The 144,179-nt window shown below is 33.9% G+C and overlaps 9 protein-coding genes, 1 non-coding gene and 1 pseudogene across 16 annotated transcripts; 3 read left to right on the top strand and 8 right to left on the bottom strand.

Annotated features, from left to right (window-relative positions):
* The first annotated feature begins 37,180 nt into the window (after positions 1–37,180).
* LOC132283120 (B2 protein-like) lies at positions 37,181–40,133 on the top strand. The gene is made up of 5 exons (XM_059785016.1): positions 37,181–38,086; positions 38,882–38,982; positions 39,234–39,317; positions 39,448–39,558; positions 39,674–40,133. The coding sequence occupies exons 1-5, from the start codon at positions 37,444–37,446 to the stop codon at positions 39,713–39,715; spliced, it is 981 nt and encodes a 326-aa protein (XP_059640999.1). The 5' UTR covers positions 37,181–37,443; the 3' UTR covers positions 39,716–40,133.
* A 1,771-nt stretch (positions 40,134–41,904) lies between these two features.
* LOC132283112 (uncharacterized) lies at positions 41,905–43,321 on the bottom strand. The gene has a single exon (XM_059785008.1). It carries the CDS (start codon positions 43,180–43,182, stop codon positions 42,028–42,030), a length of 1,155 nt encoding a protein of 384 aa, XP_059640991.1. The 5' UTR covers positions 43,183–43,321; the 3' UTR covers positions 41,905–42,027.
* A 6,642-nt stretch (positions 43,322–49,963) lies between these two features.
* Positions 49,964–52,534, bottom strand: LOC132283931 (uncharacterized). Of its 5 annotated transcripts, XM_059785976.1 has the most exons (4): positions 52,202–52,532; positions 51,557–51,802; positions 50,856–50,898; positions 49,964–50,316 (listed from the first exon to the last, which is right to left on the bottom strand). In XM_059785976.1, the coding sequence occupies exons 1-3, from the start codon at positions 52,462–52,464 to the stop codon at positions 50,868–50,870; spliced, it is 540 nt and encodes a 179-aa protein (XP_059641959.1). In that variant the 5' UTR covers positions 52,465–52,532; the 3' UTR covers positions 49,964–50,316; positions 50,856–50,867. The 5 variants fall into 5 exon arrangements, with proteins under 5 accessions (XP_059641959.1, XP_059641958.1, XP_059641960.1 ...); XM_059785975.1 differs by lacking the exon at positions 50,856–50,898 and having other exon boundaries at positions 52,202–52,528; XM_059785977.1 differs by lacking the exon at positions 50,856–50,898 and having other exon boundaries at positions 51,551–51,802; positions 52,202–52,525.
* Positions 52,535–54,037: 1,503 nt separating this feature from the next.
* Positions 54,038–54,109, bottom strand: TRNAQ-CUG (transfer RNA glutamine (anticodon CUG)). The gene has a single exon. It is a non-coding gene; the product is annotated as a tRNA-Gln (tRNA).
* A 4,961-nt stretch (positions 54,110–59,070) lies between these two features.
* LOC132286791 (probable inactive ATP-dependent zinc metalloprotease FTSHI 1, chloroplastic) lies at positions 59,071–74,143 on the bottom strand. The gene is made up of 15 exons (XM_059789179.1): positions 73,249–74,143; positions 73,058–73,142; positions 71,614–72,048; positions 71,438–71,491; positions 71,281–71,346; positions 70,610–70,705; positions 70,402–70,530; positions 68,971–69,023; positions 65,765–65,960; positions 65,319–65,433; positions 63,539–63,813; positions 62,969–63,052; positions 62,760–62,872; positions 62,422–62,671; positions 59,071–59,748 (listed from the first exon to the last, which is right to left on the bottom strand). The coding sequence occupies exons 1-15, from the start codon at positions 73,971–73,973 to the stop codon at positions 59,554–59,556; spliced, it is 2,871 nt and encodes a 956-aa protein (XP_059645162.1). The 5' UTR covers positions 73,974–74,143; the 3' UTR covers positions 59,071–59,553.
* A 630-nt stretch (positions 74,144–74,773) lies between these two features.
* LOC132282391 (uncharacterized protein At4g10930) lies at positions 74,774–90,996 on the bottom strand. 3 transcript variants are annotated; one of them, XM_059784058.1, is made up of 15 exons: positions 90,790–90,996; positions 90,450–90,531; positions 89,835–89,920; positions 88,937–89,027; positions 88,668–88,717; positions 87,447–87,516; positions 86,449–86,558; positions 85,174–85,239; positions 83,188–83,744; positions 82,993–83,073; positions 82,751–82,826; positions 77,684–78,971; positions 77,496–77,570; positions 75,420–76,382; positions 74,774–75,288 (listed from the first exon to the last, which is right to left on the bottom strand). In XM_059784058.1, the coding sequence occupies exons 1-15, from the start codon at positions 90,882–90,884 to the stop codon at positions 75,076–75,078; spliced, it is 3,903 nt and encodes a 1,300-aa protein (XP_059640041.1). In that variant the 5' UTR covers positions 90,885–90,996; the 3' UTR covers positions 74,774–75,075. The 3 variants fall into 3 exon arrangements, with proteins under 3 accessions (XP_059640041.1, XP_059640042.1, XP_059640043.1); XM_059784059.1 differs by having other exon boundaries at positions 82,751–82,784; XM_059784060.1 differs by lacking the exon at positions 90,790–90,996 and adding an exon at positions 90,624–90,755.
* Positions 90,997–98,104: 7,108 nt separating this feature from the next.
* On the top strand, positions 98,105–102,235 carry LOC132285219 (calcineurin B-like protein 7). The gene is made up of 8 exons (XM_059787389.1): positions 98,105–98,211; positions 99,308–99,390; positions 99,580–99,639; positions 100,063–100,171; positions 100,341–100,393; positions 100,582–100,662; positions 100,746–100,858; positions 101,431–102,235. Exons 1-8 carry the CDS (start codon positions 98,118–98,120, stop codon positions 101,498–101,500), a joined length of 663 nt encoding a protein of 220 aa, XP_059643372.1. The 5' UTR covers positions 98,105–98,117; the 3' UTR covers positions 101,501–102,235.
* An 8,266-nt stretch (positions 102,236–110,501) lies between these two features.
* On the top strand, positions 110,502–111,209 carry LOC132281241 (uncharacterized). Its single transcript, XM_059782966.1, has one exon. The coding sequence runs from the start codon at positions 110,502–110,504 to the stop codon at positions 111,207–111,209; it is 708 nt and encodes a 235-aa protein (XP_059638949.1).
* Positions 111,210–115,624: 4,415 nt separating this feature from the next.
* Positions 115,625–118,521, bottom strand: LOC132284453 (GDSL esterase/lipase 7-like). Its single transcript, XM_059786565.1, has 5 exons — positions 118,128–118,521; positions 117,388–117,515; positions 116,839–117,078; positions 116,290–116,545; positions 115,625–116,196 (listed from the first exon to the last, which is right to left on the bottom strand). Exons 1-5 carry the CDS (start codon positions 118,480–118,482, stop codon positions 115,916–115,918), a joined length of 1,260 nt encoding a protein of 419 aa, XP_059642548.1. The 5' UTR covers positions 118,483–118,521; the 3' UTR covers positions 115,625–115,915.
* A 1,086-nt stretch (positions 118,522–119,607) lies between these two features.
* LOC132286081 (probable disease resistance protein At4g27220) lies at positions 119,608–126,646 on the bottom strand (annotated as a pseudogene).
* Positions 126,647–127,281: 635 nt separating this feature from the next.
* LOC132281240 (NDR1/HIN1-like protein 3) lies at positions 127,282–127,716 on the bottom strand. Its single transcript, XM_059782965.1, has one exon. It carries the CDS (start codon positions 127,714–127,716, stop codon positions 127,282–127,284), a length of 435 nt encoding a protein of 144 aa, XP_059638948.1.
* Positions 127,717–144,179: the final 16,463 nt, after the last annotated feature.

The following is a 144,179-nucleotide window of genomic DNA, read 5'->3' as shown; positions in this document are numbered from 1 at the left end:
TTGACACATTGTATACCCTATGATTATTTATTTATTGCTTTGAAAAATTGATGCTATGGTTATAAATAAACAAAATAAATGAATGTTTAGAAATTCTTATTAAATTGTGATGATGATGTAAATGGAATCTGTGAAAGCCTATAGTTGAATTGATGATTAGAAGCATAAAGTATTGATGCATCCATCAGGAAAAGAAAATGGGAAATTGTTTTCAAAACAAAAGAAATAAAATTTTGGGAAAGTATTTCTAAAAGTGTTTGCGAAAACCGGACGCCTAGGAGGCGCCTAGTGGTCCGTGTTGTTAGTGTAGTCTAGAAGGGAGTATGGTTCAGTTAACTAGGCCGGATGTGACGCCTTAGAGGTGCCTTGTGATCGTGGATAGTTAGTCAACCCTCTATTTGTGACGTCTTGGAGGTGTCTTGGGTCGGATTACATTAACGGTTTAGAAGTTGAAAAGGAATTGTTTCGGAAATGGGGAGTGGCATTTGCATAACATTGCACGTCATGGCATTTTAGTAAATCTGTGATTGGTTGACATTTACTACATATTTGTTGTTGTGGTTGAGAATATGTATTTCCCGTGGTATGACCCCGTTTCTTTTTACCTCTTTCTTATGTGGATTCACGAGGTCATAAGAAGTGTGTCTTAGATATTTCCTACTGAGCTTATGCTCACCCCATTTTTTTTAAACATTTTTCAGGACACGAAAAAGAGGTGACGGACGACGATCCACCACAGGTTTAGATGAGCTTAGAGACTCATTTTATTTTGCTATCTTTTGTATTAGAATTCTAATATTTTGTAAATGTAATCTAACTAATTTGAGAAACTTTAGTTTAATTGGTACAATGTTGTAAGTTATGAACTTTTAAATTCTAGTTACGTTTTATAGACTGTAACTTGATGTAACTAAGGTATGTTTCTTGTTTAGATGAAATGGTGGAAGGGGATTTTTGATACGTATGCAATTATTTTGGGAATGCGATATAATGAATGTATTGTGCATTGGGACTGGATAGGTTATTTTTAAGGCCCAGTGAGGCTATTGCATATTTTTTTGTATTTCAACATGTTGTAGAGGGACTTTTTCTGCGGAGGTCATGCCGAAATTTTATATATTTTATTATTATTATTTTGGTATCTTTTTAAGTCGTTACACACCCAGTACGCACTATATGTTGTAGGGGGAGCTCTCATCCCCCGTGCTAGAGCCATGCCCTAGCCGTAACATTTTCAATGTCCATGTAAGTTTTCACAAAATCAACAAGTTGTGCATCAAGGTGTAATACATATACATAATATATTAGTCAACTACCATGCACAAACAAGTCAAGTAAAACACACAATATTCGTCATATGTCTTCAAACAACAATGACATAGGACATGTCAAATATATAATGTATATATAAGTAAGTTAAACTATAACTTCTACTCATGTAATACTATAATGTAATCATATAACAAGTTCCAAATTTACAAGTTAACCATGAAAACAACTTCAATACCTAACTACTTTAATGGAAACATATAATTGAATTTAATTAAATTAAATAACTAAATTCTCAAGATTACATATATAATAATTCCAAATGTTAAAACTAATACAAGTCAAAGATCATGGCAAGACCTAGTTTAATAATACTTTATAAGTTATTTCTACCTAACCACAACTAGGTAAATTAAACTTCATACAAGAAAATAATTAAATAAAGTTCTCCACGCTCATTCAAATATTCTCATTTTCATATATGTTAATGAACATATTAAGGCCTAATTTAATATCACATTGTAAGTTCATTCCAAATTAGGTACAATCATGTGAATTAAATTTTATACAAAGAAAATAATTAAATAAAAGTCTCAAAACCTCTTCAATTAATCTCAAATTAATGTATATGATAGAACATGCCAAGCTCATCAACAATATATGAAGTTAAAAATTCAATTAAGTGAATAGAACACTTAAAATAAAATTAATTAACCTAATTAATTAATTTTTGCTAGATTTTAAAATAACTCCAAATATTCTCAAATTCACATATGTTAAAGAACATACTAAGGCCTAATTTAATATTACATTACAAGTTGATTCCATGCTAGCTACACCCATGTGAATTAAATTTTCAAACAAGTGAAAGATTAAATAAAAGTTGCAATACTTATTCAAATCCTCCCAATTTAATATATGTTAATGAACATATCAATACTTAATTTAATAGCATGCCACAATTTAATTCCAAGCTATATACAATCATGAGAATTAAATTTTATACAAAGAAAATAATTAAATTAAATTCTAGATTAATTACAAAGGTATGTATACATATTGTATAAGCTTATTAAATAATCAATACAACAATTATGTAAATCTAAGACATACCCTATCTCACTTTGAGATGAAATCTCAAATCCCTATCAGAAGGAAATCGCTTCGAATCCAACGATACTTCTAGGTTATGTTGGGGACTACGAGGGAAGCAACTTTAACTCTTGGGGCACCATGAAAATCTAAATCGGAACTCAAAAATGGTCAGAATCGGCTTCTAATAAGGGGGAAAAGATCGCCTCACCAAGACCTATGATAAACACTAAGGTACTACGGCATTTTACAAAGGGAAGAAGGTTAATTTGAGAGAAGAAGGGTGGCATCCCCCTTGGGCTGCCATGGCTTATCTGCAGCAGTGTGAGAAGAAGATGATGAAATGTTTTTAATTTTTATAACCCCCTATTTATAGTAAAACCCTAAAAGTGCCCCCAAAGGGCCCCACCGAGTTCAGAAAAGTGAAATTTGTGTAGACGCCTCAAACGGTAAAACACCATGAATGAAAAAGAACCAAAATGAAAAAAAAAAAAAAAAAAAAATGAATAACGAAAGAAACGGCGTCAAAAACTGAGTCCTGTGCAGAAAGATATGCCCTGAACAAGTTCGGCGACAACCGGGGTCGAAAACCCTAAAACTGGGAAAAATGATTGTGAGGAAATTCTAAGAGTACACGATTCGACGGAAAGTGAAAATGAATCCCGTACGAGGATCCAGGATCAAAACGAGGCATTTTGCAATAACTTTCGTTAATTGCACAATGACACCTACAAAAAGGGATAACTGCAAAACTGCCCAGAATGAAAATATATTCCAAAAGATATTTTCTTAAAAACCCCCAATCGAAATATCCCCAAAAGATATTTATGAAAAATACCCCAAAAAAATCAATATTTCTGAAGAATCCTTTCATCAACGCCCTTACGGGAGAAAGAAACAACCGACGAGCTTTTCTCCAAAAGTAAAGTTACGTGTTTCGAGAAAATCAACTGACATGAAAACTCGTGAAGTCAAAACTCAACTTCAAACACGAAAAGTGAGGTTGTGCCAACAAAGTGATAAACGGGGAAAAGACAAAAAATGCATAGTGTCCAAAAAATGAAAATGTGGAAATGACTCAGTCCTTAAAGGAAGTTATCAATTCAAAGGGAAAAGTCTCGGAAACCATTTTTGAGCACTCGAGACGACGCTAAGTGATAAGTAACCGAACTCAGAAAAGAAAGTTCAATGAAAAAAATTTATCCGTAAAATTTTAGAAAAAGGAAAGGAAAGAAAATGACTGAGTCATTACAGAAAACGTGTAAGAGAGAGCTCGAAGAATCATGTTGTGCGGTGAAAGGTTCCGTTAGTTAGGGTTTCCAACCCTTCTGGTCTTCACCTACCTGTGGAAGAAGGGAGGTGAGTTGAGTTGAGTTCAGTTGGGTATCAACTCTCTCTCTCTCTCTATCTCTCCATAATCATGAAAAGTTTATTACATTATCTCGAAACTATTGATCTCAGGCCAATCACTATTCGACATGTAAGCAATTGTGTCGAAAATGTGTAAGCTTTATTAAGCTTTTTATTTGTGTGTCCAATGGTAATTGGCCGGGACTAATGGTCCTTAGACCATCTAAATTTTTTTCCATAACCATACTATGGTTTCCGAAATTATGTTCTTACCATTCAGTACTATGTAGTCTGGAACCACTTAATAATTTCTCGGATTTGGCTGTGATAAGTTCAGAAGAACACAAAAGATCCTTAAACTTGGCAAGATTCCACTTACTTAGTTTAACTGCCTCAATTTAATACACAGCAAAGTTCTATGAAGATTGGTCAAACCGAATAATTATTATCACTAATCAAGTCAAAAACCCACATTAACATTCCCCAATTGGTTGATTAGACCCTATGGGTAATCATTTTAGTGCATAAGTTAGGTAATTGGAGCACCAGCATCGGAAGGGCATTGCATACTTAATTTGTTCTACCACCCATGTACATGAACATGGACATGGTGGCTTGTCCTATATATATGATTAGAGAAGACACGGTTATTAAATTGTTCATGGATGTTGAAGCTTTATTAGCCATTTTACAGCTAGTATTCCAATTAGCCCATTTTTATGAATTGAATCTGACCGTTTTCATATAATTTACCCATAATTTTAAAGTAATTGTTTACTACATAGATAACCATCACATTTTGTCGCGCCCTAATTTTTCCTGCAACACCCATATTATCACAAAAATGAGACTTTTAAATACGACAAAATTATAAATAGGACCTAAAGAATAGAGTCGAGTTACGGGTTAATGAAATGGTAGCAAACAAACGTGGTTGCATACAAACAAAAATATGCAATGAAAAAGAAAAAGAAAGGTGGAAGATGATGACAAAGATGCAGGTAAAGAGACAGAAAAAAATAAAATAAAAATCATATTAATGCATATGCATAAAGTGCAGAAGGGAGAGTGGAGAGAAGAAAAAGGTTTAGAAGCCGTATCTTGGGGCTTTTAAAAGAAAATTAAAGACAAAGTATTTCTTTGCTTAAATCTACTTTTTTTCGAACTTGAATTTTTGGCCACAAACATCACATGCCCTACTACTGAATTATTACACTACGTTCTATTTAAATCTATTTGAACCGTCATGTATAGAATGTTCCTTCTTCAAAGGAGTATTCTTCTTCTTCTTTAATTTTAAAATGGAGGATTGTAGAGAGACTTTTGAAGAGTACAATGCTGATTTTAGGGTTTGGAAAGATTGGATTGGAGTTGGGGAGGTTTGGTGGCTCAAAAACCCTTTCAGATTGCTGAAAGAGTCTTTAAAACGTGTCTCCCTTTTTTTTTTTTGGGTAGAGGAGGGGTACTTATAGATGTCTGCGACCAATTAAAGACTAGAAAAGTCAAGTTCTAGTCATATAAAATTACTAAAAATCGAATTCCCCTTAAACTCCTTAATACTTATACGGTTCAAAAGCTTTTTTTATTTTATTATTATTTTTTTTTTTCCTTCCCGATTCAGCGGTGAAAGAAACTCAATCCAAGTGAAATTTTGAGACTTTTACATAAAATGACCTGAATTTTATTATGAAATCATCAATTTTATGATTTGATGATGGCAAGATGAAAATTTGAAAGTTCGAGAATCTATACCCATGTTTCGATGAGTTTGGTGACCCAAATTCAATCCAACGGTGAAAGTAGTTCGACCTGAAAAGGCACTTAAGGTAAAATGAATTGAATTGTTTCATGGAAAAATCAATTTGATGTCTGATGATGAAAAAATGGGGATTTGAAAAATTGAAAAATAGGTTAAATGGGGCCAAACGGCCTATTTTTACTAATTTTTTTATTTTTATTTTTTATAAAGAAATACTATAGAACAATATTTGTGTTTATGTGGTTTGGTTAAAATAAAGGGTAATGATTTATGAGAGTAAGGATTAATATCATTATGTTGTCATTAATATTCATAATGTCATAATGACATTAACTCTTACTCATATAAAATTAATCGGATGTATCCAATCTCCCTATTACTCACTCATTTCGTATTTTATAACAAATAAAATATTGTAACATTACTTTCATCGGTTGTCCAAATAATTTGTTGATTATGATCACAAAGCCTTTGACAAGGAAAAATAAAAAAAAAAAAAAAAAATCCCTTGATGTGTTATTAAACAGCAAAACTAGGATTAAATTTGGACTTAGACCTTACGGAGGCATGTCATTAGCATGATGCTAGCAATTAAAGGAAATTTACAGGAATGCACTTGAGCTGTTCTCTTATATATTGAGATGTATTAGATTTAATCAATTGTGTCACATGTCGGCTTCCTCGTGAGGGAAATGATTTTTAGTAGGGGTTTTATTGTTTGCTTACCCACCAACACAATAAAGTTTTGACACATTATTAGCTGTTGAGCCATATTTAGCACAATAAAATTGGTAGCTATTTCATCAAATTAGGAAAGATGTCATTGAAAGAGCAGTGACATATGTAAAAGGACAAAGACTTGCTGTTGTTGGGTGAGTATGTCATTTCTACCTTTAATTGATATGATTCAATTATAAATGCATAAATAATTCGTATTAAATAAGGATAATAACTTTATTTTTGAATAAATCTAGTCACCCATGCTGGTTTCCTTATTTATCATTTTCTAAATTTTGTAATTACAGATTTTTATGCTTTTGTTATTGGACTATATCAACAGTTAGTAGGAATGACTTACTTACCGATGAGTATGTAAGTTTGACTTACTTACCGGTGAGGATGTAAGTTCGATCCGATGTAAAATGTATTACATCATATTTTTATTTTTTATTTAATTATTTATAAATAAAAAATAATTTATTTTTACAAATAACATTTTGCTTTTATACCACAAACCAAAAAAATTATGTGAAAGAGGACAATTGTACATTTTTAAAATAATTTCAATAGGGGCAATAGTGAATTTTTTTCTTATCCTTCAACACTTGATTAAAGTGGAGTGCTAGTCCAGTGTCTGTCGTTTTGCTCAGAGACGGATCCTAAAAATTATGTGAGCAAGGACAGTAGTGAATTTTTAAAATTATTTCATTGGTAACAATAGTGAAATTTGTTAGGTATATAGTTCAAAAAGAAAAAATCACAAAGGTATAATACTAAAAAAATAATAATAATAATTCAGTGGGAGCAATTCTAAATTACAAACAGGTTTGTGCTTGCTCTTGCTAACGGGAATTGTTACTGTAAATCACAAAAATCACCGGAACAAGCATTCAATGACCGGCTTTCTCATATCAACCACCAAGACGAGTGCGGAGGACTGTAGCTAACATATCTCTCAACTAAATGTATTAGAATAATGTATCAACTGTTAAACATTTTATGTAACAGTTGGCTTCTCACGAGGGAAATGATTTTTCGTAGGGTTTTATTGTTTGCTTACCCACCAATATAATGAAGTAACACATTATTAGCTGTTGAGCCATATTTAGCATAATAAAATTGGCAGCTATTTCATCAAATTAGGAAAGATGTCATTGGAAGAACAGTGACAGATGTAAAATGTATTACATCATATTTTTATTGTTTATTTAATTATTTATAAAAAAATAAAAAATAAAAAAAACAATTTACTTTTACAAATAACATTTTACTCACGGTGGTTAGTTGTACTCTAGTTCACGAACGGATCCAAAAAATTATATGAGGGAGGACACAGTGGTTAATTGTAGACTCGCTCAAGAACCGATCCAAAATATTATATGAGTGAGGACAATAGTGAATTTTTTAAATAAATTCAGTAGAGGCAATAGTAAAATTTGATAGTTATATAGTTAAAAAATGCACAACAAACAAGTAATTAAGCCTAATATATACATCATTTGATTAGTGTAGGAGGCTTTATAGCCATCTACTCCTAGACAATTGGAAGTAACAACCTATCTTAATTAAATAGATGAAAATTAGATAACAAAGGATGGTATCAGAATCTTGGATAGGAATATTCCGGTAGTAGATCAAAGTTATGCATTTTCTAGTGGATTAAGCCTATGAATGCTTCAGCTTCAAGGGTCATAAAACTGTTGGGCTCTAGGGCAAGAAAAGGATTAAAAAATCGCATTATATGACCTTATCTAAACATTGTTTTATAGCATCTATTAATACAGTAGTTAACAACTCATACATATAATTCGAGAATAATTAACTATTTTGTTTTTTTAACCTGGCAAATCAAAGGGGAGAAGATTCGAACACAGACAAGCTTGTTAAGAAAGTTGAACATTCTATCAACTAAGTCAATCATTAAATAATGAACGAATAATTAACTAATTAAGCTTTCTAATTAATGTCAACATCAAAGCAGGCATGTGTGTTGGTTGTAATTAGCAGCCAGTACAGTACTTGAGCACTGAGCTAGCTAGTGGGTTCACACAACTTTAATGTCGGCACAAAAGCTACACTTAATTTAATCCAGTGCTAATAGAATCTACAAATAGAATACCTTAGGAAGCAACTTTACTCAACCAGACAAAGCTAGCTTAGCTAATTAATCTCTTTATACTTCATTTGAGGTTGGAATTTCATGATGCCCAAGTTGCAAAGGTGGGCATTTCCTGATTTTGGCATATTGCTATATCTATCTATTTATCTGAAATAGAACTGACCTAATCACTTACTAATGAAAGTTAATAGTGTGGTTTTTTAGGAATATATTCAAGAAAGATTAAGATGGTAAGTTTTAAAACTAGATAGCAAACTTTCTGCGTTTTGCCTTGAGAAATATATTTTTGGATAGTGCTTCTAATTTGATGTACTTGTCATTCGGTACTCTTTCTTTGGAACATGAAACTTAGTATACAATACTTTAGGAATACTTACGCGTGATAACTCTAACCAATTGATAATTATGAAAATTTTCAATTTTTCTTTATACATGATAAATAGAGAGTTTTTTTTTAAAAAAAAAAACTTAATTATCAACTGGCCGAGAATACCATAGAGTAAATACTGCAAGAGTATTGTATACTTGTTAGAGTGTCATCACTCTTTAGAAAAAGTTAATCATTTGGTATTTGTCTAGGTAATCAAGGGTACAGGGAGGGCACATGCTTGGTATTAACCTAGTTAATTAATGTGATAATTTGTACAAATGATTTGTGTCAGACTTGAAGTCACGTTCTCAACTTTAAAGGCTAGTTTAGAAAAGGGCTGGGGGTCTGCGGCCCATGAGGAAAGGTGTTGAAAGATATGGGTTGGTAGATATTGGAAAAGGCCTTGAAATAAATACTTGATTCAATATCAATTGTAGCATCTAGATGGCATGAATATATACATATATATCTATACATACAAATATATATATATATATATATATATATATATATACATACAAATATATAGATATGTATGTATAGATATGTATGTATATATTCTTGTATTTGTATCTATATCTATTCTAAATGACTCACTTCACCACATGATATAATATTGTTCGTTTTGGGTCCGAACCTGTTTGCACCATAAAAATATTTTTTTTAATTTAGACACATAGTGTTGTTTGATTGGAGGAGAAGATATGTACCGTGTTATTAAATAGGACTCCTATATAAAATTGGAGTCTAAAGTCAATAAATTGCCTACGTCAATTTTATTCCACAAATACAATTTATTTGGATAAAATTAAGATAAAAGGCAAAAGGTGGATAAAATTAAGACAATGGTAGTTTTTATAATTCAAATGATGGTAGATAAGATTAAGACAACGGTAGTTTTTATAATGCAAATGATATTTGAATTTAAAAAGAAAACTACTGCTACAAGGTTTCTCTATAAATAAAGACAGGAGGGGTCTGTGCAAAAGGTCCCCGACCAACACAACACATTTTCTTTGTCGATATTTTTCATCCTCTGCAATTTCATACATTTCTTTAATTGTATTTTACTTCTGTTCATAGGAGTAGCCTCTAGTGTTAGATTTCTTGTACTCGGTATGAGAATTTTACTTATGAAATAAAAGTCGACGCTTGATTTCAGTCCCCTCTACTTTTATTTTCTAAGTCTATTAGAATAGATGAATGCTCGTGTGATTTGTTTTACTCCTTTCATCCATTCTAAATATAGTGCTGAAAGTCCTCTTTATTGAGGCGTTGAAGAACCTGAAGGAAGGGGTCATCTTTGCCTTCCAGCAATCGCCTGATTCACTAAGGACCGATTTCATATTCGGTCAGCACCAAGGATAGTTTGGCTATCCAACCCCTTGGGTTGAAGTCTCTGGCACGCTCCTAAAAAAAACAGCCAAACAATTTGGCACGCCCGGTGGGACACCGAAAGTGTCTAAATCTATGCCATTTACTCGGTCTCAGTTGAAAATTTTGCTTGAGAAACAGCCTCAACATTAGGAATAAGAGGCTGAAATCGAAGTAAATCAACAGTTAAGTAATCAGATGTTGGCTGAGAATATTAATAATTTAGTGCAACGGATGGAAATTTCCAGCCGTACCTTTCATGGAGCACTAGAGTCAATCCATAACACATTGGCTAATTTGAATAACTCTTTAACCGTCCTATCAACAAGGTTTGATCAATACCTTATGGCACGGTCGAATACTACAAATATTTTGTTACATGCACAGCAACAAGTTCTAGTGCCTATTAGGGTTCAACATAATTACTACCAACAACAGCAGCAAAGGTTTCAATCCTTTCTGCAGTCGTTGCATGGACAGTATCAACCTCAAGCTAATCAACCACATGCTAATCAACCGCAACATCAGACACTAGCGGAGTACCAACTAATCAGAGGGGCCAATCAAAATGTGAATTGGCCACCACTTAATCCGATTTATCAATACCAACCGCAGGTATATCAGCCTCAAGAGGGGCAAGATAATTTTAATGCTGGTTTTAATTTTCCAGCGCCCCAGCCTCAGGTGCCGAATGTGCCTCAGTCTCAGGTGTCGTATGTGCCTCAGCCTCAGGCGCCGAATGTGCTTCAGCCTCAGGTGTTGTATGTGCCTCATCCTCTGGCACCTTATATGTATCAGCCTCAAGCACAACAGCCAAACCATCAACCCCTTATAGTTGATAGAGATCAATTGACTAATTTAATTCAAGAAACTTATGGACCGGCCCCAAGAAGAGTTGGTCACCTTACATATAGGAAGCTATATCCGGGTTATATAGACCGATATGAGTTTCCAAGAGGCTATAAAGTTCCCGATTTCGTTACCTTTTTGGGAGAAGACTTCACTTCGACCATAGAACATATTGGTCGGTTTACCATTCAATGTGGTGAGGCTGGAGTAAATGAATTTTTAAAATTAAGGCTATTTGCTAATTCCCTTAAAGGGACCACATTTTCTTGGTATATAAGTTTACAGGCAAATTCGGTTTATACTTGGCAACAATTGGAAGAAATGTTTCATACCCAATGTTATAAGACCGAACCAAAGGTATCGATGGCTGACTTATCTAGGCTGTCCCAAATGCCTAGAGAAACGGCTGAAGCCTTTATTGGTAGGTTAAAAAGTGCGAGAAATAAATGCCAAGTAGCCTTTCCAGAAACAGAATATGTGAGTCTAGCCTTGAATGGTTTAGACTTTGAATTACGAAGGAAATTTGGGGGAATGCAATTTCGGAATTTGTTCCAACTAGCCTCTAGTGCTATAAGATATGAAAAAGTCCCAAAAGAAGAATAAGATAAAAGGAATGCCTCTAGGGGTACCTATTATAGGGACCTAAAGTATGAAATTCATGTGACAGAGGTATCAAATAATAATTATGTCAAAGATCCTACTTATGAGAATCATTTGACAAAGGCTGAAAGTGGCATTGAAGTTGACGTTGCAGAGTTGATAAAAATCAAGCGTTACATATGTCGAGCGTTGAAAAAGCCTCTGAAAATGGTTAATGGTGTTCAGGTTTTGAATTCAATAACCATAAGGACACCAAAAGAGGCTGAAAAATAATACAATTTTGAATCAAGACTTACTTGGCCTTGGGGGGTAACTCGTTCGGCCCTAAGAAATCCCAAGAGACCGAAAGAATTTCCGTTCGATCCGGGATGACCCATTAGGTTGTTCAACCACTTGGGGTACCAAAGAAGAATCGGTTATTGTGACCGATTTAAATTATGAGTTGTTGATTGATAGCCAAATATGTACATTTTGGTTGCAAATGTCAACAATTTAGTGCTGAGATTGAAAATTACCCGGGGCTAAACACAATCAGCCTCTACATAATTCAATCCTACACCTAGACCACTTACTTGTCACGTTGGTGGTAAGGTTTGATCAGCACCTCAATCGATTAAGTGCTCAAAACGATTGTATGGTGAATGTGCCGTAGTTAGGATATGGTTGAAAGATTACTTATAAGCGAAATAAAAAAGGGCTGAGGGCAATAAGGTGCTAATCGGAAAAGCAATCGAAGAATTGCCAGAAGATATAAGGACTGGTTAGTTATGCAAAGGGCCGAATAAGAGTGGCTGATTTAAATTGTGATCCATCAATTCAACTCTTTAAAATTTCGGTCTGCCCTTATTTCAAAGAGCTGGGGGGGGGTAAAAATAATTTTTTTTTAATTTAGACACATGGTGTTGTTTGATTGGTGGAGAAGATATGTACCGTGTTATTAAATAGAACTCCTATATAAAATTGGAGTCTAAAATCAATAAATTGCCTACGTTAATTTTATTCCACAAATACGATTTATTTTGATAAATTTAAGACAAAAGGCAAAAGGTGGATAAGATTAAGACAAGGGTAGTTTTTATAAGTCAAATGATGGTGGATAAGATTAAGACAATGGTAGTTTTTATAATTCAAATGATATTTGAATTTAAAAAGAAAACTACTGCTACAAGGTTTCTCTATAAATAGAGATAGGAGGAGTCTGTGCAAAAGGTCCCCAACCAACACAACGCATTTTCTTTATCAATGTTTTTCATTCTCTACAATTTCATACAGTTCTTTAATTGTATTTTACTTCTATTCATATGAGTAACCTCTAGTGTTAGATTTCTTGTACTCTGTATGAGAATTTTACTTATGAAATAAAAGTCGACGCTTGGCTTCAGTCCCCTATACTTTTATTTTCTAAGTCTATTAGAATAGATGAATGCTCATGTAATTTGTTTTACTCCATTCATCCATTCTACATATAGTACTAAAAATCCTCTTTATTGAGACGTTGAAGAACTTGAAGGAAGGGGTCATCCTTACTGATAGGGAAAAATATAAACCTACCCTACCCTCGATAAGATTGATTAGATTTCATTATCAAGGATAATGAAATCAAATCTGACGTGGTTCAACAAGTAAGAATAATCCTACTATAACTAGAGGAGGTCAAAAGGATTAAATCATATCCCGACAAATCTAGTAATAAATCTCCTATGATTTCGCACAAGCGAAAGATAAGGTCAACCATCGATATCAGCGGAATGATTTTGATTCCAATCAACAGCCATAAATAGGGCATCAAGCCATTAAAGAAGATACGACGTAAAAACTATTATTAATCCCTGCCTTCTTTTTAGACCTCCGTGACTAATTTGATCGTCGGAGAGCTCTTGGCAGGCACCACACCGGTGCCGTCAAGGTTCATCGATCTTCTCCTCTCTTCCTTGCAGGAAAGCGGTATCGTATCGGACTGCGTGAATTTCAGCCTCAACACTTACCTTCTAGCAGTCGCCTGATTCACTAAGGGCTGATTTCATATTCGATCAACACCAAGAAAACTTTGGCTATCCAACCCCCTGGGTCGAAAAACTCTGGCACACCCATAGTTGTCAAAGGTGCCGAAGGCGCAAGGCGCGTACAGGCGCCATCATATCACCTCTAAGAACTTAAGGCGACTGGGTTGATGGGGGCGCACGCCTATACTACTAAGGCGTAAGGCCACAGGCGCACCAAAGGCGCGCCTTATTAAATCGTTTCCTTTTATTGTTATTTCTTATATGTTCAATATGTTTATTTTATGTTATTTGTTTATTATTACTGTTTTTTACAATACCAAAACGAATAAAATAAAAGGCAAAAGGAAAGTGATTTGAAAGCAAAGAGACTGAAGTAAAAGGAAAGAGCTAGGGCTTGCGACGAATCTGCCGACTTCTCCTTAGGAATCTGCCTCTTCTCTTCGGAATCCAGGTAAGTTCTCACTGTTCTTCCTCTCTCTTCTTCTTCTCTCCTTTTCTCTCTCTTCTTCAGAATCTGCCTCTCTTCTTCGGAATTGGCAGAATTCTTCCCTCTTCTTCTTCTTCTTCTTCATTTCTCTCTTTTCTTTTCTCTCTTCTTCGAAATCTGCCTCTTCTCTTTAGAATCGGCAGAATTCTTCTCTCTTTTCTTCTTCTTCCCTCTATTTTTATCTTCTTCTTTTTTTTCCTCTCTCTCTTCTTCAGCAGAACTTATCTGCCTCTTCTCTTCAGAATCGGCAGAATTCTTCTCTCTTTTCTTCTTCTTCTTCTCGCTGTTTTTTTTTTCTCTCTCTCTCTTTTTATTTTTATTTATTTTTATTTTTTCCCTTCTTCGGCAGAACTTATTTGAGTTTGGCATTTATTTTTCCAACTTACAAATTTTTGCCCTCTTTTGTTTCGCATCTGGAAGTTCCTGCTTTTGCTTCTTTATGTGAAATTACTTGAATTTGGGATTAATATAATCATGATAATCTGGGCTCTGTTTCTCTTAAAAAATTGGGTTCTAATTTTTTATTTTTTATTTTATGAAATCTGTTTTATTATTTTTTTATTTTATGAAATTTGTCTATTTTTTTTATGAAACCTACAGCTCTGTATTTTTTTATGCAATCTGTGTATTTTTTATTTATTTATGAAATCTGCAACTCTGTATTATTATTTTTTTTTTTTATGAACTGAACTGGAAGTTTGGAATTGGACTATAGGCTGCAGCTATGTCTTTTTTTTTTTTTTTTTTAATACTGAATTGAACTGGAAGTATGAAATCTGCAGCTCTATATTTTAATATTGCTTTGAAATTGAAATCTGATTTTGCTAATTGACATGAAATCTGGTTTATGTTAATATGTTTGATTATTCACTGTTGAATTCAAGTACTTGATTTAGTTGGCTTTGGCATCTTTATGTTGAATATTGAACTTAAGTAATTCATTTAGTTGACTTTTACTTCTTTATATATACTATTGCATCTTTAATAGTTTATTGGGTGGGTTTTGTGTTTTTTTTTTTCAACGTGCGCCTTGCTTCAGTCAGGCGCGCGCCTCGCCTTGCGCTTTGCGCCTCAGGCTCCAGGAGGCCTTTGCTTTTTTGTGCGCCTTGAGCCTTTAACAACTATGGGCGCGCCCCTAAAAAAAACCAGCCAAACAAAACCCGCACGATTTTACTCTTGAACTTTACCCTAAAATGCTTCATACCAATTGGAGATAACACCACCACGTATAAGTACTTCACCTTACCTTTACACACCCACCCACAAAATCCCTGTTGGGGCCAACGTCCTCGTTGGCCACACTTCCAGTAAGGTTCTAATACCATTTGTAACGATTCACTCTATCACATAGTATAATATTGTTCGCTTTGAACCCGAGTCGGCACGATTTTGCTCTTAATACCATTTAATTCTCTATAAAATTGGGGTTGCAGGTGAGATGGATGAAGAGGCGGCGATGGCAGTGGCCATGATGGTGGATGAGGTGATGTGGTTGTTGCAGCAGTGGTAACTTTGAAGTCACTATAGCATTTTAATGTAAAAATATTGAATCTTTAAAAGAAAATGAGAGTTTTGAGTTAAACTTAATCGAATTCTCTTTAAGGTCACAAAAGAGTATTTTATCGGGTAAATATTGAATCTTTGAATAAAAATACCTCAATCAAGATAATTTTGAGCGTTTTCATGTATGGAGATTAAATATTTAAAAGAAAATGAGAGTTTCAAAGAGTAAAAAACTTTTTTCAAGTAACTTTGAAGTTAGCACTTCACTTTTACCTTGCCCAAAATGATGTGAAATTATGTAACTGTAACTGCCATATATAAATTGATATCTATAATACCCATTTCTATTTATAATACCCAATTCTATTTCTTTGGTACATTTATTTGTTCCGATCCATCTACGATAAAGGCAACTCTTATCCTTATGGTTTTAATCACTAGATGCTTGTTTGGTTTGTAACTCTAAAAATAGTTCACAAAAATAACATAAAACAGTTTTGAGAGAATAATAAAAGACAGTTTTATGAAAACAGACCTCTTTATAACTCAGTTTTCAAACTAAATAGAGTGTTTTTTTGTATAATTTTCTATTTTCAATTTTTAATTTTCTGTTTTAGAGTTACAAATCAAGTAGACCTTATAATTTTTATTATTTCCAACATGAATCCCAATTTTTTTTTTTTTTTTTTTTAAGCTTTACTAAGAAGTAATTGATTAAGCCTTTGACAAGAATTCTATGAAAACTTCTTTTGATTTCAAAAAAGAGTAAGAGCAGGTCCAATGGACCCAATTCTGGCGATTTTGGGCCAGATTTGAAGATTGGCTTGCTCCAATGGTGTAGCCAAAAATTGGGCCCCACCCGTTGGATAGCGGAATGGGTCGCGGTATTCAGCGACCCTGTTGGCGATTCGCGGGCCTGCATCAATTTTCTTTTTCTTTTTTTAATTTTGGCCCAAACAGTGTTTTAGCCCAGAACACTGTTTGGTAAGGCATGTTTGGCTGGAAAAAATAAAGGAAAAAATCAGCTTTTTGGCTGATTTTGGTCTCTTTCTTTTATTTATTTTTCTCAAAATAATTGAACCAAAGAGCCGTTAAGGCTTTTTTGGGCAAAAAAAAAAAGTTTAAAAAAAATAGATAAAAGTGCTTTTTTTAAAATAAAAAAAAAAGAAAGTTATTTTTTAAAATATTCCCACTGACATATAACCGTTTTAGGCACTGTTTGACTGACCCAAACAGTGTCTTAACGGCTAAATTGGCACAAAAACCTATTTTTTGAAATTTTTTTTTTTAAAATAATTATATACATATTTATTATTTAAAAAAAAAAAAAAAAAAAAAAAAAAAAAAAAAAAAAACCTTTCATTGTTTATTTCAAATATGATTTTTTTATTAAAAAAAATAAATTTTATTTTAAAATTTAAAAATATTAAAATATGAATATTTTTAGAGAGCAAAAATGCACCATTGGAGTACATCCAATAACTAAAATTTGGAGATTTTAAAACGCTGACGTGATTATGGGAAAATGCTGATGTGGCAAATTCGGAAAGCCTGAATTCGAAAAGTCTATTGGAGATGCCCTAAACCTCGCCAATTTTTAACTTTTGAACCATGATATGAAATGAGTCTGGATAAAGCATAAATCCAATTTTGGAAATAATAAAACGAGGGGTAAGTGGCTAAGTGTGCGCAGTATGTGATTCATCAGGGAACTATATCATCTGACCGACCTCCTCCTTTTGTCTATTGAATTATTCCCGGTATGACAGTGTTAGCATTCATCAGAAGATAGGACTTATGGTAAATATCCCTTATAAAATGGCTTATTCCTCTCCTTTACTAATCACAATAACATTTTTTTTTAAAAATTTTTAAATATCTATATCTATATATACTATTTTAAAAGTGTAAGACCCCTCTCTAATTTCTTAATATATTTTTTATTTTTTTAATACAAAAAAATTAATAAAGTTTCATTAAATCACAATCATACCAAAAATCTAATAACATCTCATTAAAATACCCTAGGAATCTAGGATACATACCTAATCAAAACGCATAAATTTATATATTTTAAATGACATGCACTATTTTAAAAGGGTGAAATGCAAAAAACATCCTTATAGTATGTTTATAGTGCATATTGCACTCCTCTTGTATAAAAAACACCCCTAAACTACGACATTTGTGCAAATAAGTTATATATATATATATATATTGTGAAATGACAAAAATATCCCTCAATTTATTATAAATTTACAAATTATATATATACAAATACATATGTGTGTATGTATGTCTGTGTATGTATATATGTCTGTGTATATATATGTGTATATAAGATAGAGTTAGGGTGGGGGTTTACGTTGTGTTACTCAAGTATGACCGGGGGAGAGACACAAAGAATTGTGTTCTATAATGGTGACTCCCCCCAGCGACTATGAAATGGAGTATCGAAATCAAACTCTTCTTCCTTAAACTCGAAAGGGGGTAGAAGTTCACTCTAGTTGCTCTCACTCCAAATCATGAAGAATGAAAGAGGGATTTGCTTTATCAGTTGCCTGGAATTAACTATTGTGCTCAGAAAGGATATGAAAATGCTCTGAGATGGAAAGAGGATCCCACGCAAGCCTTGGCAACTCCTTCGCATACTGCTTCCACCCAAATGGACCCAGACTCGGATCAACCCCAATCAACCCCAATTCCTTTGATCCCAGAACAAACTATGGCCAAATTCATATCAGAATGGACAAAGCCGATCGTTTGGAGATAAAGCGATTAGATCTGGCTTCTTAGTAGCATCCTTATATATATATACACGTTGTCGGTGAGGGAGTGAAAGGTTAATGTAGATGTCGCCGGGGAGTGGAGGAGATAAAGACGGAGGTGTCGCAAGCTCACAACTAAACTAGTCCTTTCCACAGCCTATCGCAGGAATCGCTGTTCGCTGCCATCGCTACCACCCGCCGAGATTCCCCCTTGCTCGCCGCCATCAGTTCTGTAAAATGATCAAATGAGATCATAGATTTGGGAATCTGATCGGTTTGGTAGGGGCATTTTGATTATAAAAAAAAAAAAATTAATAATAAAAAAATCAACAAGGGACATTTTTGGAAGACTAAAAGGGTAAAATAGGCATTATATTAATTAAGGGGTATTATCACACAAATTGAAAAGAATAGAGGTGTTTTTTGCATACCTTTTTAAATAGGGTGTAAAAGTGCTATGAAAGGTATACTTCAGGAATTTTTTTTGCAATTTTCCCATTTTAAAAATAGGGTTAATTTAATAAAAATCACTTTTGTAAGTGTTAATTATTAAAATATAAACACTCAAAAATAACTCCATCAAAAAACATTTTAGGCAAAAGTAATTATAAATTTGTTAATTTTCAATATTCATTGAATACAAACTCTTGCAAATCTCTCTCTCTCTAAGCGCTATAGGCGTGTTTCAGATGGCAGAGAGTTTGGACGACTGAGTTCTGATTTTCTCCTCAAATCCCAACCGATGAAGACATACTCATGGACTACAGCGAATGATCTGTTAGGAAACGTGCTAGTTTTAAAAACTTTTCGAGGGATTTAAATTCATAGATCTTGATTCATTACATAGAGACAAGTTTTATGCAAAAATAAAACATGATGTATCATTCAATTAAAAGATTGAATACTTACATCAAGATTTGAGTAAACCTTAGATCTCTCCTCTAAAGTGAATGTTCTCACTTATTGTAGATTCCTTAGCAAGATGCATTCTTCTTGGATCTCCATCTTCTTGGTAATTGTTTTGCCTTTAGGAATCACTCATATGCCTCCATGAATGACCTTGGAAAACTAGGCTTGTGGGAGCCTCCATTAGATGAGAACATAAACCCTAATTTTCTAGAGAGAGAAAATATATTCATTTTTCCTTTTACTAAAAATCACACCTAAAATATACATAGACCATGTATATTTATAGGCAACATAAAGGTAAAGAAAAGGAAACAACTAATCCTTCTCAATCTCTAATTCACATGTCTCAAATCTAATATGATTCCAATATCAAGTTGGGCTATGAGTGAGAATCCATTGGGCCTATTATTTTATTGGCTACAATGAATTAATAATTGGCCCGGTCCATGGACCCAATTCAATTAATTCATAAATTAATTTCTACTCCACTAAAAGAAATTAATTGAACTCCAATTAAATAATAAATAACCTCTAAGTCAATATTGCACTTTGACCCCTCTACGCATAATTAGTTATCGGATAAATAAAGCCATCAATCCGACTACTTAATTAATATATTTATTTTGGTACCTTTGATTATTTCTGACTCGATCACAATAAAACATTTGTTTGACAAAAATAATAATTTAAATATATAATAAATCATTTTGTCTAAAAATACACGAAGGCCTTCGAATTTACTTTGTGATCAACCATAATCAATACAAAATAAATACAAGTAGCAATGATGCAAATATTGAAAATATAACCCTCTAACTATTAATTACATAACTACCCAAAGTGTCGGTCTAAGGATCCCGAAGAATCCGCCGAACAAATCAAAGTAATTATTAATTAATAAAAGAGTCTATAATTTTCTCATACTTAAGAGTCAAATGTCATGACGATGATAGGGAGCAATTGCATACGACGGCTCTCGCAATATATCTCAACCTAACGCGGATCTAGTTCAAATCTTAATTAATTATGAGTCCATCCATAATTACCGACTATGAACCATTTATGATTACTATTTATATATCATGCATTGATTGCCATCACAAACATATATATAAATATCTCTTGTAATCAAATGGACACTATCAATTCTATAATGAATCGAAATATAATACATTGAATTCACCAATTATATAAAACATAAATATTTCATAAACGTCAGGAACATATGTCACTTTAATCCAAACAGGAATTTGCTATACCAGGGCATATAAATCCCAACAGCTCCCACTTGCCCTCATAGCCAATTCAAATTGCACCTAACTCCAATGTTATCCAGATGATGATCAAAATTATTGATCAATAACACCTTTGATAATGGATCAACAAAGTTGTGTTCCAATGCAATGTTCTAGCCACAAGTACATTTTCCTCATAGCCAATTCAAATTGCATCTAACTCCAATGTTATCCAGGTGTTGATCAAAACTATTGATCGACGACACCTTTGTTAATGGATCAACAAAGTTGTGTTCCAATGCAATGTTCTAGCCACAAGTACATTTTCTTGCTGGACAATATCATGTAGAACATGATACTTCCTATCGGTGTATTTTGTTCATCTATGGAACCTTGGGTCATTGGTTTGGACTACTTCTGCACTATTGTCGCAATATAGCTCGATAGGCAGGCTAGTATGCTCCACAACCTCTAAATCAGTGAGATCAAACCAATAGGCTTCTTTTGCCGCCTTTAAGGCTGCAATATATTCCACCTGCAGGTTTGAGTCAGCAGTTGAAATCTGCTTAACAATCTACCAACTGATTTCCCTTCCATTAAGTGAACATACACTAAGTCATGAACCTCATAGTATCTACTTCTGATTGAAAATCAGAACTAGCATACCTGACTAGGACCATATCATCACATCCATAAATGAGTATGATATCATTGATTCTCCTTAGGTACTTAATGATATTTTTCACAACAGACTAGTTGTCAAGTCCAGTATTGGACTGATCTTTACTGACTATCCCTACTATGTAGCGGATGTCCTGTTTGGTATAGACCATGGCATATATGAGACTCTCATATGCCGAAGCATATTGTTCTAGTCTCATTTGCTCAATCTCCTTTGATAGTCTTGAAAAACTACTTACTAGAGAGAGCAATCCATATCAATAAAGTAAGAACTCATTCTTTGAGTTATGCACACCAAACCTGATAAAAACTTTTCCAATGTAGGATTATTAAGATAAGCCTATTTTCCTTTTAACCTGATCTTGCAAAAGCTTGATCCTAGGAATATAGCTTACATCTTGAAAATTCTTCATTTAAAAGTAATTGAACAACTACCTCTTTATCGATGACAAAACTTCCACATCATTCTAAATGAGTAGGATGTCATATATAAATATAGAATCAGAAAAATAATGACATTCCCTTGTACACTCATAATTTATTCACAAAAAAATCTTCTGGTATCTTTTTGTAGATTAATTTGCCTTCTATAGGAATCACCCTACTAGAAAGTTCTACAAGATCCCAGAATTTATTAGAATACATAGATTCCAACTCTGATTTTATAGTAACTCGCCAAAACGATCTGTATCCATATCGGTTCACGCTTCCGTGTAGCTTACTGGGTCCAACTCATGTTTAACAGGGATATCCATAATGGTCTCACTTAAAAACATGATTCTGTCGGATTGGATGATAATCCTCCCACTACATTAATGTACCGATGCAGGAATCTGTGTACAAGATGATGCTGACGCATCAATAGAGAATTCATTTATTATTCTCAATCTCTATAATAAGTGTGTTCAAATGTGGTACATCTGATACTCATACCATATTCTCTAACATTATGCTACTAGGTATGTAATTCATAATATGATCCTCCTATAGATAAACAGTGAGTGTAAACAATCAACTTTTATCATTGAGATCATAAAATAATCCATCCTAATGACTTAAGAGTAGCTATCAAATCTAGCATGCTTATGATTTGCTTCCAACTTACTTGTCCATATCAAACGCACATGTGCAAAACTACCCCATACGTGCATGTGATTCAAACTAAGATTTAGTCAAAAACACAGCTCAACGGTATCCTTGAGACAGACTAAGATGGAATGCAGTTCATAATGCGCATCGATGTCATTAACGCTAAACTCTTAAATGAAAGAGATAATGTGGCAGAACTGATCATAGATCTAACCATGTTAAGTGGAATTCTGTTATTCCTATTTGACACCTAAATGCATTTAGCGTCAATTGCGGAAAACTGGTACATAATACCTTCATTGACCATATAGTCTTTGTACTATCCCAAGAAATACTCATATCCTCGATCAGATCGAAGTGTCTTGATAAGTTTACCTAATATGTGCTCCACATCAGTCTTAACCTTCTCAGAATATACCAAGAGTTTAAGACTTGTGTTGCATCAGATAAACTTATCCAAAACGTGAGTAATCTTGCTTGGATGTTCATAAGACCACACGTGTCAGTGTGTACCGACTCCAATTGTCCTTTATGTCTATTTCTTCTGGCTGATTAAGCCCTAAGAGTTATCTATCCTTCAAAACAGGGTTCACAAGTTTGGTTTAGGCTCCCCTGCCTCACTAGGTAATTAACCTTCATTGACCAATCTTTGAATCTTATTTTGATTGATAACAACCCAAAAATAGACATTAAAAATACAATGAGTCAGGAATAACAATTTTTCTCTTAACATTCAATCTAGAAGATGCAACATTAGTTTTTACATCCTGCAAATCTTAAGAGTTTGTGATTATAGTATATTAACCATCTTTCAATGCACCAGAAGCAATAGCATATCTATTCAATTTTATAAAACCATTTTTACAAAATAACAACACAGTTTTTATAAACCACAAGTGAAACAAAAATTAGATTGCGTCTAACTTCTGTGCATAAAGATAGTTCTCTAATACTAATATCCTCATACTCTCTAATTTCAGATGTAATACTCCCACTGACCTAACTACAACCTTGGCATCAGGTCAAAAGATAAATATATATCCATATCATCAAGGCTTCTGGATTCCTGAAATCCTTACGATGAATTGCAAACATGTTTAGTGGCTCCAGAATCTATCCATCAGGAATTAATAGATGCAATCACATAACATAGCTCAATGATTAAATATATATTTTCCTATGCCACGTCATTGCTTAGACAGTTCGTCCTATAGTGTTTTAGTTAACGGTAAAAGAAACAGTTTCATTCACCCTCAACATACACTGCCTTATTCCCTTTAACCTTTTAGATACCTATGTTTTGTGCTAGCCTAGTCCTATTATCATCCTTCTTCTTTGCTTTGCCCGTCCACTTGGGCCTAGAAGAAGATGGTATAGACTAGGTTAGATTGATAGGAACGCCCAAACTCTTGATTATCCCTTCATCTGTTACCAATTCTATAAGAATATCAGCGAGTGTGAACTCAAACTGATTCCTTATTTAGTTCACTCTAACAGAGTCGAACAAGTTTGGTAACAAGGCAATAATCATGTCAACTTGAAACTTACCACCCAAGTCAGCCCTATTGATCTCCAACTAATTTTAAATAATAAATAATCATTTTCCAAAATTTGATTTCATACTGGAGTTCCTTAGGCTATCTTGATGCTATTCAAGTCTGATATAGTACTTTAGCATACTCTCTATCTAATCTCACCAAAACATCTTATTGACATTTAACATGATGCTTGAAGAAAATAAAATAATGTAAATGTTAGCTTTAGAGCGTATTCGAGGTAAACTCTAGAATATTGCACCAATTCATCTCATTTGTCTTATTTCACTTATTCAAAGCATTAATGTTCTCTTGGGTATCTTAAAGTAAAAGGATTAGGTTTTAGGAGTAGTAAATACATTTGTACCACCACGTTGTGAATAAAATATCTAAATTTCTTTTCTAGTCATTATAAATGAAGTCCACATACATTGAAATTAGCAAGCAGATAAAATGGATTAAACATAATTAGTCTGAATATAAATGCATTCATACAATATGCAAGGTGAATTATTAATACTGTCATGCATATTTAAAATTAAAATGAGTTTGTTTACCACATAATATAATAAATCTCAATCGAACAAGAGATCATTATCATTATTGGTGAACAATCCCTTTTAATTAATGTGGGTCCCTCAACTCTGTAGCATAATAAATCAACCAATCAATATGTCAATAACTTATCCTGTTGGAGGAGTTCATTATTACTATTGTAGAGATTCATTTGCTATTAGGTGAGCACTTCCATTAAAATAATATGTGGGTCCCTTAACCACTGCATGAAAAATCGGATAACCAATACACCAATAACTTATTCGGTTGGCGAAATTCATTATTGTTATTGGCGGGCAAATCCCATCATCTCCATATTTCTTAAGACAATGTCTTATCTATCTATATGAAATGATTCCCGATTATGTTTAGCCTTTCTAAAATCACCTAGTGTAGACCACTCCGTTGGGGAGCTAACACTATTGATTTTAGATTGAGTGTATAACGTTATTAAAGCTCTAACGAAAAATAAAACATTAAATATGTTGTCATTATAATCTAGACTCTTTAAATCATGCGTAGGGCCTTATTTTTAAAGATCTAATTACAATGAACATTTAATATTTTTATTTTCATGAGACAACCATTCTTGTAATATTAAGACTCTTCAAATCATGCGTGAGGCCTTATTTTTGAAGATCTAATTACAATGGTATTAATAACGAAGGCCATGGGGCAATGTATAAAAATCCCCGCTCCCACTCAATTTTTTTAATCATTCATAATTAGGGTTTTCATTTTATTCAAATACATGATATGATGCATGTTAAACGTCTTGATTTTAATCCAATTAAATTTAGAAAATATTTGGATTTTAAATGATTCACTAATATTTAATTTGAAGCACACTTTAAAAATAATTTACAAAAATAATTTTTCGTTTCCCAATAAGTGCTCTCAAATTAATTAGTAATCAAATCCAATTAATTTTCATAATTTAATTAATATAAATCAAGTCATTTAATTAAATATCATGGATCCAATGCATGAATAATAATAATAAACAATTAATTATTCCATGCATCAGTTAAATAAATAAATAACAGACAGAAGCAATTTAAATGGCCAATGGATTCAGCTTTTAACATTTATATGCTCTAAGTAATGCGCGAGGGTCTATCATTAGCCGCGTCACATGGGATTATTTCCCATCAATCCCTCTTGATCTCCGACCAAAACCTTGCCGCCGACAACTCTCCGGTCGCCGAAAAATCGCCGAAAAATTCAAGAAATTAAATTAGGCCTTAAAAAATTCCAGAAAAATTCCGAAAAATTTCTAAAAAATCCCAGAAAATTCCTGAAGCCTAATTTAACCCTCTTGGACCTTCTTGAAGCTTCATAGCATCCTTTGACGAAGATTACATGGCTTTAAAAATATTTACAATTTGAAATACAATGGAAAAAATTAAATTACATCATTGAACTTTCAAACGGCTAAATCAAAGCCTTAATTACATTCATCCAAAGATAAAATTACATTCAATATTCCTATAAGCTTCATCCATAGCCCAAAACACATATCATCATCCATTCACAATTATACATACATCATCATGTATCAATATATATCAATATATTAATTCATACATCAACATACATCAATAAATAAATATATGCATATCAAAATTGGATCCATGAATGATGAATTTTCATAAAATCATGATCTCTAGTAATGAATCAAACCATGCTCTGATACCACTGTTAGGAAACGTGCTAGTTTTAAAAAAATTTCGAGGGATTTAAATTCATAGATCTTGATTCATTACATAGAGACAAGTTTTATGCAAAAATAAAACATGATGTATCATTCAATTAAAAGATTGAATACTTACATCAAGGTTTGAGTAAACCTTAGATCTTTTATCTAAAGTGAATGTTCTCACTTATTGTAGATTCCTTAGCAAGATGCATTCTTCTTGGATCTCCATCTTCTTGGTAATTGTTTTGCCTTTAGGAATCACTCATATGCCTCCATGAATGACCTTGGAAAACTAGGTTTGTGGGAGCCTCCATTAGATGAGAACATAAACCTTAATTTTCTAGAGAGAGAAAATATATTCCTTTTTCCTTCTACTAAAAATCACACCTAAAATATACATAGACCATGTATATTTATAGGCAACATAAAGGTAAAGAAAATGAAACAACTAATCCTTCTCAATCTCTAATTCACATGTCTCAAATCTAATATGATTCCAATATCAAGTTGGGCTATGAGTGAGAATCCATGGGGCCTATTATTTTATTGGCTACAATGAATTAATAATTGGCCTGGTCCATGGACCCAATTCAATTAATTCATAAATTAATTTCTACTCCACTAAAAGAAATTAATTGAACTCCAATTAAATAATAAATAACCTCTAAGTCAATATTGCACTTTGACCCCTCTATGCATAATTAGTTATCGGATAAATAAAGCCATCAATCCAACTACTTAATTAATATATTTATTTTGGTACCTTTGATTATTTCTGACTCGATCACAATAAAACATTTGTTTGACAAAAATAATAATTTAAATATATAATAAATCATTTTGTCTAAAAATACACGAAGGCCTTCGAATTTACTTTGTGATCAACCATAATCAATACAAAATAAATACAAGTAGCAATGATGCAAATATTGAAAATATAACCCTCTAACTATTAATTACATAACTACCCAAAGTGTCGGTCTAAGGATCCCGAAGAATCTGCCGAACAAATCAAAGTAATTATTAATTAATAAAAGAGTCTATAATTTTCTCATACTTAAGAGTCAAATGCCATGACGGTGATAGGGAGCAATTGCATACGACGGCTCTCGCAATATATCTCAACCTAACGCGGATCTAGTTCAAATCTTAATTAATTATGAGTCCATCCATAATTACCGACTATGAACCATTTATGATTACTATTTATATATCATGCATTGATTGCCATCACAAACATATATATAAATATCTCTTGTAATCAAATGGACACTATCAATTCTATAATGAATCGAAATATAATACATTGAATTCACCAATTGTATAAAACATAAATATTTCATAAACGTCAGGAACATATGTCACTTTAATCCAAACAGGAATTTGCTATGCCAGGGCATATAAATCCCATCACTTTTGTAAGTGTTAATTATTAAAATATAAACACTCAAAAATAACTCCATCAAAAAACATTTTAGGCAAAAGTAATTATAAATTTGTTAATTTTCAATATTCATTGAATACAAACTCTTGCAAATCTCTCTCTCTCTAAGCGCTATAGGCGTGTTTCAGATGGCAGAGAGTTTGGACGACTGAGTTCTGATTTTCTCCTCAAATCCTAACCGACGAAGACATACTCATGGACTACAGCGAATGATCACCACCATGTATTCATAAATAGTTCTTGTTACACCTTTCGCTCCTCCCATTCCTTTTAATGTAAAATTTTCACTGCATTAATGTAAAACTTTTACTAATTAATGTAAAATTTTTATTGAATAATATAAGACTTTTACTTAAGCAAAGTAAAATGTTAATAGCATTATGTAAAACTTAGACTGAATAATGTAAAACTTTCACTTAAAAAGGTAAAACTCGCACTTAAACAAAATAAAACATTCAATGCACTTAAAACCTTCTTCTCTTTCTTTCATCTTTCTCCTTGCTCGACTTTCTCCAAATCAATGGCGGACTCTACCTTTGGAGAGGGGGTCCTAGCATCCGTACCCTCAACCCGTTAGATTTGAACACAAATAGCCTGCACCCTTCCTACCCTTGTTCCTATTGCGCCTCTCGCTCCTCTAGTTCCTTCTAATGCAGAGCTAGCACAAGAGGAGTAATGATATGTCTTGCCCTAGGTTTGCAAGAGAGAAGATAAGGAATAAATTTCAGATTGGGAATGATTCTTAGATTGGTAAAGCAAGGTTAAGTTAATAAATTTCATGAATTGTTTAAGGTAATATGATCTCTATGTATTCATAACAGTGAAAATTTACATATTTGTAATTATTTTTGGCTAAACTGTTTTTTGATGGGTTATTTTTGAGTGTTTACATACATATTGATAATTAACGCTCGTTAAGGTGTTTTTTTTTTTATTTATTAAATTAACCTTTAAAAATAAACCAAAAAAAGAAAAGAAAAGGAAAAAAGAATGTACCATTACAACCAAATACACGTAGCAAAAAAGAAAAAGAAATATAACAAAAAAAAAGAATCATATACATATATATGCCAAATATAAAAAAATCTTAAACAAAAAAAAAAAAAGAAAAAGAAAAAAATAATGTACCATTAAAGCGAAATACACGAAGCAAAAAAGAAAAAGAAATATAACCAAAAAAATAGTACCATATGCCAAATATATGAAGCAAAAAAAACAACAACAAAAAAAACGTATCATATCTATACTATTATTAAATGTGCAAAGTGTTTCAGTGTTTCAGTGAATCAGTATTTCAGTATTTTATTATTTATTTATTAATTGATATAAATTCTATAAAACTCAAAATTACCTAATAAAATTAAAATTAATTCAAATTAACAAAATATAAAAAGTATTTAATTCAAATTACAAAGTCTCACATTGGTTTTAAGTAAAAAGATTACATGAAAGCCTCTTATAAAACTATAGAGATAAAGAAATAATAATCACACCTTCTCGGCAATTTGGCTAAGATCAAGTGTAGTACTAAATTTTTTTGGGTCAGCCTTTTGACTAACTTTTCTTAGTCTTTTGGCTAAGATCAAGTTCAGTATTTCAATATTTATTTATTAATTGATATAAATTCTATAAAACTCAAAATTACGTAATAAAATTAAAATTAATTCAAATTAACAAAATATAAAAAGAGTTTAATTTAAATTACAAAGTTCCACATTGATTTTAAGTAAAAAAAATAACATGAAAGCCTCTTATAAAATTATAGAGTTAAAGAAATAATAATTACACCTTCTCGCCTTTTGGCTAAGATCAAGTGTAGTACTAAATTTTTTTTGGGTCGGCCTTTTGGCTAACCTTTCTTGGTCTTTTGGCTAAGATCAGTGTAATACTATTTTCTCGGCCTTTGTACAAAGAATTTCAGTATTTATTTATTTATATAAAAAATATTTATTAATTGATATAAAAAGAGTTTTTATCTATACTACTATTAAATGTTCAAAGAGTTTCAGTATTTAAGTATCTATTTATATTAAAATATATTTATTAATCAATATGAAAAGTGTTTTTTTATAAATAAAAATAAAAAAAAAAATAAAAAAAAAAACTCTACCAAACTCCAAAATCTATCTAATAAAATTTAAATTAACCTATTTATCTTTTTATTATTATGAATTTTTTAATAAAAGAAAATCTAATTAGACTATAATTATTAATATAAAAAATATTTATTAATTGATATATAAAATAAAATAATTTTTCTAAAATACAATTAAATCTAATTAGACAAGGATATATTTAAAGAAAATAAAATATTAAATGTGCAAAAAGTTTCAGTATTTCAGTATTTATTTGTTTATATAAAAAATATTTATTAATTGATATGAAAAGGGTTTTTATAAAAAAAATAATAATAATAAACAGAAGAAAAAAAAAACTCTATAAAACTCTAAAATCTACCTAATAAAATTAAAATTAACCTATTTATCTATTTATTATTATGAAATTTTTTAATAAAAGTAAATCTAAAGTTTCAGTATTTATTTATTTATTTAAAAAAACATTTATTAAATATGTAAAGAGTTTCCGTATTTCAGCATTTATTTATTTATATAAAAAAAATATTTATTAATTGCTATAAAAAGAGATTCAAATTAACCTATTTATTATTATGAATTTTTTAATAAAAGAAAATCTAATTTTTACAGTAAAATACAGAAGTTCTGCCAAGGTATTTCAGTATTTATTTATTTATATAAAAAAAATATTTATTAATTGATATACAAAAAGTTTTTGGCTATACTATTATTAAATATGCAAAGAGTTTCAGTATTTAAGTATCTATTTATATAAAAAAAATATTTATTAATTGATATGCAAAGAGGTTTTTTTAGAAAAGAATAAAAATAAAAATAAAAAAAAAAAGTCTATCAAACTCTAAAATCTATCTAATAAAATTTAAATTAACCTATTTATCTATTTATTATTATGAATTTTTGAATAAAAGAAAATCTATTAGACAGAAATTATTAATATAAAAAATATTTATTAATTGGTATATTTTAAAATAATTTTTCTAAAATTCTACCACAAATTAACTTTTATTATGAGTTTCTTAATAAAATTAAATCTAATTAGACAAGGATATATTTAAAGAAAATAAAATATTTTATATAAAACTCTTTCACAAATTATATATTTTATTTTCAATAAAACACTATAACAATAGACAAAGATATAGTATTTAAAAGGTTTCTATAAAATTTTAACACAAATTACCTATTTATATATTTATTAAGAGTTTTTTAATAAAAGAAAATCTAATTAGACAAGTGTTATTAATATAAAAAATTATTTAGTAATTGATCTAAAAAATGGTTTTAAAAGAGTTTCTATAAAACTCTAACACAAATTACCTATTTATCTATTTATTATGAGTTTTTTAATAAAGGAAAATTTAATTAGACAAGAATTATTAATATAAAAAATATTCATTAAGAATTATTAATATAAAAAATATTTATTAATTGATATAAAAAGTATTTTTAAAAGAGTTTATATTAAACTCTAAAACAAATTACCTATTTATTTATTTATTATAAGTTTTTTAATAAACGAAAATATATTTAGACTAGAATTATTAATGTAAAAAATATTTTATTTTCAATAAAACTCTATCACATTAGAGAAGTATATATTTAAAGAGTTTCTATAAAACTCTAACACAAATTACCTATTTATCTATTTATTATGAGTTTTTTTAATAAAAGGGAATCTAATTAACAAGCATTATTAAGATAAAAAAATTATTTATTAATTGATATAAAAAGAGGTTTGAAAAGAGTTCTATAAAACTCTAACACAAATTACCTATTTATCTATTTATGATGAGTTTTTTAATAAAAGGAAATCTAATTAGACAAGAATTATTAATATAAAAAATATTTAGTAATTGATATAAAAAAAGTTTTTTAAAGAGTTTCTATTAAACTGTAATACAAATTACCTATTTATTTATTTATTATAAATAGATTTTCAAAAAATAAAATAATTTCTATAAAACTGTACCACAAATTATCTATTCTATTTTCATTAAAACTCTATCACATATAACCTATTTTTATCTATTTATTATGAGTTTTTTAATGAATGAAATCAAATTAGACAACGATATATTTAAAGAAAATAAAATATTTTTTTTAAAGAGTTTATATAAAACTCTAATACAAATTACCTATTTATATATTTATTATGAGTTTTTTAATAAAAGAAAATATAATAACTAGAGAAGAATTATTAGTATAAAAAATATTTAATAATAGATATAAAAATAAAATAATTTTTCTAAAACTCTACCTCAAATTACCTTTTAGTATGAGTTTTTTAATAAAAGAAAATAAAAACAAGCTATATATGGATATATTTAAAGAAAATAAAATAATTTCTATTAAACTCTACCACAAGTGACAAATTTTTTTATAAAACTCGATCACAAATTATCTATTTTATCTTTTGTAAAACTCTATCACATTAGACAATGATGTATTTAAAGAAAATATATAATAATATAATAATACATATAAATAAAGTATAAAAGTGTAAAGATTTTAGCATTTCAGTTTTTATTTTTTAATATGAAAAATTTATTAATTAATTTTAAAATAGTTATCTATCACATATAACCTATGTATTTATTATAAGTTTTTTAATAAAAGAAAATCTAATTAGATAAGGATATATATAAATAAAATAAAATAATTTTTATAAAATAATTAAAAAATATATAAAAAGAAAAATTCTATAAGTTACAAAACATTCATCACGTACATCGCACGTGTCTTTTACTAATATATATATATATACATATATATATAGTACCATATATATATGCCAAATATACGAAGCAAAAAAATAAAAGAAATATAACAAAAAGAAAAAGAAAACGTACCATATATATATATATATATATATATATATATATGTGTGTGTGTGTGTGTGATTATTATTTGGCATACAAAGAAACCATAGGTTAAAGTCGACAAGATTGACTTTTAAGAAGAAGACAACTCAGTCCACTCTTTGACCACAAAATCTATATTTTGATGTTAAGACTCTTCGTGGGCTTGAGAAAGGAACAAAAGGAACTTGGGTATTGGGCTTTGATTATTTTGCTTGTTCTTTACCTCAATTCTCGAATATACACGTTCTTTCTTGTTATTTGAAAGGGAAAATATTCTGAAAGAAGTGTTACCAATTCAATTTTAAGGATATATATATATATATATATATATATCCGTTTTGTTTGTAGCCAAAGGCTGTGGGATGAAGTTTATACAAAAAATAATAATTAATAAAAAGATAAAAATGTTTGTAGCCAAAGGCTGTGGGATGGAGTAATTTTTACTGCAAAAATTAAATTTATTTTGTACTTGAAATGTCTTCATATTGTATTAAGATTAAAAAAAAAAAAATACTCATGAATGCTCTCATTACAACTTTTTTTTTTATTATTTTTTTCTCAAAATTTCAAGCATAAATATGTAAATTATGTACAGAGGTAAGGAATGGGTCAAATAACAAAAGAACCATCAATTACGGCCCATCAATTGAGGCTGGAAAGATTAAGGCCCAAATGGAGGCAAAACAATAAGCCCAGTAGTCTTAGGCCCCCAAAGTTTTTTAAAATTATGTTTGCCTCAGAAAAAATTTATGTATAGTAGGTATTAAATTTTAACAATTGACCCCAAAAATAAAATTTTGAAATTTTAAAGAATGCTCCCAAATACCAAAACCTCTTCAAAACTTCTTTTAACAGTTTCACATCACATGTTTAACAATAACATTTGGTCATTTTTTCCAATAATTAACACTACTTTGTTTTCTTCTCCTCAACTATTTCATCAGTTATATTTTTTTATAAAAATTTTCTTACAATTTTTTTTTTTTTTCCAACTCTAATTCATTATGCATTCCTCTGTTTCATTTTTCTATCTCTCTTTTCTCCACTTTTCTTGAATCCTCTTGAAGGTTAAAACTTAAAAATATTTTAAATTTGTGAGACCTTTTGTATTTGCAGTATTAATCCTTTAATTTTAAATATAGCTCTGAATTGTAGGTTGTTAAGGTTGTAAGACTCAGAGATAAATAGCATTACTCTTGCAATATTTATTTTAAAAGACAATTATTTAATACTATGGATTTTCAATGATTTATTATTATTATTATTATTTTATTTTTACCATAGGTTCAATCTTAGAACAAAGGACTGTTACAATCATAATTTTTTTTTTCCACTGCAATATTCATGAAATCATGTGTTGTTGCTGCTACTCAGGAAAGAGTTGTACAAATTATGAAAATTATTAAATATCCCGTAACACTTTAAACAGATGGAGAATGAGTTTATATCATATTACTTGTTTGTATTGAAAATAAATTGCTCAGGTAAGTGCCCCGATAATCCAGTGGGTTAGTGTCTTCGGTGCATTTTGAAATGTTAAGGTTCGATTATTTGTATCTACTAATCTAACTTCTAAACCTTCTTATCTTGTAAAAATAAAAATAAAAATAAATTGATCATAATTTTAGTACTATTTAATTTTAATAAGTAATAGATATCTCGTCAGAGGCCAAAAAATATATATATATATCTAGTTAACGGAAAGATCTTATTTTTCTAAATTTTTTAAGTAAATAAATTATATTAAGAAAATACTTAATTTAAGGAGAATAATTTAATATTTTTTATATTAAGAAAATGCTTAATTTAAGGAGAATAATTTAATATTTTGAAATACGAATTTGAAGGATATTTTACACTTAAATAATAATTATTGATTTATGTAAATATAGTTCTCCCTTAATTTTATCAAAGAGACTGATATATTACTATATCGATATGTACATGTAAAAAAAAAACAAAAAAAAAAAAAATTCTCTCTATCTCTGAACAAAATTATTGCCGTTTATGTGTCTTAACCCAAACAAAAATCTAACTTGGCTGATTATTTGTGTGTTATGAGTGAGGCCGGGCTATAAATTTGGGCCCTACTTGAACAAGCATGTGCTGTGGGATTAAAGTAATGATGTCTTGCTCTACGTGCATTAAAAGGAAGACTAGGATTGTATGAGTAATGATAAAAAAAAAAATTGCGCACTTTTTTAAAGTGATCATTAGATTAAATTTAATGATCCATTCTAAACTCACCTATATTATATATTTTTTTAATACAAAACAAATAATCATTATTTTTAGTTTTTAAATTTAATATTTACCAATATCACTAATTACAACAATAAAAAGTAAATACCAAATAAATAAAAATAGAAATCGGAATTTTGTTTCTTTAAAAAAATTTATAAGTGTTAAAAAATTGCATCCATAACTTGATACTAAAGTTGACATTACCTATTTGTTTGAGTGTGAAAAAAAATAATAATTAAAAATTACACTACTGACATAGAAAACATCAACTAAAAAATAAAAAATAATAAAAAATAAAATATCTATTCTTTTATCCACGTGATCAACTTAAGGTAACATGTGATTTGCACCACACTTCACCCATAAAAAATTTAATAAATTACAATTTAAATTGTTGTATACAACTCTAAATGCATGCTATTTAAAAATTAGAAATTCAATCAATTTTTATCTGACCCCTTTGTCACAAATTGCTTCGTCTTTCTTGTTAATTTTGTTTTATTTTATTCCACATTCTTACTAGTTGTAAACGCAATATCTTTTTTCTAGTTCTACTATAATAAAAAAATAAAAATAAAAAATTTATTGATGTAATGAGAAGATTCACGACAAAAAAATACTATTATTATATGAAATTTCAGATTTCTTTTGTAAATTAGTTATTTTTCTTAGTGTTTTCTTTAATATTGCTATTAATATACTATCACTATTTTCTTTTTCACTACCATAATTTTTTTTAGGTAAGTAAAAAATGTATGAAAGGCAACTAATATGTAAAGTAACAACAAAAACATAAAAGAAAACCAAAATTCTGATTAGTTACAGAGGTGAAGTGATTTCTAGTTTTATTTGTTTGGTACTTACCTTTTATTGTTGCAATTAGTGGTATTAGTAAATATTAAATTTAGAAACTTAAAATAGTAATAGTGCTTTTGTATTAAAAGGAAATCATATAGGTGGGTTTGGAATGTGACTATTAAATTTAATATAATTTTCTTGCTCCACGGAGTGCAAGAGATCATTACTTAGATGAGATTATGTATCTCTTTAAATATAATTTACGTCTAGATGGGTAATACTCAAAACTTGTAGATTCGGGGAAACTCTTTAGTGTAATACTTTTTAAAATAAAAAATAGGGTTATGAATAATAATAAAAAAAAAACCCTAAACTATTATCCTTTTTCAAATAACCCTATGAACTAAAAATCGCCCCCTGAACTATTGATTTATTGCAATTAAGAACAAATCCATTACAAAAGACTATTTTACCATTTCTCATTAAAATTTTCATTTCATATTAAATTATTTTTATTATCTTTTCTCTTATATAAATATTAATTAAACTATTTACCTTAATTTTATTTTTAGTATCAATTTATCATAAAAATGAAAAAAATAGATAAATAAATTTGTAACTACCATTTTCTAAATTGATTAACTTATTATTAAAACTTTATTATTTATAATAAAACGTATTATAACCAATTTAAACATTTTTATCGTAAAAAAAAAAATCATCTTTTTCATAAAATATATTGATGAAAAATTAATAAAGTACTTTTGAAAAAAATACCTTCTTTTCATGTAATAAATTCATTAAAAATTTAAAAAATTAATTAATTTTTTAAGAAAATTTCTACTAAATTTTTTTATTTAAATATTTCATTAAAAAAATTAAAGGTAAATTTATGCAAATTTAATACAAATATCTCATCAAATTAGTATGAAATTTTTTATAATTTATTTAGATAAGAAAAATATATTTAATGTAATTCAATAAGAAGGGGCATTAAGGCCATTTAATGAAATCTAAGTATTGGGATATGTTGCAACAAAATGAGATAATTTAGGAAGTTTTATGCACAAAATATAGTTTAAGGAAATTATTTACAAATTCAAACATAATTTAAGGAATTTTTTTATACTTTACCTTAAAAAAATATATCTATATTATATAAATAATGAATTATGATCAATTCAAGCCCTTTGGCTTGGACCAATATTAATATATATGGTTCACTTTGGGTCTTATGCTCAGACCAGTTAGGCCATAGCTCGAATCCACTTGCATATATAAAAAATAAAATAAAATAAATTTTATATTATTTTTTTATAAATTTTGATTTTTTATATATACCAAGAATAAGGACATAATTAATTTTAAAATTTGTTAATTATTTTTCTTTTATTTCCTCCCTTTTCAATAACAAAATTCACCAATCCTACTTAATTTGTATCCCTCCCCTTATTATTTTTTATTTATTTTTCTAACCTTTTATAATTTATACCAAAAACAATATAAAATTCTGCACCATGCTTTTTATTTTCTTTTTTTTTCTTTTCTCTCCAATCAGGCGCTAATTGAACACGTGTAAGTTCAAAACAAGTGTGACGAAGACTTATCTTAGCACCTAAGCAAAAAAAACCACATCAGTGTGAACTCATCAACTTCAAAACCTACTGGACCTTCTAGAAACACAACCACAAACAAATCAACCACTCCTCCATTCTCTCTCTCCTCCACGTCATTCCCTCAATCTTTTTCTCTCCTTCTAATTAACGCGGTTTTGCCGTCACCACTCTCTCTCATTTGCTCAATCAAGTCCTTCATATGTGCGCCAATTTTTCCACTCTGCTTTTGACAAATCTACACGCCATCTCTCTTTCTCAGCAACTTCCTCTTCACTTTCTCTCTCTTCAATTCCTCTTTTTTCTCTCTCTATCTTCATCTATATATACACACACGCACATACATATCGTTGAAAAGTATTATTGGGTTATTTATTTTTCATTTTGTCTTTGATTTGATTGTAAATCGATTATATTGGAAATGGAGAACAATCAGTTCTGGCAATTCAGCGACCAACTTCGACTTCAGACGAACAATTTGACGAACAATTTGGCCAATCTCTCTCTCAACGACTCGATTTGGAGCAACTCTTATGGCTCCAAGAGGCCTGAGGAGAGGCGAAACTTTGATATCAGTGTCGGCGGCGAACTCGATTTGGTCAATTCGTCGAACAATTTGAAGGCAAATAATTACGACTTTAATGGGTTCAACTATGGTGGCAAGTTCGGATCTTCCGGGATCGGATCGATCGGAGGCGGCGGATCGTCTCAGAATATGGATATGGTTGGGCTTAATGGTGGGTTCAATAAGGGTATTTATTCCAAGCCTTCTTTGAATTTCAATCGCAATAACAACAACAATATTAACAATAATGTTGCACTTAATGGGAAGTGGAATAAGAATGGTAGTGGTGGTAAGGTTGAAGATGATCATTATGGAGGGAAAGGTGGGAAGAAGAATAAGAGTAACAATAACAGTGAGAATGGTGGTAAGAACAGCGTTGATAAGAGGTTCAAAACCCTTCCACCTTCAGAGTCTCTGCCTAGAAATGAAACAGTTGGTGGGTATATATTTGTCTGCAACAATGATACAATGCAAGAGAATCTCCAGAGGGAGCTTTTTGGTATGTACCCTCTTATATTCTCTTACTAATTGTTTTAGTATTCTCCTAGATTTCTTCACATATATGATATCATATTGCTAGTTTGATATATAATTGAAAATTATTACCAACTTGAACTTGCAGAAGTGTTCATACATATGATTAATTATTTGCCCCTTTTGAATGATATGTTGTATACATGCCCTGCTTCAAAACCAATATGGAGATTAGATGATTGGAGTCACTTAGTGCCCATCAATAGCTAAATTGGATGTTGTTTGTTCTGTGTGTGTGTGTGTGTGTGTGTGTATCTGCAAATATATTGTTAGATTGATCAAAATATTTAATTTTGAGATTTGGCTTAGTGATTTTATCAAACCAAGTTAGACTGTATAGAATTAGATTAAACTCTCAGCAATTCAAAGATCTTGCTTTTAGTATGCATTAAATTTTGTCAATGGAGATTTTAGATTAGTCCTTTGGTATGAAAAGCAACCAAATTGTTAGTTTGGCATTTGGCCCTCATCCCATAGCAATCAAAGTTGTTGGAATTTGTTTATTTTTTTTCACTTTGTTTAGCCCAATTCAATCTTTGCTATTCAAAGATGTTGCTTTTAGTATGAATTATGGAGTTGTCTTTCTAAATTTGGTCAGTGGAGAATTTAGATTAGTCCTTTGGTATGTATAGCAACCAAACTGTTAGTTTGGAATTTGGTCTTCAAGCAATAGCAATCAAACACAGCCTGTGGTAGTTGGAATTTCTTTTAACATTTTCAGATTGTTTAGTCTAATTCTATGTTTGCTTGTCTTTATCAGGATTGCCTCCACGCTATCGAGATTCAGTCCGCGCCATAACACCGGGCTTGCCCCTTTTCCTCTACAACTATTCCACCCACCAGTTGCATGGAGTTTTTGAGGTTTGTTTTTCTCTCTTCCCTTTTGATATTTTTAAATTGTTAGGTTAGTTTAGGTGATAAAGAGAGTTGAACAGTGGGTTGGAAAATGACATGCAGTCTGACAGTCGGACTAATCCAACTGCTTGATGTAACTTATATTTGTGGGTGATGTAACTTATATTTGTGGGTTCCCTAGGTCTCAAGTCTTAAAAACTAGTTTGGCCCTTGTTTTCGAATTTGCTCTTTAAACTAAGATGTCGTTATATATTTAGGCTGCAAGTTTTGGAGGAACAAATATTGACCCGACTGCCTGGGAGGACAAAAAGAACCCCGGTGAATCGCGTTTCCCTGCTCAGGTATGTTCATCGATTATCATTTCATTTGTATATATTTACATGTTTACATAGGAGCACTTCATTTTCGGTAGGTACAATAAGAGCACTTCAAGTTTGCTAATGCAATAGTCACCACTTTTCTTGTGCACAGGTAAGAGTTATGACAAGGAAAGTCTGCGAGCCACTGGAGGAGGACTCTTTCAGGCCAATCCTCCACCACTACGACGGCCCCAAGTTCCGCCTCGAACTAAACATACCAGAGGTAAATATCATTGTTTCTGCACTTCAGTTGAGATTCTGTAAAAGCTTCTTGTGTAGGCACGTTAAGAAAATTGTTGTACTCATTTTAATCGTACCCTTTTCTTCGAATTTTGCAGGCTCTCTCTCTCTTGGATATATTCGAAGACCACGACTCTTAAAACAACATGCTATACGGCCACACCACACGCGGTTACGCGTACGAAATGGTAGTGAAGAACAGAGGATGATGAAAGTAAGGAGAGAAGAGTTATATGGGTAATACTAGTTTTGAAAGAGTTTGGAAGTTGAAGAGGAAGAATAGAGAAAGGGTATATGAAATATAGCCCATGTATTTACTTCATGTGACACAATAGATGGTGAAAATAAAGAGAATATAGACTCGTTTGGCTGTCATATAATATATATGTAGTTCTGAAGAGTTTGGAGGAGAGGAAAAATAGGGAACATAAATACAGTTTGTTTGATGTGTAAATAAGTTATGCAAGTTCATGTGAAATGATACTGGGGCTCCAAGTCCCTGACATTTATCTATCTATTGAGGTTTCAAATATATGCCTGTACAGTTTGTTGATGTTACTGATCTGATTTTCTAAATAATAATGTAATAATAGCTCAGGTGAAAAAGAAATCAGGACACTCAATTCTCATCTAAACATCCATCAAATTTGAGTATATATCTATCTATTGTACCTTGTACTGTGATTCTTCGTAATGTCACTTAAATTTCAAGTTTAGAAGATAACTGAATAGCTGTTGGACCAGTGTCACCGTAATGGTTGGTGTGGCCCACTTTAATTAAAGTAATTAGGGGTGGTTAGGAACTTAGGACTGAAACATTCAACAACAAACTACTCAATTCCTGCAAAGTAATGGTATGGTTTATAATTGTGCAAATTCTACATCAAAAATCATGATTGGGGTTCGCTCACTGCAAATTTCTTGTATTCCATATGTTTATGACAGGCTTATAGTTTAATGCTCACCGCTAAAGGTTGTAGCCTTGTAATGACTAATTTAGCCTCGTAAGCTCATCTATCAATTGTTGTAGTCTTGTAAAGACAAATTAGTCCGGCTTAGAAAAAGAGAGAATCCAATGATTCAACATTCTCTATCATCCACCAACATGGTTGTAGTCTCGTAAGGATAAATTAGTCAGGCTAAGAAAAAGAGAAAATTCAATGATTCAACATTATTATTATTCTCGTCTTTTATTTTATTTGTTTCTATTATATGACAAAGAAAAAATGCATATTAGCATGCGAGCTGTTTTGAGAAACTTATTGAGTCTTTGATTACAACTCATTGATGATCTCATTTTATAGATTATAAGTATATATAATATATATACTACTAGTATAGGTAGTTTGGTTTGAATTATTCAGCAATGAGGATGGACAAAGATGTCAATACGAAAATGCACAATATGAGACAATATAGATGGTGCACCTAACCAAATAATGAACAAGTCTTTGAGGTTGGTAAGTTACGCGTTATGGAAATTAAAAACACACCCAACCACCCAGTAGTTGGTAAAGAGAGCTCCAATGAAGAAGAACCTAATAAAATGACTAAATTAATGTGTACTTTGTGGACTCGACCCATCTTTGTTCTATATCTTTACACAAGAATAAATAATAATGGCGCATTGAATTTTTTATGTTGATTAATTTTTTGGGTTTAGGGCCGTTAGGTTGTGGGCTCCTCTTTGAAGCAATGCATATCTAGATAAACGAAATTGGATCATAGAAATCCAATTTGATCTTTTAGTAGTTTGGGCTTACCTTAAAAAATGAATTCGCCTAATAGAAAGCCCAAATTCAGATTGTTAGGTAGGATTGATTTAGTTTGGTTAACATGAAATAACAAGAAAGGAAAAAAATTAAATTTTTTTACATTTTGATTAGCGTGAAAAGAAAAGTTTTATTCTCGTTAATTTTTCTAAAAATATTTCCTCCAAAAAACATATAGTTTCCCATAAGAGTTGATTCCCTATTATGCCCTTATTAATTATTTATTCATTCATCTCTTTCGTCGATATATTAGAATTTGTTATTATGTTACAACTTTATGATTATTAAAATTGGAACCCTTCTCCGCATTTAAAAAAAAAAAATTATTCAATTACCAAATTTGTATTTGGACACACACACATATATATTTTATTTATTCATAAACCAATCATATATATATTTTATGCTACGTATATTATTTATATTAAATTCGTAAGGGTAATTTTGGTATATAAAATTATTTTCTTTTCACTTTCCTGCAATTCAAACTAATAAAACAATATTTTTTTCATAATTATAAGATATAGGTTTAAGATTGCATTTTGCAGACCAAAATATATTGAAACAAAATGGTATTTTTATTTTACAATGCTTTCCATTTTTCTCTAAAAACTGAAATTCATATATTACAATTTCAACTATATAACAACATTACATGACCTTCGATAAAATCACCATAATCAGAGACAAAGGGGACAGTGGACCAATCCATTCTCATTACAGTTAGGGCACCTCTCCTTTTTATCACCAATCACCAACTTGCAACTTCCTCCACAATCCAAACACGGCACAAACCTCGCACCCCCACACCCCTCACACGCTTGTCTCCCCACCCCTCTCTCCACACGTGCCCAGCTCATCATCTTCCCGAGTCGACCCGTCTCGTTCAGACTCACCACCTCCTCCACTCCCCCCACGTACCTCCCCTTCAAAAACAGCCTCGGCACGCTCGCTTCCTCACCCAACAGCTCTCTCAACTCGCTCCTGAACTCGCCGTGCAACGACACGTCCCTCTCGTCGAACACCACTCGGTGGAACTCCAGAATCGACCTCGCTCGGTTGCAGTCCTCGTACGTGCGTCGTACCCCTCCCAACGACGTCGTGTATAGCACCACCGCCTCCGACCCGCCGGGCGGGCACTTCTCCGGGTAGTCACTCAGTGGGTCCCGCTTTGCCAAAATCGGAGCTTTCCCTTCTTTTTCTCTCTCTAACTTGTCTCTCACTATAAATATATTTTCTTTCACCGGCTTGTACCCTCCGGACTCGGTCGCCGGAATAACCCCAACACGTGACTCGGTCGCCGGAACAACCCCAACTCGTGACTCGGTCTTGATTGAGTTGGTTGCTTTCTTCAACTCGGTCTTGACCGAGCTTCTTGCTTTGTTCAACTCGTTCATTGACTCGGTCTTTCTCAACTCATTCGGTTTGAAGGTGAGCTTGGCGTCGAGTTCTTCGAGCGTGTGAAAGGAGAAGCTCTTACGTGGGACATTCTTCAGGGGTTGGTCGGGGCTATCTTGCGCCGGTGGCGTTGTTGGGGGTTTGGGGTTTTGATTGGGTGCGGGAGGTGTAGGGTTGTGGAGTGTGGGCTTGAGGTGGTCTTCCAAGGCCTTGCTGACTTCATCCCACGAGTGAGGAGTGTCGGACTCGAGCTTGTTGAGCTTCTCCAGAATGGTTGCCGGCACGTGCGTGGGTTTTTCTTGGTGTTGCTGATGTGCACCGTCCACCATGATCCATGGCTCCTCGATGTCGTTGATGTTGAAGACCGCGAAGCTTGCTGGTGCCGGACGGTATGCATCAACGGTTGCCTCAATTCGTCTGGATGAGGCACACCCCATTTTCTGTTTACTCTCTCTCCAGGTTTTGGAGGGAATTGAAGGGCTATAAGAAGCAAGTGTGAATGTTCTAGTTTTGGGCTGATGTCGCAGGTGCGAGGATAGGGAAGTGTTTGTGTGGTCTTGAATCTCGATGTTGGGTTTATCATGTTTGGATTTGGAATTAAGTGACTTCGTTTCTTAGCCTAGGGATATGTTTGGAATTGAGTGACTTTGTTTCTTGGCCTTGGATTAGTGTGTGGTATTGGTTCAGCCAAACGTTGACTCATGAGGATTGTGATGTGGCACGTGGCAATTTAGCTATTGGATCCAAGAATGACACGTGGAATTGAGTTAGATTCTTATATGGATCTCAAAATGACACGTGGCACTTGGTTGGGATGAAATTTTGTGAAGGAGATAGAATCTTTTGTGTGAACCGTCCACCATCAGAGAGGTCCATCTCAATAATTAGACAATGTCCTCAGCATTTTATTTCACTTGTGAGTTGTAGAGTGATAATTCAAACCAAGAAGTTTAATCAAGAATATTTTGTAAGGATAAAAATCACTAGACTAGTATTATCAATAGATTATTAAGTTTGAAAATCGTTACATTAACTTAGATGGTACAATTAAAAATAGAGGTTAAGAGTTTAAGTCTTGTTAAAAGTAATATTTAAATCTCAGACCAAAGGTAGCTCAGTGACATAATTGACAGCACAGTAGATGAGGACACATAGCACATCTATAACATAGTGTAAAGACTTCCACATCCTAAGATAGTCTGAGGAATGAACACCAATGAAAAGAAAAGATGAGAGAGAGTAAACTTTCATTAAGGCATACATCCAGTATATCATTCTGAAAGTTATGACGGACACTGGCAACATTCCTTGCCAATGCAAGCCCCATAAGTAATGGAACAACTCAAGTTATGCCCCATACTTCTGTGACAAGGAAGCATGTTTTCCTATTCCATTTGCGATCAACCAGTTCATGCTATACATCCAGCACACGTGTTCTACTCTAACTGGATTCCAATATGACAACTTACGATAAACCTTACCATCTAATTCTTTTCCTACATTTTTCATAAAGGTTCCAGTAGCTAATGAAAGTTGAAGGTTTAATATTGAAAGTAAGAACAAAGTACTTCAAGCCTCGAGGATCTCCCTCTTTAGCATGAGCACAGACTTATCATCATCATGATCATCATCCTTGTCTTTATCCCGTACAGACGGGGTCAGCCACATGAATTTTCTTTTTCCACTTTTTTCCATCATAAGCCATATCTTCTACTGAATTTTTAATTTTTTAAAATCATTTCTTATCACTTCATTCCAGGTTAGTCTAGGTCAACCTCTATCTCTTAGCATCTATGCAAATCACTCTTCCTCTCCTCACAAGTGCATCTATAGGCCAGCATTGGATATGCCCATACAATCTAGTCTACTATCTCTTATTTGATAGCCAATAGGCCCAACATCCAATTTCTCCCTAATCGTTTGATTATTAATCTTATCTTTCCTAACATCCATCTTAGCATCCACATTTTCGTCACATGTATGCGTTGTTTATGTTTCTTTTTTTAACGCTCAACATTTCGCTGCATATAGCATTGCTGGTCTAATGATTGCTCTATATACTTTTCGTTTTAACTTATTTGGTATTTGTTTATCGCATAAAACCGCACTAGCATTTCTCCACTTGTGTCCAACTTATTCCAATCTCTCTGTGCATTGGTCTTGAATTTTTATTGCTACATTATCATTTCCTGTAACACAACTAAATTTACATACCACATATTCTGTTTTAGTTATACTAAGTTTTAATCCTTTTAACTCTAGTGCCGCTCTCCTAGCCTTTAATTCTACTTATAAATTATTATTTTTCCCTGAATATTTCTAAAGTTTCTTTAAACCTATCCAATAGTACTATGTCATCCGTGAATAACATGCACCATGGAAGGTTGCCTTGTAAGTCTTTCGTTATTTCATCTAAGACTATCATAAGTAAATATGGACTTAGCGCCGACACTTGGTGCAATCCTACTCTTATAATAAAATCCTTCGTCTCCTCACATATAATATGAACTCTAGTCTTAGTATTCTTATACATATCATGAATAAGATCTATAAATCTAACCGGAATATGTTTTCTTCGTACAGCCCACCAAATCATGTCTCTAGGAACTCAATCATATGCTTTTTCTAAGTCAATAAAAACCATGTATAGGTCTCTATTAATTGCCTTAATAGATAAATGGCTTCCGTAGTTGATCTCCCTAGCATAAAACCAAATGATTTTCGGACATTGTACATTCTTTTCTTAGTCTTTCTTCTATTCTTCTTTCCCATAGTGTGGCTCATTAATTTAATTCCACTAGCACACACTTATGACTAGTGTACATTTTCAACAATCAAACTGAACTTTAGTACACATAAACATTTATTAATCTGATACACAAGGCTTCAAAACTTCAGAGACACGTTGATCCATTGAATAGTTTATGGAAGTGCAAATACATCCATAATTTATCATTATCAAGATTCCACCATGCACCTTCATCCTCCAGTAATGTCCAAATGGCAAAACGAAAACCTATATTTGCTGTTGTCTATTGCTTTTAGTTCTTACTCAAATTTAAACTTCTACCTTCAACCAACAAGAAACTTGAAAATTCTGTTCTGTGCCTATACATTAAACTAAAAGCACAAAGCAGCACTTAAACATAGATAATCATAATGATGAAGTTACCAAATTACCTTTAGAACTAGGACAATCTTTCCCATCTTTTCTATAGTAGTCCCTGATTGTCACCGGTGTCTTCAATCTATAATCCTGAATTGTCACCCTTCTCCTCTCTGAAAGCTACATCCAAACAATGAACTACAAATTAATAAAATTAAACAACAACCCCTCCTTATACGAACCATTATCTAAGTATAAACGTATAGAATTCCCTTTGTTAGATGAGAAATGCGGAAAAGAAATATTAAATTGTATCATATTTCTCATCATTGCAGACAGAAGAACACACAACCAGTAAACTAAGAAAATTTATTATTTTAAGCATCATAATATATAAATTTAGAAACAAATGAACACAATGTTTGGGTCATGGTTGAGGAAGAGCTTTTCTTACTCTGAAATATATGTATAAACAAACATGTATATTTTCTGTATATATGTACAAATGTGTGCACAAATGTTGAATCCATCGCAAATTTTAAGAAATTAGGGTTTACTTCCAGTTCAAACCTCCAAAACCCTCACTTCAGAATCAGTGATCGAGTCACTGAAAAGAAAAAATAATAATAATAATAAAATAAAAAAATTCTTTAAAAAAAAAAAAAAAGGGTTTTGAGACTTCGAATCTACCTTACATATAATGAGATGGCCATTGTCATCGTACTGCTTAGAATCGCCTCTCTTTCTCTTCAGCTCTTCTTCATTTTCTTCTTCTGGTTCTTCTTCGGCTTGTTTGGCAGCGCTGTTATCTTTGTCCGGTTTTGCTTCGGCCTCGTTCATCTGTTTTTTTACCGCTGTTATCTTTGTCCGGTTCTGGTTCGACCTTGGTCGGCTGGTCCGCACCGGTGTTATCTTTGTCCGGTTCTGGTCCGGCCTTGATCGGCTTTTCCCTAAGGTCGGTGAGGTAAGTGTGGATGACTTGCTTGACGAAATGCTTGCGGTCCGGTTGAGAGAGGTCGAGATTGAGCTTGGACGAAGCCATGTTAACGACCATTTTCAGTGTCGTTTCGTGCAGGTCGGAGCTCTTCACGATTTCTAACACAGTTTCTTCGATTTTTGTTCAGTTTCTGGTTCCATGCTTTTCTGAGAAAGATATTCTAGGCTGCCAAACAGGGGTTTTTATCGGGGTGATCTGTCTATTCGAATTCAGATTCTATGTAATGTTGGCGGGTTCTTTATCTCTTGTCAGCGGGAAAGTTGACTCTTCCAAGTACGGCTAGGACCGAATATTGTCTTTTGCGATCTTTTGAACTTCTCAAAAAATATATATATAAATTAATAAATAAAATAAAATAATTTATTTTTGGATTTAATTTTTTAAAAAAATTACAAACAAATTTTTAATGAATTAATTCTCCAACCTATTATTGTATGATAAATAAATAAATTAATATTCAAACAAAAGGAAATTAAAATAAAAAAATCCCAAGATATTAATATTCAATTTGAAATATATATATACAGTAACATTTTAAAATTTTAAAATATATAAATGAGATTATAATTTGTTTATAGATAGCATTAATGAATCGAATTGAAATCATGATTTGTTTATAAATGAGATCATAATTGAGAGTAGGTTGAAGTTAATTATACTTGAATAAACATGGAGTTTGTCATTTAATGAATCAGAGTTGAAACAACTTGCAATAGCTTTATTTACCTATGGAAAATTTGACTTCCAATAAAGTTGAAAATAACAGCATTTACTATCTAAAACCTCTGAATTGTGTGCAACTCATTTGTTAAAGATTCAAAAATTATGGATTTTTTATTTTTTATTTCTAAAATCTAATTTTTTTTTTTTTAATTTCGTGAGTTAAGTTATATAAAACGGGAGTGAAAGTGAATGTGTGGGAATGGTAAAATTATATCATAAATAGTTAGAATTTGAGTCAAAGCGCGCGCAAAGTGTGAGAGCTAGAGCGCACTTGGAACATAAGATTCAAAAATTATGGATTTTTTATTTTTTATTTCTAAAATCTAATTTTTTTTTTTTTTTTTTATTTCGCGAGTTAAGTCACATAAAACGGGAGTGAAAGCGAATGTGTGGGAACGGTAAAATTATATCATAAATAGTTAGAATTTGAGTGAGAACGCGCGCGAAGTGTGAGAGCTAGAGCGCACTTGGAACATAAGAGTAACACATGTTGAGAAGGATTGCGTGACTTAATTTGCGAGTGCATTACCAAATGTTCCTTTGTATTTTTTCAAAAGAAGTTTAAGGGATGATTGATTTGTCACTTATAAAATAATTTTTGAAATTTAAAAAATTAAAAATTATTTTCAGACAATTATGTTTTATATTTTTCTAAAAACTTATATATTTTCTTTTAACTAAGTTTTCATCAAATTGTCAACTAAACATAATTTTTGTACATTTTTTAATTTTTACTTATCAAAAATAAAATAAAAAACTGTTACAGGATGCAACAACTGTGAAAGATTGAGCTTTTAGCTCTGTTTTGGTGAAACATTGTAACATCTTGGGGAACCCACCCATATCAATTTCGTGTTACATTCTTATACAAGGACGACCTTATTGAAATTGGGTGGCACTAAAAGTTAGTTTGACCAATGTAAACTATACGCGAGGCTGATCCAAAAGTTAGGACAATTCCATTTAACTTCGAAGGAAATTATTGCACGAGACAGGTATCATTAATTTTTATCTCTAATTGACGAGCAAATAAAAAATTAAATAATGTTAATATAAAATTAATGCATTTGCTTGCATGTGGGAGGTGATTGATTCCGAATTATGTAATAATTTTTTATAAAATACAATCAAAGCTTACATAGTTGGTTCGGGATCATGAAAGTTAATTAGTACTGGTTGACACAAACAAATATGATAACTCTATTCAATTTTTTCGCTTATTGTCAGTCAATTTTTTATTTGTGTATTAACAAGTAATTAGAACCACGAACGGATACAACGGGGGCTTGGGTGTGCTCAAGCCCACCCAAAATAAAAAAATAAAAAAAATTTACAATACCTAATTTTAGCACAGCCAAAAAAAAAAAAAAAAAAAAAAAAAAAAAAAAATTATACTAATATTAGCCCACTCAAAAAAATATTAATCCACCCTATTGACAATTTCTCGATATGTCCTTAGTCGGAACCAATAGACCCCACGGTAACCCGTCTAATAAACCAAGTCATGTAATGATATGACTTGTTTAGTGACCTATTTAATTGATTAACTTATGGATAAAATACAAATATAATGAAAAAATTGAAAATAATGGATGACTAAAGTTATGAAAATAAAAATAATTGGGACACTATAATTAAAAAAAAGCAGGCCAAATACAATATACATATTGAATTTATATTAAAATAATAAAAATGTCCATAATAATTAAGTTAAAATAGTTTGCCGGTTAGAGGAATTCACTTAACGCAATTATAATACAATTAATGAAACGGGTTGATATTCAAAATACAAACAGAATTATTAATTGAGTCGGCACAATTATCACAAGAACACGATTAAAGTGAAATCAAATATGCTAGCTTTGTGTCACATCTAATTTTGACTATCAGTGGTTCCCTTCTATTCTGCATGCTCTAGTTTCTCTACTTAGATCTTGTAATTTGTATTTTCATTGGCCATTATTGTAATGTCACTTTTTTTCGGCAACTACATGTATCCATTATATCCACCATAATTTTCTATTTCATCTTGTTCTCCCTATCGTCATCAACCATTTGAGAAAAATTTAAGTCTCGTTATCAAGGCAAAGCTAACCCAGTAGGAGGTGTCTTCCCTACCTTCTCACAGTCGCCTGACTGATTTTCGGGACCCGTCATCATGGTCCAACCTGGGAAATATAGTTCGACTCATACCCTGAGCACGAGTCAAGGACTAGCACACTCACATTCCTCGAAAGCAGATGTGCAAACTGGTTCCGCGGTAGAGTTCACATGATCCGAGGGTTGAGAGTCAAGTAATATTAAGGCAAGTTCTTAACCCTCAAGTCATTTGCAAAAGCTAGGTTAAAATGCATTAAGAAATGGAGTAATTATAGATATCACAAAGTGAAGGTAACAAGGAAATGAAATCTTCACATTGTGATTCAACATTGGGCCTCTAAGCCACAGAAGAAGATAGAACAATGAATAGTACAGATATTGATTACAATTATCAGAACATGAAATGTAGCACAGATCAACCTAAACCCCTTCACATTTTCTTCCCATTTTAGGAAGCAGTACAGCACTGAATAGTCCAGCACCGAAATTATATTTCTTCCGTAGTTCCCATTAAATCTGGCATCTGGATCAAGCCAGTGACATAAAATCCGACACATTTTCACCCCCAACAAAGCATTTGGCACTACATGGTATATATCTGCACAAAATTACCTTTTGAATTTCTTCAGTCCTTGCTTCTTGTTCCTGAAAGAGTTGTCACGGCATGAACTATTACATTAATAAATTAGTCGTATAAGATGGTTCTTGAAATTCCAAACAACGGAATAACACATTAGCAAGTGAATTAGAATAAATAAACACCAATTGTTGGTGCACAATATGCAACTATTGCAAGAGGTAACAACAATAAAGAACACCTCTGAAATTCTAAGTTACACAAGTTTAAATAATCTACGAGATATGAACATGAATCAGATGCCACTAATTATAGCAGCTTATTCCCTGGCAATTTCAGGAAGTATAAATGGTGGATTATTGGGTGCTCTATGAAGCCCGTCACCACCAACGTTGTCTAAAAACAAAACAAAAAAATGGTGGTGAACATCACCTACTGTCTTCCATATGCCAATTTTAAGTTCTATTTGCAGGTGACACCTACCTTGACTAATATGGATAAGAACTAAAAGCCAGAGCAGCAAAATGGTTTATTATTTGATAGACGCATAATATTAACAGCACATGTGCCCAAACAATAATCAAGTGATGATTTGTTGAGAACGTACCATTCAAGAAAGCTAGAAAGTGATGTTGTATTTCCTAGTAATGCTGTAGTACACATCCAAAACATTTCCATTGCAGAACATAAGCAAACTCATAACGAGTAAACTAATCAAAGTTGCATCGTCGTAAGGCTCCAAAACCACAAGAATAATTTTCAAGTAAAAAATGTCCACAGAAACTGCAACCAAGCTATAAGCCATGAATGGTCAGGATAAAGAAAAAATTTATTTCTTACACTAAGAAATTTCATGTGAACTTTATTTGTTCAATCAAAGATAAGCTGAGATAGTGGTGTTATGCTAGCTGAAAGACAACAGTTACTAGCTCGAGCGTCATCTCCTCCTTCTCTTACATGGAAAATAGAGGGAGTGTTCGAGTTTTGAGTGTGTGTCTTACATAAGGAAACAGAACTAGTATAATCAAAACGACACTCCTCACTCCGACTCCAGAACCAACAAAAAGTGCAAGATTGTAGAAGCTTAGGCTTTGAATTTTGTTGAGGAATGTACAGGCTCAACTTATATATCAACCAAAAATTCACCTCATTTGATTAGGTCATTTAGAGTAAGGCATAGGCTTGGTTCCTCAACAACAAAATTCATCTATTTCTCAAACATTGGCAGAATTGAGAATACACAACAGAACAATTTAGAAAACCAATTTATAGAAGAGCTAAACAAAGTGATGGAAGTCTAACCTCTACCTTGATTGAACCTCATCATTAGTCCCTATGGAAGCTTTTGCCTTCCCTCCGCTCCCACTGACAACCTCATCCATGCTCTGGCCGCGTCGCCTATACCTACCACCGGATGCCACAAATCCAGGACAAGGCCTGTAAGCCTTAATTGGCCACCAACCAAAGCCCGGCACCGTCGCAATTCCACCTTGAATCCTTCCCTCCCCATTGCAGCCATTCTCTATTTCCTCTCTCCCACATGCCTTACAACCACTGTACACAATTTCATTCACATCACTAAAATAAGCATTCCCTTCAATCACAATCATCAAACCCACGAAGCAATAAATCAAATCATCACTGAAAAACCCTAGTTTTCCCGCCTACCCAAATCTGATACCCGAAAGAGCATTGGGTAGAATTACCCATTAATATATGTTATATAGAGCCAAAATTTCACAAAAAGAAACTAAAAAAACGTGTATATACATAATACATGCGTTTATAAATGTGTTTTTGTTATGTTTAGGCTCTAATTTATAAATATATAGTCCTATGCTTTATATCTTTCAGTTGTTCTACACGCGTATATAAATAAATGTGTTCTATAATAAATACACACAATTCACAAACTACAAATATGGAGTAATTGGAGAATTAGATGAAAGATACCTGAGAGGAAGTGAATCAGTGTCTTGGAGAGGGAGGGCATCGGATGGAAGGGAAGGACTTTCCTTTTCTTCTTCTTCTGCTACTACAGAATTAGCTGAAGATGAAGATGGGGAAGAAGAACGGAGGATGAGAGTAGTAGTGATGGGCTTCAATGGCGATTTGGTGAGGCCAATTTGAGCAATGGACAATCTGCTAATGCTGCTCAACTGTGGAGATTGGTGAGGTGTTGCGATTGAGAGAAAGGAGGCAGCGGTGGTCGTCATTCTCTCACTCCCCGCTCCTTCTTTCTCTCTCTACATGTATATACACGTGTATATATGTGTGTGCAGGTAAATATCTGGATAATAGCCACTGAAATGAGGTCGTTTGAATTTTTGACACAATTCTTTTGTTTATTTTGAGGAGGAGAGAACGAACAATCGAACAATCCTACCCTATATTTCAGTGTTTATTACAACCAATTCCTGGTGTGACCCAGAATTTCTTCAGTTTCACCCTTTTAGGGGTGGTAGATTAACAGTCTGATGGATGATCAAGCTTTAAATTGATGAATTTGTGGAATTAATTATTTTTATAAACTTAAATATTGCAAAATGTTCAGTAACCATATTAATATAAATTACTTTATTAGTGAAGAAGATATTGGATGAGGCATGCCACTTTGTTATTATATTGAATCAATACAATAAAAGTAGTTCTATATTTTTTTAAAATTGTCCTCAATAATTTAATAAGTTTTCATGAATTGAATATTTAAAAAGGTCTTTTAATCGGAGAATTAAAATCCTGCATCAATTCCATGATACGAGTGAGTTTTAAGTCATACATTTGCGCAATCGAGGGGATTCGAACTCACACTCGAATAGGGGCAGCTTAATATACATTGAGCGCAATCGAGGGGAGTCGAACTCACACTCGAATAGCGGCAGCTTAATATACATTGAGGCCTTAGGCGAAAAAAAATATAAGAGTACGTCTCTTTTTAATTTGTAATATATTAATATTAAATAATAATTAATAATCTTTATTTAAAAATTATCTTTCTTGTTTTTTAAGATGCAAAGTTACTAATTAAATTATTGTATTTAAGTTTTTTAAAGTTAATCTTGCTTTTAATATTTTTGTTGTTGTTCTCCATAAAGAATTTTCTTAACACACATTTGATTATCATTATGAATCAAGTCACTAAAGTATTTTTCTTTCATTATTTTTAATCTTCATTTGTTTTTTTGCTTTTTGAAAGGTTTTTCAATACGTGCAACACTGCATGAAACACTTTACAGTTGATTAATCTTCATTTGTTGTTCTGCATAAAGAATTTTTTGTTATGTTTTAATTATTAGTCGAATTTTTACCTAATTTTTTTATATATTCAATAAATAGCACTGGTGTGAACGTGAATGAAAGAAGAGAAGGAGAGAGAGAAAAAAACAAAAAAAAAAAAAAAAAAATGAGATAAGGATAGAAAACTTTTGGGTAAAGACTTAATAATTACCATCAGTGTAACTTGAGATGAAGAGAAAAAAATAAATAAATAAAATAAAATAAAGGATAGAAATCTTTTGATCCACCATTAAATCTACATTGATTGGGGTCTAAAAATAGAAGTAAATAAAAAAAATTTAGAGAGATTGTAATATAAGAAAATAAAATTAAAAAATTCTCGCGTATTGATTGGCCCGTCTAACAATAGAAGTAAAAAAAAAAAAAAATTATAAGGAAAGGCGAATTTGGGGCCTTCCTATTAGCTTGAGGTCTAATAGGAAATAGTATTTTTAAGGAAAGTTTTAGAGGGAATAAAAAAATTAGACAAATCCTTGCAAAAAGTTCAAGCTAAGGTTCCACCGAGACTTGAACTCGGGTTACTGGATTCAGAGTCCAATGTCCTGACCACTAGACCATGGAACCCATTGTTACATAGTAAAACCAGTATATTATTTTTATAAATAGAGTTTAAAAGATGATGAACCATCAACCTTCCACTTTATTCTAGCAATAGTCTCAGGTCATTTAACTTAGGGGTGCACATGGTTTAAATTGAACTAGTTTGAGAATATTTTGGAACTAAATCTCTCTCTTTTCATGCTTTCTTTAAAACACTAATTTTTACCTCTGCAAGTAGCCAATTATTCTAGAAAAGAGTTGCACAACAACTATTCAAGAATTGTCAATGAGTTGAACTAATATTTCTTTGAGTGGGCTATTAATAATATATATATATATATATATATATATATATATATATATATATATTGAACAGGTCTAAAATTGGGTATAGTAAAAATAAGTTTTTATTTTTTATTTTTGGGTGGGCTTGTCCACCCGTGCCGCCAACACAATATGTAGTACCCAAGTTTCAAAAAAAGGCAATGTGCTAGGGTGATTCATTCTATTTTTTTTTTTTTAATTAATAAAATAAAAAAAAGCCCTTACACCATTCGATTCTTATATTTGTAAGGGTAAATTACATTGATCTTTCTTGAGATTTGGACAAATTACACACACAGTGACAGAGCCTAGATTTAATATTTTAGAGGGGCACAAAGTAATTTTTTACAACTTATATACTTATATTGTATAAAATAAAATAAAAAAATATGTCCCAAGGGTGTTTTAGAAATAATTTTTTTTTCAGGGGGGCACAAGTAATATTTTACAAATAATATACCTAAATATATATAAAATTTAATGGGCCAGCTTGGGCCCCAAGGGAGGGGGCACATGCCCCCCTGGCCCAAGCTGGCTCCGTCCCTGTACACGGGTGAATCGTTCAATATTTATTATTTTGACCTCCTCTAAACTAGTTCATCGGCAGTCGAAAAGTGACTTTAAATATTAAAAGTCAATAATGCCCTTATAATATAATAATATATTATATTATATTTTATACAAATGAAAAGGCAAATTGTCATTTTTATAAAATTTGATCAATATATTTGTTGGAAATAAAACGCTAAGGATTCTAAGGATGTTGTTGAGCACATGCACATAGGATCAAAGTAAAAAACGTTGATGGTCTACCATGTGTAATTTACCTAAATCTCAGGGGAAATTAGTGTAATATATCCTTTTTGAAATATCATAATTGCCCTTCCCTTATAGAGTGAAGACTTTTCCCGAATATTTGCAAAAAATGTAATTTCAAAAGTGTGCAAACAACAACACTCATGTTTTTTTTATTATTTTTATTTTTATTTATTTTATTTTTTTTCCTATTTGGACTTACACATACATGTATCTTCTGAGACTTGAACCCCTGACCTCCATTTGGGAGGTAAGAGACCGATACTGCTAGACCACTGACTTGTTGGCAATAACAACACTCATGTTCAACAACACTTATGTTCAAATTGCATTCATGTTGTTTCAAAAGCGTGCAAACAAGGGCATCTGACCGGGTGAAAATCACCTCCATAAAATAGTGTGCCATTTACTCTATTTTGAAAATGAGTGGTCTAGAAATAGCCACGTCACTCATGTGTTGGGATGCATAGTAGGAAAATATTAGGATACATAATAAGAAAATGTTAGGATGTACTTTTACTTACAAAAATAGAGAAAATGGACTACTGTACAATTGAAGGTGATCCTTGTCCCATCTGACCCCCAAAATTGCATGTGCGGGTCATGTGCAAAAAAATAATTTTTAATACCAACAATGCCCTTTTAGAATACCCAAACTATCCCTTAATCATTTTCTCCCTCATTTATATATATTACCCTATTTCACTATTTATATTTAATATATATTCTCCCTACTCTCTAACACTCTTTCTCTCTCTCTATTGTAATTTCTCTTATGGATTTTTTTTTTTCTTATTTTATTTATTTCTATTTTTTTTTTTATTTACTCTCTCTCCAATGACTCTTTTCTCTCTCTCTCTATATATATTATCTGAGTTAATAATTTGATTTGATGCTTAAAAAAAAAAAAAAAAAAAAATCTCTAAACTAAAGTTACTTGTACCACATATGATCGACATCTGCTACATGGCCAAACATACAAATTAAAAAATAAAAATAAAAAAATCCCAATCAATACTTTTTACTGTTTTTTTGCAAAAGTAAAAAGTATTGTTTGGCCAGAACCTCAGCAATTTCTCCAACAATTGGAAGAGATTAAGCCGAAGCTGTCTGCAGCTGCCGGTTCTGGTGGTGATGGTGCCAAAGACCCATCAAAAGCTAATAAAAACAATCCTCTTATGATTCCATTTCATTAGTTTGTTGTTGAAATTCTTATTTATTTCATCCAACTTCTGAATTCCATATACTATACTGAGACTGCATATTTAGGTATATATATATATATATATATATATATATATATCATAGAAACAAGAAGATTGATATATGCGTTTCCTCAACTCCAAACATAAAAACATAAACTTTAGAGGCTCAATCATCAGCCGAGATCATAAAGAGAAGTGGAATTAATACAATGAATTCAGAAGCATCAAACCTCTCTTGTTCGGAAGAATCAAAACACATCGAAATGGTACCTTATATATAAACCCCCTCCGGCCAATATTCCACCTAAACCCAGGAAATCAACCCCAAACTTTTGACCCCTTGCCAAAATCAACCCCTCCGGCCAATTTTCCACCAACAATTTCCGAACTTAGATCATCAACAGCAATTTTTTTGCCTACCAATTCGAGTCCGCCTAAACCCAGAAAATTCAGATCATACCAAACCATAGTTTCCATGGTGAAAAATGGAAAGAAAATATTTCAAATTTCTTTCACATTTTCTCTTAACTTTACCCTTCCTTCAATTTCTGAGCAACCAAACATAAGCGAAATTCAAATCAAAATTAAATAAATTGAGATCAGATGATGATGAGGAAGAAATAGTTCTCCAACAAGGCCAGGTCCAAGAATCTCCAACAAGAGCTCGCTTCCACTGGAGACGTACGCAGCAGCGAGGAATATCAGGTAATCGTAGTTGATGATGAGGAAGAGATTACCGAATGCGGGTGGTGGTGCGGGCATGAAATTGTACGTCTGATAAAAATACTATTTGGCGAAGAACCGATCGAGCTGAAGAAGTTTGTGAACCCCGCAAACCATAGTTGACACCGTCGGAGATGATACCTAAGGTGGACGATGGATGATGAATAGGCCGTAGAAGAGGTTACAGAGGATGAGAGAGGAGAAGAGTTTGAGAGGGGGAGAGAGAGAAAACGTATGGTATATGTTTTTGGGTTCCACAGTGGTTTTGTTTCTTAGTATGTCCCTTTAGGTAATTTCAATTTCTAGGCATTTTTTTTTATTATATTTCTCATCAGTAAAATAAAGGGCATTTTCGTCTTTTTATCCCTCAGTGTTGAAATATGGTAGTCTCTTCAAGGATAGTTGTGGGAATTTTGTTTCGGACTGGAAGTAGAATATAAGTAATTGTATATTTTAAAAATTGGAATATATTAGGCTATTCAATGCCAGAGTTTCGGAGGAATATTTGTTTGCTATACATGAATTGTGTTTGCGTAAAGCTTTACTAGAAATATTTGTTGAGTCAATCTTTTCTAAAATGCAAATAGAGGTTAATTAAAAAAAATAAAAAAGGAATTCACCGGAATAGTTTAAACAGAGGGCAGTGATTTTTTGTAACTAAATTGAATCATGAGGGTTGATTATAAGACTATTTTAGTATTATTGTAGATAGGAGTTCAATTTTGATAGAAGATGGGATGATATTTAATTGAGAGATGCTATTCACAAATTTTAAATTTGAGATGTTGGAGAAAATTAAAACATGAATGTTTTTTTTGATGTATGTGAGGTTGATATATGATTAGGATCTAGATTATCACTCGGGATGTATTTTACATTAGGTTATATATATATATATATAAAAGGATTATACATTCTTCTCAAATACTCTGTAATCATTTTAAAATTACTTAATATTCTTTTGTTTATAATGTATATTCCAACCTTTTAGCAAATTTGAAACTAGTGTGATGTTTTCTTTTATCTCTAATAAAAAAAAAAGTTTAACTACAAAGTTTTTTTTGAAAGGATTTTACACAATTAATCCTAAAGGTAATTTATTAATTTTCAAATATTTATGTTCGATTTGCATGGAATTAGAATCTTGAAATTGTAATGGGTAGAATTAGAAAAAAAATTTAGTTCATAACATTTTAAGAATTGAAACATTTTAAACTGAAATTGGGGACAGCCAAGAACCAGTTGACATTATTTGTAAATCTTCAATTATTTAAGGAGATTGATTTTACCTAAAGAAATGAAATGCAAATTTTTTATAGTTAAGGAGGTGATGCAATTAACCTTTTGTTAAAAAAAATGATAGGAAAACTGAAATATGGAAAGGAAAAATATGAGGAATACAAAAGCATCACTGGTCCAAAAAAGAAAAGGAACTCTCTCCCCCTCCCTCTAGTATTTTCATAATCAAGAACAGGTCCTGTATATAGGATTCCGACTCCCTTCTCGTTCCCTCTTTAGAGAGACTACAATAATGCAGAGGCATTCACTATATATGAATGCCCATATTTTTTCTTGAAAATTTCTCATTTCTCTATTATCAAAGCAAATTTAGAGTTTCTAATACTATCCATTGACGGGGAGTACCACCTGTAAAATATCCCAGGGGTGAAAGGGATTTGTTGCTATCCTCTGTACGAGGAAATAGAGAAAAATGATAGTAACTCAATTTCTCCATACTTTTAAAAAGGTTACACAGCCAGATAATCCCATAGGTTGGTTACAGAGGGCATTATCTGGATTATCTGGATGAATGATAATAATTGATGGTAGTAACCAACGGGTCAATGATTTAACCGTATCAGGCCTTTGCTTTCCAAAGGGAGGTCAAGAATTCATGTCTCCATTAAGGCATGTGTGTGAGTATCAACTATGAAAAAAATAATTGATGGTAATAAAATAAAAAATTACATACTATCCATCTGAATGATAACCAATCAATTATGTCAGTCCTGTGATAATCACAACCATTCAACTCATCTCTCTTTCTTTCTTCCATAAGAAATCTTCAACTACTATTCCCGATCCTTATACATAAAAAAGAGAATGAATTGGGGATTTTACATAATCACGTGATACATGGCCTAAAGAATCATGCATGAGTTCTTTACATACCCCAAGATTCCTAACAATGAACATGCCAAAATCTTTGATGTGCTAATCTAATATCATTTGTAATTTCCATATCACAATTCCTCTTCACTGCTGCTGCTCTTGCATGCACCAACAATAGGAACAAAAACAGTCAGGAAAACACGGACATAATGCGGAATGAATCTCCCTATCACTTTTTAATCTTCTTGAATGGATGGTGTAAATTTGGAACCGCATGATCTATCTCCATCACGAAAGTTTGCCTTGTGATGGAGTTGGTAGGCTGTACTCCAACTCATGGCCTTGTTCCTCTTTCTCTCTGAAGAATGGAAGGCTACCTAGATCCTTCTCCTCCAGTATATGACTTGTAGGTGTATGTGGAGGGTAATTATTCAAGATAAAGTCGATTTCTTCTCCATTGATCTCCTTTTGATTAAGAAGAACCTGTAATGCAATGAACAAGGGAGCTCAAGCATCGGTATCACTATAGACCCATTATACCATGCAAGACAAGGAGAAGCAACAAGTTTATGTAGTAATTTTCTGATAAAGAAATATTACCAATGAAAATATAGTCTACTATGATATGCAACAAGACCCATACAATAGACAACAGTATTCCTTGGCTTAAGATAAAACAAGTTACTGGAACCATGATATTCTTTCATAACAATGAAGGGAAAGTGTGGTTTGCAGTTGCGTAAACTTTCATGAAAATTTGACATGTGAATACCTCAACAACAGAGGAAGTGCAGCTAAAGTCTAAAGAAAAAATGAATCAGTTTTATGCAAAGAATCTGAACTTCTGAATACATCCATAAACAATTTTAACTTGTACATAACTTGTAGAACTTTGTGCTAAAGTCAATAAATTAATAAACTTTAAAAGATTAAATACTAGGCATCTTGGTTGCTTTATCAGCAAGGATTTAATTAGGTAAGAGAAGAGGGGATTGTGGAACAAGAGAGCTAAGCTAGAAAATGCAATTATTATTTGGGTAAATTACCCCTACCTCCTCTGAAATGTTAAAAAATTGTACATTATTCTCCTATAGATCAAAGAAGTTGCACTTCCACCCCTTAATAGTAAACTACGATGGATGTCATAGAAAAAAAAGAGCACATTTGATAAAGAGAAGTTGTGTAGTGGTACTTCCTCACCTTCCAAAGTAGAGGTTTGAGGTTTAAGGTTCAAGTCCCCTGTAAGGGCAAAGCGGGTGTGTGAGTTTCAAATTGGGGGGGAGCACATTTGCACACTTGGCCTTAATCCACAAAAAATGGCCTTGTTGATGTTCTAGTATATTTTAACACACCATCTCTCCTTTCTATTACCATTCAACAATTCTCTCTCTATACTTCAAGCATACTGAAGCATTTCCACCATTTACAAAAGCATTGCCTCTTGTGATTCGACACCATTGCTACCATGACTTCTCTCTGATTTTCTCATCGAACCAAATTTTAGTCTTCTGCGTCTATATTTATTTTCCAACTCAAAAGAGAATTGAGGTGGCAGCAGGTATGGAAATGTTGAATGGGAATGACTTTAATGCATAACAAAAAAAAACAAAGGAACTGAAGGCTAGATGCCAATGGCAAATCTTTGTAAAAAAAAAAAAAAAAAAAATGTCGTGAAAAGCAGCAAAAATAAATAAATAAATAAACTAAAACACAAAAGAGTGAATTAGGAGCAGAGAGAATCAGCACAAAACACTCAGCTCGCAATTAACAACCACAAACACCAAGATCCAAAACCACAACTCACAAGCATAGATCTCTTAACATTTCAAATTGAAGTTAGTCGCAGCTCTTAGGTGATGAAGATGTCTTGATTTTTTCCCAGTCGGTGCAAAAAAGAAACAAGCCAACAACAAAAAGAAGACAGTCCAAACAATTTTTTGTTCAGAAACAAAGAGATTTACAAAAAAGGTCTTTAAAGCAACAGTACTACCAGCTCTAACGAAAAGGCTAAATCAACTATAAGATATAGATCTCTCTCTATATATGCATGAGTATGTGTGTGTAAATAATTCCCCAGAGATTCTCTTTGAACTTTCCCCCTATATGGAGGTCCAAGGAGATAGCCCAATGGCAATACTCTCACCTTATATCTTGGAGGTCGGGAATTCAAATCCTATTGGGGCCACCCCTCGAAAATTTCCCTAGTTCATGTGAGATGAAGGGACTGCATTTGCCCTATGGTGGACTATTGGGTGCTGCTCTAAGAGGCCTGACACCACCATCGTCGCCCCCCAAAAAAAAACCTCCATATCTCTCTCGTTCCCAACATATTTTCTCTCTAAGCTCTCTCTCTATAGTTACGTAAACTTGCCAGATTGGCTTGGGTCTGGATGGGATAGGAGTCTAGACTTAGGTTCTCATTATGGGTTGGAAATCTTGAATTGGGTTTTCTCATATCCTTGATTCTGGTTTGAAGATTACAACTGGTGGATAGGTGGTTTTCAGATAAAGAGAGGGACACAGAAAAGGTGGCGTATGTAGTATGTTTTTTTCAATAAATCGTATGTAGTATGTTGGTTATGGTGTTTTCCAGTGATGGAAGTGGTTTTTCTGAGTTGACCAAGGTGAGGTTAATAATTGTGGTCAATGGTGAAGGAGATGATGGTATCAGCATGGCCATAATTGGTGGTTTGTAGACAGCGGTGGTGGCTGGTTTTGGTGGTGACTCATGGAGGTTGCGATGGAATTTGGGTGGTGGCGGGAAGTGAGAACGCCAAAGGAGGTTCTTTAAGCATTGGTTGCTTATACTGGTGAGGAAAGTAGCAAATTTCTGACATGGCCTGGGGATGGTACATGATGGAAAAGAGAAAATAGAAGGCCATGGTGGTAGAACCAGCAATACGATGCCCACAGAGGAATTTAAGAAAATAGAGGTTATTATACATTCAGGTTATGTTATATAGAGAATTTTGACTTGCAGGTCTTGTTTGACTCCAAAATACATTTGCAACAAACAGCTCAGTAAGGAGAGGGGGTAAATTGTTAAGAAAAATTTAAACTGAGAGATAATGTGTTTCTCAGTGTAGAGGGGAAGCTTATGCAATTTCACAATACCTCCGGGGAGGTCAATTGCTCTTTTTATTTTCCAGAAAATACCTTTACAGTTTTCAGCAAAGCGGCGTGGTGCCGCCTCAGCAAAGCAACTGTCCTTCCATACATGTCTTGCATCAATTTTTCTGTCCTTTGTGCAACGTCATCATCCAAATTGAAGTTGACTGGGTGCTCAATCAGGTCATAGTCATCATATAGCGATCCTTCAAAGTCCAACCTTGGGCCCACAAATTTAGCATTCTTTCTCCAAGGAGGTGGTTCTCCATGTATTACCATTGGATTCTCCAAATTCCATCTGGTGTACAGAGAAGAAAATAACTGACAATGATACCAAAAAGAAGCCAGAGAATTTAATGGAATGCAACATATAAAAGACCTCCTACATTGTGATAATTTTACGAGCAAGCCAGGATGCATCAGCAAGGTAATTAACAGATGCCCTTGATGTATCCCGTCCAAAAATTACCTCTTCAGCAGCCCTCCCTCCAAGTAATACCTTTACACAAATGAAATTAAATTGAAAAAATAAAATACAACAGAAGCATAGAACACAAAAGAATCGGCATAAAACCACAAAAAATAAAGTAAACACCTGAAGGCGGTGAAGCAATTGTGGCCGGCGCTCAAACATGTATGATTCATCATCAAGTCGATGAAACACAAGTTGTGAAAATGTCTGCGTAGATCAGTTTCACCATTAGGCAGAAAAAAATATGGTGGAAGTTGAAATTAGACTGCCAAAGAAGGAGTAAAAAAAGAAACATTTCAAATATCTAGGCAAGCTTACTAGTTCCTGAATACATCCCAAGTGATGTGTCAAATAGGGCAATTTTTCGGTATGTAAATAGCAAAGTAAGTTGATACTAAATGGCCAGCATATAAATCCATCTAGGATATTAGGAAAAGTACATGAACAATGCAGAAGGTTGAAATTTAAATCAACAATATAGAATATCCAACAAAGCCCACACTTGACAATAAATATCCTTTAGGCTTTAGCACCAAATTGTCAACTAGTGAGTTCCCGGTACATTAAATCAATTTTGGTACCATTTTGGAAGAGTTGGACAATGTTTTCAAGGACCTAAGCATATAAAAGAAAGATTAAAAAGGCTTTCAGAAGCAATAAATAAGACAATGGAACTTGGGAAACAGAGTGAACCTGGCCACGAGGGTTGATTGATATGCGGTCACAACGTTCAACTTTGGCATTCTCATACCGCCTTAGCAGATGAGAAGTCAATGCAGTTCCCACTTCAGTAGTAGCTCGACGGCATTGTCCCTGATGACCCAAGTCTATCCCAACACGTTTGGGTCCTACTGTAAGCCGATCAACTGCATCATCCACGTCCATCTGAAGAATTGATTTATGTCCTTTCCTGACTGCCACAAGAGCAGCCTCTTGGAGCAGCTGAGCCAACTTTGCTCCTGTCCATCCTAATTAAGGAATGCATGATTTCAGATACTGAAATGGCCTATTCATATAACACTCCTATGGAAGAGAATTCACAAACTCCAAGAAAACTATAAAATTTGCAATCATAAGTCCTAAATCAGCAAGGACATACATGCATCACTGGCCATAGTTTGCCACAAATGAAAATGTGTTATTTACAATCACAAGGGATTGAATAACTAAAATATATTGCAAGCTAAAGTCACATGTTCAATAAACCATCAAATAGAGATTGTAAAACAACTGGCTGCACATGGCTCTTAAAATGTGTCCATTGTTTTCCCAAAGAAAATCAATTCCTGCCAATATTATAAGTTCAGTGATCCAACGGTCAAGAAGCTGGGAATTTGACTTGCACAAAGTCAACAACTTATTCAATTTCCAAAAATATAAGATTAAACTTGAATTAAAGTACCTGAATTGAAAACACAAATGGATTATTCATTTATATCCATCCTGAAATTGTCAACACACATAACGTGGACAATAATCAATCAAAACCACACCATTTGTCGGTTGGGTGATAAAGAGTAAAATGCCACCCTAGTAAGGGCAATCCGAATAGCATTAAATTCGATTTCCTCATGTGAATTTATACTATCAACATGGTATGGAGGTGTAGGTACTAGTTACAAAACTCCAATGGAAGGGAGAGGAGGATAGGAAATCATGCACCGCTTCATGTGCACTGTTATATTTGAAGCCTTCCGCTTCTTTTGTCTTCCATTTAGATAAATTATATACCCTATGAAGTATGGAACCCCCTAGAGGTTCTAGGGTGAAATAATCTCTGATGTTGGCTTAGTTAAAAACCTCCAACTTCTGACACTCCCATGGCACCGTGTAGAGGAGCGTTCATACCATCACGATGCCTAAAATCATCTTATATCTTAAATTCACTCTCCTCCAAATATCTGAGCACGAACCCTTTTCTGGCATTACTGTGATGCTCAAAATGCACCAGAACACACACGAGAAAAGGTTATATAAAATATTAAAAACAAGAAGGATCAAGATCATGAAGGATAAGAAGTTAAAAAATTAAATTGACCACTCCTCAAGAAGCCTGCATGAACTCCCAAGCAAAATTCATGAAAAGAATTATAAATGCAATTTAAGAATACACTTCTTAGGCTATAAAACAGGTATATCAATCAACAAGTACATCTTGATGCTCTATTCTCCTGTTTGGCAAGCATTCAGTTTACTTTGCTAAACCCAAAAGAAATAGAAGCAGCAAAATACAAATTCTCCTGTCTGCCATTATTTCATAATGCAAACTTCACACTAGATCACGTACTTCCATGTAGAACTTGATGTGAAAGCACATGATTCAGTAAGATGAAAAAGGACCACATACCAGGTAAAATTCAAAGTCTCCTCTGCCATGATTTTATATTACAAACGTCACACTATATCAGCGTACTTCCATATTAAACATGATGTGAAAGCACATGATTCAATACGATGAAAAAGGACCACATACCAGGTAAGTTCTGTGCATAAGCAGACAAATCAACAGACTCCGACAATTTCACTTTACGCGCATGAACTTTCAAAATTTCCAATCTCCCTTTTGCATTAGGTGGACGAATTCTTATCTACAAGAGATGAAGCAAAATGATATAAACAGATAAATATTGTTTGACAAAACTGAGGCAGTGTGTAAAAACCAATGAAACGACAAACTACAACAAAGCTTAAATCCACAGATCATCCATATGTAAGAAATATTTCAATAGAAGCATCAAGGATATTAGAACTAAAAAAATAAATCCATGACAAATTACCACAATAAAGTGAAATTAACTGATTGCAGTTATATAACTGGTATATGGCCAAATGACATGATGCAAGGTCTGATTAGCATAGCTAATTCTTATAAGAAGCAGTGTCGGCTTTATATTTGCTTACTCGGGAAAAGAAACAAACCTTACGATCAAAACGACCGGGTCGAAGAAGCGCAGGATCTAACAAATCCCTACGATTTGTAGCCCCCAAAAATATGACACCTTTTCCAGTATCAAACCCATCCAGCTCTATCAACAGCTGATTCAATGTAGTTTCCTTTTCTTGTGTAGCTGCATTGTACTGCTGGTCGGTGCTATCACTAAAAATTCCTTGACGCCTAATTATGAGAAAAAGGCAAACAGAAGTAATTATAACATGTACACAGATCCATACTTTAATGAAATCTACAATATGCCTTGGAATGGGAAGAAACAAACTGCAATGTCCCCAAAATAAATCTGTTGCTGAATTATGGAAGATAAGAACTTAAAAAGACTTGCGAAGATCAAGCATAACAAAGTAGCTGCAAAATCCTGTTTCACTATTCCACACCCCATCAAGGGAAAAGTTCCCTGCTGAATCAATCACATTCACCATGTGATGATATATTAGTTCTTTCTAACTCAACCTACAGCCTCCCTGTCCCTAATGACATCAACCTGAACCATATAACACAGTTGCAGGCGAGCATGCACATGCCAAACCATCTCAATCGACATCCACTCAAATTTTCTCCCAAATGGCAAGCCATCTAACTTCCCAGGGAGGCTCCTTCTCATTATTTTGTTCCCTGTGCAGCACCTAGTCCAAACAACCATGGTTGAATTAGTCATATGTAATGAGCATATCTTTGGCAGCCAACAAATTTAACCATAAAGCACCTAATCTTGGAGACGTTTCAAATAAATTTTCTCAACTTTGATGAGCATATCCTTATCACAGGAGACTACAAAAATTACACTCCACATCATCCATCCTCCTTTGATTGTATGGACTATGCATGTGTGGTTGCTTTTTGTTTGACAATCAGAAAAGTACATCAATAATGATTGCTTTCTGCATCGCTCAGACAAAAAGCTTGGTTTTTCTTGTTACTCCTAATTTTGCTAAAATATCATGGCATGTACCATCAGTACCACATATCTCAAAACCTATTTATTCAAAATCCTTGGTATTTACAGTGAAGTCTCATCAATTAAAGCTATTACAACCAACATATATTGCATAACTTTGAACCTTTTTTTCATATTAGCATACAAGTTTGCAGAGAACACGAGAAAAAATAACTAGGGTAAGAGCCAGCTAATAAATGTGATTCGCTCGTCTTTCTTACACTTGTTATCACTGTAGTTATACATGTAGTTTTGAGTAGTACCTTGTAAACATCTATTTGACATATTCATGTCACTAGCCTCACTACTGTTTAACACAAAATCTGACACAGAATACAAATTTGAACAAGATGAAACAGTAAGTTACTGCAGTTCAATTAGTATTTACTCACATGTTATGCAGCAACTCAGCATCAACTGCGTTTGTGGGTTGAACCATTAACCAACTAAGGCCATACAATAAGTTATGGCTATACATATAATTTTTAACATATACATATATAGATAGATAAGTGAGCATCCAATTAAGTCTTGATAGTAAGTTCGGAACTTGTTCTGTACAATATTGTGTGGCCAAATATAGGAAGTTTAGGCTTAGAAGAATATGGTGACCTTTGAGATAACATATTTTTCCTTGGGGTCAAGGAGAGGGAGGTTCAAAATACTTAAGGAAGATGAAATCGGGAAGTGCTTTAGAATCCGATGGCATACCCATTGAAGTTTGGAAGTTTCTAGGAGAAGTTGGCTTGTCTTGGTTAACAAAATTGTTTAATAAGATAATTACAACTAAGAGGATGTCTGTCGAGTGGTACCAAAGTATTCTAGTGCCTATATAAAAAAAAATTAAAAGGGACGTACAAAGTTGTAATAATTACCGTGGCATTAAAATACCATTAAACCTTGGGAGAGAGTGATTGAACAACCCCTAAGACGAGAGACTGAAGTGTCAGAGAATCGATTTGGTTTAATGACGGGAAGGTCAACGATGAAGGCTATTAACATAGCGAGGATAGTAATGGAAAGATACAGAGAGGAGAGATCTTCATATGGTTTTTATTGATTTGGAGAAATCTTATGATATGTGACCTTAGTTAGAAGGCTTGTAGGGCAAACAAGTGAATTCCCAATTACTATAGGCTTACACCAAGGACCGTCATTAAGCCCGTACCTTTCTGCCTTGGTTATGGATAAGCTGACAAAACACATCCAAGATGAGATCCCATGGTATATGTTATTTGCCGATGATATTGTTTTACTCAATGACTAAAGGAGTTAATGCCAAATTGGAGGTTTAGAGAGAAACTTTAGAACTAAAAGGGTTTAAGGTAAGTAGAAATAAAACTAGTATATGGATTGTAATAACTTTTGTAAATCTAAAAATACAAATGAGGATATAGTGAGGATTGAGAATCAAGACTCAAGAAGTACAAAAATTGAATATTTTCACTATTTAGGCTCAATTGTTCATAATGAAGGAGAAATTGGAGAGGATGTTAATTATGGCAAGATGAATTAAATGGAGGAGGACATCTATTATATTGTGTGATAGGCGTATCCCCTTATGATAGAAAGGGAAGTTCTATCAAACAACTATTAGACCTGTCATACTTTACGGCACAGAATGTTGGGCAGCTAGGAAACAACATATGCATAAAGTGAATGTAGCATAAATGCGAATGTTGGGATGGATGTGCGGTAAAACTAGGAAGGATAGAATTAGAAATGATCACATTCGGGAGATGCTTGGAGTAGCACAAATTAGAGATAATATGAGAGAATATCGCTTAAGATGGTTTTGACATGTGCAAAGAGGAACTTAAGTGTGCTAGTTAGGAAAAGTGACATAATCCACATTGAGAGTAATACTAGGGAAAGAGGAAGATCAAAGTTAACGTGGGTAGAATTTGTAAGGAAAAATATGATAGCATGTGGATTGACTGAGGTCTAGAGGCTATGGCCTTAAATAGAGTGGAATGGAAACATAGGATTCATGTAGCCAACCCCAAGTAGTTAGGAAAAGGCTTGATTTTTGGTGTTACCATCGTTGTCCTCGTCAAATAACTTCATCAGGAAAAGGAATCAAGAACATGTCCAATCGGCTGTATCTTTATAAGATGCTCAGAAATTATATATGTATGACTTATACACAAGTGGGAATGGAAGTTAGAAAAACTAGTCAACTAACATGTTCAAATATTAATATTTACAAGAAGCCACAAAAAGGAACATATGTACCTTGTAGCCAATGCATCAATTTCATCAATAAAAATAACCGATGGTTTGTTTACCTGCAAAGAGAAATCGAGGCATTCTTAATGAATGACTTTAAAGTTACACATATCAATTGCTAAACATCAATGACTATATATATATATATATATATATTTTGTAATCTACTAAAATCTCACTGGTTGAAGAGAGAAAACAGAAAAAGAAAATAAAAGGGCAAAGAAAATTTCTTATTTTATTACAAGGATCTGCTAAGGTCACCAAATGGAAAATGACTTGCTATTAAAGGGTATCCAACAAATGATCCACAACTATCTGCAAAATTAATAATTATCTATTAAAAAAATAGATCCAACTAATGAGCTTGATTGGATAACAAAGATTAGTCCAAGTGGATATGGTCCATGCTTTCCAATGATCACAACATGTTAGATACCAGGGCTCCCTCGGAAAACTACAAGGCCATCTCCCAACTATAGTAATATTTTCATACACCATCTTCCCAGTACTAAGACCCATGCAAGTCTGCCTTCAAACATAGCAGTTCTGGTTTTAGTGTCCATGTGTGAAAACATCTCCCTCAAGATTATAATAAATCTGATACTAAATTAGAGAGAAAGATCTTAGTCAAGAGACGGAGAGTAAAGTTTTTGGTTTTCTATTATATTTTAAAAAGATTCTAACCAGATTTAGCAGAAATAATAAACACAGGGTGGGTGGGTGTGTGTGTGTGTGTGTGTTACTTAAGACTTTCTACAATAGAAAGTATAGTCTATCATTTCCAAGTCATATTTAATGTAAGATCCAAACAAGAGGAAATATAGGAGATTCTCAACTTTTAATGTGACAAATTTTAATTTTTACATAGTTTGCCAACAAAATACTTATTAGGAAAGGACAAATAGGGTGTTGTCAGTTATTCTCTCTCCAAAGCTGAAAAGACGCGGGGAAATTAGTAGTAGTAGAAAGAAACAAATACTATGAGGTGTTGAGTAATTACAACGCAGCACTAAATGTGTTCTCATAACTCGGGGCTTTCAAGAGCTCTTCAATAATCAAGTTTCTAAATAACTCTGTGGCAAAACTACCGAGCTGTCACATGTTAATCCAAAATTAACAAACATTAACTTTGAGAACGATGTGATGGTATGATGTAGAGCTACATGTATAATTATGTGAAGCAGCAATCTACACATAATATACGAACAATTCTACCTGAAAAAAATTATATATCACAATTTTTACGGTAAAAATATCAAATTCTTAAACAACCCAGAGATGTCACATAACTAGATATCAAAATTGTTTTATGTGTGGTGCCCCACAAATTAGGGCAAAATGAATTGGGACCAACTAAGCGAATCATTATGATGGAATGAGCCAAAATAACTAGCAATCCCACACTTGATCTGAAACATGAAAGGCAACTATGATCACCTTGGCTCTCTTGAAGAGATCCCTGATACGAGCAGAACCAACTCCAACTAAAACTTCAACAAATTCTGACCCAGCCATTTGGTAAAATGGAACCCCAGCTTCACCAGCTATGGCCTTGGCAACCAGGGTCTGAAAAAACATCAATTATTTTCACTTCTGTATGCAGATCTGCACAAATTTTCACTACTTGTTGAAGAATAGAACCAACCTTGCCGCACCCAGGAGGGCCCTCTAAAAGAACCCCATGTGGAGGTTTTATCCCCATTTTATCAAATAGGTCTGGATTCTTCAAATACCTCACCAACTAATCCTCAGAAATGTAAAGTGGAGTTGATTAGCTTTGCATGATGAAAATAGAGTGAAAGTATAAAATGAGGCTCAACAACATGCAAAAGAATGTAATATATCAGAAACACAGGTGATAAGAATCAAGTGGAAATAGATTATCATTGTAAAAAATTATATATAGGGGAAAATAAGAACAATAAACAAAGATACTGGAATGGAATTGACAAAGCAAAAGAAACCTTAAATCATGCACGTAAATTAAGTGGTATCAACTATACAAATACCACTCTCAATCTTTATAAAACAAAAATCAAGTCACCTTTCAAATAATTTCGAAACAAGAACCACGTCTCATATCATCAATTTCCAAGGTTTAAATTTCATGAGATAAATAAATCCTAGACAACTGCAAGGACGGCTTTTTACATATTCAGATAGAAGCTCTCGTGAATATTTTAAATGGCTTTCAAAAAATATATATATATTTCCAAATGAATTCCAAAAAATATACTAAATATCGACTCCCCCATAAACAAAACAAACAAGAAGCTTTGTATGCATGAAAGCATATCCTCCATTGAAAAACCTTACCTCTTGAAGTTCCTCTACTGCTTCCTCAATTCCTGCCACATCATTAAATGTAACTCCTGTGGAACCCTGAGACATGTCAACAAAAGATAGAAGTTCAATGATTTCATCTGACTATGAGAAGATTGACAAATAAGTATAGTAACTTTCAGAAACTAACATCAACACGAGCTTGTGGTTTAGATTGTGAAAATTCGATGCCTTGCCATATATCCTGCATGATTTAAACAATAGATTAAGGGCCACCACTAGTACTCAACCGCAACACACGCAATCATTCAATTAATCAACAAAAGGGAATACACTCAAAAGGTGTAGGAAGTTAGCAGAGCTCACCCATTTCCTGAAGTTCTTAGGTCTTCTTGAAAGGGTAAAACGAACAAGAAGAACCATAGTCAAAAATACCGCCATGATCGGTTTTAGCATCTCAAGACTGGCAGACACGCCACCAAAAGTGTAAACTTCATATAGCTTGGAGAAAATCCCTCCATCACCAAAAATATCAGCAAAATTCTCCCACACTCTCTCTAAAATACCAAAGACAATACCAAAAAAAAGCTTAAAAAATGGTTTTGCCATAGGCCATACTACATATACAACCGTTGCAAAAATGAAGCTGGTCATAGCAAAAACTGCTGAAGCTAGGAATCCCCCAACAATAGCCGCAGCAGCAGCCATCACAGCAGTCACCATTCCAAGTTCTACCATCATTCTGCTCGATATTGAAGATGCAACTGGATGGGGATACTCGGGTGATTTTCCCACCCAAGACTGCACCAAATATTAGCTTTTAGAGGGCGGCAAGAGTAAAATAAACAAACAAATAGACAGAAAAAGGATGTCCTTACAACCACAAAATAGCTAAGCAGCTGCAATAGTAGATTTTGGATAATATCACAACTTCACAATTCTCATCAAACATAGGAAGTTATATTTTTTTGCGCTCAATTCAACATAATTCAACCAAGAATTAAATTTTAACAATTTGGGATCAGTTATAAAGACCCTTTTACATAATTTGGCCCTCACAAAAGCCATGTTTTCAGTAACTTGTAGTCATCATTGTCTTCTCTAATTGCTTTGACCTGTTTTGCTTTTGTTCATTTAGCACCTTCAACTTAATTCAAATAACTCATCTTAAAAGTTCATTCAATAGGTTCTCCTTGCATAAGAATAACTAATCTTAAAACATTCCCCTTAAATTGTTCCCTACTCGATGCAATATCTAGCATCTCTCACTTGCATTATTTCTTATTCTTAGCTTTCTATTTGCCACTGACTCACAGAGTTGATCATCAACTCACTTTGCATTTACCTTATATCAACTGTTTATTGAGACATTGCCTTTTCTAGAAAACAGTTCTTGCCTTGAACTAGAAGAAGCCTAATAAATATTAATGTAGATAATATTAAATTATTAACCAATCCACCAGAGTTTAACTTTCCAATTAATTCCCACAGATAAAGAGACAATTAATAATAGAAGATGCTTACTTTTTCTTAAAAGTTCTTTCATTTGTAGTATTTTTATCAAATTCTATGACTCCTTTCGATGGCTTGCTCATTCCGACAAATTTTCTTATAGAACAGTTTTCTCTTTTGCAATTCTTCTCATCATTTGCTTCAACCATTTTCCAACATTATCTTTTCTTTCATCTCATTGTTTACCAGGACCAGTTAGATTATTATGGGATATTAGGAGATTTGATCTACTACAATAATCCTCTATAGGATTGAGGAAGTTAATTTTGACAAGTAAAAGAAAGCCGAGATCAATCACCGTAGTTTGCCTTTCTATCTCGTATCGAGGGCCAGTGTACTCCTCCAATAGAGCTCGAGCTTCGTTCTCATCCAGTTTCATCGCCCTAACAATATTTGTTGAAGACTAGAAGTCAAAGAACTATACAAACAGTCACAGAAACATAAACAAACACGAATTTCACAAAAATTAAGAAGTGTACAATTATTCACCACTTGGTTCTCTGCAGCTTCTTGTCGCCGGGGATGTCTTTCAACTCCACAATATAATCCTTAAATCCATAACTGTAAGGCACTCCTGTTTCTTCCTTCAACATCAAAAGCTTTATCTTATCATTCCTCATGGCTTTTCGAAAATACTCCAAGCTCATTTTCGGCAATGCCTCCAAATCCCTATCAAATTCCTCCTCTTCCGACAAATTGGCACCAAAAATCTGCTCAGGTACATAAAGCTTCCCTCTGTGCTCCCTCAAAATATCCTTCAAATACACAGCATCGGACTTCACTCGATTCTCGTCTCCAACCTCATCGCTCTGCTCCTTCTTCTTCCTCAAATTCAATCTCTTCAGAAATTCAAAAACCCCAAAATCAGAACTTGTCTCCAAATCTTGTTTTTCCTTCAACGTATACAGTTTGTCACCAATCAAATACTTGGGTTCGACCTGGCTAGGGTTTTGTTTCAAAACCCTAGAAATGAAATCCTCTTCGGTCGAATTGGTGCCATTGTTGGACACAGCCGAAGCCCTGGAATCCGATTTTCGCAAAATGGCTAACGGTCGGTGAAGAAAACGACATCCTATCCCAATTCTTGGAGTGAAATTCAAATGAATTATTGAAGTTTTTCGAAGTCGGACTGAGCTACGAAGTGAGCTAAGGAAGTGAATGGACGTTTTAGGATGAAGAGGACTACCTGAAATGAAAATATCAGCTGAGGCCATTGGCAAACAACAATACGTGTTTGTCAGCTTTAGGGTTTATGAAACTAGGGTTTTAGATGTACGTAGATTATGAGAATTTGGCATCTCATCATCTGAGGACTGTTAGCCGTTTGCTCTGCGATATGTTCAAAGCTACCGAGCAGAAAAGAAATACGGAGTACTAAAGAAGAGAGGAGCTTGTTTCAAGTTTATCCGAAAAAATTCCGAATCCGGGTTTTTTAAGCGGATCGTGATGATCTAGTTCAAATCGGACTGGATTGGGCTATTACAAACTCATCATTCGAGTGCTGTTGATACATTTTGAACCCGTATTGGAGAGAGATATAAATAAAAAATGACCGATAAGCTTTCATTTGAAGCACACAATTATATATATTCACTTACAATATTTCTATTCGTTTAATTGTATAAAAACTTACAATTTATCTTACCATTTCATCATTTACTAAAAACATATACTTATCATTTACTAATTACTAAAGAGGTATACTTTCACAAAAAAATGAAAAGATTGAGGGTTTAAATTCCTGTGAAGAGATGTGGGTGAATTTTTTGTTGATTGAAAAACAAAAATTAAAAAAATAATGTCCTCGTTTTCTAACTATTTAGAATTAAGTTTTCAAAACAAGACAACGAGTTCCATTAATTTAAGGTTGGCATTTTCTTTAACGAAAAAATCACATTAATAATGAGTAAGCTAACTCAGACACTACTACACTTTCAAAACATTTTGTTCTCAAATACAATTTATTATTATCATTTTCATACACCGCTAGTCTCCAGTCAAAATTCTCCCGGTAAAAACAAATGAGTGTGTATATTTCTTGCCAAGAAAAAAAAAAAAAAATTACATCAACATTTCACTATATAATTTACAACACAGTAGTGTAGCTTAGTTCCTCAATTTCTGAATCAAAAAATTTTTGCTCTGTACAATTGTTCCGTCCAGGATATGTTCAGTTGAGTAGTTATATGATTGTCTACAAAATACTAAATGTGGAATAAGGAGAAAAAAAAACAAAAAAAAACAGAGGAGCCCAAGCTAAGCAGTGTAAAGTGTAAACAAGAGTTGTTTGGCAGCATTTAAAGTCTAAAAACTGAATTATTTTTCATCTTTCTGGGCAGTCTCAACATATTGCTCAGCAAGTTTCTTCACCTTCTCACCTTCCTTGACGAGGAAATTTGCATTCTTCTCTTTGGAGTGGTATTTCATAACTTTATCAGTCGTTTTCCCCACAGCCCACCGGTATTGTTCGACTGTGATCACACCACTCTTGCACAGCGGCCTGATGTGCTCTTTAATATAAGCTTCCACCTATACATAGTTGAGGATGAGGGATAAGCAGAACGGAAATTTATGAACAAAAGAATCGTACTTACTATTAATTGTATTAAACCCAAAAAATAAAAAGAATAAAATGCAAAAGACTTATAGTCATCGAGTACCTTTTTTGATACAGAATTGCAGTTATCAGCCTGTTTCTTGATATCGGTGTTAGATATCTCCTTCTTTGGTCCATTTTCACTTGTTTGTGGACAACCGAGTGAATTCTCTGGAACCATGTCATCAGTTTTCAGCTCACAGGGCTTCATTGATGCCATTTCTGGAAACCTTTTTATCAAAGGTTCTTTATCGGGGCCATATAATTCGTCACATAATGCAAGAGAAGGCTCTTCACCTCCTTCATCAAGTAAGGAATCTTGAGGAAGGCACCCGTCCGCAGTAGTGGTACTGATGCTTGCATCAGTATTGCACTCACTTGAGCAAGAACCACCTTTGGCTACTTCAGAAATCGTCTTCTTTTCAAGATCCAGGTCATTATTTGATCTATCAGAATTGAGAGTGGAGAAAACCACTTTGATTTGTGATTCTCCTTCGGTTTTTAGATTAGATACTTTTAAAGCACTAGCACCAACAAAGTCTTCATCTTCCAAATTATATTCAAAATCACCATATATATCAAGGTCAGGATGAGGATCCATTTCAAATACATCATTTGGTCCTTCCTCACTAAACTTCCTTGACGGATCATCTTCATCAATGATTTCCTCCATTTGGTGATGTGGACTATTTGGAGGGGAATCGGACAAAAGGCCTGCATTTCTCAATGCTTCTTCAACCACTGGAACAGGAGAGAGATCATTGGTTGCTTGCTCTAACGTGCCAGCAGGAACAGCTTCATTTGAGGACGAATTTGATTCTGTGGCAATCCTGGACTTGGTGTTATCTGAGCGATACAGCTCCTGAGAACATAGATTCATATATACTAGCTTGCTGTTTGACCTATCAGCAACCTCCTTCTCGATATTAACTGCATCTGCAACAGCAAACTCTGTAGCTGCAGTTCTTCGAATGACTGGCAGATTTGCTTTCCGTAGAAGGTGCTCTGTGAGACGGTAAAGTTGTGCCTACACAGTGGATGGTTGATTAATAATCTATAACCTAGCTATCATTAATTTCAGTACTTACTGACATCCTGGCATTTATGTTTATTCTATATTGTCTGGACTTAGGTATGTGTGTTGGGTACGGGTATGCATCCGAATGTATCAATTCCGAAATAGAAGGAAACAGGGTCAGTGCTAAATATTCATATTATTTACTAATTTTCTTTTATTTTTTTTAGAGTAAAATGATGAATTTATGTAACATAGTGTTTAAAATGCCCCATTCATATGAGATTAAGGCAAGGATGATGATGGTGAGTGTTCAAAATAAGCATTTAACTTGTTAGAGCTATAATCTAACTAAATTGAGTTATTAAATATGTTTTTTAGGTACATGTCCAACTAAATATGTTTATCCCATGCCCTTGTTCGAGTGCCATGTGTTTGACACAAGTCTAACACATGCTTTCAAAGAGTCCGTCTAACATAGAGTTCATTTATATAAACAAATATAAGGTGAGGAAACTAAACTTCAACTTCGCCAGTAAAAAGATCATGCAATAGAGGCATTTAAAAGCAGTGAAGATGTCTTTGGATGATATAATGAAACCCAGTTGCTGAATTAAGTTCCAATAAATTGACTTTTTCCTATACTGAAAGTTTGGCAATTAAGATGATTCTATCGAACACCATAGAATTGGCTGAGGTGGTGGTGACAAAGTAATGGTGGAGGTGATGTTATTGTGAGACTGGCAAGTGTAGCAGCAGTGAATTAATAGGTTAATTGAGGTTAAGGTAGCAGCAGAATTGCGGTACGTCACCTTGGTAAGTCTGGCAGAGGAGAACAAGGGGATGGCAGGGCATCACATAATATTCTATTGATCCCTAGGAATACAACTTTTAAAACATGGATTTGCAACACATCTTCCTTCTTACTGATTGCCAAAATCCATTTTCAATCTTTGTGATTTTTCATTCAAATAAAATAAATGGAAATAAAAAAGGATGAACCCATTTCTGCACATTTCTGAAAAGAACCTAAAAATTTGAAAGGAGAAATTACGAATTTAAGTTGCCCAAAAAACCAACCATGTTGAACAAAAAAAAATCCATGGCAAAAGAGGGACAGCTTACCTGCCTAACGGATATGGCGATTTTATTATGGCGACTGGGTGCCAATGCTGGCCTCATATCAACTGGTAGCTGAGCCTGCCCAAAAAGAAAAAATAAAAAGGAAAAGAAAAGAAAAGGGAAGAATGAATAAGTAGCAGAATCAAACATCAGGTATATGAATTGGTATAACAACACAAAACATGACATACTAGTAAAGGATAGTTTCCTTTGAGTACGGCATTGTCTTCCTCTTTTTCCTGAGATGCATTGCTTCCTGTCACTGCAGTCTTTCTTTTAAGAACCTCTAGGGCCCATTTCCTTTTATCACTCTTTACATCATCAGATTTACCAATAACTTCCTTCTGGGAATTTCCTTCAGAACCACCTAATGAAGATACAGATGGCCCTTCTGGGCATTTGTTAGGATGTACTTTACTAGAAGCAGCTTCACCCTTTATGCTTGGAACATTAGCAATCTTATTCCGTTTGTTATCAGAAGAAAGAACACCCACCTGTGACGAAACCTTATTCATTTGAAGAGTTTTCACAGTGTTATTACCCAGAGACGGTGTAGAAGCTTTTTCTGTTAAAAAGTGTTCTTTATTCTCCTGGGGATGTCTGGTAGCTTTGAGAGCAGAGAGAGGCTTGATATCATCCTTTCGAGGGAAAACAGAATTATCTGCCAAATACAACCTTGACAGAATAGAGTTTGTGGCCTCGCCTTCAATCCCCTGTTTAATCTCTGCGCCTTCAGAACTCTTTCTTAAAAGGTTGAGAACCGACTTTAGTGTCGCAATTTTTTCAGGCTTGGTAATTTTCAAACAGCGGTATTTCCAGAATTCGATTTCACAGTCACGTGTCCATGCTCGTCTTCGCCTTCCACCAATCCCATATATCTTTTTCGTTAGATTTTCGCGTATTTTTCCCTTCTGCAACAATGACTTCTTCGCCTTCACAACCATAGGTGGTAACTTCTTACTTTGTTCAGTTATAGGTCCCGCCACAGCAGCCCTGAAAGCAGCTAGAAGCTTTGGATCAAAATCATTTTCCCCAAATTCTCTGGAGGATTTGTTACGTACAGCTTCTCTAATTTCTTTTCTCAGTTCCTGGACTAGCATGGATGATTCCTTGTCCTCGGTGGCTCTCCTTAGGATCTTTTTAACCCTCAAGCCTGCTGCGCTTTCTCTTTCTTTTGAGGACTTATCAGCAGGACTGGGGCTTGCAAGCCCCTTGAGAGGTCTACGATCAGTCCCTTGAACTATACTCATTATATCGGAAGTGACATTCTTCTTTTCTGACTTGCGTATCAACTTCTCATCTCTAGAAGCTGCTATTAGACTCCAACATTTTTGCGATTCATCTGAAACAGGTCCATCAGCTTGGTCCTTCAAATGAATTATTTGACCATTTCCTTCAGCTCTGGATTTCTTTTTCAAAGCCTTCAGCTCAGTTTTAGCTTTGGTTTCTGCATCCTCAGCAGCTGGACAGACATCATCGCTAATAGACATTGGAACCAGAAAAAAGAAAAAGATTAAGCAAGTGTTCGGTTCCAGATGCATTAAAGACCGGAAAATAATAATAATAATAATAATAATATTAGTTAAATGAGGTAGATGACAACCAATATATATATAGGCTATTAATGAAACTGCACTTAATAGTTAAATATGCACGGAAATCACAGCCACACACAGATGCACAGATAGATAATGATTATACAATAGTAACAGTAGGTAATTTTTTTTTTATGACAATGTAGCTACATCAATTCTCGAAAATATTTCAAGGGAAAATTTTCATATACAATGTTGTGTGCACATTTTAAATTTATTGGACAAGACGATTTAATATAATTTATGATTACATCCTGTAATATTATTTTTAGTTGTGCATCACAATATCAAATTCATTAAAATGCTTGTAAAATAGCAGGTTAAATATCTAAAACATTTACATATGATATACCATGTAAGTGGAATGCCAAGTACATTTTTTGGACATGGCAATAAAAAATTCATAAGCTATAGATATCAAGTTATAAACATATATATATATATATGTATATGTATATGTATATGTATTTATGCAACTACTTAAGTTATAAATTTATAACTATAAATTATAAGATGTATTGATAATGAATCTCCACTTGGACCTAACCTTTACTTATATATATATAAAATAAAATAAAATAAAAACTATACAAAATTTATACTTATTTACTTGGGCAAACTATTTATATAAGCATATCTAATAATGGTTCATAAATTTTTAATATGACTATTTAAGAAATAAATGAGTATAAAATGTTTTTGAAATATAATCATTATATAGAGTGTTAATTAAGTTATAAAAAGTAAATTTAAGTTTTTCAATTTCAAAGGCCCAGTCCAGCTCGTTTAGATCCAAAAGCTGGATCAACCCAGCCTGACCTTGATTGAAGAATTGGAAGGAGATTGACCAAGCCAAAACAAAAAATTTAGTGCTGAGCCGGCATGACTTATTTTCTACCCCTACATAAAACTCGTTAACTGCAAAATTAGTAAGGATTTCTTAATTTTGTGTTTATAAATTCATAAAAAAAAATATTTAAAATCCAAATTGATAGCAATTTGAAGCAAAACAAGCATACTGCTACACATTCGATTCAGGAAGTTATGCCAAGAACAAAACAATCACGATTCAGGGATCCGTATCGAATACCAATTCACCCCAAGCCCGTGTCATTACAACCATTACCATTATCGCAGTTTAAAAGCTTACAGCCAAGATTCAAAGACTATCTTAAGAATCTTTTATCTAATAGTTAAAAATCACTAACTTTCTATAAGCCCAAAATGTCGTACTCATGAACCAAAATTGATATTTAGTGGCCCTAAAGCACTTCAGACAAATAAAGTTCTCTATAAAATTATCTATTAATTTTTATTTATTATGAAGTCTTTTTGTGTTCCAGGAATCATTAATTATGAGTTTATTACTGACTTATCAAAAAAAAATGAGTATATTACTGTGTTTAGTCTCTTGAACTTCGCATGTAACTAAAGAATTCCAAGTCTTCCAACAAATCAAGGAGAAAGCATCCACATGACTATCAGTGTATGATGTTTGCCAATGCCAATGAGTCTATCACAGTAGGGCTCACAAATGTCGAAGCACAATGGCTCTCACATGCTTTTACGACCACATTAGATATTTAAAATCTTACAGCCATTGCCATTATCGCAGATTAAAAGCTTACAGCCAATATCCAAAGACCATATAAAGAATCTTTTATCCATTAGATCAAAATCACTAACTTCCTATAACCCCAAAATGTCATATTCATGAACCAAATTTGATATTTAGTGGCCCTAAATCTCGTCAGACAAATAAAGGTCTCTATAAAATTATCTATTAATTCTTATTCATTATGAAATCTTTTTGTGTTCCAAGAATCAGAAATTATGAGTTTATTACCGACTTATCAAATATATATATATATATATATCAGTTTATTACTGTGTATAGTCTCTTGAACTTAGCATGTAACTGAAGAATTCCAAGTCTCCCAACTACAAATCAAGGAGAAAGCATCCACATGACAATCAGTGAATGATTTTTCCCATTGCCAACTAGTCTGTCACAGTAGGGCTCACAAATGCTGAAGCACAATGTCTCTCACATGCGTATATGACCACATTAGATATTTAAAAGCTTACAGCCATTGAAATTATCGCAGAATCTTACAACCAAGATTCAAAGACTATCTTAAGAATCTTTTATCCATTAGTTCAAAATCACTAACTTCCTGTAACCCAAAATGTATTCATGAACCAAATTTGATATTTAGTGGCCCTAAATCTTTTCAGACAAATAAAGTTCACTATAAAATAATCTATTAATTTTTATTCATTATGAAATCTTTTTGTGTTCCAAAAATCATTATTTATGAGTTTATTATTGACTTACCAAAAAAAATATGAGTTTACTGTGTATAGTCTCTTGAACTTCGCATGTAACTGAAGAATTCCAAGTCTCCCAACAAATCAAGGAGAAAACATCCACATGACAATCAGTGTATGATTTTTCCCATTGCCGATGAGACTGTCACAGTAGGGCTCACAAATGCCGAAGCACAATGTCTCTCATATGCCTCAACGACCACATTAGATATTTTCTCCTTATGAAGTTGCGTGAAGGAGAAGGTGAAATTTGTAATTGTGGTAGGAGGCAAGTCACCTGACAGAAGGTTACAATCTTAATTTGAAGACAGATCCAATCATTCCAATGCTCGACTATGGAAAAATACTAACTGAACACCCATGTTCAGTTGTGAACTGCAACATTCACTGTCACAACACCTATTTACCGACAAATTTTTTGTCGTATCATGTTGGCTGTTTAAGATAAATCTTCAAATAGTTGCACATGGTTCCATCAGGAGTTAGGTGTGAAATATTTTCTCATCAACTGTGAAATAGTAGCCAAATAAATTGTTACTACTTTTCACCAACTCAAATGGTCATCCAATGAAATTTCACACTTTTCATTCCCAAAAACCCATATTAAAATTTAAAAACAATGGAAACTTTCAATATTAGTCGGTTAACTAATTTGGTCTTCCTATGTCATCTTATACATCCTTTTACTTCTCTAATATAAGCAATCTGGATATTATGCAACTGTTTGGTTTATATATTTTCTAAAACAGGCAGTCTGATATTGATATTGTTGACTTGTTTGGTTTAATTTTTGGAAAGCAACTTTCAAAAATACCCAGAAAACAGAAAACAATTCAGAGAACTTCAAGAGACAAATTTTTTTATTATTATTATTATTTTTTTTTTTAATTTTTAAATCAGGCCTTTTGAAAGAAAAAAAAAAATCAGTTTTCATTAACCAAACGAATATTCGAATTGTTTTCTATTTTTTAATCTCTAGGAATAGAAAGTTATTCTTAGAAAACTCAACCAAGCAGGCCCTATACTTTCTAAAAGATCTGGTTAGGCTGAAAAACCTACTGGAAATTAGAGGAAAGAAAAGGAATCCATAGGTATAGAATCATAAATGACTGCCACGGCAGGAAAGAAAGGCTTCTGAAGCATTTGGGTGCTAGCAGAATCATAAAGCATGTATATCAGAAAATGCAAATCTAAAATTGAGTCTGACATGGGTTAGGAGCATTAAAGTCAGAGCAACATAGTTGTGAGCACTTGTTTTTTTCCCTGTAACATGGTTATGAGCATTAATTTCTAAAGCTACATAAAATGGAAGGTAATTGAATGAATCCTGACCTGCAATTTCCACGCTTTCTCTTTGCACCAGTAACTGCAACAACATTGGCCATAGTATTAGAGACAATCTTGCCAGCTGAAAGCATTTCAGCAAAAGAGGCAATGAGCAAAGGTATATGAACATCTCCAATCAAAATCATTATATAACTACCTGATCAAAAACATAATTGCTTTTAGTGTTCCACTGCCCAAGAATGCCCCAGAAAAAAGGATGAAATATCTTAAACTACCCTGACCAATACCTGGTAGCAGACATTCTTCTGAAATACTCTTCTGCAGCATATCTCCAGCCACCTGATCTTCATCCACATCAATGTTGTCAACTGCAACAATGAGATGAAGCCAAGCATAAATCTCTCACTTGTGTGTATCACATTATAGTCAATTCGAGAAACCATAAATAAATATACAAAAATACTATATAACTGCAAAATTACCAGGCAAAGAAAAGCCCACAGATAAACCAAGATTTAGATCTACACTGGATTGACATGGTTCATCAAACAACGTCGTTGAAGAAATTCCAACCCCATTAAAGCCATTTGATATATTAATCGCTTTATCAGCAGAATCTGTCTTCAGCTCACCAAGGCCCAATGAAATAGAAGGTAAAATAAAGGATGTATCTCGTGATGAGGATGGCTTTAGTTCCTGTGCCTCTGAATTCAATTGGATGCTAGTTTTCTCACTTGATGGTGTTTCCAAGTTGGAAGTGCTGGTACTAGAACTAGATTTCAAAGTTTCAACATTCAGGTCCTCATTAACTTCTATCGTTGATAATTTTTTCTCACCTGATCCTTCAGTCCCTTGATTGTCTTCAACCATTGAAACCACAACAGCTGTCTCTCCAGCATCAGCAACAGATACAGACACTTTTCCAGAAAAAGCAGCTTCAACCAAACATTCACTGATAGCATTCTGTAGACCACACTGGTTACTTGGCCTCACTATTGGGGTCACATCTGACTTTTGTGTGTTTTCATTGGCTATACACCTACATTCACCACAAAAAAGGATGATAGGAATAAGCGAGAGAGACCTATGGAAGCTTATTCAACCAAATGGGGATATGGGAGGTACATAAATGGGGATACGGGAGACATGCAAATTGGGTTCTGGCAATTACCCTTATCAGATGATTATGAACCATATACAGTAATTTTCTTTTCATGTGTGATAAATTGGATGATTAGCAACCAGTGGTGGAGCCAAAAAAATTCTCCAGTGGGGGCAAAAAATTTGAACCAATATAATATATTAAAATTGATAGACAATAATTCTACTAATACATTGTACACCAGTTCTGCTGTTTCCAAAAATCGTTGCATGAGTGCCTCATTATCAATACCATTACATATACAATTTTTTAACAAAATCTTACTTTTCTGTTTTTCTTTTTCTTTAAAAGAAATTTAATTTTTGCATAACCTGCAAGAATGAGTGAAAGAAGGATTAGAGTTTCTTGTATATCAGTTTAAGGTCGACAAATTGACTATAAACTAAGACTTCTAAAATTCTCGCTTTGCACTTTTTGTGTTGGAGAAAGATCGAGAAAGTAAAAGAAAGATCAAATGGAGGATATGAACTTGTTATGAATTGTGGAGAGAAACTTGTGAAACAAAAAAAGTAAATCTAAAACTGAAAAAAGAAACAAGTAAGAATCATTCGAACTTGAGGGTTTCCTTTTAATTGATGATTTTGAGGGGGAGCATATTTACAATTTCAAAACAATATAGGTACAAAATTAAAATAAAGAACATATTGAGTGGGGTCCAATAGCCCCCACTGGGCCCTTCATAAATAGAATCAGTCTCGCTTTGATTTCTCTTATTATTAATCGCCCTCCTCTCGCTCTGATTTTGCTTCTTTGAAGTTTCTTCCTTTCTTGTTGTTTATTGCCATTGCCCTAATTCAGCTGGGATTGGGGGTTTAAACTGCCAAGACTCGTGTCAAATCAGAAGTAAGCGAAGAGTAAGGTGTGGGTATATTTATATCTGCTGGGTTTATCAGATCCTCAAACCCAATGATACAGGAACATGGCTAAATGTTCAAATTTTAATATATTTTTTTTCTTATTTTACAGGATTAAATGGTACTTTATATAAAATAGTATTCAACATAACAATGAACTTGTTTTGAAGCGATATTGTAATAGAAGAAATATAATGTGAGACTTTCATGTATAATTATTTGAATTGTCAGATATGCTTGCTAGGAGCATGTCCAGCCAGACATGTTGAATGCATAACCAATACTGCAATAGGTATACCCATGTGTCATGTGTCGGTACTTCACATATTTAGAAATAGTAAATGTAAAGTAGAGCAATACGGCTGCCTGATGTTAGTTAAATGGAATTACACCAAGCAACTGTATTAACAGCTCAAATTTGACCAAGAACATAAAATGTTCTACAGAATTACCTTGGGCATAACCATGAATTCTCACAAGTGCCTTCAGGATCAAATCCCACACAAAAAGCATGATACCTGGTTCCGTGCAAGTGAAGAAACAATTAGTGTGACAATGAAGAACAGAAACAACAGAAGAAAAAAACATTAAAAACTTTAATGGAAGATCAATTAGAGTATAAGTGTACTAAAAGATAAAGGATCTCCCCCAAGCAAAAACATAACAAACAAGAATTAAGTAAGAAAGATAAAAGTTACTAGAATGAAACATGAGGTGACATCACCCAGTGAAGTCATCAAAAGTGATGTATCCCTTTTTGGAATAGAAGTTGGATTCTGACATGCCATATCTATCAGTTTAAGGGAACTAGTTTGCAATAAATTAGAGCTACAAAACCCTTTCGGTGGAGTTGCCACAAGTTCAACAGAAAAATTTTAATATGAAGAATTTGGACTAGAAGCAATGGGAGAATCCCTCCTAAATGATGCCATGTGACTTTCTTTGGTTGTTTCCTGATTTCTTTCCAAAATTTGGTTTCCTTGTTAACATATATATTCAGCTGGCCATGTTTCAACCAGCAAACAGTAGAGTCTTAGTCTCTCTGCCAATTCACATTCATAAGATGTATGACTGGAGATCCTAGAAAAAGTTTGACTAATTCAAGCAGATTGTAAGAGGATCAATTGGAAAATAGCATAAAATGATTATATTGACTACACTGATCTATATAAGCTCACACAATCCAAGTACTTATGTAATCACAAACAGTTGGCAGTACCAATGACACCTAAAAGCACAAGCTCCTCAATGATATTTAACACATAATAATGACTCCATGTCAGCTGGAATTTGGATCATAACAAGTAAAACTTTGCCTTCACCAATATCATTAATTGTGGGGTGCCAGAGAAGCACTTTTATAGTTTGTTAGAATAAGCATAGAGCCGCTTCCTCTCTCTCTGACTCATTATTATGAATTCTTATGAATATATAAGTTGGTAGTAAAGCCCAAGACTACCTTGAACAAGGCCCAAGTGAGAATTCATATCAAAAACCAACACTGAAGTGACTAGCGCTCATTAGTACATTCTTGTCTCAGCCCCATACGGTATCACATTTAAAGTCTCAGAACTCCATAATCAATATTATTGTCAGGTACCTTATTAGAACAACACAGCTTGCTATGCATATTTGGCTGAACCCAACAAATGCTTTGGTAATTCAATTTACAAAAAATCACCATTGACAGGTCTATATTTATGACGTAACAAAATATTTAACTGTACCACATATCGCATGAATCACAAGCAATTGATGTATCAAGATTTGGATCTTCCCCAATTGTTGCTGATCCACTTCGAATTTTGCAGCCATCTCCATCCAAACAGATAACTGCCTACAAAATGATGAAGTTTATAAGAATGACATAATGACTCTGTAAATGCAGAAAAAATAAAACAGATAATAGAACATAAGGAAATTAAAAGCCTCCATAAAACTGGTCTTCCCTCGAGTTTTCATCCCACAGCACTCCCTCCCCTGAGAGAGAGACAGTCAAGTACTACCTGCTTTTGTGAAAATCAGTGGGATCTGTTCAAGTTTAATAACACTGACCTACTCTACTTCACTTCCATCGATGTAAGGAGGTGATGCATACTACTGGAAGTATTTAACTAACTATTTCTTCCCCAGGACACAACCATTAGTTAATTCTTTAGGTAATGACACATTTATCTCCAACATGCATAAGGAGACGTCTTGCATGCATCTCATCAATAGAACTAAAATTGGATATATAGCACATGCATAGTGCATAAATACCCCTGGTTGGACTTATAAGGGCATTTACCCAGTGCTGGTCCAAAAATGGCTAAATATAGACACAACCTTTAACATTATTTTGCACAAAATGGCAGCTCTCAAATTTGAACTTGTAATGTCACACTTGTCAATCCCAACTTTTAACATTACACCAGCATCAACATGAAAAGCTTGAATCCTAAGCTAAGGATTATTACCAATCTTGAGGGGAATATTGCCAGCTTGTAAAAGAAATTTTATTTTTTTAGAATAATTGATTTCAATGTAAATTTAAGATTTAAGTAATCCATTAATTCTTTAGAATAATTAATTTTTAATGTAAATTTACGATTTAAGTAATCCTTTACTACTATAATAGTAGAGGAGATCAATGTGTTCTTCTAAAGCTTAGTTCCAAAATCACTGGGCTAGCTCTGTAAATTACCCTAAAACCTTGAAGAGGTTTTTTAATGAGAATACTTACATTTTCATCAATATAGTATGATGGAAAAGAAAGTGTGTTATTCATCCCTTCAACGCACCAATCATCATCTCTGCATGGATGAAGCAAAAGAAAAGGTCAAAACAAAATCTGCTGAAAACCTAACAACTGCCAAAATTGCAATTATGTAATCACTATAATTTCTGACAGAAATTCTGACTGCAAAATCATGTCAATACGCAATATAAAGGGCCATGAATCTTGACATTCTCCCAAAATCATTTTTTTTTTTTGAAATCTATTCTTCTCCCCTTTTCTTGCTACACTCCTGAAAGAACTTTATGCATGAACAGGACTCTCAAATTCTGTTTCTAGTTCTACCTAAAAAACAAAAAAAAAAAAAAAAAGAACTTGGAAAGTTAAATCTTGTCACACTTCTTGAGACAAATGAGCCCATTTAGCTTGAATGTACACACCTGACTCTGTTGATCTGGTACAATAAACAGGCAAGCCATAACTTTGATAGGACAAAAGACCAAATTGGTCGTCCAATTAATCCATTTTATCACAATAGAACAGCTCAAATTTCAACATGATACTTACAATTTCTCAAGCCCAAATGCAACGCATTCAGGAAGATATACCTTGCCAAAAGACCATCACAACCAACCTTTGAAATTTTTTCCATTTACCAATTGATACTGCCCATAATATTGTTCAAAGAATTGTTTACACAAGAAGCACACATGCCACGACGGTCCATATTCTAGTTCTTTCACAACATGCCACCTTGCTGCACATGATATTACATCAGTACAACTTGAATTGTCCAAACTTCATGGTATGCCCTCAAATGGTTCACTTAAAGCATTCCTGCTTCCACTTTATGTGGACTATGAGGTGTTCTGTAGCCTTGATGTGCTATCAGGCACCTCTGTGGCTGTTGAGAACAACCAGCGTACCAGACTCATCATTTGGAAAACCAAATGTGCAGATGAAATGGACTTTGCCAAAACAGAATTTTTTATCATCAGCAAAAGACAGTTATATTTAGTGGATTCTGAAGAAACGTCAATTTTCCACAACAACCAATAACTCTGTTTCATGTTGTAACTACGAGATAGCAGTGACCCTGAGTAGACCCAAGATTTGTGTGTGGTAAACTGGTACTGGCACCATAGGGAGTGAACAGAAATGTAAGCGACAATGTTCCAATTAGGAAGAAGCAATAGCTATACTGAAATTGAATGAATAAAGGAATACCTGGATAACAAGTCCTCGTCAACCTTGTTGCTTCCAATGGTATCATATACCTTCATAATCAATTATAATTTTTATAAATAGGCATTAGATGTGTCTTTTCAGCAAATATAAAAAAAAAAGACTCGTATTGCAATTGCAAGCGAAATGAAAGGGTGGACTGATCAAGTGGCCAAATGATGACAAGATAGAAGCATAAGTGATTTGATGAAAGAAAAAGCTATTGTAACACAACAAAAAAACCAAGGTTCCAACAAAATTACATTACTCACAGGTACACAAGTGATTAACTGAAATTCATTCTGGCAAAGTGGGCAAAGATTTGTGATGGTAGCCCAGTTGTCAATGCATGTGAAACAGAACCTGAAATTTAAATGAAGAACCTAGTTAGTAACTCAAATTCGCATTCTTGCCCAAGCAAAAATAAAAAGAAAAAAAATCAACAGTAATGTCATTTTTACCTCCATAAGAATGCAATCTGAGTACAAATGATAATAAATTTACCTTGTGTGACAAGTTATAAGGGTTTGATGAACTACAAATAACCAAAGGGGAATGCCATGTAAAGGTAGCAGCCAACTAATGAAATATTCAGCTTAATCAATTCTAACTTAACCCTTTGAAAACAAAAGCCCATGAATTATGCACTATTGTCCACCAATCTATAGAATCAAATCTAATCATTGGAAATTCTTGGAGATTGAATTCCTAAACATATTATAGTAGCAAAGTTCTAATCAAGGGCGGTCAGAGAAAACTAACTCAATCGATTGAGTTAAATGTCAATATAATTGAAAATAAAACAAAAAAAAATCAAAGGTTGGTACATGATAGAATCTTTCATAAGCAATATATGTATATGTGTGTGTGTATATATATATATTTGAAAAATATGTAGGCATATACAGGGGAAAAAAAATGAAGTAGAGACATCAGATCACTGGTTGCATCAACATGCTCTGGAGATGATTATACGGTAATCTAAACAAGCATATCAAAGCAGATAAATGCAATGATTTCCCCTTCATACATTAAGGGCTGTAATTTTTAAGGCGATCCTGTTAAAAGCAAACCCCCACTTATGCAATCTCACATGCAGTTAAATGCATCTAGACCTTATTTCTCAATGCTTAACATCACATTGAAGTGTGGAAGAAATACAATATATACCAGTGTTGACAGCAATCTAGGAGTCCCCTGTCAATGACCACATCCATACATATCCCACATCTTTCGCCCTCCAAAGTAGAATAATCCTGCATGTCATAGAAAAATACATATTCATATACAAAAAGACATTTAAATGAAAACAGCAAACCCAATTGATCAATAAGGTGGCAACCCCGTTAGAGCCATCATAATGTTTCCTCATTAATCAGAAATAATACGAACGTTAAAGAAATATAATTTTCAAAACTTATTTCTCCCGCAGCCCATAAAGCTGTACCCATTGTCACCATCTTGTAACAAGTGGACAAACAAATATTGACGATCGTAGTTTCTTCTTTACCCTGAACCCTCCTACTCTTGATTCATCTACATTGAACTTTTAAATTTTATTTTACAATATTATATTTTTGTTAATTCTATAATAGTCAAAAGAATGACAATAATAATAAAAGAAAATTAATCGAACAAAGAAAACTAAGAATAGAAAGAGGAATTACATAAACCGGAGTCGTAATTAGATTTTTCTTAATTCAAATTGAGCTCTACTGCTAAATTTTTTGAAGATCGAACCAACTGTGATTGAATGTCGATCCTAGTAAAGTAAAAGAAACTTACATCATTATTAACATCAGCTTCAAAAATATCTTCTTCTAATACACCCTCTGTGAAAAAATCCACGTCCATTATGTCCATAAATCTGCAAAGAGAACAATAACATCACAATTACTGATCGACGAACCAATGAACGAAAGATTGCAACAGAGAAGGCACAGATAATAATCACTGAACTGTAATTTTGCTACTGTGAATTGAATCTCAATGCTTTGGCATGCCTAGGGTTTAAGAAATCTCTATAAATTGAGAAAGTGTTTCTATTGTGATGGTTGGATATATCAGTGTGTGTGTGTGATTTTCTACAAATTAGAGATTAATCGATTAAAGATGGAGAAATTACGAATTATGTGAGAGAGGGTCGCGTTTGGTTCCGTTGGTGGGAAACTCTCCGCAGGTTGAAGAAAAATGAAAACTGTCCAAACGATTCTTTAACATTAAATTAGGCTCCAATACTTGCAATCTTTTTATTTATGTTTAATTTTTTTTTCTTTTCTTTGTTGGGGGCAAATCAAAGCAAACTCGTGATAAAGTGATCTAGGATAGGAGGGCAAAATCTGCCAACTCTACCGATTCGGCCCGTTTAGGGCAAGTTTGGGTACCCTGTAAATAGGGACGAAGGTAATTTTTGAAATCTCAACAGGGTGGATTAGGGTAAACCTGCTCCGTCCTACCATTTAGAGTGTACATTAACTAAAATACTCTTATATGTTATGATATATTACTAAATTACATTAAATAAAAATAAACACACTTCTGAAACACAGTTGAGCAGAATAAAAAATATTATAATGTGTGTTAATCGGTTATAGGGGGGCGAGGGCGGGTATGGGAATGAAAAAATTCACCAAGTATGGGTACGAGGATTGAGATACCCACCCGCCCCATTGCCATCCCTATTTACATAGTATTTAATACTTTGTTTGGATTTTTTTTTTTTTTTTTTTTAAATTGGATTTGGAATGAAATCTAATTTGTGTGATTGAAATAAACTCAAATTTAATTATAAAAGAAATGTTTGTTTTACCATTGTATCCTTAGTAGAATTGCGATTTAAAGGCAAGCTGGGTAAGTTTAAAAGTTATAAATTAACTAATTTACAAATTCAATCAAATTTCAACAATTTGTAATTTTTTTTTTATGGGATTTGAGGACACTAAATTTTGGAATTTCAAATCCTATAAAATTTAGTTTCATTTTAAATTCATTTGATTCCAAACGCAAGGAATCTCATTTTAAGTTCTAAATCCCAGCTTCCAAACACAGTCCAAATCTCATTTTACTTCTCTTAGCTTAACAGGGCCTTTTTATGTTATCATTGAGCAAAATAAATTTCCAACTTAAGTCATATAAAGTGAAAGCGATAGCGATAGCAAATTCGAGAGTGGGAGTGTGAAAACAGATAAAATTATGTCATAAATATTGAGAATTTGAACGAGAACACACAAAGAGTGTGAAAGTTGAAGCGCGTTTGGAGCGTAAGAGCGACACCTGTTTAGAAAGACTGTGTAACTCAGTTCCTAACTTAACAAGTTTCAAAGTAAATGTATATAATTTCAAGAGACCCACTATTTTTATTTTTATTTATTTTTTCAATTTTTTTTTTTTAAAAAAAAGGAAAAAGAAAAGAAAAAAAAGACCCACTATTGATTCTTGACCATTAGACCAATTTTTTTTTTTTTTTTTTGATTCCAACGAGAACTCAAGACTAATTGCGTAGTAAATAGCTTGTGCAACAAGGTCAACCAAACTTTACCAAGTGATTTCTAATGAATCTGGATCCCTTTCTATTTAGGGATCATGTGCACTTCTGCAACACACGTGTGGCACAGAGCAACAACATCATACCACAATACAATACAATTACGTCACAAAATGCTACACTCATATAACAATTTTAAAAAAATTATGCAATACATTTATATCAAAGACATGCGACATTTTATATTGCACCTCTTTTTTTTTCTTTTTTGGGATAAATAAGTTTGTATAAAAAAGAAAAATAATTACTTACCCCACGCCCGTCACAATCCAGAAGAAACATAACCAAACAGTCCAGAAGAGACAACGAAAACAAAGAGTCAAGCCCAAACTGACGTAGTACGAATCAGGCCCATCCATCAATAATTAACAGAACTGACTCTCTACAACGGTGGGAACATCGACAAACACAATCTCCAAGTGAGCAATGAGCATGTCAAGTAAAGGAGAAGAAAGGGTTGGTCAGGGAGGGGTCATAGAAGGATGATGGCAAGTTCTATTCGACAGCAAGGAAATTTAACTTTACGTTGTCGATTTAAAATTGTTACATTTAAATTTGTTGCATGAGGTACAAGACCGACACAAGACAAAAATTGATACGGGAGAGGATCTTGGTTCTCCCCATCGAGGCCTCCACCTACCTCTCCAAGCAACATCAGCGTGAATTTTGAAGTCAATTGCAAAATTACACCGAAAGGTAAGCACTCGTGTTAGCTATTTTTACGCCATCTTGAAGGAGAAGGTGCTGGCTCTTATAAAATAGGATCCCGTTTTAAAACCGTAAATTTAAATTACTAAATTGGACAAAATCTGCAAAAGAGAATGGTGGCATTCGGTGAAGGCAACAGCATGGGAAGTTGAGGTGATTTTAATGGTCCAAAGCTCATTGTCTATAGAAGAAGAGTTTTAGATAGTGACAATCACATGGGCTTGACATCTCGATATGGAATCATATATTCCCCCAATATTAAAATTCAAGAGGGTTGAAACTTGAGATTGGAGATCACATGTGATCTATGTAACTTCACAAAGGGTCTTCTTTGATCCTATTATTTACTCGTTATTGAAAAGTTACAATACTTTATTTCCTTATTTAATGCATATATATATATATATATATATATGATACATATTTAAATATCATACACTTCAAAGAAATTTACTTAAAATGTTCTAAGACCTAAGTCACATAAAATAAGAGCGGAGTGAGAGCAAATTCAAGAGCGGGAGCATGAGAGTGACATAATTAAGTCATAAGAATTTGAGTCAGAACACGCGCAGAGCGTTAGAGCGAGAGCGCGCTCGGAACATGTAAGTGACACCCATTGAAAAGAATTGTGTGACTTAGTTTGAGACTCCTCTCACCTTCATTTATCACCCGTTACATTAATGCAACGTTTGGTGTGAATGAATGAAATAGAATGGAATTCTTATTCCAACCATTCCTTTGTTTGGTATGGTTCATAAAGTTGGAATGACCATTCCATTGGAATGAAAATTCATTCCTGAGAATGAAAATCAATTCCACAACTAAACCTATGGAATGGCCATTCCATTCCCAAGTAATTTATTTTAAAAAATCGACTTCCCAAAACACCCTCATATTCCAAGTCTAAAAACCATCGTTACCTTCCACCATAATCATCTCCGCCTTTCACCACCACCACTACTACCACTACCTTCCAACACCACCGACTTTCGCCATAGCCCATCACTTTCCACCACCGCCACCGCCACCGCCACCTTTCACCACCATCACCACTGCCGCTGCCTTCAACAACCGCCAACGTCGCCGCCATCGCCTTCCACCGCCACCACCTTCCACCACTGCCACTGCCACCGCTACCACCTTCCACCACCGCCACCGCCACCGCCACCTTTCACCACCATCACCACTGCCGCTGCCTTCAACAACCGCCAACGTCGCCGCCATCGCCTTCCACCGCCACCACCTTCCACCACTGCCACTGCCACCGCTACCACCTTCCACCACCGCCTTCCACCACCACTATAGTTACACTACTATTTCCTTCTACCATAACCACCACACTACTGCCACCGCCTTCCACCAACACCACTACCACCTTCCACCACCACTGCTACCACCAATTTCCACCATTGCCACCATCGCAGCCTTCCAACACCACCACTTACACTACTACCGCTTTCCACCATCCACCACAGCCACTGCCACCATTTATTTTTAAAAAATTATTAGAGAATATCATTTTGTTAATTTTATTTAATTTATTTGTTACTAAGAGGGATATTTTGGAGAATTCAATTAGAAATTGATTCCATTCTATATTTTAAATTAGTTCAATCAAACACTAGAATGGTTATTATCATTTCATTCCTACACATTTCATATTTACAACCAAACAATAGAATAAGAATGACCATTCCATTCCATTCCTATTCTCATTCCATTCCCACTTGCATTTCATTCCATTCCGGCACACCAAACATAGCATAAAAGGAATGGGCTTTAAGATTTTAATTCAAATTTACAAGTTTATAAAGTTTTTACTTCTTTTAATTATTATTTATTTATTTTTAGTTTGGAGTTATAACTCTTTCAAGTTTTCAAGAAAACAATATTTGTGCTTTATTTTACCAAAAAAAAAAAAACTTCCTTTTGTGTGAAGTGCTTTTTTTTTTTTTTTTTTTTGGTACCAAAGCTATTTCCAAACAAAAAATTGCTTATGCAACAAGTTGACTTAGATCAATCAAGTTATACTGCAAATAAATAAATCAACAAGTTATGAAGGTGAAATAATTTTTTTTTATTTATTTTAAAATCTACTTTGACTTTGTCCAGTTAAAGTCTCACTCCATAGAGTTGATTCAAAGTTAGTACAGGGATTTTCAAAATCTCATACCCTCTTTGGTCTATAGTTTAGATTTAACAAACATAAGTTTCCTAATTTAACAAATTTAAAAATTAAATAGTCTTGACTATACATCATATAATTTATGTAAAGGCAGAGAGAAACAAAAAAATGCATATTTAAATATCTGAGGGAGTTCTTATTTTCTTGACATTTTGTTGTATAATAGTTAATAATACTAATAGAATAGGCAAACACTCTGCACGTAATCACACACACAAATTTAAAATAAAATAAATAAACTCTGTACATACCTAATTTGTGAACGTAACGGTTCACCAGAGTTATATTATTCGAAAAGAAAGAGAGAAGATGAGTCATGAGTCATGCATATACTAAAAGGCAAAGAATAAAATGCATTGCAATTGACGGATAAATTATGAAACAAAGAATTGAAGGTCAACCATTGAACCACCATCGGCCACAACCAGGTATGTTCATTTCAACCCATCAACTAATTCATTCCTTTCTTGATTTTCTCAATCTATATATATATATATGTATGTATATGTTTCTATATGTGTGTGTATATATATGTGTGTGTATTATGTTTATGCAAATGAAGGATGAAAGTAAAGATAGATTGAGAGATCATGGTATGTTATATACTCTTGAATTAACCTTTTCTGAGTGTTTATAATGATTTATTTGTTGATCAGCTATATAAGGGTACTGTAAATTTAAATTTATAAGCATTAGTAGCAGTGGAAAATTTGTTGATAAAAGTGCTCTTCATGCTCCTTTATGCATCAGGTCCTACATATATATTGAAACATGATTTAAAAAAAAAAAAAAAAAAGGAAAAAAAAAATAGTTGAAGCAGTTGAGTTGACTTTGATAATTCTATATTGTTTGCTCTAGTTCTATCTATGGAGTATTTCTTCAAAAACCACTTGCTGTCAGGAGTTAATGCCCTAACATTTGGGTGTATAAAGTATTTTGGGCTTGTACAGTTCAATTGTTGCCCTTATGCTTCTCTTCTTCTTCTTCTTCTTCTTTCAATGAAAATTTCAGATTTCTTTGTACAGTCAAATATTTCGGATCTGATTTGTGGAATCATGGCTCTTATAGTACCAGGGGTTCATTCTCTGATTTATGGAGCATCTCATATCTGCTCTTCTTTATCTTGGTTTTTCCTGTTCCCTGGTGTTCAAAGTTTGAATTAAATTCCATACAATTTCAATTCCAAGGCACTAATTTGGTGCTTCCAAACATAGCACGAGTGTAGTTAAGCATTCAGCTTCTGAGGCATCAATTCTATAACCAAACTTGGTCGTCAAGCATTCCCGAAATTTATTCGATAGGTTTAGTGATTTTTTTCCGTAGAAACTGGCTTTTGAACCATGCATCAGCTCAACAACAGCCATCAAATTAGAGAGTGATTGTTTTGATCTCAGAAATCATGATTTATTCGTTAAATTGGGTACCTATGGGCTTTTCCGGATTTGCAAATGGTGCTGTAGTGCTCCATCTTTTGGAATGGTAAAAGCTCATGTTAACAAGCATGAGGACGCATTTGAGTGCAACGACAATTACTTTGTGCAAAATAATGTCAAAGGTTATGTTTTGTGAGGTTTGTCGTACTTCTTTCCTCCCAGTGCCCCATCGTGGGACATAAACTAGGTTATGCCCTTTTGTGTTTGCACTACTGTATTCCACAATGAGTGGCTCTAGAGTGAGTACACATTGTATTACAAAGGTAAATAATCAAAGAAGCTTATGCCGGTAAAAAGTTCCTCAGTCTTTTTGTTACATCTATGGCATCAAAAGAAGCATGTTATGCTAGGAGCCTGGGATAGATTGCTTGAATGTATCAAAAAGCGATTCTTCTTCACTCAAATGATAATTGCTTTATTGGCCAAAACATCATCAAATTTTGATAATTGCTTTTGTTTGTATCCCCATAGTTGACAGTATTGTATCACCTGCAAATTCATCAATCCAAATCTCTCTGTATATTTCAGCACTTGATTGAGCATCTCATAGATTTGGACCCATCAGATTATTTAAAGATGTTACCGTTTTGATTGATTTACCCTCTAAATGTTGACATTATGGGATTGGACTATCTACAAGGGACTGTTGAACGGTTCAAATTGTTGGTGGCCATCAATAATAATGATCTTGTCATACACTTTTCATTCTTATATAAAGAAAACCATCTCAGCTGGTAGGGGATTTGGCATGGACATGCACATACCCTTTATTGGTACACAACATACACACACACACACACACACACACATAAGAAAAGATATAGCGAGAGCAACATGTAAAAGCCTTACCTCTATTGAAAAATAATGCTCAAGATCAATATACTTGGTATTCAACTACTATAAGAACTCTGAAATGTAAACATAATTTTCAGTCAGATTATTCTTTTATTCCAAATATCAATTTATCATATTACGATTTGCATTTTACACTATTTCTTTTCCCCTTTGTTTACTTTTCTTCATCTCCCATGAGACACCAATAATTGAGCAATAGACTGTTCAATCACCCATTTTCTTTTTTCACCTGTGCAAAGCTCATGATAATAGAAAGCTTTGTAACTAGAAAAACAATATTAACATAGGATAAGCACTCTCTTGCGTTGAATCAAATATGAATTCTTAATTGTTTTTCACATCCCAAGGAATTGAGCTACTGTTTCATTTTTAATCGCATTTGAAGGCAAAATCCACCATCTAAATTGAATCCATCACCATATATGTTATTAGATCTTTAAAACAATGCCAATTTAGTAAGAATTCTAATAATTGTACTTGTATGGACGAAATAACGATCTTCCAATATTGTTGATTTCTGTGGAAATTAAGATGGACTCAAATCAAATTCTATGCAATTAGTGATGGAAATTTTTTATTTCTGCTGAAATGTTTGACAGCTTACTTGCTTATAACTGAAATGCTCACAGTGTATGCATGTTTTAGGGAAATTTAAATTCATTTTCTCCCCCTATGAACATTGGCAGGTGCACACATATCAATAGCCTCATTTCTCTCAACGCTTAAAAATGGATTCTGTGTTGGGCTGCTTTTGCTCTACTAGTAAATCCAGTAATACACTTGGGTGTAAGGAGCTAGCGATCCTTTCTTCGGAAACAAATTGTGAGTAGAGAATATTTTGTGTAGTATATATCCAGACTACTGCAGAAAATGCAATATCTTGGATATCCTTATGGACTTAAAGTAAGGGTAGGGGCATAAAGGTTTCTTCATATTGGAGCCCTCGTTTCGGGAAAAATCTTTTGCAGCTAACCTTACTTCAAAGGTCTCCGTTTTCCTGCTCATACTTCTCTTTTTCCTTATACACGGTATGCCCACTTGATTGGAACATACAGACTCTAACTCTGATCGCATAGCCTTTAACAATGTTTTGCTTCCCTATCAGAGATTACCTCATCGTAACTAGTGCGATCTGAATCATGTTCATCTCGAATTACCTTAGAAGATTCTCCGAAGAACATGTATCTATCAGTTTGCCTTGCTATCTTTTGACTATAACGATGAATCAGTGTACAATCTGGTTAAGAAATAGTGGTCTAAGCTCTCTAGTATATCATTATATACAATTGTGACATAATATCTCCTCTAAGACAACTCCTGCTTCAAGTTGGTAATACATAATATGATCCTTCTTTAGAAATGTATCATTTGCTTTAACAAATAGTCTTTTCTCCTTGTTATTATAAATGATTACCTCTTAGTACCTTTTCTGATGGCCCACAAACAGATAAAAATTTTATCTTGGTACCACCTTCTCCGGTCACTTTGCTGCTAAAAGGACCTGAACCCTCGACTTTATACTTTGGAAGGTGAGAAAGTACTACTAGATTACAATCTTTGGTGGTAAATCGCAACTTGACAAACACTAAAATTTCAACCACCTGAGTCAGTTACACAAATAGGAGAACAAATACCCTTAATTTTGTATACCTTATTTTAACATGGTTTATGCAAGAAATTTCTTCTCCATCTTGATAGGCTATGCTTTTAGAAATTTATTCACATTTGATTCCCCAGCTATAATGATCTCTCAACAACAACAAAAACCAAGCCTTTTGCCAATTACTTGGGGTCGGCGCACGACATGTATCCTATATTTCCATTCCGCTCTATTTAAGGCCATAATCTCAGCCGGCTATGGTGATCTTTAGTGTATATAATACATGATCATATATGAATTGCTTCTTTTATTTGGCAGTTACTGTGAGTGAAGTAGAGGCTTTGTATGATCTATACATGACTATAAGCAATTCCATAACTGAGGATGATCTCATTAACAAGGTATCTTTGTCACACTTTCCATTTATGATGTTTGTGATTTGTTTTTTATGACAGCCTTGTCTGAAATTTGTATTATGAAGTTTATGATTTATAATTCTTCAAATGCTAGTTTAGGCTTTGATCTCTTCTACTGGTTTATCAAATGTTTTATGCAACGAGTTACTAATTTTTCAAACATTTCATGAACAGGAAGAATTTCGACTTGCACTTTTCAACAACAGCAGTAAGCAGAACCTCTTCGCAGACAGAGTGTGTATTTTTTGTTTTTTTCATTTGTTATATTCTCTCTTTTTTTTTTTTTTTTTTGATTGTTTGTATGGAATTGTGGCATAATATGAGAAAAAAATCCTGCATAATCATTAAATTTATTTAAAATTTTAGACTTTTAGTTTAGCAGCAGCAGCAAATCAATAATGCCTCATCTCGCGTATCCACCCCGCAAATAAATAATTATTTTTTAAAAAAAAGGGAAAAAGAAAGAAAGAAACAGCCTCATAATGCCTTAAAAATATATCTTGGACTTCAAAGTTCATTCACAGAATAAATAAAAAAATGTGGGCATAGCCATCTATCTATAAACATCTCACAAAGGCCATTTGTTGTTCCTCATCACATATTATTATCAAGTTATTCATACCAATCATAAAATTTCATTTTCTCACCTTGTTGCAGGTATTTGAATTGTTTGATATAAAGAAAAATGGGGTAATTGAATTTGAAGATTTTGTTCAATCATTGAGCATCTTCCATCCAGACGCTCCTGAAGCAGACAAAATATCATGTAAGACATGTCACAATGCTGTTTCTTAAATTCATTTTTTTCTATTTATGATGAAATTTTATTTTTTAATTCCTAAATGATACTATCTTTTCTTCAGAAGATAATTTCCTTTCCCACTGCCTACCGGTAACATTTATTGGTACTAACTTGGGAAAGAACCTTCTTGCAGTCATGTTTAGATTGTATGATCTACGGCATACGGGATACATAGAGCGTGATGAGGTGAGTGTCTTTTCAACGTATTTTCAACTAATTTTGTTTGAAAGTGTTGTTTATGCAATTTTGAATGTAATATCCAGTTTCCAGTTTTCATTTTTGCTTCAAATATGTTGCTTCCATGGTTCAATTGTCATTGACATTGTGATATATGTAAACATGATTCTTTTTACGTGAAAAATATAACTTCGAAGTTCAAGGAGATGCTGCTGGCTCGTCTGAGTGAATTAGATTTGACACTTTCAGATGAAGATGCCGAAGCAATAGTGAATAAGGTGGTGAATAATCTTTCTTGGTGATTTATACTACTTCATTCAATCTTCTACCCATATACTATTTTCTGTTCATTTTTCTACAGGCAATGATGGAGGCAGATTTGGATAGAGATGGGAGAATTGATCCAGAAGAGTGGAAGGAACTGGTAGCAAGAAATCCATCTCTCATAAAGAACATGACTCTTCCAGTTTTAAAGTGAGTCGTAAAATCTTTTTTTGTTTGTTTGTTTGTTTGTTGTGGTCAGCATAAGTTAGCTGCATCTCTTATATGCTAGGTTCGGTCATTGCACAATAGAACCATTTATTTTTTACCATCCGTCGTCGTTGTCATCATCCTTGCCTTAATCCCATATGAATGAGGTCGGCTACATGAATTCTCTCTCTTCAACCTTCTCTATCACATGTCATTTCACCTACAACTAGTCTTCCTCGTTTGACCGGCACATCTCTAGGTCACCGATGTATGTGTCCAAACCTTCTAAGTCTACTCTCTCTAATTTTCACACCAATGGGTGCTTCAACTAATTTTACCATTTCCGATCCCTAAAATACTCTAGCATTCCCTGGACATATCATTTAAAAGTTTTTTTTGCTGCCCTAAATTCCCATCTGGGAAAATTTTCTAACCGAAAGATAACTAGACAATGTATGTTAAACTGGAAATGGTAGTCTTCAATTGAGTTGTGTTTGGCTTATTTCTCATTAAACTACAATGTAAGCTATTTATTATTGGTTTTGAGAGATTCGACATTGTTTTCTGTATTCCAGGGAGATAACACTTGCATTCCCAAACTTCGTCATGAAATCTCAAGTTCTAGATTCAAAACTAGTTTCCTAAAAAGATTACCAGATATAGAGTACCAATTACCGGAGATGCTGAACAAATCAAGAAACACTTCCACTTGGAGATATAATGATATGTAATTGTTGGACTTCAGAGCAGCACAGAAAAGATGTTTGGAACCATGATTTACGAGGTTGCTGGCAAAGAGATCACAAAGCCAACAGGAAAATCCTGTTGTGATATTTTTAATAATAACATTTTTCCAGTGTTTCGTCCGGTCATTTCAATTGTAGTTCTCATTTTCTGAATTCATCTTTTGGCCCGGTTCACTGCATAGTGATGATTTTCTGTGTTGCTTTTTTGGTTTTTAAATGTTGCGGGGAAAAAAAATCAAGATGAATGTGAGCTTGCAATCTTATACAGGTTGTGTTTGGAATGAATGTTCAAAAAATTCCACTTCTCATTTTTTCCTTTCCTGTGAACAGAGCATTGAGTACTTTGTCTTGTCTTTTATTTTTTTTTTCTTTTTCTGTTTCCTGACTAAATTTCTCGATCTTCTCCATTCTACTACTCAAATGACCACAATAGTAGATACCATCTCAAGTAAAATGGCACTTTAAGTCCTTTCTGTCCTTGGAACTTTGATCATTAAATTGTTAGTTTTGTATTTATTTATTTAATTTACAAGGTAACAATAATTTTTTTTTTTTTTTTTTTTTTTTTTGTGACAAACAGGTTAATCTTTGATTTTAGTTCATGAATTATTGAAAAAATGGCTTATGTGCGTGTGTGTATATATATGTATATATAAAGAAGAATTGTACCCCCTAACCCTATCTCTTTGAGATGCCATGGAATAAGCTACACCATTTCTGCTACAACAATTTTGACTGTGAAATGGATTACAAGTCTTGTTTGGTTAAGTTCGCATTTGGGGACAGAGAGAGTGAGAAACAAGATGACATACATAACGAATGACTGATCCCGAATAGACTGACTCTCGGCTAGACTCGGTTCATCTGCAGCCCCAGGCCACTATTTGAAATAAATTCTCAGAATATAGCCTGTAGAACCAAAAGGCTGCACCAGCCCAGTAAAACATGATTGAGCTTATTATAAACATCAAATGGACTTTTGGAATTTCAGTCACTATACAAACTCCACCAAAATTAGACTAGTTAAAAGTAAAAGGTTGTGTTCTTCAAACTAGGTACTTAAAAAACACACACACACACAAAACACAGCTTCCATTGGTTGTTCATTGACACTAATAAAACAGCATCCATTCATGCAATGGCTTAGTGCCTACTGCAACAATATATGAAATTCTTATCAAAAAACAGAACAATTCGGAGTTTTCGTATACATGCCAAATTCATAATACATTTGAATACGATAGATTTCATCCCATCCGTGCAGGGAAGTCACAACTGCATTTCTAGTTTTGAACTGAGAAACAGACATTGACGATGATATTAACAACTTTCTTAGAGAAGAAACATCGGTTAAAAACGATTTTGAAATGTTGCATAAATGAAATGCTAAAATTCCTATCAAAAGAAAAACAGTTCTATACAATGCTAGTTCACATACAGAAACAAGAAAGAAAACATTTTTTATTTTATTTTTCATGGCTGTGCCACAAAGATACTACAGATCAAATTATCAAAACAGTCACAACGATATCAGGTGTTAAAATATATATACATTATTGATACTTAACAGGTCACTCAATTTTCCAAGTTCAACTATGGAAAAATTAATATTTAACATTTAACATCTACTCAAACATGTTAGTTACATTTTCATTTTCAAGAATATTGGAAATGTTTAAAATTTGTCAATCGTTCTAACATACATGATTTTTTTTTCCTAGTTGGTACTCACCCACGTCTCTTTTTGAGACTTGAACTTTGACCTCCTTTTGGAAAGTAAGGGCTCGATACAGCTAACATACATGATCTCCATAACAAATTTCATAACCCACTCTAATTCCATATACCAATATGCAAAATGATGTTTAGAAAAATAGTTAATTTTATGTAAGTAGAAGTTAACGTCATCATTAAGCCAGGGATATTAAAGAGTCCCCAATCATGTAAATAAGTCGGAATAGGTGGACTTTCGGACTCAAAATCAATATCCCTAGGAAATAACCATCTCAAAATGAATTAATAAATTTTGTTAAATATATATCATTCAATTTCATAAATTAATAAATTGCATGCTCATGACGATTGTTGTTGTTGTTATTATTATACACTTTTTAATGATTATTTATTCACATGCATGACACGTGAGAATTTATCGGTATATATCTATATCTATACTATGATTAAAAATGTAAAGAGTTTCAATATTTATTTATTAATATAAAATAATATTTATTAATAAAGAGTTTCTATAAAAATCTAACACAAATTACTTATTTATCTACTTATTATGAGATTTTATTTACTTTTAATTAATATAAAGTGTTTAGAAGAGTTTTTCAAATTACCTATTTATCATCAGTTTTTTAATAGAAGGAAATAAGGTGCTTAGATATTACGAGTTTTTTAGTAAATAAAATCGGAAATATTTAAAGAAAATAAAAAATAAGAGTTTCTATAAAACTCTAATACAAATTACCTATTTATCTATTTATTATGAGTTTTTATTTATTTTTAATTAATATAAGGTGTTTAGAAGAGTTTATCAAATTACCTATTTATTATGAGTTTTTTAATAGAAGGAAATAAGGTGCTTAAATATTATGAGTTTTTTAAAAAATAAAATTTAATTAGACAATGAAATATTTAAAGAAAATATAAATAATAAGAGTTTCTATAAAACTCAAATTACCTATTTATTATGAATTTTTTAATAAATAAAATCTAATTAGACAAGGAAATATTTAAAGAAAATAAAAATAATAAGAGTTTCTATAAAACTCAAATTAACTATTTATTATGAGTTTTAATAACAGGAAATCTAATTAGACAAGGAAATATTTAAAGAAAATTAATTTCTATAAAACTCTAATACAAATTACCTATTTTATTTTCTATAAAACTATGTCACATATATTGGATTACGCTTGTGGTGTGCATATTTTCTCTCTTTATAATTAGTATCTCTATAACTGGTATTAAGAAGACAGTAATAGTTGTTGTTAATCTAGTTAATCTGGTAAATTTAACTTGGCTGTTAATTTTTTTCTTTACTTTTTCTTTTTACAAGCATTATTATTTTTGTTTTTTTGTTTTTTTTTTTTTCTCTTTCTAATTGATGTTCAGAAGTAGTTATTTGTTTATTTTTATTTTTTTCTTTGTGGTTGATTTAGTAAGTTTACTTTGGATTGTGATTTTTCTTTTTCTTCATTTTTTATTTATTTTTTATTTTTGGTTCATTCTTAATTTATTATTATTTTTACAAGCATTTTTTTTTTTTTCTCTCTCTCTTTCTAATTGATGTTTAGAAGTAGTTGATTTGTTTATTTTTATTTTTTTTCTTTCTAATTGATGTTTAGAAGTGGTTGATTGAGTAAGTTTACTTTGGATTGTGATTTTTTTTTCTTCATTTTTTATTTTTTATTCTTGGTTCATTCTTAATTTTTTATTATTTTGAGTCATTATTGTTATTTTTTTTGTTTTCTTTATTTTCCAGAAGTATCATTCTTCTTTTTATTTAATTTTTATTTTTATTCTACTCTTTGTAACTCGTAAGTTTATTTTGGATTGTAATTTTTTTCTCCAGATTTTATTTTTTTAATTTTTGGTTCATTATTAATTTAATATTTTGAGTCAGCGTTTCAATGTTTTTTGAGTTTGAGTTGAATTTGATTTTGAATTAAATTTGTTGTTGGAATTTTTTTTATGTTAATTTTATATATATATATATATATATATATATATATATATATATTTTTTCTCTTTCTAATTGATGTTTAGGAGTGGTTGATTTGGTAAGTTTACTTTGTGATTTTTTCTTTTATTTTTTTATTTTTAATTATTTCCTTAATTTTATTTATAATTTAAAAGACCCATATAATTTTTTTTTTTCTAAATTATTTTCTTAATCTTTATATTCTATATCTATAAATTAGTTTCATCTCAAAAATATCACTCTCAATTTATATATATATACATACTTGAAAACATTATGTATCATACGTAACTTTTATTTAAAAGTGAGTAACTATGTCCACCACCATCCCAACCCTCTCAACCACCTTCATCACCACCACCATTCTTAATCAACTGTGTTAACTGGCTCTATGGATAGCTTAACCCCTCCATCACAGCCTTCTTGTCACTTGAATAGTCCCAACATTTTCCTCCCATCTTCTGATAAGCAATCACCTGCGAATATTCTTAGTTCCATCCATGAAGGAGCTGAGGAAGGTGAGTGGAATGCTGCAACTGAGGGTGCCAAAGCAGTGGCTGAGGCAAAGCTAATGTTAGAATAAGCTCCTGCTAGATCACTTGCTAATGTAAGAACTGAACTTGCTCTTGCCAGAGAGAAGATTGCTGAGCTGGAGAGAGCCCTTAACCACAGGGCTGAGACCCAAAGAGGGAAACAACCACTTGTCACTGTGAATGAAGTGGCTACAGACCCTCTGCTTGCTTCACATCTTCCAGATGACAATGATAGTAAGCCTTCAAACATGGCCTCCTCAAGTAGGGGTAGAGGTAGAGGTTAAAATGGAAAAGGTAGAGGTGGAGGAAGGAGATATAACACCATTGTCTCTCAACACCAGCACCAAAGGAGTGCCCACGCGCCACCTCTAAAGCTGAGTAATGTTGCAGCCCCAGAGTCAAACTTTGGACTTGATGCTCCTGCCCAAGCTGTCCCTTCACAAAGTGACTTTCCCCTATTTCACCAGAATGGAAATATTGGTTCTCCTACAGGCTATCCACATGGTCTGCACACTGCTCAGCAACCTATTTTTGGACCTGTTTCTGGACCTGTTGATCCTCGAGACAACCAAACCAGCTGGTCAAAAGTGGCTGCCACAGGTAATGGTTCTTTTGCTGACAACTGTAAGATGAAGTTTGAATTTATCCTTCCTAATGTCAGTACAGGATCACCCATTGTTATTGATCTTCCTGCTAATCTAGCTGAAGAAGGAGTACAAGAATGGAAGGTCAGTTTAGTAGGCTATTTTTTGCAGAAAAAACTCCCATACTCATTAGTCCTTAAACAAGCCCAGAAACTTTGGGGTTCAATGGGCTTTGAGGAACCACGTGGAAATGATAGAGGTTTTTACATTTTCAAATTTTCAAATGAAGATGAATGTAAAAAGGTCCTTGTTAATGGGCCATGGATGATTATGGGCAGACCATTCTCAAAAAATGGGAGAAAGGCATGGAGTTCAACAAGGAAACTTGTAGTACCATACCTTTATGGGTCAAGTTTTTCAACATTCCATATGAGTACTGGACTGCTAAAGGCTTAAGTTATATCACCAGTGCTGTGGGGAAGCCCTTATTTGCAGATGAACAAACTGAATCTATGACAAGAATAAGTTATGCAAGGGTTTGTATAGAAGTTAATGCTGCTAAGCCTATTTGGAAGATTTTCAAATCAGAATTGAGGATGGTAAACTTATCACCATTGATATTGAGTACCAGTGGATACCTCATGTTTATGATTGTAAGTGTTTCGGGCATTTTACTTCAAACTGCAAGTCCAATGTTGCTGCTAGGGACCCTAACCCCTTACTTACTAGTGTTACCCTTCCTGTGAGTGCTCCTGGTGGTGCTACCTCTGAATGGAAGATGGTTCTGAAGAACAAGAAGGTTGCCCCATCTACCAATGTTGAGCTCCTTGACCCTGGCACTAGCACAGAAACTTGCTCAGAGATTATGCAACCCTCCAATGATTGTGTTAATCCTCCACCTTCCTTGTTGGCTGTTAACCAATTCTCCTCATTGAATTCTGATATTGAACCTCCCCCTACAAGTTGTACTCTCCCAATGGTGCCTGAAAGTGAACCTAGTTGCTATAATCAAGACCAAGAGACTTCTTTTCATGGTGATGATGTTACTTCCAGTACTGAAGAGGTTGAATCATCTCATATTTCTGGTGATACTGCAATGACCTCTGCAAACCAGGATAATAAGGTTGTTACAGATGATGAAAAATGCAAGGAGGTTGAGATGGAGAAAAAGAAGAAGAAAAAGAAGAAGAAGAAGGGTGATATTACCCAGGAAATGCCTATTCTAGGCTTTCCAGGCCTAGTGCTCCAATCCTCTCAATGATCAGTACAGCAGCTTGGAACATCAGGGGTCTCAATTCCCTTGAAAAACAAAGAGAAATAAGGAAGCTTATTTATGAATCTAAGCTCCAGTTAATTGCTATTGTGGAACACAAAGTCCAAGAAGGAAATGCAACTTCTGTACTGAAGAACATTGCCCCTTCTTGGCAGTTATTTCACAACTATAGCCATTCCTCTCTTGGGAGGATATGGATTTTGTTTGATCCGCAGTTCATCAAAGTCCAGAAATTAAGTGATAGTGCTCAGGCTATCCACTGCTCTATCACTATTGATAGTGATCATACTAATTTTAGTCTTTCTATCATTTATGCTTACAATAATGCCGCCTACAGGAGAGAATTGTAGAAAGATATATGTCGACTTGCTGCAGCTACCCCACAGACTCCATGGCTTCTTTTGGGAGATTTTAATGTCATCAGGCACCCTTCAGAGTGTTTTAGTGGATCTCAGAGATGGACTCCAGCTATTGATGAATTTAATAAGTGTATTCACACCTCTGAACTTTGTGATCTGAGGTATTGTGGAACCTTTTTTACATGGACTAACAAAAGCCTAGGTGCAACCAATATATCAAAAAAGCTTGATAGAGTTTTGGCAAATGACAAATGGCTTACTACTTTCCCTATTTCTGAGTGTGAATTTTTACCCCATGGAGTCTCAGACCACTCTTCAATGGTTGTTAAAGTTGGTAATCCTAATCCAAGAAGAAATAGTCCCTTCAAGTTTTTTAATTTCCTTGGGAACCATAGGGATTTCTTGTCCACTGTCACCAATGTGTGGGATGTTAGGGTGGATGGGAACTCTATGTTCCAAGTGACCAAGAAGCTCAAGTCTTTGAAGCAACATCTTAAGCTTTTAAATACTAAAGAGTTTAGTGAGATCTCCTTAAGAGTTATTGCAGTTAAGGATGACCTGAACCTTTGTCAGAAATCTCTTGACTCTAGACCCTTTGATGAACAACTGAGGACTAAAGAGAGAGAGCTTCTTCAGGTTTACACTGATTTTACAGCTGCTGAGGAAATGTTCTTTATTCAGAATTCCAGAATTAATTGGCTTAAGGAAGGGGATGGCAACACAAGCTTCTTTATAAAAGCTTTCAACAATAGGTGTAACAGGAAAAAAATTATTTCTCTCCAACTTGCTGATGGTACTACCACAAGCAACAACCATGTGATAAAGGAGGAAGCTCTCAACTACTACAGAACCATTTTTGGTGGGGGAACTAGTAATTACTCTGGCATTGATGCTCTTAGATCAATTTACCAAAAAACTATTCCTGAAAGTTTTGTTGTTTCTCTTTGTTCCATCCCTTCTAATGAGGACATTACGAAGTGTTTTTTCTCCCTCAAGAATAACAAATTACCAGGGCCAGATGGATATAATGCCTGTTTCTATAAAAAAGCTTGGTCTGTTATTGGTAATGATGTAACCAAGGCTGTGAAAGATTTCTTCTCTATTGGTCTCTTACTCAAGGAGATAAATGCAACCTACCTGGCTCTCATTCCCAAAGTACAAAATCCTAATTGTATGAAGGACTTTAGGCCCATTGCTTGTTGCAATACTATCTACAAGGTTATCTCAAAGTTATTGGCTAACAAACTCAAACCTGTTCTTCCTTGTTTTGTGGACAAATGCCAAACTGCGTTTATTAAGGATAGAAGACTTGGGGACAGTGTGTTGCTGGCTCAAGAATTGATGACGGGTTACCACTCTAGCTCTAATAGTCCTAAATGCACTCTCAAAGTTGACTTGCAGAAAGCTTATGATACTGTTAACTGGTGCTTCTTGCTGGATACTCTTCAGATCCTTAATTTCCCATTTATCTTTGTTAATTGGATCAAGGCTTGTATTACCAGTCCAAGGTTTTCAGTCTCTATCAATGGTGAGCTCCATGGTTTTTTCAAAGGCACCAGAGGGTTGAAGCAAGGGGACCCTCTATCCCCTTTCCTCTTTGTTATTGTGATGGATGTCCTTTCCTCTATTACCTAATAGGCTATTTGCAATGATCCTAACTTCATTTACCATTAGAAGTGTAAGAAAACCAAGTTATCCCATCTCATGTTTGCTGATGACCTCATGTTTTACTGCCATGGTGATGTCCACTCACTCTTTGTTATAACCAAGTCTATTACCACATTTTCAGAGCTATCTGGGCTTTTCCCTAACCTTTCTAAGAGTCTTTTGTTTACTGCTAATGTGCCTGTGGATACTCAACTACAAATGGTTAGTATGTGTGGTCTTGAGTTGGGAAGTCTACCTATCAGGTACCTGGGGATGCCTTTATGCTCTAAGAGACTCAGTGCAACTTATTGTAGAACTCTTGTTGAAAGAGTTACAGCTAGAATCACTTGTTGGACAACTAGATTCCTCTCATATGCAGGGAGATTATAGCTCATTAAGTCCATCTTGCTCAACATGACTGGTTTTTGGTGTAACCTATCTATAATCCCTAAGATGGTCATTAACCAACTCAACACTGTGTTAAGAAATTTTCTTTGGATAGGGGTTAATTTGAAAGCTACAGGAGTTCAAGTTGCTTGGTGGAATGTGTGCAAGCCAAAAGAGTTTGGGGGCGTAGGCATACCTAAATTATCTGCTCTGAACCGTATCTCCATGCTCAGGCACATTTGGAACCTATTCAAGGATAGAGGCCAATCCATTTGGTTTGAGTGGACTCATGAGAACCTCATAAAAAATCGCAGTTTCTGGACCTTGAAGCCTCCTCAGGTGTGCTCTTAGAATTGGAAGATGCTTTTCCATCTTAGAGGACTTGCTAGACCTTTCATCAAGCACATGGTAAGCGATGGTAAGGATGTCTCTCTTTGGCATGACTACTGGCTTCCATCAGGGCCTCTCAATACCAGAATTGACCACAGCATCATTGCTTGCTCGCAATGGGATAATGGGGCTAAGGTCCAATGCCCCATTAGACATGATCAGTGGAGAATTCCATGCTTGTTCAAAGAATTGGTTCCCACCATTGGGACTACAGAGCATCTTCCTGTGCTGAGAAATAGGTCTCATGGCTCAGTTATTTGGACTCTCTCTTCTACTGGTAGTTTCCACCTTGCTACTGCTTACTGTGCTCTTATTTCACCTTCCCCATCTATTCCATGGCACTTTGTCATTTGGTTTTCTAATCACATTCCGAGGTTTTCTTTTATTGCTTGGGTTGCTCTTAGTCACAGACTCAAAACTAGGGACAGCCTAGCTCTAGCAAAGAAGATTGTTCCCAATTACTGCTCATTGTGCCTTGCTGCTGCTGAGAGTCATCAACATCTCTTTTTTAAGTGCAGGTTTGCTTCTGAAATTTGGATGTTCTTCCAACACTTGTGTGGGATATATGTTAGAGACTTCAACTTATATGACATAACCAATTGGAGTGCATCCATGTGGAAGGATGGAACAAAGGCGCCAGAAGCTTATGTGTACAAGCTATGCCTCACAACCTCTGTGTATTTCATCTGGAGTGAGAGGAATAGAAGACATGCCACGAACTAAATGGCCTCCATCGCTTTGGTTACTAAGCTGATCTATGACTCTATTCGGAATCGTCTTATGTCTTGCAAGTTTCGTGATTCTAGAGCTGCGAGAACCATTGCGGCTTCATGGAATCTCCCTAGTTCCGTGATTGAAAGTGCTCTGTAGGAGTTGCTTTGTTGTTGGTGTATTTATGTTTGTGGACGATGATGTCTGTTATTGCTACGGCAATTTTTGTTTTTGTGCTTTGGCTTGGCCTGGTGGCTTAGCTTCTTTTGTGGCCTGTGGCTTTGGGCCTTTGCCCTTTGTATAGTTTCTTTTTCTTCTAATGAATTGATTTACCCAAAAAAAAAAAAAAAAAAAAAAAAAAAAAAAAAACATTATGTATATTCGAGCAACTCCAGTCTTTTTAAACACTTTTTTTGTGTGTAAAATATACACGTCACTCGGACGTCTGAACTCAGACAAGCTTTTGATCTGAGAACCTAGATCCGAGTGGTTGGAGTTTACCGAGTGGACTCGGTTGATCAAACTATATGATGACAAGGGAATCGTCGCTGAACCTATCTGGAGATATCGAGATGGACATCCTCTCAAGAGTTCCAGTTAAATCTCTTATGAGATTTAGGTGCGCATCCAAACAATTTCTTTCCATAATTTCTGATCCCTATTTCCTCAAATTGCATCTCAATCGATCAATTCTCTCCTACAACTGCCAGAAAATCCTTCTCTCTCGTTCCACTTCCCAATCAATAATAGACTATGAATCATTACTTGCCAACAACAATAACAACAACGACGATATTAATAATGCAATAGTGAAGTTGGATTGCCCATTGTTAAATAACGTTGTCCATGTAATAGGTTCTTGCAATGGTTTGATTTGTCTTTTTATTGGTCGACCCCGCCCTTTGTTCCTCTTATACAACCCTTCCACTAGAGTCTCTAAGGAATTGCCAACACCACCAACCTGTGTCTTGGACACAATTCTTGGATAAGAACGCAATGCGTGAGTTGTAATTTTGATCTGCTGAAATTGTCATTATGTAGTGGAATCTTCCGGAATGGATCTTTTCGTTGGCTACTACTAGTTGACAGGGTAATTGTTTCTTTTGATCCATCCAAGGAGGTGTTTAGTGAAATATCCCTATATGGTATTCAGGGCGAGTTTCTCACAATAGGGGTTTTCGAAGAATGTCTGTATGTACTCTCTTTCTCAAATGGTGCTAATGGAGGTTTGGTTGAGGTGTGGTCTAACGTGGGCATTTGTTTCACACCATTATGTATGTTGAGGAATGGTGAACTTCTACTGATTCGTGAAACAAAATTGGGATCGTACAATATGAAAGAGAGTACATTTACGGAAATTTGTAATTGTCCCTATTTTTATGTTTTGTATGTGGAGAGCCTGGTTTCACCCAACAGCATTGAAACCAACAGCATTGATGGGAATGACAAGCAGCCCCAAGTGAGTTGGAAGCAATTGCAGTAACATCATGTGGGAAAACGGCAGTGAAGATGATGATGCTGAATTGCTGATGTGGCTGACAAGCAGCCCTCCGATGAATGGTATGCTGTAAATCTATGTTACTTGCATATTGCAAATTAGACAAAGACGATTAAACTGTGTGGCCATTTCTTTGTGCTAAAAGGGGTTGCTGTGATTATTTTGATGGAAATTTTTGCTCTGTTTCTTGTCATTTTCTGTGGGAGGTTTTCATTTTCATTTTTATTAGACTTTAAAGTTGTTTGTGCTAAAGCCACATAATTAGATGTCTACAATCAGGATGGCATAATTATATGTTGAATTCAATTCAGTCGCCATTTTTCCCGCAATACTATTGTTAGTTTCCTGAATTTATTAATTTCGTAAAATGAATCTCTATGGATGTACTGACCCACAGCAGTAGTCTCCAGGATAGATGATCCTTTTGTATTTTTATTTACTTGTTTATTGTTCTCTAGTAATTTGAATCTAGCATGACATAGTTATGAATTCATGACATGATTTTGTTGTGTTTATATCCAATAATAACCTTAACAGCCCTTGTTTTGCATCTGAGTGAATGCCAATGCTTCATTGGAGCAGCTTTGCATTGGGCCACTGTTCATGGCTTAGTCCATAGAATTAGGATGTTCACTGACTGCCCAATGCACAGGAGGTTTTTATTGCATATTATATTTGTGTGTATGTTATTAGACAGTTTTTGGAAGCTACATTCATCAAGCATTCATCAAATCATTGTTTTCAGCAGCTTGCAAGAAGGTGCATGTTCAAGTGGCACCTGTTGCGCATTATAATCCATTCTTTATGTTCCATTCTGTTGAGTCAAATACACGGGATTGAAGAAGGAAGAATGATTTGTGGCTTTGAGGCGTGTAGTCATTGTCCTTAAGGTGTTATTTGCCCCCACTCTGAAAGAGTTTGCTATCGGGTTCCATAGCAAAATACCTCTAAGATACAACAAAGCCTTAATTTCTGTAGTTAACAATACTGAAAGAATTCCCTAAACACTCGTTGAAACTGTTATGACTAGACACAAGAAAGAGAACAGAAAAAGTGAATCCAGAATGTGCAGCACCCACCAAAAGTCATGTACCTTCTTCAATGGTCACTTTCTAGAAGCATGGTAGTTATTATGATCAAATTTCATAGACACATTCTAAAAGCATGCATGTTGTATTACCGTTGTTTTTGTAACTCACATATATAACGTGTGTCTATATATATATATATATATTACAATATATTCAACACATTCTTTACATTCCAAACGTGTCATTGCACAAACAATCAGGAAAAAAGTCAACTTGTCATGGTTGCATCCATGTCATTCCTAATCGTTTCCAATCAGGGAAAAAATTCTAACTCCAACACACTCCTGATGTGGTATGTATTCAACAATTCATTGTTTCTGCATCTTGATGGAGCTTCAACCTAGTTTCCTTGAGCTGGGCTTCGTTTTCTTGCTTTTGACAATGACCGTAAAATTTGGTTATAATATTTATCCTTTGATATGCCTTGTGGAGTTTACTGGCTTTGGGGGCCTGAGGTTGTTGTCGGGGACATCGTGTTTAGACTTTTCCATTTGATGCTTCCCTTTGGCTCCATTTTTGTTCTGAAGGCTATATTAGCCAATTTCTGGAAGTGATTTTTCTTTGTTTTCTTTTGGTGGTTGTGGAGTAAGCAGTAAGAAGATTATTACTGTTCTTTACCCAACTAATAAGAGAGTTATGATTTCTGATTTCATCATTTGGTCAGATATACTACACATGTGATGGTTTTTTGTGTTGCTTCCTTTGGTTTTTAAATGTTGCCAAAAATATTAAGATAAATGTGAGGTTGAATTCAACTTCTCATTTTTTCTTTCCTGTGAACAGAGCATTGAACACTTTGTCTGGTCTTTTATTTTTTTTCTTTTTCTGTTTGCTGACTACATTTCTTGATCTTCCTCATTCTACTACTCAAATGACCACAATAGTAGATACCATCTCAAGTGTAATGGCACTTGAGTCCTTTCTGTCCTTAGATCTTTGATCATTAAATTGTTAGTTTTTTCCATATTTAATTTACAAAATTACAATAGGTAACACTAAATTTTTCTTTTCTTCGTTCTTTTTCAACAAACAGGTTATTCTTTTATATTAGTTGATGAATTGTTGGTGAAATGGATTGTGTGTGTGTGTGTTTATGAAGAAGGATTGTACCCCCATCTCTTTGTGATGCCATTGAATAAGCTACAGCAAATTTGACTGTGAAATGGAATTATAAGTATTGTTTGATTAAGTTCGCATTTGGTGAAAGAGAAAGTAAGCAACGTGATGACATACATAACTGAAAGAGAAAGTGAGAAACATGATGACCTACATAACTGAAAGAGAAAGTGAGAAACATGATGACATACATAACGAATGACTGATCCCGAATAGTCTGAAGCTCGGCTAGACTCGGTTCATTTGCAGCCCTAGGCCACTATTTGGAACTGCTTGGGATAATTTCTGAAATAAATTCTCAGAACATAGCCTGTAGAACCAAAAATCTGTACCAGCCCAATAAAGCATGATTGAGTTTTTAATAAACATTAATGGACTTTTGGAATTTCAGTCATTCTACAAACTCCAGCAAAATTAAACTGGTTAAAGACTTGAAGTTAAAGGGTGTGTTTAACATGTCCGTATCATTCAACACCAATATAACACAAGCTCAAACTAGGTACTTGGGGAGTTGAACTACACTTGGGTGTAAAGTAAACACACTCATAGGAATATAATTATCAACATTCATCGGGCAAGTCCTATTTGCATTACAAACACACACACACACACACACACACACACACAGTTTCTATTGGTTGTTCAATGACACTAATAAAACAGCATCCCTTTATCCAATGGCTTAATGCCTACTGCAACAATATATGAAATTCTTATCAAAGAACAGAACAATTCCAAGTCTTCATATGCATTCATAACACATATCAATTCGATAGATTTTATCCGTGCAGGGAAATCACAACTGCATTTCCAGTTTTGAACTGAAAACAGACATTGAAGATGAGATTAGCAACTTTCTCTGAGAAGAAACATCCGATTTGGTAATGTTGCATATATGAAACGCTAAAATTCCTGTCAAAAGAAAAACAGTTCTATACAGTGCTAGTTCATATACAATTCCAATTACTAAACTATTCCTGTCTATGAGATCCTAGTATTGCTAGACCAAATACTTATCTGAAAAGTGCAAAGTTAAGCCAATGCTGAAATTCCCTATTTGATCCTTTGGCTGTTTGAGCTGCCATGTCCTGCAAGTTCATGGGATAGCACATTTGTGAATGCAGACCGGACCACATGTTGTCTGCCAGAATTTCATTCACTGCATCCGTTGGATGGAACCGATCCCACCAGATATGATTGGAAGCATCACTGCAAGCCATTTCTGGTGAATGGCACATGACCAGACCCCTATACCTCCCTACACCACAGCAAGCGTCGGTGGTGACATTGAAACCTGGATCGTATAATATATATATGACATGAGATGTGGATTGTACTGAGAGAAATCTAATGAAATGGGAGGAAAAAAGAGTTCAGTTGTTTATACCATAACGATTGTGATTCTTAATTATATCCATGGAACCTTCAAACACGTCGCAGAAGATGATATTGGCATCAGTGAGCTCATGACCAAGCTCCTCGACCAGGCTTCTCATGACAAAGTTGAACTCCACTATCATGTCGTTTATCAACTGAACACACTCTCCGTTTTCGCTCTGGTACTGCCACAAGTAGTAAGGAGCACAGCCTATAGGAGGCAATCCAATCACAACCAATTTCCTCACATTTGCATTGTACAAGTTCTGTTCCATAAAAAAATGTTACAATGCATGTAGAAAAAAGACGTCATTCTTCAAGAATTTCACTCAGCTAAGCAACAAAGAAAAGAAATTCAATAGGAGGAATATTATCCATTCCAATATTACTAGAATTTAAATTATAAAATAGGGTACTTTCTAGAGGTCAATATGGTTCTAAGATACTCAATAATCAAAATAATTAAATATAAAATGTCATAATCATTGACTCCAACAAATTTTTGTTTTTGGGTAAAAAGTTTTGAACACAGTGCAATGGAAACAGAATGGGGAATAACCTTAATCTTCAGCTTCATTGTGTGAGCTAGAAATTGGTTGAAACTCCATGGTAGGAACAGAGATCGAACGTTGGATACATTACGTAGATAGTAATGTACATAGTCGATGGTTCCAATCGAAATGAAAAATATTGAATCCGAAACAAGTTTAGCTGCTGCATCCCTGCCCATCCTAAGTATGAACTGCTCAAAGGTGTCCATAACCTGCTGAATTTGCCTTGTAAAGGAGATGTGTTGGCCCTGCAAAGTATCACATCAAAAATAACCTCAATAGATCAAAAAACAGTGAAAGAACGAAAATTTTAGGCAATTAAAGAGAGATTAATGTATGGGATCAACATAAATTAGCAATACTTTACTCATGACAATGTGTTTTTATTTCCTTAAAACAGTTCAACATACTTGTATCTTCAAAAGTAATTGTGAAACAGTGATTTCGTATAAACCAGTTCTAGCTAGAACCAATTACATTCACAAGTAATACTACTATAAAACCAGCATTAAATATATGAACACAAGAATAACAAAAAAAAATAATGGAAAACATACCAACTCTGACCCTCTTGAGTAAATGATTCCAGCACCAGCAGAAGCATAATTCACTCCATGAATCATATTTTCGACAGAGCAGCATTGGCTGAGATAACTCGGTACAAATGGAAGCCCAAGATGCATTGCTAATTACAGTAATCAAAACATTAAGAAATAATTTTAATAATCTTAATAAATATCAAATTCCACAAAAAAAATGGTGATATATATTATATATATAGTCACAAAAGCATTGCCTAATCAAAAGCATTTTTTTGGGGGTGTAAGTAACCCAATCAAGAACTACTACCCAATAAAACAAAATCAAGTCTTGTTTCAGTGTCTCTATATATATATATATATATATATATATATACGTATAGTCACAAAATTCAGAAATCAGTGCAATCAAAAACAATTTTTTTTTTACTGGTAACCCAATCAAGAATTACTACCCAATAAAACAAAATCAAATCTTGTTTCAATGTCAGTTTCAGCAAAATTTCAGGACAAGCAACTCATCCGTTTGGTTACTGAGAAAATGTAGTAGGAAAAAAATAAAAAAATAAAAAAATAAAAAAAACCCCAAAACTAGATCTTTCATTCAACTGATTCCAACAAAACTGCTTGTCATTTATTATTTTTTTCCATTTCTTGGACAACAAAACAATAATAACCACGAAACCCAACATTTATTTCCTTTTATTTTCCACAAATTTCTCAGCAACCAAACAGAAAATCAAGAAAGTGAATGTTACCGAGATAATCCACAGGGGTTCTTCCATTACAGAAACGGCCGGTGGGCTGGTGGGTGTCGAAGTCTCGGCCGTAGGGAAGACGATCGGCACGATCGTACGTTAGGAGGAAGTTGTTGGTGCCGCAATCGACGGAAGAGTCGCCGATGACGAATAAGGCCGGAACGAGAGGATCAGAAATTGAGGTTGTAAATGTTGTGCTTTTTGTTTCAGGAGGAGAGGTGGTTGGGCTAGTGACATCTATGAGCTTGGGTTGGAAACTATTGAGTTGTTCTTGAGGGCCTTTCAGAGCTCGTGATTGAAGAAAAATGGCGGTGATTATGAGGATGAAGAGAGAGAAACGCAGAGGAGAATCCATTGCATGTTTAGAGAGAGAGAGAGAGAGAGAGAGAGTGGGTGTTTGTCTGCGCTCGTGTGAGTGTCCAATTGGCGGGCAATGTGAAGGTTTGAATGGCAAAAACTCGAAAGTGCCCTTAGTTCTATTGTCCACTATAATAAGGGACCATTATATTCCTAATATTAGAGCGTAGATTAGTGTGTAACTTGATAGGATTAATAAATTAGGAAAAATTACCACAAAATTTTACTTTTTAATTATTAAAAGATAAATAAGTCTTTTTTTGTTTTTTGGGATCAATAAATTCTACTTTTAATGTTTTTTTTCTTCTATTTATACCCTTGCTATATATAAGTAAATTTTGTAACTCTAAATTTTTTCAAGTTATATATTCCTATAAGTTTTAGTTACTTAATAATATTGAATTATGAGTTTAAATAATAATTAATCTAATTTAAATTCGATTCAAAAAATATTGAGTAGAATACGACTTTAGTACCAAAAAAAAAAAAAAAAAATCTGCAAAATGAATTTTTTTTTTCTTTTTATATGTGAAAGTTTGAATCTAAAATTTATTAGGGACAAAAAATCTAAAATTTATTATTTAATTTTGCTAGAGTATATATAATTTAGTGAGGGTAGAAAAAAAACGTCTTAAATGAAAATTTTAAGGCTTATTTGTTTTTTAACGATAGAAGTAAGACTAGGAGGTAATTTTTTCAATAAAGTAATAAACTATATAGGTGTGCTGTTATTCCAAATAAATGAAGTAGGCTACAATAAAATTATGTAAAATAATTGATTAACTTAATTAAATAATTGATTAAGTTTAGTTATTAATCTACCCTGTCCTCTCCAAAGGAAAGGAGAGATAAGGGGTTCAAGCTTGTATAATTTATTTTAACTTCTTAAATAAAAAAAAAAAAAAAAATGGAGAGTGCGATATAATGTTTCTAAATCTAAATCAATTTCCCTTGATGATTTCATTAAAAATGCAGAAGAAATTCATTACCCTAATATTGAAGGTCATTTAAGAAATTAGGATATTCCTCCTTTTAAACCAAAGAAAATCTCTAATATAGGTTTATTCGACTTAAAAACAAGTCAATAAAAACAGTACAACAAACTGTTCCAATTGTCTTAAGCTTATCGACATTAATATAAATCTAAAACTAGAAAATATTCTAAAAATAAATATTATAGAAAGCAAATAAAAAACAGTACAATAAGAAAACACCAGTAGATTAAAAATGTGGTAAAATAGGGCATTATAAAAAATCAGTGCCTAACTAAGAAAAAGAAAAATGATTTAAACATCGATGAAGATGTGAAAAAACAAAATGTGCCAAATTTTGCTCAACTCTGAAATTGAATCCTCTGAATCTGAACCAGAGATTCTTAATCTGCAAACTGATCTCGAGATTTCTTCATCTTCTGATTCAGAAGTTCCTGATAATTCCTGTTACTGCAATAATATTAAAACAGAAAATGAATATTATAAAAGCCATATTAGAAATGAATGGTCTCAGCAATAATGTTTTAACAAAGACTCAACATATGATGTTATCTTTATATACATATGGAGTATATCAAATTCAAGATCCTGTTATTAAAAGAAAAATGCTTGATGAAGACTATACAGAGAACTAGCCAAAACAGAAGGTGAATCATAACCTTCAAAATCTCTTAAGAGGAGAGGAGATACCACTAGGCCACAAGCCTTGGTGGTGGATTTGTCCCCGATTAATGTTAAATGTTACAGAATTCATTATTATTTAGTTGCAAACAGTGCCCCATCTAGCACGAAACAATTGTACTTAATTCTTTCCGAGTTCAAAATTTCTTTACACGAACGAGAAATTATTAGTTAATCCTGACCACTGATCCCGGGTGGTCCAATCCAATCCAATCCACTATTGGATTAATGAAAGCGTCGCTACCCATGAACTGTGAGTCCCACGATTCGGCATGGCCCAAATTTGGACCACAAATCATTTCCGTTCTTAGATTTACTTATTCCAGTTACCTTTTTCTTTTGTGTGTGTGTGGTGTTATGGGGGCTACAAGTCAAACAAAAAGACACTCCTCTACGCATAAACTCCTAGCCATAATTTTATTTATTTTATTTATTTATTTATTGGGGCTATAAGAGGAAGAATTCTAGAAACCATTTTTCAGTTAATTTCTCAACATTCAGCCACTCCAATACCAATTTTTTATTGTAATAATTTTTCTTTTTATTTTGAGTATCTTGTAACCTAGTTTTCTTTTACAAACAAACAAATCCATATCAATATAACCTCCGTTTTTCGGCAAAGTAATTGAAGTCCCTCATTTTGAGCAATGTTCTACATTTGTAAAGGACAACGAAGCAATAAATTTCCATAAATTGAGCACTTTTTGGACAGATAATCCAAAAAGAATATAGATTTCCTCCTCTCGTTTTTTTCTTTCAGAAAGTAAAAGAATACAGATTTCATTTTTATTATCTGACATATTTTCTTTGTATTTATACGGAAAAGAAAACAAAAATCATATTTTCCTTCTAAACACTTAAAAATGAGGTTCATGCAATGAAGGGCATATATAGCATCATGGAAGAAACTATAAGCTAAAAATATCAGAAACCATTACGTGTGTTATCTGAAATATATATATAATCAAAAGACGTAAACATACACGATAAAATAACATGTGCAAAGGATCCAAGATTATGGGAAGATAAGCAGGATGTTTGAAGAGAAACTTAGGTTTGAAGGAAGAACTGAGTCTTGAACTTGAAAATTAAACATGGTTGAAGGTTGATGATTGTCTTACTTGCGAAAGGATCAGAATTATCAAGTGCCTCTGCCTTTTTGTGGCAACGCCAAGAGAATGGTTCCGACTTGGTATGGCTTTGGTCATATGACTCATGTCCTACCTGAAACAAGGAGATACAATGATATAAGTTGTTAGAACAGTTACAGGAAAATTGATTGTCCAGTTGGTACAAATAATGTTATATATAGAATGATGTTTACTTGGGAGTTATTTGGTAACTCAATCAGTACATATTTTTTTTTGATAAATAAAGTTAATGCAATATGAATATCACTTAAAAGAAAAGAAAAGAATTACATTTTTTTAACAAGTATTAAAGAAATTCTCAATTTACAATTGATACTTAATATTGTGGGAGTTAAAATTCAGTTCTCAAAGTTTTTTTTATGCTTGGGCCTTCTTGGTTTGTTCTCATAACACAGTTTTGATGAACTTAAACTGTTTTAGGAGAACTATAACTTTTTTTAACTGAGTTTTCCAAAACAGTTCTCAGAAACTGTCAACAAAGTTGTTTTTGTATATTTATTTATTTATTTTTGGTTCTTAGAAAACAGAAAACTGAACCAAGCCCTTAATTTTTAGTTTTACCAAGCAGCATACAAGTTGAAAACACAGAAAAAGAAACCTGAAAAGAATTCTAAATATATTATCAAAATATGGATGTTGATAGAGAGAGAAGTGAAATAAAAGTTTAACCAGTGATCAGCTTATGCATTCATTATTGATAGCTTGCCTTCAGTAACAGCCGAACTGACACAACTCAAGTAATGGCCGAAGGACATCCTTAGCATCGGGGTGCTCCCACTCCAGTGATTCCCACCATAGTTCTTCATCATCAAGTATCTGGATGCTTCTAAGAGTCGTCGGTGCAGATAGTTGTCCATTAACAAGTGGCAGAGAGAAAGGGATCCTCTTGAGCTTTGTACATTCTCGTATTCCAATAAATTCGAGGGAATCACAAGCCATCACCCCCCTGCAGATGCTCTTTAATTCCGGGAGGCCTTCCAGAGCAAATTCTTTTAATTTTGGGAGGGTGAAAATTGTAGAATTGTTAGAAGAAGAAGAGTTATGGCCTGTGTCCAATTCTTCTCCATCGTCTCCTATTATCTCCTCCACTTGATAACAATTATGGACACTAATTAATTTCAGGTTTGGGAGGTAGTGTTGCAGCATTCCAGGCGGTAACAACTTCTTGATCTTATGACAATCACTAATGAACAGATACTCAAGACTGAAAAGGGTACCATGTGGAGTTGAAAATGTTGGTCCTTCCCACTTAATGAGGGCACTTAAATTCTGCAACTTATCAAGATCTAGAACCTGAATGCTTTTAATTAATGGGACTACCTCATCAGAAGACAAGGACAGGAAGCACTCTATGCCATCACACCTTGAGAGTCTGCATTCCTTCAAACCTCTTGCATTAATAAATGATGGACAAACAACACCGTCACATCCTTCAATATTCAGGTACTGAATGTCGGGTGGCAGCAATGAAAACCCATCTTCTTTACCATTCACGATCCTGCGATTTCCTATCTTCACTTCTTTATCATGTGGATAGAAACTATGTGTAGATTTGAACTCGCCTACCTGAAGACAGCAGATGCTCAACTGCCTATAGCGTCCGGATGCGATAAATTTCTTGAAATCACGCATACCATACAGCCGCCCTTCAAATTCTTCCAGATGCCCCAACTGCTCTACTTCCTCTATATGTAGTCCAGGTGAAAATGAATCAAGTCTAAGAACTTGGAGACAGGACAGGCTAGACAATTTCCCAGTTGGAAACATCTCCATATCTTTCATGTACTCCATATACAAGCATTTGAGGTTGACCAACATTTCCATACCCTGAGGTATTTCTTCAATACGAGTACCACTGAGGTTTAACACCTGTCATGCCCTAAGCTTTCCCAAGGGAGGCACATGCCTGAGTTCGACACAAAAACGAAGTAATAGTGCAGTGAGATTCTCCAAGTCCGATATAGAGCCAGGCAAATCCACAATGGCAGTTTGGGATAAATCAAGAACACGTAGGCCACACATGTGCGCAAAGAAAGAATTTGAGATCCTCCTTAATTTAGAATTCTTTTGCAACAACAAGGTTGAAAGTTTAGGACACCTTGGTGATGTGCCATCTAGAATTTCTTCTATATTGTTGTACATCAAGGAAACCTTCTCCAGATCTTGGCTCCATTCCTGCTCTTCTGGTATTTCACGTAATTGCAAACCAGCCTTTACCATGAATCGGGGACTCTCTCTTGTGATCTTCAATGCCATCTCTCTCATCAAATCATGCATCTTTACACTTCTACGATCAAATTTATTCTCACAACTTTCCAGTAAGCAGGCGTTCTCAAGTTTATTCAACAAAGTATGACCCATGTCGAACTGTGCTTGCCTATTCTTCCTTCCATCTATCAGTTCCTCCACAATGAACTTGGGTATCAATTGATTCTCTCTTTCAATTCTGTAGTCTTCAGGGAATAGCGCACAATACAAAAAGCAGAGCTGCAATTTTTCATCCTTCAAGCGACTATAGCTAAGTTTCAAAATTGGGAATACCTCAGCTTCCATATCTTGCTGCCTCTTCATAGATTCTTTCAGTTCTTCTAACAGATTCCTCCACTCACGAATGTCATTCACCTCCCTCATGCTTCCGGCCATTGTAATAATCCCAAGTGGCAAACCACCACATCTTTTTGCCACGGACATTGCTATCTCTTTTTCTTCTGGAGGAAGTGTGAAGCCATGCCCAAGCTTCTCCATAAATAAGTTCCATGCTTCTTCCTCAGAGAGAGTTCCCACTTTGATCTTTTCTTGGCATTCCATCTTACGGCATACCTCCAATGAGCGAGTAGTTAGAATCAGCTTACATCCATTCACCCTACAAGGAATTCCCACCTTCACCAGAGAAAAATGTTCCCATACATCATCCAAAATGAGTACCGTTTTCTTCATTCTTGTTATCGCTTGGAAGAGTTTGGCTGCCCTCCTTTTCTCATCATTCTCCTTTGAGAGATCCAGTTTAACCATTCTGGCAATGTCATTTTGCAATTGATGGATGCTATACCCTTGTGATACAGTCACCCAATAAACATGATTACAAATTCTAGATCTTTTCAAAAGTATGTTGTGGATGTGGGTTGCCAAGGTTGTTTTCCCTGCTCCTGCCATCCCGTAAATTCCAATGCGCAAGATGTCATCTTTCTTCAAGCAGTCCTGAATTTTTTTCAAATTCCACTTCACCAATCATTTTCTCAGCCCGTTTTCCCAACCGTAGTTTTTGTAAAACGTTGCTTCCTTGTACATCTCGTTCAAAGCTTTGAAATTCATTTTTCTTCTTTTGTACGTTATCCAGCCAATTATCAACCTGTCTCTTGCGTTTCTTTCCTGTTCGAAACTCCGCATCTTGCAGCATTGCAATAACATCGGCTTCTCTGCAGCTCAAATCTTTAATTTTGCTTTCGAGAGTTTGCATCTTTTCATCAAGACTGCTGATACTGCTTAGCTGTTCCGCAACATTCCCCAACATCTTCTTGGTCCAATCACTGCCAAATACTACAAGAACATAAGAATTTACTATGTTGCTATGCAACAGACATCCACAAACATCATCTATAGGATCGAAAAGCTGGTAGGAAGAACGAATGCAGTTTATATAAAGTGGAGCAAGAGAAAGGAAAACGTTTGATGTTGCCAAATATTATTAATGCAATTTATATGTACTGTGTAGAAAGGAAAAGGACAGGATAATGTAGCTACTGAACGCGACTTAAATTAGAAAATATACGAATTATTTTTATACTTGTGGTTGACAAATAATGGCTAATATGGTATGAATGTATATCAAAGAAGAGAACTTGCAGGACAATGGCGTCATCCCCGTGTACTAGAGAAATGTGTTAGTGAACATTTTAAAGCCAGTGGAGTTGGATCAGTCATCTGATAACTTTCAATCGCAATTAAATAAATCAAAACTATTTTCCAAAAATGATTGAACTGGCAACAAAATCTTGTTATGCAATTAAGAATCTTGATTTGGTTTCCTTTTTATTTATTTATTTATTTGTTTTCTATATGTTGGGGCTGTTGGGTGACACAAATCAATAGAGAATAGGTCAAGTTTGTTCTTCCAATAAGTCATGCTCTGAAAAACCATGGATACAGTGATTTGAGAGAGACAAAAAGGGGATGATCATACTGAATTGAAACAGAGCATGCAATATATTGGAGTGCAATTGACATATATGTTGGTAATCTCTGCAATTATATACAGTCACTGATAATTCTCTTACACTGGTTTTTTCTGTAATGTTAAACATGTCAAGGGCATGAAATTATGAACGAAAAATGATCCTCTCCTTGGGAATCTCTCTCCCGCCCAGATTCAACCACGGCATCCTCTTACACGTGTGAGGCTTGTGTACTGTCATATTTATAAGAATAATTTTTCTTTCAGAGTAATGATATTTAGACCGACTATTTTAACTTATTTGTCTACCCAAAGGGATTTCTATCCATTTGATAGCTTAAATAAGTTCAAACATGGATTCTATTCACACCAAAAAAGAGATAGAAACCTTTAAGTTAAACAAATAGATTTGACATTTCGATACAAGAATAAATTTTCTTTCAAATTCCAATATGGAGGATGATGATGTGGCTGAATCTGGACCGCAGCGGAGTCCAAGATAGAGATACTCAAGAAGAACATGGCATGTGAAACTAAAGTTTTGTGAACAGATCCAAAATTTAAATGCATACAACCCAAGCAACACAAGGCATATATGCTACTAACAGTATTATGAGCTTCCAGGCATGAATTGAAGGAACAACAACTCAAATATGTAAAGAAGTTGGGAATTTATAAAGAGATATATATTATATACCTGATCTGGCGGCAGGAATTAAAGCTAACTGGTAAGCCAATTAAACAGCAACAAGTCCTTCGGAATGATTTTTTTTATGAGAATAAAGGGCAGAGAAAATTTTGCTGACCACATCCGCATTTGGGATGTGATTGAACGTTTATTTCTGAGGGGCGGAGCCTACCATGGTGAACGTTTATTTCTTGGCTGAGGCGGAGCTATTAAGGATTCTGTAGTGACACTAACCTTGTTATTTTTTTGATTTATATATATATATATATATAATTTCCAGTAATTCTAATATTGCCAAGCTTAGCTCGCTCGAAAATTGGGAAACCCAACTCTTCTTTTATCCGTCTCCTTTACTCGCTAGCGGTATGGAAAATGTTTTTTTTCAGTGTAAATAGTTTTTTATTTTTTTTTATTTTTAGGTTTTGCATGTTCGAAAAATAATTAGGTTAAGGTCAAGGTGGTTAAGATATCAAGTCTACCAACCCCAGCCTCTAAAATAACTTGTCCAAAATTAATGTGTAAGTTATTTTTAATTGTCTAAAATAACTTGTCCAAAATTAATGTGTAAGTTATTTTTAATTTATTTTTATTTTTTTATAAATAATTTACAACAACTAAACACTAAAAAAATAAAATATTTACATCCAAGCAAATGAAACCCTACAATTGTGAATTAACGACCCTACAATTGTGAATTAACCACAACCTCTTACAATTGTGATATCTATAGTACATTAAAAAAAAAAAAAAAAAAAAAAATCAATATATATATATATAATCAACATTTTCTTAAATTCTGTCCAATCTATTTTAATGGTAAAAAGGGAGGAGAAAGAAATGATCATTTAATTTTTAATAAAGTAAATTAATAATCGATTGGATTTGGTCTAAAGCAATAACCAACCACTTAAATCTACCGAGTAATATAATATTCTTCTTATTAAGAGCTGCAAACTGAACAATTGAAAAGCAAAAAGCATGAGTGAATTAAACCTAATTCAAAAGCCACAATTAATTATATCTTACACGTACATGACACTTTTTGACCCATCCAACAACCTCCCCACTACAATTGTAGAATTGGAGATGAAAACTATGGTGGTAGAATCACAGTTCACTCTCGTGACAATCCTTTCCTTACTGTTTCAGGCTCAACCCTAGCAACACAACTAACATATACTTTGAATTCAAGAGCTCCAAGAGAATTCATATCCCTAGTAAGGGACTTGGAAACCTTGTTACTTACGTGCACTGACGACCCTTTAAGCTCCCCTTTAAGCTCCGCCTCCACCACCGTCTCTTCCTTCCCGGACTGGCTAAACAGCGGGATATCCCCATATGAGAGATAATAGTGGCTGTAATTGTAGAAAAGCGAAACCGTGGCCGATTCGTAGTTGATGGTCTTATTGTTAGGGTTTGCAACTGTGAAGTGAATGGTCCAATTTGAGGTTATTAATGGAGAACCAGAGACGATGAAGGGAGAGACTGAAACATCATTGACTCGGAACTTGATAGAAGGGGGCAATAGAGCTTTATCAGCAAGAGTCATTAAGCAAATGAGGGCTGCGCATATCAAGATTGTTGCAACGAGACAAAAACATTCAGAACGGGTGGGTGTGCTGCATCGTTTGTCAGGATTCAAGCCCGTGTTGGCGGTGGAGCATGGTGGTGGAGGGTTTTGGTAGAGTATTTTACTCCCATGTATGAATGAGAATGGCCAGAATTGATACGATTAATTGAACACGGTACTAGACTGATGAACACGGTTAAGCTATTTATCATAATTTACTTATCGAAAAAAAATAAATAAATAAAGCTATTTATCATAGCAGAAGATTAATTTAAATGTTTAATTGGGTTTTTTAATTGGTGGCATTGAAGTCAACATTTGTTATTTGCGTAGAGAGAGAAAAAAGAGATTTTTTTAGAGAGAAGAAGAGATTAGGTTTGTGTTAAGACCTTCCTTTTTAGAAGGTATAAATAACTTTTAAAAGTATATTGGAAATGAAAAAGATTTTCTTGATATACTCGTAGTAAGCAAATTTTTAGGAGAGAAACAACAGGATAGAGAGAGATCGACTATATATATATATATAAAGTTTTTAATAGTAGGAAAATAAGAGAACCCCTTGCTAATTAATTGATCTACTAGTATCTTGTTTTTACAATGGACCTTGCATTTTCTAAACTAGATTGACATTGTTCTGTTGTTGTTGTGTTATCAGATAATACGATCTTCACAATTGACACTCAGCCTATCTTCTTCAAGTGGGACCAAATAAATCCTCGCAAAACCATCTATGGTCATAGTAAAATTCACATCTATGGTCATAGTAAAATTCACAGCGCGCACCATGTGACATTCCATCCAATTTAATGGGGTCACCAAAAATCAATTTGACCAAAAATCCTAATACTAATTCTCATAAATGGCTGCAACAAGAATGGAGTGGTATATCCAAAAACTTTTAAATAGCCGTTGTGAAATCTTCTCCATGATTAAGACTTTTTGAACAAAATATTGATGCATTTCAAATTTGGAAATATATATAATGCATATGTCCCTTTCAAAAACAAAATAGTTGTTGACTTCTTCAGCTGAATGTATATGCATTCTATTTCAAAATACCCGTTATAAAATATTTCTTCAAGATACAAAGTCCAAGCATGCTTCATAAAAATTATTTATTTCAATGAAGTAAAGTCTAAGCATGCAATATAAAATATTTAAGTTAGAATACGCATGGGGGACAGCCTAGAAGGAAATCTGCAAATCAAATTTTTGGTCAGAAAAGAATTATTTCGAAGCAGCTATTGTTGACACAAGAAGGAATCGACTTAGTTGTGAACTAAGTCGGCTAATTCATAACTGAGTCGACTCAGTTTTGAATTGAGTTGACTGAATTGATCAAAATAAGAATTCTGCAAATTGATAAGCCTCGGTCTAAAGAAGTCGACTGGGTTAAGAAAAAAGTTTGCTCAGTTGCAAATCGAGTGGCTGGGTTAGGATTCTAGAAATGAGGACTCTCGACCTAATTGAGTCAACTAGGTTGGAGATTGAGTCGGCTTAGTTGTAGTTATACCAGAAAATAAAAACTGTTCAGTGATTTGCTACTAGCTTTTGCACAGGGCTTCTACACATACCTTATTTCTATTGAAAACATTTAAGTAAATGTCTTTAGAGTATTTATATGTCTATTTGCTTTACGTTTACAATGTAAATAAGAAAGTACCCCCTATTTGGATTCAATAAAAATATAAGAAAATTAAAATCAACTAAATCAAAATGTGAAAATTCAGTTTTAGTACAAATTGGGGTTTCCGACAGTTTTGGTAAAACTTGATCCTCCGTGTAGGCTAATGTAGAATTGATGAAAAAATCCCATAAAATCAGTTTAGGCTATTTAAAGTATAAAAAGTTATTATTGGGAAAAATTATTTTGAAATACTCATTATTTCAAAATTTCATTTTTCATACTTAGTCATTTTTCATACTTAGCCAAAAATACAGTTTTTCATTAGGTGCAAACTGAGGTCTTAATGTCCTTTACCAAGGCATGGTAATGAAAGCGTCATAGATGAGCAATATAAGTTCTAGCCTTAACCTTTACTTTCTAGAGACCAAAGTGGATCATGTGATTGATGTGCATGGTCTTAGCATTTCTAGCACAAGTGATGAGTTCTTTCAAAGCTTAAGCAAGTTTGAACTAACTCATTCTTTAGCAAAAACTCCATATGAGCAAATGAATAGTGAATGATATGCATGGTCTTATAGAGATGAGCTTCAAATGGATTCATAAATACCTTGACATTGAATCCTAAACACTCACTAACCTATCTACCCCTTTCTTTATGCTTTGTCCATGATCGTGTAGGCTTTCAGGTAGACTTGCTTTCTTCCTTTGTATCATTTACTTTCTATATATGTGATTTTTGAGTAGGAATACTTGGAATGATCTTTGTGATCTTCATTGAGGTTCTTTTTTGAATGTAAATCATCTAATAACATTCAATATAGACATTAGTCCTTAAACACCATTAATGGTTTGTAATCATCAAAATACTTAGATTGTCCTTGGATGAACCCTTATGGTCAACACTACAGGTTAATCACTAAGCCAATAATGATGACAAAAAAATATAATAAAGCAAATTAAAGAAACCAAAAATAAGAAATTGTATTATTGTTATTAAAGTATAGATTGGTCCTGTGCCTCTCGCTCCACAATAGGTATTGGCCTACTGGCTCTTGTCTTAATAATTGTTTGGTTTCTGGTCATTGTACCACATATAAAAGGGCTCCTCCTTTTCTCTCTCTAAAAACTCTCTTTATTAAAGGTCTCATTTCTTTCTTTCTCTAGACACTCTCTTTCTCTCTTTAAACTCTCTTTCTAGAGTGCTTTTTGGTCACTATGTAACTCTTCCACGCACTTAGATTGATATTTTTTATGCCTTATGCTTTTGTTGAGGGGATCCAAAGTGACATTGATAGGCTCGGAAAACGATTTTTAGAGGATTAATTGGTAAGTTGTTTTGGTTAAATTTTGGAAAATTATTTTCCTCCGTAAAAGATTTTCTTTGAATTTGGGACTACTAAACACCAAAAAACACATAAAATATTTTTCACGCTCAAACAAACAGAGCCGAAATGACAAAAAAAAAAAAAAATTACAACTTCATTATGAAAAAAAAAAACACAAAGTTGATACTTAATCGAAGGCTACTGGTTTATCTTTTCAACAAAACAATCAAATAGTTGTGGGCCTCCCGCCCAAAGCTTTTTATTTATTTATTTAATATTTAAAGTATTTGCTAAGCGTGACCCTGAATATCTGAAGGGTTTCGCCATGTAATATTGGAGGTATATGTGTCAAGTGTTTGTAGTAATGTGTGAGACTTTAAAAAACAAAAAGGGTAAAGTGCATAAAATCCCCCTGAACTATCAGCCAATTTCACAAAACCCTTTTATACTAAGAATTGCCTCCTGAATTATTACACAGTTACATTTAAGGACACGGTTTTAAGTAGCCATTAACATAATGATGATTTGACTATTATACCCTTGTTTAAAGGGCCACATATGCCTCTATATGATGCTCGAACCGCTGACCTCCTTTTTGGGAAGTAGAGGTCTGGTACCACTAGGCCACTAGCTTGTTGGTCCTCATTTATTACATCAATCCATATAAGTGGTTATGTTAATAAATATAAACTTTAGACCAATCAAAATGTGCCACATCATCTTCTCCTTATCAATATCTCTAGCGCTAAAAAAATAAAAATAAAAAACTTTCTTCTGAAGGGAAAACAAAATCTCTCTTTTCAGCCAAAAAACCTTATCTCTATCGAACTGTCACTCGCTAACCCTTTCTTGATCTCTTTCTCTCAATGAATAAGATGATGAATATTTTAAAATGGAAAGTGGAAGAGACATTTATCTTGAGGGGACTCGCTAACTTGGGTCTTTTAGGACTAACAACAGGGGTTTTCTTGGGTTATATCTTACGAGGTGGTTTTGGGGTTTTGTGGTCATTTGAAGCTGCTTTAGCAATGGCAGACCATCATCACTTTCATTAAAGATTGAGTACACACCTTATATTGCCTCTCATAAACAAATTCACCCAAATCACATCACCATTCACCCTTCTCTTTATACGTGTTATATATATATATATATATATATAAGGTAAAGTACACTGACATCACCCTCTGAGGTTTGGCAAAAGAACACACAGATGTAACTTATCCTATTTTGGGACAAAGACACCCTCTTGTGAAATTTATCATCCAAATAGAGCCTTAAAACATATGAAAAGTCCACTTTACCCTTCACTATTTTATTAATTTTAATTATAAATATCAAAATACTTAAATGACCAACTTACCCTTTTCATCTTTCTTTCTCTCTCTCTCTCTTTATATATATATACAAACAACCAGAGTCAACGAAGACTACTTTAACGGGAAAGATCATTGGGAGAGATTGTTAATTTCAATGGCGGCTAAAGATTCCGACGCCGGCGAAGCTGTGTCCGAACAGAACTCATGATCGCCACCATTACCACCATCACTCGCAATCGCCACCACTACCACTATCACCCGTCATCGCCCACCATCGCTGTAGATCGACGTCGTGTATTGGTTTTAATCAAACCCTAAGAGCCATTCATCAATACTGATGGTGCTCCTTGCCCCGAAACCCTAATCGTCAGTTTCGCTGTTATGGGTGAGATGACCCATCTTCGCTGTAGATCGAAGATTCGCGTATTGGGGAGCACTGTCACAGAGAGAGAGTATGTCAAAACGGCCATGGAATATGGACTGTAGCTCCGGGACTGGTCGAGGCTTGTTTGAGATTTCGTTCTTTGGCACACAGACCTATATTCTTTTTTTGACAGAACTGCGCTGGTGAGTAATTTACTGGCCGACGTTCATAATAGTGAGCCGTCTCAGGGAATCGTCGATTAACATCCCGATCCGAACCGTCAAACCGTTGAAAATGTCTCGATTGCCATCGGCGTTAAAGAAAAGAAGCTTAATTGGGTCGTCTCAAACCACTGGAAACTTGATGTCACATCTCGAGGTTTCGTTCACCGAGTCTAATTCGGTGGTGATACGGCCGGGTTCAATGGTTTACTCGTTAGAGTTGGATGCGATCTCAAGAGTCGTTAACGGAAACCAACGGTAGCGGCGATAGTAATGGCGAGTTCAATTGGGATTTTTTGTAGGTTTTTTCATGGGTTCAATTGCCTGGGTTTTGGTTTTTCCTGGGTTCAATTGGCTAGGTTTTGGTTTTTCCTGGGTACAATTGGCTGGATTTTTTTGTGGGTTTTTTATGGGTTCAATTAATGGGTTTTGGTTGTAGTGGCAAAGGTTGTAGTGGTGGGTGGAGAGAGAGAAAGAAAGGGGTGGGTAGTATTGGTGGGCAGTGGTTGCGATGGCGGTGACTGGTGGGCAGTATTGGTGGTTTGGTGGATTTAGTGTTGGCTCAGTTGGTGTTGGGGTGCTAAGGAGGAAGAGAGAACAGAGAGAAGGACAGAAATAGGAAACAGTCAGCAAATAAAGGATAGAAAGGTCATTTCGACATTCAAATTGGTCAATATAAAAGTCAAAGGATAAAAATGTCAATTTATATTGGGGTGTCTTTGTTAGCTGTATCAAACTTGAGGAGGTGTCTTTGTCCCAAAATAGGATAAGTTGCATCTGTATGTCCTTTTACCAAACCTCAGGGGGGTGTTGGTGTACTTTACCCGTACTAAATCTTTATATTGGTTTTTTGGGTGTTCAATACTACTGTATGGATAAGCTGATACTTTGAATTGTTGAACCAATACATATATTGGTGATGGATGTGTGAACATATGAGACACAGACTTTTCCGTGTTTTGGGTATGAAATTAAAAGGATCATCTACTATCAGTCGTCCCTTATCTGTATACACCACCTCACTCTTTATCTTCTAAAACCTAGAACCAACACACACAAGAGAGAGAGGGAGAGAGAGAATTATGTTAATGGAGTAGGTAGGGTTTGCCGCTGAATTGGGATTTTAGGTTTTAAATCATATACATGTTATGTTAGGGTTATTTTTGTCTTTAAATTTTTTTTTTTCCTTCTTTCACGTTAAATTTCGAACGGCATTTTAACGATTTGTTGGTTTTTGTAAAAATTGAGATAGTTTAGGGGTTTATGTGTCAAAAAAAATAGTTTAGGGGGGTTTCTTGGGAAAAAGAAGAAAATTTAGGGGGGGTGTTTTGCACTTTACCCCAAAAAAAAATTAAGTAGTGACTACAAAAGGCTATTCGTTTTCTTTTTTCCACCTACCTTCATCCCTGAAGGAGGTTTTTTTTAGCAGTATCATTTAAGTCTGAAAAAATGACCATTTATTCAAAATTGATGTTATAGAACCAAACCCTAATTATTTAGGGAACCAAAGGCCAATTTAGGGATGGGACAATGATAACATCACAAACTGATATTCTATGCCTGAAACCTCTTTTATGAGCAAAAGATGAGGGAGTAGATTATTTTATATAAGGTGATATTTACTTTATCTATGGAGACCACATCTCGTATAAACTGATCTTCACCCTTCCTCTAACCGTGGAGGAAAATTTTATTTTCCTAGCAAATTGAAACAGCCAAACAGCACTTACAAAGAATAACTTTTGTAATATCCCTAATTTTAAAAGGATAGTTCTGGAATTTATTTAATTGTTAAAAGGATAGTTCTGGAATTTATTTAATTGTTGAATTGCGTTTTAATTTATTAATTGTGCATTATTTAAATTACTTGTGTTATGTGGTTGTTTTAGTTAATTATTTTATTTAATTGTGTATTTAATTAAATGGTTTTGTTTTTTACGTTATTTGATTAATTATTTGAATCTCATGTTTATTTAATTGGATTTTATTTATTTTAGTTGTTTATTAACTTAGATTTTATTTTATTTTAATGGTTAAAGGTTTTATTTATTAAATTAGGTTTTTTTTTTTTGTATTTTTAGAATTCACGTATGTAGCCGACATATATCTAACATGGGTTGGTCTATGGGCCGAGTAAGTCAGTTTAGGGTTTAATTGAACCTAGGATTAGTTTGGCCTATAAATATACGTATAAGGTTCTGCCAAGGGTTTTTGGAACCCTACTCACGACTGTGGTGGCAGAGAAGGAACAGAGGAGAATTACAGTAAGGATTGCCAGAAACCTTAGGAAGACGGCGCTAAGATTTTGAATCAAAGTCTTACAGGCAAGTTCTAATCCTAACTCTTTCCCTTTGCTTGTGTTCTTTACATTCTTAACACAACTTCAGGAGTAAAGAAATATAAACATTAATCTTGTTTGCATGTTTGAGGTAATTAAATCAATATGTGTTTCATGTAGCGTAAACTTGGTTGTTTCAAATTTTCTTGCTTATTTCATGATTTAAATTGACGACGAATTATTGAATAAGGAACTGAATTAAGTCTGGAACACATTGGGTAAACATTAAAATAAGTCTGGGTTTTATGGTTGATTTGTTTAAACAGTAAACGTTGATAAACTGTAAGTTGCTTATTTTAAATCCTTATTGCATAGTTCGGGTTGCAATTGTTGTCGATTATTAAACAAAGGGTTTAATTATTTCTGGAACACCTTGGAGTCTAATTCAGACCTTAGGAACCCTAGGTAAGGAGGACAATTCATCTGGAAGACGCCAGACTCAAGGAAAGTGTAGAAGACGACATCACCAACCGAGCCGACTAAGTTGGGAACTTAGCTTGCTAAGTTAGGAATTTAGCCTGCTTCTTTGTTTCCTTTATTTATTTATTTTTATTTTTCTGCTATTTCCGGAGAGGTTGGGCTACTGTGAATGGATTTTTGGGTTTTCAGACTTAAGTTAGAGACTGTGATGGTAGGTTTTGGATGGTTTAAAAGTGTGGTTTAAAACACAGAAGGTGTACCTAGTTCTAAATTGTTAGAAATTTGAATAACAAGAATTTCTTAACAACTTACATAAACTGAATTTGACTATGGATGTTTAAATTGCTGGAACTTAATTTATAAATTTTCTATCAGGGATCATTCATCTCTAATTAGGTATCAATGATGTAAAATATGCATGTCAAATTCTATATTTTTGTCACGTTTAGTGAGGATTAATTGACGTGTAGCTTTTTAATCATTTATAGCATCAATTAATGGGTTGGTATAGTATGAGCATGATAGATTATCTATTTATATTATGCTTGTCATGAAATTAATTGATGTATCTCATTATTTAGATTTATCAGTTACTGGAGTAAGTATGTTAATTTATATTTCTATGTATACTTCTTTTGGTTCAATTTGCTATACAGATTGACTAGGTATTTTTGGAACAATTGATATTTATATTTACATAGTTATATTATCAATTGTTGTAGTTATGGATTAGTTTGATATTTACATTCCTTATCTGTAATGTCAACTATTGGATGGATAGATGGTATGCACCGGTATGGGACAGTGACATATTAGGGTTGGTTTAGCTCAAATTGATAAGTCATACCTATTTTGGAATAAGGGTACGGATTTTAATAAATAGAGTCCTCCTTATATGTTAGTCTGTGCGGCTGATTACGCTGAACAACTAAACTGGATTTCTTACGGATGGATGGAAACGGATTTTAAATATATTTTTATGGTATTATGATATGAGTTTGAGTCTCAGAGTCGCTGGTTATGGAGCGTATATGCATGGGGATGCATAACTGGTTACGATGGTTTGATGTGTACCCTGCTAGGTCTAGGTAGTCATGCCCACCTCGGGTGCGTTTTGCATGGTGCCTACTAGTCAGGTTGAGACGGGTCTGTAGTCCAGTGAAAGTCCTGTAGTGTGAATATATATATATATATATATATATATATATATATCAACGGACTATTTAGTTATTGTTGAGTTGATTAGAATGTATATGCGTATCGAGTCTCTGTTTGGATTGTAATAGGATAGAACTTGTTCGTGGGCCTGACCCACTCCTATTTTTCAGGTGTACGCCAGTTCTGAGCTTGAGCTTATTCGTGCTGAGCAGAGACGGTCACTCATTCTTCCAACGACATAGGATGTTTCTCCATGATTTAATTATGGATTTCTTCTAGTTTTATTTCAATTTGGTTTTCTTTTTAGGGGTCCACTGGATGGATTCCCGAATTGTATCCTTGGAGGTTTTGGAGTTGTACCCTTGGAGGTTTTGGAGTTGGATTATTTAAATCTTTATTATGTGGGATTTTAAGTATTTAATTTAAAGGATTATATTTTAGTTTTCATTCAACTTTAAACTTTTGTTTCTTAAATTTGTTTTGTATTTCTGTGTTCGTTTAAAGTATTAATTGTCTGATATCCCTCGGGTTTGGGCCTGGGCCTGATCAACCCGTGTCTCGGATCCGAGGGGTATCACAATTGGTATTAGAGCATTCCAGGTTTAAGTGTCTCTAGGGTATTTATATTAAGACTTCCGCGTAGCGTTTTCTCTTTATTAAAACTTAAGTTTAAGATTCATCGTATTCCTTTACGGTTCATTTAAAAAGTACTGATGTCAATCTTATTCTGTAATTTCAGACTGTTTGGCTCTAGGAAAAGGATGTGGTCCGTGATGAAAGCAAGGAAGGACCCAAGGAAGAAAAAGACTACTCCGACGATTCCTCTGCGAAGGCCGACCAAGAAGCCAGAATTGGAAACCAAAGAAGTGGTTCCTATAGGTGTTGCTTCGGAGTACATGTCAAGGAAGGTTTCTGGTGTGCGAGATTGGCCACCATACTGTGGACCTAACACAACTTCAGCGGTGCTCGAAGCTGAACCAAGCGGAGAGGAAGACCCCGAAGAAGATCAGGATAGAGGAGATACCGGAGCATCCAAGATGGAGGGCACTGGAGTTCAAGGATGACTACTCTTTTAAGTGTACTTTTAATTACTAGTAGTAGAGGAGGTATTAGTAAAAGTGTAGTACGGATTTAATCATGTACACTAGGATTATGTTAAAGAATATTTTACGATTATTCGTTTGATAGTTTATGGTTTGGAAAAGATCTTAATAAAGTGAACTAGCGGTTTTGGCTGTCTTTATTGTGTTTTATGGTAGCATTTTTTTTTTGTGATTTATACACATATGGTTTTATTAAACTGTATTGGAATGTGTATGTTGTGATAATAAATGACTATTACAGTGGAGTGGTTGGTTTGGATAGGCAAACAAGTATTTGCGTACGTGTACGTTGTGTTGGGAGGGGACGATTATCAAGAAGCTTATAAAAGAATTTGTGTAAATCAATATGGCAAGTTTGATAGTAAAGAAAGAATTCTCAGAATAGAGTGATGTTCTAACTATGAGTTGATTTCAGAGTATTTTGTAAACTTTTCGTGTTTTGCTCTACGGAGTATTTAGCATTCTGGTTTGGATAGTTTAGTTGGTGACACTAGGTATTTGCAGGCTCAGATTCCTAACTAATCTAGTGGTTCTAGACATGTACGCTTATACGGTGTTACCTGGGATGGATTGGTTATCGTACTACCATGCCCAAGTTAACTGTTTTGATAGGTCTATTATGTTTACTATACCTGGTCAGGATATGTACGTTGTTGTTATGCCACGTTCTAACGGGGGCATTAGCACTTATTTATTTCATGTGGAGGAGGAAACGGAGGAGAAGGTTACTGTAACGTTGGATCGCATACCAATTGTACAGGACTTTTCGGATGTATTTTAGAAGATTCCAGGGTTGTCACCTAGTCGCGAGATTGATTTTGTTATTGACTTAGCTCCAGGTACTACGCCTATTGCTAGGGCACCATATATGATGGCACCAGTGGAGATGCGAGAGCTGAGGGATCAGATTCAGCAGCTACTCAGCCAGGGTTTTATTCGCAGGAGTACTTCACCCTGGGGGGCACCGATTTTGTTTGTGAAGAAGAAGGATGATTCGCTTTGCTTGTGTATCGATTACAGGGAGTTAAACAAGGTTACTATTCGTAACAAGTACCCTTTGCTTAGGATTGATGATTTGTTTGATCAATTAAGGGGAGCCACATTTTTTTCTAAAATTGATCTGCGTTCTGGATATCATTAGCTGAGGGTTAGGGAGCAGGATATTCCTAAGACAGCGTTTCTCACGAGATATGGTTCTTATGAGTTTCATGTCATGCTGTTTGGGATGACTAATGCACCAGCAGTGTTCATGGACTTAATGAACAGAGTCTTCCGAGTTTATTTGGATCAGTTTGTTATTGTTTTCGTTGATGATATCTTGATGTATTCTAAGTCTGAGGACGATCATGCTAGACATCTACGGATAGTGTTGCAGACGCATCGTGAGTGATCGGTTGTCAATCATACATCAACCTTTGTAATAGCACAAATCATTGTAAAATAAGGCTATTGGTCAGGTAAGTCGAACCACTGGGACTGCTAGTCTATGGCAACCTAAGTGTCTAGAATCTTTTTTTAGAATGATAAGGGGGTTTATAGAGGATTTGTTGGATTGTCACTAAAATTAAGAATGTGAAGTTCATAAAAGAAAAGCTTGCGAGAATTAAAAGAGATAAAATACGAGTAAAGAAGACTAAGGAAGTGAATCTGCCTCCACCTCTATACACATGCTAGATTAAAACTAATTTAGGGGAAAACATCATATAAAATGGCCATGATATGTAGCAACACTTGGTTGTTACAATATTCTCAAGAGATTCATTAAATAAAAAGGCAAGAATAAACCATCAAAGGCTCACATATTCAGCTACCTAAACTAAGGTGTAGTCTAAAACATGCTTACTAAGTCAAGGATTATCAAGCCCTAAATTGAATGAAGAAAGCACACAAAGCTAGAGATCAAGAATAGACCATCAAAGGGAGAACCTAAGCCATGGACTTCCAAGGCCCTACAACTTTATGCCAATAAAACCATTCCATGATCTCACTACCATTGTCACTATGAGAGTGCAAACAATATGATTAGAAGAAAGAACCATCTAATACAGATAATTAATTCAAAGAAATCATTTATATACATTTAGATCCATTACAAGAAATGAAGTGCTCTAGATCATGAAAAGACCATAGATTATACATTATAATCCCCAAAATAGAACTAAGCTAGAACATGCTTACAAGGGAGGGCTTCATCACCTCCCTAGAGGAAGAGTTAGTTAGCCATGGATGCCCTAGAAGAAAGAAGAAGCTTGGGGGAAATTCCCATTTTCGAGCTCAACCTTGTAGCCACCCAAAACTCTCTCCTCTCCTGTAATACCCCTAGTTTTCAAAAGGATAAAAAGGAAATTTAATTTTGTTTTTATAGCATTTTGATTTAATTATGTGACTTATGTGGTTTATTTGCTTTGTTGATTTAGTGTGACTTTATTTTAAATTAATTGGTTAATTGTTATTATGTATTTGTTTTATTTAATTGGTTAATTGTAATTATTTGTTGGTTGGTTTTATTTAATTGTTTAATTGTGGTTAAATTTACTTCTTTGATTTATTGGTTTTAATTGACGTGTCTTTGGTATATTATATTTGGTAGCTTTTATATGTTGTTTGTGTCGTAGGGTTTTATTGTTTTTTTTTTTTGTATAATTAGGTCGCCGACTTATATTAGGGTTTAATTAAAGCCTATAGAGATACGGATATAATCAGACTTAAGATTGGGATGCCTATATATATATCCTGATATGTCTGCTAGGGTTTGGAGGAACTCTATTGACGTGATAAGGTTTTGAGAGGAAACCAAAGAGAGGCCTTGAGAGGAAAACTAGAGAGAAGCTTAAGGGGAAACAGAGAGGGTTTTGATGATAGCTTGTGAGGCTAACAAATAATGAAGGGGTTGGTTCTGGATAGAATCAAGAAGTCACAGAGGAGGGGAACAATGGTCAGAGGAGGATAACAGTGTTGGGGTTGCCAGAATTTAGAGACCCGGCGTTGAAAGGTTTCAAACCGAAGCCTAAAGGCAAGTTTCATTCTATTTCCTTCCTGTAAACTTATGTTCTATGCATTCTCTATAGTCTCCAGGAATCTAATTTAATTATTAAAACGGATGTTTATGCGTGATAGAGTCTCTGTACAATTTTAAACCCCTGTTCGCTTTTGAAACTATGAAATGTTGTGTTTTTGTTTTAAATTTTTGTCAATATTTTCACAAGGGAATTTGAGGAGTTTCTTGGATTGAATGAACCTGAATTGAACCCTAGGAATGTAAGAAAAATTCTAGAATGGAGGGTTGAACTTCGCCGGACGCGAAGAAGGCAAACGGAGAAAACATAAACTGTTGCGATCATGGTTTAAGCTTTTGCTAAGTAATTCATGCTGGAATTAAATACGTTTCTAGGCTTGTTAGGAATTAATTTGAACCTTAAAAATATTTAACAAAGTTGGGACAGAGGATTGAGATTTGACCGGACGCGAAGAAAGTAACACAGAGGAAGTAGAGAAGGAAAAACGAAGGCTGGAGAAGTGGAGACGGCTCCACCCTTCAATGGAGGCGGCTCCATTGAAGTGGAGCCGGCTCCACAAAGTGTTGAGCTGGCTCCAATATGGGTGGAGCCGGCTCAACTTAAAATTGGAGGCGGCTCCAATTTTAGTAAGTGCCCAGAACGTGTTTTTTTAGTGGTTTTTGGACTATAGGGGCTATAATGCAATACTGAAGTTTAGTTGGGGGTTTTAAAATATTATATATAACATATTTAAAGACCCAGGAGTAATGGTTTAGGCTATGGGTAAGGGACATCATGAATTGTAAACATAATTATGCATGGTGTCAAGGAAGGAGAAATATTTAAATTTCTAGTTATTTAAGTTAAATGAATGGACTGAAAGGGAAGTTGTTCTTGGGATTTTATATCAATGACCTATATGTAATCTAATCAGGTTCTAGGAATGATGGTTTATGCTGTGGTTATAAATATCATTAAATTTAGATACTAAATTATATGCTGTCAGGAGTAGCGGAAGTTGTAATTGCTAGTCTCGCTTTAGAAAACTAAATGGACTAGTATGGAGGTAGTTTTGGCATTCAAATATAATGTGTTCAGTTTATATTTCTGTGTCTCAATATATTATGCTCTGGATTTATATTTGAGGATTAAATGACGTTATGAAATTTGAATATTAATTTGCATGTCGTCAAGGATTGAGAGGATTTAATTGCTAGGGTTGCTTTGGCAAAGTACATGGACTATTATGGACGTATTGTTTTTGGCATTCTGGTATAATGTGTTTAGTAAAAATTCTGTTTAGCATTATGTCGTGCTATGGTTGTCAATTGCTGAACTGTTATAATTTTTGTTCTGTTAATTATATGGAAATGGATGGGTTTAAATTGTTTGCCATTACTTTAACAATTTAAAATGAGGATCTATGATTATAATCATATACTGGATGCATGATAGGATCTTATCAATATCTGATTTCTATTCTGTTGATTTCTGGATTTACTTGATGTTCACTTGGAATGTGCATCAGTCTTGGATCATATGCATTATATGTATCGGTATAGGACGGTGACATATCGGGGATGGATTAGATCAAAAAGCTAAGTCCTACTCCTTCATACATACGGAATGAATTAACTAAAACAGTTAACTCCTACATGGATGCATGTCTTGTCAACTAAAACAGTTGAACGACAGAACGGATGGTTGTTTTATCTTTCTGCATTAGGAAGGAATTTATATATATATATTTATGGTACCATGATAGTTTCCTGATCATGGTTAGGGTGCGTATATTGCCTTGGATTGATAACCAGGCCTGATGATGTTTCCCTGGTTGTTCTATTCGGGTTGAGACGGATTATGTGGGCTGGTGAACGTCTTATAGTGTGTACTTATATCTATATGGATTACTTTAGCTATTGTTGAGCTATCTAGGATGTATCTGCGTATCGGGTTTATGTATGGATTGTAGTAGTATGGAACTTGCATGTGGGCCTGACCCACCCTTATTTTTCAGGTGTTTGACAGTACCAGGTTTAGAGCTTGTTCGTGGGGATGCAGATACAGTCACTCACTCTTCCGACTAAATAGGATTTTCTTTCTGATTTTAGTTTTGGATTTTAATTCTGTAAAGTTTTATCATTTGGGATTATTAGGGGTCCACTAGTTGGATTCCTGAGTTGTACGGAATTAAAGGTTTAAATTTTATTAAACTTTTATTTGGAGGTTTTTCGTATTTAGATTTCTACTCAGCTTATTATTTATTTTCTTTATTATTATTTTTTTTTTATTCCTGTGTGTTTACATATTGACAGTTGGTATCCCTCGGATCTGTGCTCGGACTTGATCACCCGTGGCTCTAGAATCGAGGGGTATCACATCTTCTCCCTTTTCTCTTCTCTCTCTTAATCTTGCAAAAATATATCAGCCCCCTCATACAAGCTCCACCTCTTCTTTTTTGTAGACAAGATGTCTACCAAACCCTTCAAAAACTGAGGCTACTGCTCCAAAAGAACAACTCCAACCAACTCATAAAAGAGGGAAATCAGAAATTGAGGGAATCAAGGCACAAGTGGGTCTGCAATGTTCTTTCAAGCGTTCGAAGGTTGCAACACGAGCGCTCGAAGGTGCCTTGGAACAAAAACTTGCTGGCTCGAGAACATGGACGAGCGCTCGAAGAAGGGTCTTCGAGCGTTCGAAGGTGCCTTGGACCATTCTGTCCTGATTTGGAGCACTCGAAGCTTCTCCGAGAGCTCGTATAACATGGATCAGCTTACGTGGATTTCTTATATGTGTCGCACGAGCGCTCGAAAGTGGTGCTTCGAGCGCTCGAAGGTGTATCAGTTTGCATTTTTGACTTCTTCTTCTTTGGACTTCTCCTATATGGAATTAGCATTGGCCCCTTTTGTTCTCTTTTGCATTGATGAAGGCTTCCTGGATCTCCTTTAGCATATTCTCCTCAACAATCATTTGGTGCAACAGCCCGGAATGACCTGATCTTTACAGAAAGCCTCAAAACTTCCATTTTATTTCCAATTTGGAATGCAACATGAAAATTCATAGAAACACAGAACTTGGAGAAAATCTATACATATAAACCATAAATGGAATCAACTAATGCAAATAAGGGTGCTTGAATATGCAATATTCGGCGCTTATCATACCCCTAAACTTACATTTTGCTAGTCCTATAGCAAAAACCAAAATGAAAAACTCAACGAATGACAACCATTGGATTGCTCCCCAAAAATATCAACTGTAGCAAAATGAAATACATGCATAGCTCAAATACAACTTGAAACAGATAAAGAACTGGAGACGGGGTCATTGGGTAGACTATCTTGCATATATGAAGCATTTGATACAAAAATTGGCTAAACCCGTTTCAACATGCATGCATCAACATCATAGTTTATATAAATAATCCAATTGTCATCTCTTGAATAGAAATCAACTTTAACTTCACTGGAAGTGAACCGGATTCCCAACATGTGGTTTTTACTTTTTTTTTTCCAATTTCAAGACACAAGTCTTCAAATCATTGAATTTCCCTTTTTAAATGAAATCACTA

The sequence above is a fragment of the Cornus florida genome, unplaced genomic scaffold, assembly GCF_030987335.1.
Source record: "Cornus florida cultivar Cherokee Brave unplaced genomic scaffold, ASM3098733v1 CherokeeBrave_3.0.0_Hap2_Chr11, whole genome shotgun sequence".
NCBI classification, from domain to species: Eukaryota; Viridiplantae; Streptophyta; class Magnoliopsida; order Cornales; family Cornaceae; genus Cornus; species Cornus florida.
Note: the sequence above shows the minus strand (reverse complement) of the source record. Positions and strands in the feature narration are given on the sequence as shown.

What these genes read in the sequence shown, in the direction of transcription:
- LOC132284453 (XM_059786565.1), bottom strand. Translation starts at nt 118,482, where the DNA reads ATGGATTCTCCTCTGCGTTTCTCTCTCTTCATCCTCATAATCACCGCC. An exon ending in AACCCCTGTGGATTATCTCG is followed by an intron (nt 117,516 to 118,127) that starts GTAACATTCACT and finishes TACTGTAATTAG; the next exon opens with CAATGCATCTTGGGCTTCCA. An exon ending in CAATGAAGCTGAAGATTAAG is followed by an intron (nt 116,546 to 116,838) that starts GTTATTCCCCAT and finishes TTTATGGAACAG; the next exon opens with AACTTGTACAATGCAAATGT.
- LOC132283120 (XM_059785016.1), top strand. Translation starts at nt 37,444, where the DNA reads ATGGAGAACAATCAGTTCTGGCAATTCAGCGACCAACTTCGACTTCAG. An exon ending in AATCGCGTTTCCCTGCTCAG is followed by an intron (nt 39,318 to 39,447) that starts GTATGTTCATCG and finishes TCTTGTGCACAG; the next exon opens with GTAAGAGTTATGACAAGGAA. An exon ending in TCGAACTAAACATACCAGAG is followed by an intron (nt 39,559 to 39,673) that starts GTAAATATCATT and finishes CGAATTTTGCAG; the next exon opens with GCTCTCTCTCTCTTGGATAT.
- LOC132281241 (XM_059782966.1), top strand. Translation starts at nt 110,502, where the DNA reads ATGGTAAGCGATGGTAAGGATGTCTCTCTTTGGCATGACTACTGGCTT.
- LOC132285219 (XM_059787389.1), top strand. Translation starts at nt 98,118, where the DNA reads ATGGATTCTGTGTTGGGCTGCTTTTGCTCTACTAGTAAATCCAGTAAT. An exon ending in CCGAAGCAATAGTGAATAAG is followed by an intron (nt 100,663 to 100,745) that starts GTGGTGAATAAT and finishes ATTTTTCTACAG; the next exon opens with GCAATGATGGAGGCAGATTT. An exon ending in ATGACTCTTCCAGTTTTAAA is followed by an intron (nt 100,859 to 101,430) that starts GTGAGTCGTAAA and finishes TCTGTATTCCAG; the next exon opens with GGAGATAACACTTGCATTCC.
- LOC132282391 (XM_059784058.1), bottom strand. Translation starts at nt 90,884, where the DNA reads ATGTTAAAGAATCGTTTGGACAGTTTTCATTTTTCTTCAACCTGCGGA. An exon ending in AGTTAATCACTTGTGTACCT is followed by an intron (nt 88,718 to 88,936) that starts GTGAGTAATGTA and finishes TTGATTATGAAG; the next exon opens with GTATATGATACCATTGGAAG. An exon ending in TCGCCATATCCGTTAGGCAG is followed by an intron (nt 76,383 to 77,495) that starts GTAAGCTGTCCC and finishes TCCACTGTGTAG; the next exon opens with GCACAACTTTACCGTCTCAC.
- LOC132281240 (XM_059782965.1), bottom strand. Translation starts at nt 127,716, where the DNA reads ATGACTCTTGCTGATAAAGCTCTATTGCCCCCTTCTATCAAGTTCCGA.
- LOC132283112 (XM_059785008.1), bottom strand. Translation starts at nt 43,182, where the DNA reads ATGGGGTGTGCCTCATCCAGACGAATTGAGGCAACCGTTGATGCATAC.
- LOC132286791 (XM_059789179.1), bottom strand. Translation starts at nt 73,973, where the DNA reads ATGGCCTCAGCTGATATTTTCATTTCAGGTAGTCCTCTTCATCCTAAA. An exon ending in CTAAGAACTTCAGGAAATGG is followed by an intron (nt 71,492 to 71,613) that starts GTGAGCTCTGCT and finishes TAAATCATGCAG; the next exon opens with GATATATGGCAAGGCATCGA. An exon ending in CCGGTCGTTTTGATCGTAAG is followed by an intron (nt 65,434 to 65,764) that starts GTTTGTTTCTTT and finishes CATCTCTTGTAG; the next exon opens with ATAAGAATTCGTCCACCTAA.
- LOC132283931 (XM_059785974.1), bottom strand. Translation starts at nt 52,464, where the DNA reads ATGACGACCACCGCTGCCTCCTTTCTCTCAATCGCAACACCTCACCAA. An exon ending in ACTGATTCACTTCCTCTCAG is followed by an intron (nt 51,803 to 52,201) that starts GTATCTTTCATC and finishes AATTGTGTACAG; the next exon opens with TGGTTGTAAGGCATGTGGGA. An exon ending in AATGATGAGGTTCAATCAAG is followed by an intron (nt 51,032 to 51,556) that starts GTAGAGGTTAGA and finishes GCTTGGTTGCAG; the next exon opens with TTTCTGTGGACATTTTTTAC.